Source organism: Ornithodoros turicata, chromosome 8 (assembly GCF_037126465.1).
Source record: "Ornithodoros turicata isolate Travis chromosome 8, ASM3712646v1, whole genome shotgun sequence".
NCBI classification, from domain to species: domain Eukaryota; kingdom Metazoa; phylum Arthropoda; class Arachnida; order Ixodida; family Argasidae; genus Ornithodoros; species Ornithodoros turicata.
This window is the reverse complement of record NC_088208.1, coordinates 35,670,987-35,784,956: the sequence shown is the minus strand read 5'-3', so window position 1 is coordinate 35,784,956 and position 113,970 is coordinate 35,670,987. Positions and strand designations below refer to the sequence as shown.

Below are 113,970 nucleotides of genomic sequence, written 5' to 3'. Positions count from 1 at the left end.
CTCCTTTTACCTCTTTCTATTTGAGGCTGGACATTATTTTTCGTATGTGTGTGTGTGTGTGGGTGGGGGGAGGGGGGGGCTAACTCGGTTTTATGGTGGTACCGTATCCGCGATGGCAGCTCGAATTATTTACGGCGCCGACGTGGCAACGAAGATATATTCTCGTCAAGGCAGACCGAACGGTGCATACAATTTCCTTTATGCACGAGGCGTGTGGAGGCTACAAGGTACGGATTAGGAACGATTCGTGCGCAGTCGACATGCAACCTGCGTTATCGTCTTGTGGAGATTAATCGGCAAATCGTCGGAGAGGCGTAAATAAGTACGGAGCCATTGTGCGTGTTCGGAACAGGAAGGCCGGTCGTTCGGTGCATGCGTACCGTTGCCGCGGGAGGAAATATTGATGCCAGTTGCGTAATAAGTTTCACGGTACGAGAGAGTGCAAGGATGTGTTCTTGACTGTGCCTAAAGGGTTGTTCAGTAGGAGGCAATCAATAATACCGCGCGGAGATTGCTATTGTAAATCAAGGATTCCTGCATCAGCATGAGTGAGGGTAAGAATGTTTTAGCGTCTTAACCTCGTTAGCAGAGCCTCGGTACTCTTGTCAGTTTCCTACTACTGTCTCGTAATGCTCCTCAGGTAGCCACGCTTATCTATTTTTTTTTTTCTAATGTGCCCGACCTTATTGTTCGTATAGATCGCAGGAGGTTACAACTTCATGATTACAGCTCTGTAATATCAACCTATCGTTCAAATGGGTGGTTTGCAACTTTCTGTCGAAATGGCGTAAGGGAAGTTGCAATGTCACGTGGATTTAGGCTTCCGGTCCGAAGTTCTACTGGAGTTGCGCGTTAGCGTGTTTTCAACGTAATAATGAGCGGATGTTGAGCGCTGTACTTATCATGCTAGATTGTGCGTGGCTGTGATAACATTATCACCCCCCCCCCACACACACACACACACACAATGTGAAAAGAATATCACAAAAGTCTCGGCGTCATCCCAAACTAAAAGGAAACAACTACATGCGTACTTACTCAGAGTGCGGAAGATTGCTGGGTAAAGTACTGTCTGCACATTTTGTTGTGCCATATCTCAAATGTTGCTCGTTATCTTTGTTATCTGAGGCGCCAAACTCACCGCGTTGAAGCGGAACAGTTTGGACAGCCAACGATCGAGATTTCAAAACGCACGCCAAACGAAACGGAAACATGCATAAGAAAAGTACGTGCGAAGTATTTTTTAAGTACCTTACTTTTTTTTTTGGGGGGGGGGGGGGGGGGACAGGCGTTCCCAGTCGATCCCGTCTTGGTTGTCCTCGTTGTCCTTTAAGCCGTAGTTTAAAAAGTTTTGCTTTGCTCCAATTGAGCGAAATTTCGGACCAGATGTTCGAAGAACCAGCATGCGTAGCGCCGCTTCTCAAATTGAAAACTTGATACTGATACTGCTTGCTGCCGCTACTGATATTTGCTTTCTGCTCCTACTATTGATACTGCTACTGCTTGCTTCTGCTATTGATACTTGAATACCAAGCTGCTTCAGGCAGCTTTTTTTTTCTGTACTTCCTTTTGCCCCTGGAAATAAAACAAGTACGAAAGAAACCGCTTCCCTTTGATTCATCCTTTCTAAATACGCGAAACATGCTGTAGAAATATTACACTAACAGCTCTCTTTACTTTCCCCAAACAAACATTCACGAGCATACACATAAAGTGGTAATTGGTTCGTGTGGTACATTTTCGTAACGTACATGTTTCCTGTTAGCAATGCCAACAAATTAACTACGCTAAAGTCCTCGGTACACTTGCGTTGCAGATGACCCTCTCATACTTTTATTCATTTCTCTCTTTTTTATGTTATTACACAAGTGTGGACCGTTTCTGTAGCGCCTGGTGTTGATGGACACGGCGCAAATGGAAACCGAGTTAATGGATCGTCCGATTGCGTATCGACATCTCTTCTCACCACACCAACAAAAAAGTTCCGAATCTTTCAATGTGCAACGCCTACGAAAGTACATAGAGAAGGGTTGAGCTCCGGAAATGGGTCCACATTCGGATAAGTCCTGGCAGAGTACACATTTCGTATGGCCGAAGGATATGACGCGATAACGTCAGTATAAGAACCGACTTAAGTGCATCTTTCATGACCCATCGGTGGTTATTTTTGCCAAACGGGCGCTCAACTGAACTGTGTTTCTCCTGCCATTTGCGAAGCCCGCAGTGTTTGCGTGATATACGCCCCTCCAGTTTTATGGCTGCAGGCACCACCAGTGTTTCATCTGCTGAAGCATAACTGTCTTTAAAGGAAGCTGCTCTCTTCATGTCCGTGGTGGCGTGCCTCTTTTATGTATCGCTGCTTTCCAGTTCCCAGCAAGCGTACTCTGCTCTGGAAGCGGATGGCATGAATTACTGTAAGGACGAACGCGGATGCGGCATTCGCTTTCTCGGATGGGGTCGACGTGCTAGTAGTCGTGCGTATACTGAAACATTTTGCAGCGGAACAAAACTAATCGTAGTGTTATCGTTTTTTTTAAATTTCGTGTTAGCGCCGCGAAGCAACTGTGGCTATGAGCGGCGTACAGACGTCGACAGATGGAGAGAGGACAGCAGGAAGGAGTGGGGGACAGAGCCCAAGCAGCACAACATCCTGTCCCAATATTGGACCAATATTGGCAATACTGGCCCAATATTGGTCCGATCTTGGTCCAGTATTGGGCCAACATTGGCAATATTGGGCCAATCCTGGTCCAGTATTGGGCCGACATTGCCAATATTGGGCCAATAAGTTGTGCTGCTTGGGAGGGGTTAGTATGCGTCCTGGGCCGACTTCAAGGGGAGTATGTTAGTTTTCGGAAAACCCAGGGAAAACCTCAGACAGCACAGCCGGTGACAGGGTCCGAACCCGTGCCGCCTCCCAGTCTCGGCATGGAAGGCTGCCACCCCAGCGGCCACGGGAGCTGGTGTAGTGTTATTGTAGTAAGCTAGTTATAAAATATAGGGAGTTGACAAAGTTTGGTACAGCATACACGTACTTAGATAAGGCACTGAACATGGTAAAGAACGCAAAAAACAGGGACGGTCAGCGTTCAACTTACAACTGGTTTATGTAGACAGAAACAACCAGTTGCTAGGCGAATGCTGTGCGTGTCCGTCCTTACTTAATTCTCTGGGTTCTTTACCATGTTCGGTGCTAACCAACGCGCTCTCCACCTTCTTGCATGTATCACTGTCACCTAACGACGCTATCAGTGGATTATATCCGTGTTTCAGGATCATCCGCTAGATGGCGAAACGGTCGCGACTGCGTGCAACGCGACTACACAGAAACTAAAAACGAATTGATGAATGAGACATGTATAAAGTGATGTCATGCAGGTTACAACGCGTGCATGCAGCAGATAAAGTAGCATAGAAATTGTAAAAGTTACTAATTATAAGAAATCATATAACATTAGTAGAAGACAATTCCGGATGGTGCTATCTCAGCCAGGGCAAAACTCTTTATGTCGACGATAGATATATCCAATCCCTCGTTTAGTGTCTTGATAGTATCCTTTAGTGTCGTATTGGTGTTTTTTTTTAAATTTGTATCTGACTTCTATCTGATTCAAAGCACACCGAAGGAAGGTACAAGGTCTATCATCAGAAACCTTCAACACTGTTCTGCAATCACTCATGAAAATGATAAGGTCCTCTCTAACATCGTCTCACTGCAGACACCCATTCGATTTCTTTTGCATTCCACCTCCCTACGGCCATGGACTGGGTACGCGCGGTGCGACGCGTCGATTCGCTCGCAATAACCAGTTATGAATCACACAGCACGTGTGCAAGTCTCCAGACAAATTGTGTTGAACTAGGAGAGATCAAACGACACGTAACTGTACTAACATAAAATATACATTAGTAAAGGCGCGAAGGTGTTTTAAAATGTACAGGGCGGAGAAAAATACTGCAAGGACGCATGTTATGCGATACATTCTTTTGTGAGCGCATAATGCACAAAAACATTCCCGTCGCCGTGTACTTTACTTTTCAATGAGCGACATGTGAACGTCATAGAGGAATCCAGAGTGCAAGCATTAGCTCTTTTCACCGATGCACGGTAAATGAAAAAGACGGTCCAGGTACTTCCCCGCAAAAGGCTTATCGCACCCTTGGAATACTGTTTCGACGGGAACCTGATTGCGAGAGCTACCGGTTCACGGCAAGCACGAGCAGCAGAATTTAATAGAAGGCAACTGAAAAGGTTCCGCTGCTTTGATGTCGCTAGTGTTGAGAATAAAATTACATTCGTCTGAAAGCACGAATGTCGCGCAGAATACGTGCAACATGGCCTCTCCCACGTACATGACGGTTCCATTCGGTTCGTCAGAATACCATAACTCACGAGTGCGGTACAGGGGAATGCCTGTGTAGGTTTATTATATTTTCTATTTTCTATGCGTTGGTGAACGGTTAAGCTCACTTTGTGCTGCGGTACATCGCTGCTGAGAGAAAACTGTGCAGGTGTATGATCCAACTGAATCGTGAAATAGTCAACTGTTGCTGGACCGGCCGGATATGTATATGCGAAAACAAATAAAAATAGAATAGGTACTACCACAGGAGGTATACCGTTAGCTAATGCTGTGTAGACAAAGAGTGTCATTTTAGGACTGATTATTTCAGGCAAGTATACGGTATCTGATTGTTAGCTAAGGTATGACTCGTGATTGGGGCTACACAGGCTGCATAGGACATGCAAGTACCCAATATCTGATGGTAATCCATGGATATCTTACAGAATAGTAAACCGAACAACCCACGAGCTTTGCTGTGTACACAACAAAGCTCGTGGGTTGTTCGGTTTACTTTTCTTCGGAAAGCGCCCCCTATTACGAAACAAGAAACCAGAACAACGTTGTTCTGGTTTCTTGTTTCGTAATGGTCGCTTTCCTACCAACACACCCACATTCCGGTATCAGTAAAAGATAACGTTCCCGCGGTTACAATCAAAGCATTAATTTCCTCCGCGTTGTTTGTCTCCGTGATTTGGAATAATTTCAGCATTATTGCGCATAAATTCAAATAGGTTCTGAATTTTCACAGCAGCAGATTTTCCACGAATAGGCATAAACTCCTCACTCCACACGCATTAAAGTAGCCCTCTGCAAGCGTTACGCCAGTGTCCTTCAGCTTCGAGCGAATGTCGTTTGTCACACTAGAAATCGTCGTTATCATCGGATGTATTAAAAAAAAAATACAAACAACGGTCCCATCGCCTGGAAGGCAGAATACCAAATACCAAGAGTGGGGCGATTTTTCTGAGTGTTGGATATGTGTTGGCCGGAAGGAATATTCGACAACCGGGCCCCCTTGGGAGGAGACAGGCTCCAGGAAATGGAGGTGCCCCGTGCAATTTTTACGAGCATCGTGCTCTGGCAACATGCTGACGCCATTGTTTGTTTCCTGTGCGGCTCCGAGTGTATCGGTAAAATAAGGACGGCCGTCCAGCTCTTTGAGTTTCCGCGCGGATGGGATTCAACTCGAGCACGTTCTCTGCGTGTCTCGAAAGGATGAGATCAAAGAAGATGTGCCCTGACTCTATACTTGGAAGTCGGGTGATGTAGTCATTAGCTACGCAGCATACTGCTCTATTTTCTACAATAAGGGGCTATTTCGTCACGTGGAAACGCCTGCTCTATTTTCGTAACGAAACATATGTCTTTCCGGAAATCGAGCTTAGTTCTGAACTACCAATAATTAAAAATAGGTTCATGAAAATATATTCCGTTTTCTTTTTTTTTTCAGCAAAGGAGGTAATCTGCATAGAAGAGAAGGGACCTCTCCCTGTTTACAAACAAATGACGTCAGATAGCACAACAATGCCGCCAACTTGGTGGACTGGAACTATTATATATATACATAATTACTATATACTACTATGTGTTATAGTGTATATATATATATATATATATATATATATAATGAGGGGGAAAAAAAAGCTGACGAGCCGCAAACATGGCGAAACACGTGTCCTGTGGTGCTGTCGCATCGTTCCATGAGTATCTATATATATATATAAGATCGATTAGTCACAAGAAAGCCACGTTTAAATGTGGCTTCACATATTGTAAGATTTTTATGCAGTTACTTACATATTAACTGTTCTATGGCCTTGTTCTGCTCCATTCTACCGGTAGCCCTATCTTTGTGGTAGCCCTTTCTAAACATGGCTACCGGACTCTTCCATCTTCAGGAGCCTGAAGGGCATGACCCAAGCAGCACAATGTACTGAAAGTCGAGTGCAATCGGGGTGTACGGTATGTGTCTTATCAATGTTCTTTAGTCTCACCACGGTTTCACGGGTCTGTTCATGGCCTTCCACCTACCCGTCCACCCCTATTGCACTCCACTTTGAGTACATTGTGCTGCTTGGGGAGTTTCTCTGGGAGTGCACGTTGTGCCTCTATACAAAGCAAGCGGGAACTAAGTAGTAATAACAAACTACATTCCGACCAGGATTGCCACATTCACTTTCAGACGATGCAACTCTTGGGGTGAAGCCCTTCTTTCTTTCCGCGGGGCACTGGGAACGCGAATAACGACACGAAAGCGACTAAAAAACGTGACCTCATTTGTGTGTACCACTAATACAAAGAAGCCACCCGTGACCTTCGTGAAGGAATACGGCTTTGTGAAACCGCGTTGTTCTTCACCGGCGTTGTTTGGGTTCCCACATGTCTACCAACGTCACCATTAGGTCACGGTGACGTTTCTTCGGTACACGTCTAGATGCGTAGAGGTCAGCAAAGTGTAAGATCTATGTGACGAAATGAGCCGCGAAATAGCAGACTTACTACGGAACGTCAGGACTAGGAAACTGGGTAAAGCAGGTGCGTAGCTTATCGAACTATTACTCACATAAAACTACAGTCCATGCAATCAAAAAATAAGGAAGACATTTCTTAACGAGCACTGCAGGGACCTAGCACGATGGCAGCGCCACCTCCTGCACGTGACATCATTTACACATGACGTCGCTCGAATATCGCGTTGCCCAAAAAAGCTTTCGCGAAAGTTTATTTTAATTCCGGAGAACCATGAACCGTGAAGTAATGAAAGTTTCAAGGTATCTTCAAAGGGGGCGCTGTTGAAGAGACGCGCATGTCAGAGTTTGATACATGTTCTCAGCACTCGTCGTGACAACGTCACTTCGCAATGTCCCTTTAACTTCTCCTAGATATCATTGACATTCCTGGTGGCTTAAGTGCTTCTTCCACCACTTTTGCTGACAACAAACATTTCACGCTGCAACACAGCCCTGCCTCCCCACCACACAACAGGTGTTCCCTCAGCTAACGCAATGTTTCTGGTGGGAACAAAGACGGAACGCAGACCACGAATGGTTTCCAAACAGGACGCTGAAAACATGCGATGGAACAAAAAAAACGGAGGTTAGGGGAACTATAAAAGGAAGAAAAAAAGAAATATCAGGCTAAGGAAGCGTAAAGGAAGCTTAACAAACACCAGGCTCCTGATACGAAACTGCAGACTTACAAGGAGCAAAGCGCCAAGAACGTCTGGATCTCTACAAACTCCCTGGAGGCACGCAGTGCTAACTGAAGGAAGCGGAAGAGGAGAATGGACCGGATTCAACTCGGGGTGGCTTCTGGTAGAAACAAAGCAACAAAGTTATCATCTGGTAAAAATCTGGCCAAGGATGGATTTTTATATTTTATAACTGTAGCGATGGAGAGGGAGCGGGAACCAAGATAGAAGTGATATTTGAAGTTAATTACATTTTGGAGAGATGAAATTGAACAACAGTCCGGCGAACGAAGGATGTTTCCCACAGGAAACGGGCCGGTGGGAACTTCCAGGGATTTGGTTTACTAATGGAAGCCTCACTATTCTCCCAGCGTCTGGCAGGATGGCACGGCGGCGATTCAAGGAGTGTCTTGGCGAGGACTGTAGACGCGAAAATAAAGTGTCGAGCATAAAAAAAGGCGACATCTTTGGGGATTGTGGCGAAACCGTTAAAATGCAGTAGCATTATTGGGTCATCGCTGCACTCTAAGAAAAAAAGGAGTGCTTTTACTCCTTTTGGGGAGTAATTGCATTGCCACAAAAAATAGTCCCTTTTGGGAGTAAATGCACGGGAGTAAATGAATGTGACAGAGTGAAGACCGCATTTCACGCGCTGTCGTAAGAGTCCCAGGTACTTAATTGGTGCGCATGCATGAAAATACTTTGAAGCAAACCGTCAACCGTGATATATCGAGTGATATAAAATCTTGCGTCATACTAGGGCACAATTTGCGAAGAAAAATGCGCTAACTGTTTCTTACTCTGTGTGTCTGGAAAATTGCTACGTTGTCTGAGTTATACAGCCTTATGCCCTTCAAATTGACCAAGGGCACATATTTACGGTGACTGTTGCATTCAGGAGACCATTCGCGAAGTTTAGTGACAATTTGCAGTCCTGGGGAGTAAATGTCGGGACTAAATGTTGGGTTAGGGGACTAAAATGGGGAGTAATTGCACACTAGGGGAGTAGAAGCTGCAATTACTCCCCGTTTTACTCATTTTTTTTTCTTAGAGTGTGGAGGTGAATTATATTTACGCATAGTTGAGTATAACTCGTATAACAAGCACGTTCGCTGGGCGTGTCTGCAGTCTTTCCAGCGTTGGAGATTAGGATCAGGTGGATGGCCAAAATTTTCAGCACGAATTGAATATTTTTCGTATTAATATACATATATTGCATATTAAGGCGAAAAATGGATGCGTTGTGTACTGCCCTAATATATTTAAATCGGAATGAATGCGTAGGCTTCAACAGCTACGTTCAGCTCGATTTTCATTTCTATGCAGAGTTTTCGTGTCGGCTCGGTGTGATACGTTTTCTTAACTCCTAATTATTCTCGGACTTTACTTTTTACGTTACTTTATTACGCGCTGCGTTACTAAAAATGTCCGACTTTTCGACACGGACGCGCGTCACAATACTTTTTCAACTATGATTCTGTGCTGCGACCGCATGAACGTTTGTCCTTGTGCAGTTCTCTATTTCACGTTTGGTAAGGTGCGTACATGTCACGATATTGCCCTAATTGCATCGCCATTTATCCTCCGTCTTTTATAATCTGTTAACAGTGGGACGTAGTCACCTGGTGGACAAGCTTCACAGTGCGGAAGCCTATCTTGGCACAAACAGAAGGACGACACCTAGACAACACTCAAAGTCGTATCTTGTGTTGATGTCATCCTTCTGTTGAGCCCGGACCCAAGTTCTTGCACTATAGATACTATGTGTTCATTTTATGCTATTTATAATCTGCCTCAATCTTTCAAAAAACATAGACAACAGATTGATCCTGCCACAGGGTATTTGGTGTGACGAGTTTCGCAAAGAACAGTGTCAGTCGTCGCTAAGGAAATGCGTGACGTGTACAGTAATCAAGATAGTGGATACTCACTCAAAACTGTGAAGGTATGTCCTGCGTGGGAGCAGGCTGACCTACTACGCCTGCCGATCTTAATCTTACCCTTTTGTTCCGTAAGCGATGTAGTCGTCTCTTTCATGGTTTACGTGTTACCTTCCAAACATACCTGGACATCGTCTAGGAGCTTGTAACTCGTCATGTAACATATCTTACCACGGCGAATAACTGGCGACCTTGGCGCTTCATCTGCAAAACAGCAGCCTGCATTACCTGAATCACTGCTAACTCAATTATGAGGCGCTGTTGGTCGAAAATTTTGAAGATTGCTCACGCCTTTCACTCACTCAGTAATGTGACGTAAGGCTATACGTCACTTCTGTCACGTCGCGTTATTGGCGCAGAAAGAAGAGGAAGGTGATGGTGATGTGATAAAGAAAAAAAAAAGGGGGAATGTGAGTTTCGACAAAGTCGAACTGGCTACCCTAGTACGCTTACACACAGAAAGTACAAACAGATGAGAGATGATGAAAAGAGATGAACAGAGATGACGATTGACTTCAACATGTAGAGGAAGATACGTTCAGTGAGGAATGTTTCTCTGAATCACTTTGATAAGGTTTGACAAACTGACTTTTATAATTAGTTGTTTTGCGTGTCCAAGCATTCTTCGAATCTTCGTCCTTTCATTTATTTTATTTTTTAAATATGGAAAATAAATTGAAAATACATTACCGAAACTAGCGTGGCCTGTCTTTCTCGAGGAAGGTCAAACAATCCATTTCATGTTTCCTTCGACCAAACCTTTCCTCAGATTGATAACCCGCAGCAAAATGCCGTTATCAGCCACACAAATAACGAACGCCCTCGCAACACGAAACAGAAACTAAACCAAGATTCTGATATACATATATCGGAGCAACAAGGCGTATAATTGTGATCATTACCACCTACTATCTTCCTGTAATCGGCGTGCAAAAGCGCAGATCATAAGATAAAGCCTTCCATAGGCGGGCTTAATCAGGCGAGGAAAGACGGCGGAATAAACCATCCTTATGGGGGGGAAGAAAAAAAATGCGCTCATTATGGAGATCCGGTGTCCGCATCGCCCCATAAAGCAGCAGGTGGTCGTCGTTTGGGAGATGAACGGCGGAAACCAAAACCCGTTTGGACGGCTCTGCCACTTGGTTACCCGGACCCTTGCACGGATCGCGTTCACACCATTCTAAATCAACGTCACTTCGCTGGATAGCGTCTCTTTATATGTACATACGACGAATCCTTTCTCGCTGCGCGACCTCCTAATCTGGCAGGAAGGTCATTCCTGCTGAAAAAAAAAAAGAAAATAAGAACAACAACAACAACAACTTTATTTTGGCTTTGGAGAGTGGGGAGGTTCACAGTGTATTGGCATCAAATGGAAGGCCGGCCACAGGGGCAGGCTTCCTGCAGCATCTCACAGGAGGTTCATCGCCACAGGCGATACTCTACCACATTGCTGGTGGGAATGTGGGGAATAAAATAACGAGCCCCTTCACAATAACGATCAAAGTCCGATGGTGTCCAGAAATGTCAGAAGAGCTTTGAGCGCACAGCGTTGCTGGACTGGATTAGGCCAGGGACCAAGCAATTTCGATAGGGAGAAGGGGCGAGAGTCCAGCTGACGAAGAGACTCGGAGAGTGTGGTTCTGGAAGGTTGGTAGTGGGAGCAATGAAGAAGAATAGGCTCCAGATCCTCAAGAGCACCACAGTGGCAGCAGGTGGGAGAGTCAACTTGTCCCAAGCGGTAACGCCAGTGAGCTGTAAAGGCCACATCGAGGCGCATTCGCAGCATCTTGACGAGAGGAGTTTCGTGGCATGCGGAAACCGAGCGTTGGATCAACTCTGCTCAACATAGAGGGGGGAAGAATGTCGGTTGTCCATTGGCGGGAAGCCAGGGGTGTAACTAGGCGTCGGAGAATTGAACGGCGGTCTCCTCTCAGCAAAACAATACTGGTGCGTTTCCGATACGAGAGTGCTGCTTCTGCGGCGCTGTCGGCCTGCTCGTTCCCCACGACACCACCATGGGCTGGAACCCACTGGAGAACTAGCCTGTGGCCTGCTGCGTAGATAGTGTGGTAAGCCAATAACACATCTGTGACTAGGGGTGCGGATGGGCCTCGTATGCCGGAATTTTCAATTGCTTGAAGTGCAGATTTGGAGTCTGTGAAGACTGCCCATTCCCGCGGTGTAAAATCTGCGATGTGTTTCAGCGAGGGTTTCATCAGCGTGAAACGTCTTCCACGCTGATGAAACCCTCCAGCAGAAAGATGTCCTGCAATGGCTACGACGGCAGCCCACGTCTTTCTACGCCGAAGACATCAAGGAGGAGCCAAAGCGACGGCCAGCGGTGTCTAGATGCGCACGGCGAATACTTAAAATAATACGTAAAACTGACGCAGTTTGCTGCTGCACGAATTTTCCACTGTTTTTGAAGAAATAAATGTTTCACTTGCACTCTTACACTCTAATAAATAAAAAAAAAAGAAACACTAAAACGGGAGCGGGGGGGGGGGGGCAGTTACAGCCCTTAGTCCCCTATAGTCACGTGGATCGGAATTACTCCCCGTTTTAGTCCCGTGACACCGAAATTTACTTCTCAGCACTACAAACACTCCCAAAACTTCACATAAACTTCCGTGCACCTAGCCTCGAAAGAAACTAATGGTTGAGGGGATAGATGCAGTCCCCAAAAAGGAATACCATTACTTCTTCTTCCCCTTGAGAGTGTATTTTTTTTTATTTTGGTTCCGTGTTAGCGCCGCGAAGCAACTGTGGCTATGAGCGGCGTATAGATGTGGACCGATGGAGAGAGGACAGCAGGAAGGAGTGGGGGACAGAGGAGATTAGTACGCGTCCAGGGCCGTCTTCAGGGGGAACTGTGCAGACATTCGTCTGGAAAGTCTTCGAAAAAAAAAACAGGGAAAACCTCAGACGGCACAGCCGGTGGTAGGATTCGAACCTCCCCCTTCTCCCAGTCTTCAGCACGACCATGGCTACCACCGACGAGCAGGACGCATCTGAGAGTGTCTTTGCGGACGTCACATAACCAACAAACGCATCTTCCTCCAATTTTTCAAAGGATACGTCGAACTCTTCTTATTTTCTTTCACTTCATCAGCGTGAAAAGTCTTTCCTCCAAGGTGCTGTTTAAGGGGCTCAAATAAATGATAAGTCTAGTCTGGGCTAATGCTAAGTCTGGGCTGTACGGGGCATGGGGCAAAACCTCCCGCGCAATTCGCTATCCAGGGTTGCTGCCGTCAAATACGCCGTGTGGGGCGCGGGGCATTGTCATGAGGAAGAATGACCCTTCCGGACAACATCCCAGACCCTTTTCCTGCGAGTTGCGTTTCGCATGGCACACTTTATCAACGTGTAGTTGTACTGTGCGTTAATCGTGACCTCTTGCTCCAAGACGTCCACATGGGTGACACCCTGCGTGTCCCAGAAGACAGTTCCCATGGAGTTCCCGGCAGATGACTGCAGCTTGCTTTTCGTTGGCGGCGGGGAGGCCTTACGTCGCCATTCCATGCTGCCTCTTTTTGTCGCTGGCGTGGCGTGATGCATCCAGATTTCACCACATTCGATAAATGGTGCCGTGATGTTACGCGTAAGGTTTGTCTGCGCAGTGTGGCGACATGTTGCACGCGCCGCAGGGTAGGACTGGGGATAATTTGGACCCCCTGGGGTTCTTTTGACGTGCGCCGGAAATCTCCCACACAAGGTGCTGGAAGCAACGGCTACCTGCCCCACATTTGATGATTTCAAAAATTCGTCCCCCCTGGGATTAAAACCGGTTTAGCAACTGCAGAGAGAGACAGAGAGACATTGAGAGAGAGAGAGAGAGAGAGAGAGAGAGCTATGCGCAATCCCTTTTGGTCACAAGTGAGGTGTCGGGGAACGCATCTTGGACAGACTTTGCGGGATAGTAAGTGCTCGCGAATGATTTTCTCCAAACTGCCGGCCGGCACTAGTATTATTAATATTATACTGGGCTGCATTGTCCTGAACCGTTACTCGCCGGTTCTCGAGGATGACTTGCTCAACGCCTGGGATGTTCACTGGCGTTCAATGGCGTATGGCTGAACGTAGAAAAAGACACTAATGTGATGGGCATGCTTGATTAAAGAATGGGCTTAAGTGCTGTGTTCGCTCTTCTGTTTAATTACCTCGCCTACTACGGAACATGCTCAAAACAAAATGCCAAGACAATATCACGCTCACACATCTTCGTTAATATTGTTCATAAACCGTCTGTAATATTATGCGCATAATATAAAGTACATAAATCAACACCTAAATAAGTTAACTGCTCCTAGAAGAAGAAAAAAAAAAGAAAGAGAGAGAGAGAGAGAGCAACGTTCACGCGCCTTACAATTTCTCTGTCCTACATTTAACCCAACTTTCTTGAGGCTTGAGGTCCCGTTGCCACAGTATACTCGGAAAGGCAACAATTAAGGTTAGCGATCGCACCGATCGATCGTTGCGAAATCCCAAATAGAGATATTGTTTTACATAGGCTCTGCACATCGATTGACTCTTCCGTATACATAGAGTGACAGAGGCGATTCCCTTAAAACAACAGTAAGAAGGAACACATTCAGCCGGTGAAACGACACTGCGGGAAAGTCAGTGGCCGTATCGTGGTACAAAAATGGACGTATCAGTTTCCTTTCGGTCTTCCGTGCAAGCTCGCTGAAGAATGTCAAAATGAAGGAGGTACGTTGAATATCAGACGTCTACACATAAAAAAATTAAAAATAAAGAACTAAGAAAATGTTAGCTCCCGAAAGAAGTAGAGGAAGCGACACAAAGGAGGCACAGAAAAGTACGTGCAGTTTCGAAGTCCTTATCAATACGTAGGCATGTCCCGCAGTGTCATTAAAAGAAAAAGAAAAAAAGAAGAATCTCATATGTAGCGCTGCGCTGCGCTCGCTCGACATAGGAGCACAACAGTTATTTTGTTCCGCTACGGATTTTTTTAATATACTTTATTTAAAAAAAGTAACTCGTATTGTGTTGCATGCATGGCAAATTTTCACGTTTTTTTTTAACGTGCGAAAATTTAACAAATTTTCAAGCAACGATTCACCGTCGCAACTGCTGCAATCAGCAGAAGTTCCCACACTATCTCATCGAGTGCTAGTTCAACGACTAAAAACTCTCTAATTTGGTAATTTTGAATAATCAAACATGCATTAATCCATCGTTATACATTAATTTGGCAAACAGAGGTAGTTATCGAAATAAACACACGAACACATTGAGCAGTATCGTTTCCACTCTAACTGTTTAAGGGATTATTTCTTCCTGGCGGCAATCCAAAGTTGGAATAGTCTCACACAACAAGGTGGGATTATGCGACACGCTGTTTTCTTTTGTTGACCTCACTGAAGCGCATTTTAGTTGAATTTTGCAGACAGTGTTTTTGTACTGTGCATTGTATTTGCCCCTCCTTCTATGGCATTGTAAGATGCTAGAAGTATTCTAAATAAAAAAAATATAATGCAAAAGAGCGATTAGCTTGGTGCACTGCAGAACATGTGAAAAATTGTGTGCGCGCCGTTAGATAGGTCTACGAACTTCCCCACGACATCCGACGACAGCGTCTTGTGTTGGACATGTACTGATTGCGAGCATGTGACGTGAGAATACACGAAAATTTTTCTCGAGTTCAGAGAAACACATTTGTGACGTTGTAAGGGATTTCACACAAATGACTAATTTTAGAACGAATGACTGCTTGTTGGAGATATGCACTTCATGGGTCAAGATTTCAGTGCCTTTAGTAGAACTGATGTATTTTCAAGTATTTAGGCAATCAACTAGACAAATACCACAATAGAATACATTAGCACTCTTTGGTGACATCACGAAGCTCACTCGCCAGGAAACGTTGCTCCATGAATATGACTTGGCTTGGCTGTGGCCTATTTTTCCTACACTATATTAAGAATGACGTACTTTTCCTCCGTCGTTGTGACACCCGTATTTTATGGCAGGACATCATCCCACGGCGAGAAAGAGAAGGTTAGTTCCCGTTCGTAAGGCCGTGCGCAGGTATAATAAATGACAACTGCGTACCGTCGTCACAAGACACTTGCATATCTTCGCAGACGACACACCACAGAGCGAGCATGCCAGTAAAATGCGGTGACGTTTTGTGTAAATGGTGAGGGGAAGTTAGCTCCATGGCAGACGATGACACGAGAATGCCAGCTATTACGCCAGTGCGATGGTGAAAGATGACGAAGAAAGAATAAATCTGAGAACCCCTGGATTGGATTGGACTGGATTTCAGTTAGCAATCATATGGAGTATAGAACACAGCACAGCCGATGGTGGAACATTATGGATGGAACATTACTGCCGATGATACGAGATTCCAGCCTCCATATTTTTCCTTTTAATTCCAACTCTAGAATGCCAGCTATTACGCCAGTGCGATGTGGTGAAAGATGACGAAGAAAGAACAAATATGAGGACCACTGGATTAGATTGGACTGGATTTCAGTTAACAATCACGAGCCCTTTCACCATCACCACCATATGGAGGATGGAACACAGCACAGTCAATGATGGAACTTGGTCTAAGGACCCCCCGTCGGAGGTACACGTCGTGTCAGTGTGAGAAAAATCATATTGCTGTAATTCATCCATGGCATCTCCTGAAAGAAAGTTGATTCTGTTATTGGCTGTGGTAAAGGCAGCTAGCACTAAAAATAATTTTATTATTATTGATTCGCGCAGAAAGAATACCATTCCTCACGGTTCTGATGTGTCTCACAGGAAGGGGGAGGGGGGGTCGAGGTAGCTTGCCGTTGTTGGCTGCACTCAAGTGGGCATCGTCACGACTATAGCACGTCTCACAGGAGTTTTCCACGTCAACCCCATTGGCCTCCAATGACACAGTGCCTCTGCATAACTAATTGAAGACAATGTTGCTGGTGAATTCGTCCCGTGCAAGATGGCAGCTGCTCAACAATTATTATATCCGTTTGCTACGGGGAATGCTAGCATCTTATATAATTACCAGTGGTTCCCTTTGGCCAAATCTGTCGAGTATCTATTTCGTATCTATGCCCTGTCGAGCATGGGAAGCGGTTGTGGTCGCTCGCAGATAGTGAAGAATTCCTCTTCTCATTCTTTACCTGTTGTCTTCGCTAAAGATCAAACAGTGCAAGCACGCAGCGAAAGCTTAACGAACTAGATGCTCAGCACGCGCTTTGTCACAATTAGGATAGTATCCTTGCGAAAGTCGAAAAAGAATGCGCAATAACGTCAATAAATCAATACATAAACTGCAGAGAATACGCCCGGGCAAAGATGTATAGTTGGGCACGGCCGCCTTCGCAATCATCAATCTTTGTTCAACCGCGTCCTGGCAAAGACGACGACGTCTACTAAATATTTCAGGGATTGCACAATTCACATTTTCTGCACTGCAGGCGGTTCGGCGGTAAACCTTGAACAATAGCTGCCATCGTAGCGACGGGCATAGAAACCGCGACGATATTCCCTCAAGCTAGAGATAGATACGTAGGATGTATGACAATTCGTAAGTCAATTCCTACCTTGCTTTCATCCTTTATGAGTAGGACGTATTACTGATATAACTTGCCTTCACTCCAGGTTAGCTATTGGCTTAATATCAAGGGTCACGTGGATTATGTGCTACCCACGTGCACCCACGCATGCACAAGTAAAAAGGAAACAGTGGTACAGTACGAAACGAATACTGTGAAATTATACCTGTAACAAAAAAGAAAAACATACAAGAGCTATCATATTCGAATCAGTGAAGGGGTAGATGGAAAAATGAAGCGCTATGTATATTGCACATACTATAAGAAGAGGTTTAACGTGGTGATCAACATCCACGTGTCATGATGCATGTTTAAAAAAAAAAGGTTAAAACTCCTTCACCGCGAAGAGCACAATCCAGGACTTGTTGCAGAATACAGAAATATCCCCAGCCCCATCCCGACCGCACAAGATACACGTGAGACCGCTAATCACATAAACATCCTATCCCTTTCGCGACACCCTTCTCGCCTCTACCACCCTTCCCCTTCTGCAACGGGACACTCGATCGAAGCGTCACACAAACACATTCCTCCTCTTTCATCCCCACGAACGGTCTAGGTGTCACCCACTCCCATTCACATTCGAACCAAGCGAATGCAATCAAAACGGGAAGAAAAAGGGGGGAAGAGGAGGAGGTCAAAGGGAAGCGAATGAGCTTCAAGGAAGAGCGAATGGGAGATCCAAGAAGTTTAGTTGGGCCGGGCGCCGCTCCGAGGCGCACCGCGCGCAGGGCTTTCATCGCCAGTTCTGCTATAAACCTTGCCTGGTAGTACAGGCGGCGCACGGTTTGAAAGTGACGCGCATCGCCAACATGTTTCATCCGGTGGGCCTCGCGTGTCGACTCTTGCTGGCCTGTCACGTGGTCTCCGTCGCAATGGCACAGCACCACCGGCAACAAGGTAAACGACACAACGATGCTTTGTGTCGGATGCTTTTCTGAAGTTTGTAAGATGTACCTAAAATACCACATCGCATGCCGCTTAGCGACAATTCGAAACTGTCGTCTGCAGTGTTTCATCTGCTAATCGTATCGGGCAGTGTCAGACATGTTAGTAAGCACACTGGTTCTTTTAGGCGCTGCCGCAAGGATTTATTAATTTTGCAGGTAACGTGCAGTTCGTACAGGTTAAGTATATATTTCAGCATTCCCACACTGCAAGCTAATACATAAAGTGCATTGGAAGGTGAAACTAATTATATGCACCAAATTAGACATAGTGTGGTATCGGACGGTATCGTATCCAGAACGCTCGAAAGCAGAAACAAAAACAAAATGCCATGGCCTGTCTTGTCGGAGAGTTTGACAGACACGCGAGTGTTTTTGCGGCGGGCCTGCGCGTAATTAAATATCACCAAATGAATAAAGGTGATATAACTTCCACTAATATAAACAGACGCATTGTTCAATTGTTCAACTGGTGGTGCTTACCTGTAATACTCCCGCACTTGATTCGAAGGAGAAACTGATTGAGCTCGCACAAATTTTTTCACAAGGTTATATAAGAACTTGTTAGCGTGAAAACTTACCTGAAAGCCAAGGTAGCACGTTCCAATCTCCTTTTATTCGTTTCTCAAACGAGAGATCGCGAAGCTCTGCAAACAATTTATGTAAGGAGATGTGGCTTATTAAACGTCATTTTTTTATATTCGCTTGGCTGTCGTAAGGTTTTTCAACTTTGTAAGCCTCGTCTTAAAGGATCACATAAGATATGCGCGTGCGTGTGAGTGCATTCATGTGTTTCAAAAGACGTTTTTATTAAATATACAAGAAAATGACAGTTGATTGGCACGTGCATCTATCATTAAAAAAGAAAGATAGAATCACAATAACCACCTTGGGGCAACTAGTACTATAAATCAACCATGTAGGCGTTCGCTGGGTAAAATTACATTTATTTACGTCGGAAACGGCAACTCACAATTCAACAAGGCGCAAGTATGAAGAACGAAAATAGAAGATAAAAAGAAAATGCAATTGTTTTGGGAACTTTAAACCACTAGCAAAAACCTAAAGCCCCTCATTAAAATGAGTTCCTCGTCTGAAGTAAAATTTGTTTTTGTTTCGTTAGTCCTCCCCCCGCCACTTTCGCATTACGTATTACATTACCTTATTTCCAGTGTCTTCGAAAGGGAAGAAAGTGCGAAAAGTGGGGTCCAAGGACGAACTACGCTGAAGACCACGCTTGTCGTGTTCCACAGTACACTCTTAGAAATGAACTTCACCGCATAGCACGCTTCTAGCCAGCCATCGTCTCGAATGATATCGTTATCTGCCCTGATTTGTTGAAAACGGGGCGCGTACGCCTTTTCTGTGGCACTTATGCTGTTCATAATTGTCACAAAAAAGGCGTACGCCCCCGGTTTTCAACAAATTGGGGCAGATAACGATATCATTCGAGATGATGGTTAGCTAGGAGCGAGCAATGCGGTGAAGTTCATTTTTAAGAGTGTACATGAATTACATCCCCCAGTCAATAAGGAAAAGCGCTACTTAATAAGAATCAACAGAAAGAAGTTATGTCTAACGCCAGCAAGGCGACTTTAGTATCTTGACTGACTCGCTGAAGGATAGCAGAGCGCACAGGAAACGCAAGTCGGTGACTGAGCAATGGGAAATGGAAGTGCAATGGAAGCAACGGGAAGTGAAAAACTCTCATCAGTCGTTACATAAAAATTAGTTTTACAAATTCCTTATACGATACTAATTACCTTTACTATCTGGTAGAACAATAAGTGATGCGCGGATGTGACTATGAAGTCATGAGCCGCAAGATGCCGAAAAATTTTCACGTTCTCTGAAGAGCACTCTGCGGCAGACTTGCTTCATCACAGTACGAGAAAGCTCCATGAAAGCAAAAAGCAAGAAATGCATAAATACTGTTTCAGCACCGCGTTTATGGTGGAATTAAACGTAATATAATCCCTCTCTTGCTTTTTTCTTCTGAATTGATTATGTGTAGGTTAAGGCTTTCTTTTCCTCCCGTATCAAGCTATTAGAAATGCAAGAAAGCTGGAATATGCGACTTGTAGGTGACTAGCGATTTGTTCTGTTTTGTGTGAAGAATGAAGAGAGATAATTCAATCAGGTTCATTTTAGGCTTTGTGAAGTCAATCATGGCACTTAATTATTCAGCTTTTCTGAACAACGAAAAAGAACATGCAATATTGGTTGCGCTATTGAATCTTTTGAAAGTTACTTGTTTGTCCTTGTGATGGATCATGAACAAAATGAGAAGACACAGAAAGAATGTCCGTAAGCTCTTGACATTGTTTCACTTAAGGTAAACGACGTGCTATTAGTTATAGCCTGCTTGTGTCGTTAAGCTGCGCAAGTTAGTAACCGGGTGAAAGGAGGACAGAAAAAAAGAAATAGAGGTAGAAGAAAAGCGGATTGCACTGTACAATTGCATGCTGTAGTTTAGTTTCTACGTGCAAAATGTAGATAGAAATGGGATTGGTTCTTGAGTCTTGGAGTTTCTGGGTCAAAGGCAACAGAAAGGACGAAAAACATGCATTAGTCACAGATAAAATGGGACAATACCACTTTAACTTTGTTGCTGTCGTCGTATTTAACTAGACATTATGATCTGCATAACGAAAGACAAATTGCTGAGGCGAATGGAGCCTGAAGCGCCAAAGAATCAAAGGAGTTCAAGGTATTCCCCATGTCTTTCTCTATTATTTTTTTCGACAATATCAACATCAACCTTTTTACTTCTTCTATTCATCACCATCACCATGAAGAAGGCAATGAATGTTGCGCAAGCATACAACTACATCAATGATGATGGGATGAGGCGATTCACCGCAACAATTGCGGTACCATACCTCAGTGCCACACCTAATCACAAATCACAAGGGTCGCTTCGTCTTCAGACAATTACCCTTTCAGGAATTAGTTGATCTCGATTAGTAAATTTTTTACGTGTTTGCAGTAGAGTCGCTTACAACTTTCAACTGTATTCATTCGGCTGTGACGTAAGGTGGACGCGTTGAAAATTTTGCTACTGGTAACCTAGTTTCTGTACCAGTACTGTACCAAGTAGGCAGCACTATACCCAAAAAATGCAAGCTTGTTCCTTCGGCTGGGACAGTTCTTTTCGCTCACGTTTGGACGACATGTGGACTTGGCCAGCATCGTATAGATATCACAACCCTGTTTCCGGCGAGGAATATCGAGCCTGACAGCTGCGCAATTCAGTACCGCAAGAGAGTCCTGAGACGTACGAAGGGTTCATGATCTGTGTCTCCGGCAACGCTTTGTAGAGCACGAGAGTAACGAGTGTGATAGAAACAAAGCAAGACGCCGCGTTGCTTTGTAAGCGTAGTAAAGCTACGAATGGCTACTTTGCTCATAAGTACCGAGAGTATTGTTCATGTTTCCGATCTTGTTCACAGCAGAAAGGTTATCGTGAGCAGTGCGTGCACCTCTCTTTGAAGGAGGCCTACGTCTTACAGTCCGTGTCGTGCGCTTGCTAGAGGAAGACATAGATGCGATTCCCGCATAAATACCTTTCCTCCCCTATTTTTCTTTGTTCTAATAAATATATCCACCCCTCGCGTAAATGTTATATATATACTCTTTCCGCTGTGCCAGATGATAGATTACCTGACAAGTCATACGAAGAAATATCTGTTCGCCGTTTCTCGTACGTATTTGATTACAGAGGTGTCCTATGTCTGTTCGAAATGTCGATCTACCTGATACTTTTCCGTCCCCTAACTCCAGCGTATCGTTACTGCTAGCTGATTATTGAGTTCTCACTCTCAATACAGACTTACAGCGCCTGAAAAATTCTATGACCAGAGCTGTAACATGTTACAACACATTACGTCTGCTTGACAAGCAATGTATGTTCCAATCAGACAACGCCTATGTACAGTACAAAGATGATATTATGACTGCTGCCCGCTACAAAGGCTGCCTTGTGTCCCATTGCAACGAAAGTTGACAATAGGTCATGAAAAAGCAAGATTGCCATCGATATACTGCTGGGTCACGTTGGTTCCAAGCGACGCACTGTAATGGCAATATCGAGTCACAATCAGCACAACTTCTCGGCCCACTATTAGATCAATATTGGCAATAATGGCCCAATATTGGGCCGATATTGCTATTATTGATCTAATATTGGGCCAAGACGCTTCCTCCTGCTCCCTCCTGCTGTCCTCTCTCCATCTGTACACATCTATCCGCCGCTCATAGCCACAGTTGCTTCGCGGCGCGAACACAGAATGAAAAGAAAAGTCATAAGAGAGAGCTTCACCGCATGACACGTTCATAGCCGACCTTCATCCCGAAAGACATCGTTCTCACCCGGATTTGTTGAAAACGGAAGAAGTATGCATTTTTCATGACGCCCATCTAGTTATGCTAATTCTCAACACTACCAACCTTCCCGAAACGCACTCTGCTGGTCCGTTACTCAGCTGGACTCTTGCCCTTTCTCCCAATCAAGATTGCTTGGTCTCGTGCCGAATCCAGCCCATCAACGCTCTCCGCTCAAAGCTCTTTTGATCTTTCTTTGATCCTTATGGTGAAGGGACTCATGGTTTCATTCCCCACATCACCACCAGCAATGGAGTAGAGTATTGCCCCTGCCGATGAAACTCCCCCTCTTAACATCAGCATCTTAAAATGTTTGCTAATCCTCACAAGGTGGTCACTACTAGCCCAGATGCGGGGGGGGGGGGTGGTCGTGAGTCCTGGGCTGACTTCACAAAGAAGTGTGCCGACATTTCTCCTAAAGCGTCTGAGGAAAACCCAGGGAAAACGCCCAGACAGCACAAAATCGCCATAATCGCTAATCGCTAACAGCACAAAAGGCGCACGCCACGCTCCTTCGGCATGTGACCATTCTGTGCAATGGTTTGGTCTTCAGCTTGTTATGTGGCGAAGCTGTGTATTAAGAGTGCAACACTACGCGATACAACTTGGATTATCGAAAAAAAGAAATAACTCGTAAAAGTCTAAGCCCCTGTGCAACAGGCACACATTGATGCTCGTTTTGAACTTTTCAGGTCCAGCATTGGTGCTGTATTCTCGCTCACTGTTGTCGGCCGTAAACCAACTTTATGACGATTTGACGACGGATGACGTATGTAGCTAGAAGGCAAAAGAAGAAAAGAGCATGTCATTACCGCGAAAACTCTAGTTTCATTGTTGTCTATGTAGACAGGCGTTCATCGCATTCTGTCATTTGGTACAAAAGAAACACAATTCATCCGTTGCGTGGTGGTGTGAAGAGATTGCCGTTGTTGGCGTCACAATTGTTGGCAGCGTGACGGCCGTAGCTGGAAGATGGCATAAGATGAGGTGATGAGACGTGATAAGGATAGGAACTGATTAAGATTCATGATTTTCTGGCACTTCAAGCCAAGCTACGAGAACACAAAAACCTCCACATAGCACGTCCATAAAGGTCCCCATGCTAGTCCCGTTGCACGTAATAAGTATGCTAGATTCTGCGCCCTCATGAGAGCGTACCTTTGGGGTGCACGATGTTTTTTTTTTACTAGCCTTCATTTCGCTGGTCGGTCTACCCGCATGAGAGAAGAAGATTTTAGGTACAGAACTCACGTGGAGGCCACATCTCTTAAATGATTTTTTGCTCGTTTTGCCCATTCTATTAAGAACAAAGGTTTTCTGTCCCTTTATTTATTTATTTATTGTTTGGTAGGTGATTATCAAAGAGGAATTATAAAATATGCTGTCCTTGAGGGCGATATCCCAATTACACCAACAGCAGGTCTGCATAGCAGGTGCGCGTTATTTGCGCCAAAGATTAGAATGTGTTAGGGAGCCATTGATAACGCAGTCTTGCATGTACCGTATCTACAGTCTAAATGTGTAAATTATGGCGCAGTTGCAGCTTCTATTATTATAATCTTCAATTATAATTCCCATTTTAGTCCCTCCTTCCTGAAATTTACTCCCTAACACCGCGATTAGTCCCTATGGTTGAATAAGGTGGTGAACACTTGCGAACTAAGCTCGTATACATTTCCGTACCGAACGACCTTTAGTCCCGAAAGGAACTAACGGTGATGTGATGGCTATGCATCTAGTAGTCAAAAGGACTAAATTACTCCATGTTTTCTCAGGGCACACCGCAGCCAATCAACGGATATAATAGTCACAGAACGCTTTGATTGATCTCAAGAGGCATAACTCTTTCAGGCTTATGTTGCCATTGGCCTACTAGAACTGCCTATTGTCCGAAAGATCCTCAATGAATAAGCGCAACACCAAAAGAAACAAAAAAGATGGCCACGCAAGACAAACAGACAGTACAGAGCACGTAAAAAATCCAACGGAATAAATTATGGCCTACATTACAAGATAAGCAGAACTTGCTTTCCTTCCACAGGAAACTTCTTTAGCACCTCACTCTTTTTAATGCGAATCTGCATAGAATCTAAATATAAGCTCTCTATGCGCTTCATCTCTAGTGCCTGAAGCAACATTATATTACGGAACAAATTTTAATGCAAGTAATATTTCTTCAAGAATGAGCGTTTTTTTTAGCAATGGCGCTGACTACAAACGTGGAAATGAAAATGCAAACTTCGTTATGTTTATGAGCAATTCACTATTGTCACATTCAAAATCCATTTTTATCATCACTTCTCTATTGGTATCTTCACTCACTCATCGCCACGATATGTATTTGTGGTAGTCCCCAAAAGGTCTCAAACTTACCTTTTGGGGACAACCACAAATACCAAAAGGTCTAAAAATTACCGAGTTGCTTATGCGCCATTAAAATTGAATCATCATCATCATCATCTAAAAAAAATTACCATTTCTCTTTTTCGGAGAGTGCATATGTGCTGTCATAATATTTTCAGTATATAATTGAGAACACATGCATATCAAGCTTGTGCATTATCAACTTTAGCGTGATCATTTAGCTCGGTGTTTTCTGTGCAAAGCCGTAGCGACTAGCGAGTACCTTACAGCTCAAAATAACGTTTTACCTGAAATGTACTTGAACACTTATTTTTACATTCTCAAGATGTCACAGTATACTATTCTCAGTCCACTCTTAGCTCTTAAGCTTCTATGTCACGTTAACAAAAGGCTTCACCATGCGTGAGGCATACGTGAGGCTTACAGGCTTCAACACGGGACGACATGCGGTAGCCCGCGCAAAGACGCTGCACCACAGCGCAAACAGTAGACAGTTCGATGCACTATATTTGTACCGAAGATACATGTCCGAGATAAGATACGTCGACGTATCGGCTGTAGACCAAACGTTGTATCAACACGGAAACTTCGTGTTGCTCGGAGACGACCAAAAAATTTGGACGCGTATCAAGATCGCAAGTGAAGATGGGCATACATGGGGCCGTCAGCATCATGTTAGCATAATTGAAACATGTTCCGGCGATATAAGCAAAATAGACGAAGTCAAATGAAGCGTCTGGTTGCGGGAAAAGCCGCTTAAAAGGAGAGAACAAAGTCGATCAATTCGTGTTACTGGAAGATTAAGCGGCGATGGACAATTTCCTCTTTGGGATGTCAATGTCTTCCACTGTGTGAAAAAGAAGAGAGAGAGAGAGAGAGAGAGTTAGAGAGAAAAAACGGTAGACAGTGAAAGTTCGTATCATAGATTCGTTTCCTACTGTGCAGAGCAGGGCTGCGATCAGCATAATACGAAGCACAGAAGGTTCAGAAAGTTCTTCCTCTTGCTCATGCGCACACGTCTATCTTGGAGTTCGTTAGGAAACAGTAGAGAAAAGGAAAATGCGGAAATCACGCAGAATCAGGGAAAGTGCACTAAGGAGTACTTTTGCTAAGAGGTAATTTTAGTTGTAGTAATTTTAAAATTAAAATTATTAAAATTGTAATTAACTAATTAAAATTCATATCATTTTTTTAGGTTTAGTAATTTTAGTTTAGTATAGAAGGAAGACAATAATGAGGAAGGAAGGTTGTAGAAGGAAGACAGCAGAGTTAAATCCAAGGGGTAGTTAGCGTCCAAGATGCACAAGCACAATGAAGTACACGCAGTGAAGCTTTAAACTGTTTATTGACACAAGCCTTCTTGGAGTGGACTGCATTTCATCAGGTGTAAAAGAAGTGAAAAGAAGGCGGGTGTAGCTTTATATTCTCTTTTACACCTGATGAAATGCAGTGCAATGCATGAGAGCTCAATAAAGAGTTCAGAGCTTTACTGCTTGTACTAGAAGGAAGGGTAAGCTTTAGTCCTGCGGGGGACTAGATGATGATAATGAATGGTTTTTATTGGGGCAAGCTATGGTCGGTAGGGTAAGACAGGTTGATGACTACAGGAACCTGACTACATGGGGAAGGGGTCTACAAGATTACCTTTGGGGGCTAGATATACACAACAACAACAATAGATGCTGACGATGGGATGGGGTGTTTCACCGCGGCGGTGCGCCACCATACCCCTATTGCACGTGGAACATTATATGAAGATGATGAGGGTGGGAAGAAAACACAAGAACAAACAAAAGCGTCTGTAGCAACCTAGTTGACGACATGAACAGGTGAAGAACCCGACGATGGAGCACAAGATCTTCGTAGGGGCCAATGAGTGCAGCTAAGTCGAGTGGTCCTTCGCTGATACAAGCAAGCTCATCACACAGTATCCGCCTTTGCGGGCAGTAGAGTGCACATTCCATAAGAGTGTGCAGGGTGTTCGCCACGACACCGCAGGTGGAGCAGAGGCTTGTGACACAGTATCTGATCATACATATGTAGATGTACACAACCCAATGCTACACAACCTAAAACTAATTGCCACAACCATCAGCCGTAGCTGTCGTGCTTGTAGCTATAGACGTGGAGTGTATTCAAGGGACTGCACCTCGCTAACGACGACAGCGTACAAAAATAATTCTTTGTCACTGAGCACTCTGAGGTAGAATGAGTACAATGCGGGCAAGATGCAATCAACCATTCCTGACAAAGTGTCACTTTAAGCCCCCGTACTGGACCCATCCAAAATGCAGCGCCATTCGCAGAAACAGCGGTCGCAGACACCGAAACCAAAAGCGCAATCATTGCTGCCGTACTTATACGATCACGTCTCCACTAAATATTCTGTGAAAAATGAACTCGGCTCCGAGTCAGTGGTGCATGGACAGTTAGGTAAAAAAGGTAGCGATGAAAAAAGATCGCGATCTATAACAGTTGATGGCGCTCGTGACCACGAAATGGAGGGACTTTCTATTTGTTTCACATGTAACGTTCGGCACATGGCACAAGTATCGAAACGAGGTGCCTCTTGCGTTCTATTTGCTAGAGCGTGTATAAATCAAAGTAAGTGCAATAGTCAACGCTATTTAGGTGACAGACTCGTTACGTCATGACAACGTCACTTTGAGCGCGGTACGTAGCTTATGCGCATGATGTCATTGCGTGTAACAGGAGGCAACCAACGGGTAGGGTGTGAAACAGACACGATTCAGACGCGGACGCTCATGCTGCATGCTGTTACAGCTTTGCTTCTCAAGTGTAGTAGGATGCAGCACGCCCAAACTCGACACCTAGTCAGCTTCTTCCCTTCTCATGCTTTGTTTCCAGGGGCATTCTAATCTTAACTGTGGTATCACAGAAAGTCAAGTGCATTCCGTTAGCCGCTGCAGTATGTTGCATTTCGAAATAACTATAAATAACAGCAAATTTGCACAGCAACTTACTGTTCAACGTCTTCAACGTAGCGTGTCAAATATATATGCTAACAGAACATTTCAGTATGGCGGTACCATTACATTTTTAACTGTCGCAAAGGAAATTGAAACGCTATTCAAGGAATTTATGAAGATATATTGCACGCTAAAGTAAGAAAGGCCACACACACTAAATCTAAACAGATTAGATTTAGAACAGCTGTCACTTGTTTGAATTTTGCTGCCTACTGTATATGTGCTCTTCTGTCTGTTCTTTACCGTTTGTTCGATATTTCTCGTTTTAAGAATGTGCGCAAAATACAGGGTGTTTTTTTTTAGCCTTTACAGAATTTTTATGGAAAAGGTATGAGAGCAGCATAGATGTCGTTTTTGCAGTTGCGTACAACGACCACACGAACGTCCTCTCGAAGAAAGCGTGCAACTACAAACTGACTAATTACTTAAAGTTTATTAATTAACTTTTTAATTACGGAATTTTGGGCAAAAGCGAGATAGCAGATTGAGAGAGAGAGTATCTTAGTTGCGAGCCATTTGACGTTTAACAAATCCTGAAACACGCGCGTGCGTTAAAATACCCATCCCCGAATTTTGTTATGCCAATGAGCCAAAACCGAAACTGCGACGACCGGGAACCATGGGAGTACAGCGCTCGTTTGACGTCAGAGGGCCACCTGATTTGGAGCGGTGGAGATGATTGGAGTAGGTACCGCTGAGCCTGGCCAGATAAACCGCTTTCCGGCCCAGGTACGGCTCCGTCGGCGAGGGCGATATGCCCTCCTCAAGCTCGCTTTTTTCCGTTTCGGCTCATTTGCATACCAAAATTCACCGATGAATGTTTCACGGCGGCACGCGCTATTTTCTTGCTTTTTTTAAAAGATAGAGTGAATTTTAACGAGGATTGTATCCCGTTCTGTTATTTCGCTTTTGCCCGAAATTCCCTAATTAGAGAGTTACTTCAGAGAGTTACGTCCGTCTGGCCGTAGAACTCAACCGCAAAAACGACATCTATTCTCCTCTCATAGCTTTTTGTAGAAATTTTGTAAAGGTAAAAAAAAACACCCTGTATAATTGCTTATACGTGGTAATTCATGCGGTTAAGTTATAAAGTAGTGAACGTTTGTTCTAACGAAACGTCACTTGGGTATCGGCTAATGACTTGTAAGCTTTTAAGCCATACTTTGTGTAAGCTAAAACATCATATGAATTCACAAGAAATAGTTCACGTCACATCATTTAAAAAACATAGAATGTCTTCAGGTGATCAATATAGGTACAAAGCATCAAGCTAACCATCAAGAACATCACTGTTTTAGAACGATGTCGAATCTTCCACATCCTTGATTAAAGACGGGGCCATACACTGTTCATCTCGCCGACGTTTTTGTTTTTACATAATACCTTTAAAGATGAATCGCGCAACCATGTTCTCTAAAAAATACACCCCCTTGAACAAACAATACGCCCGCCACTTAAAGGCCGAATTGAGAACAGCCTTCATAAATAATACATCACAGAGATGGTCGAAATTCTAACAAAGTAGAGAAAACGTGCAGCGAAGCCCCACTTTTCGGTATAATTCAATGCGCGCGCTGTTCATTATTTAAGTTTCAGATCAGACATGTAACAACAAGAACCAAGGACGAGGGGGGACTGGAAATTAGGATATAAAATTGATGAGGCATTCGGAGTGTTTCGTTTGCTCGGCCTTTTTCCCTCCGTTTGTCTAAGTAATTATTCTTGCCAAAAGCGTCTTCATGCTGGAAAGGGGGTTTGGGGGGGGGGGGGTGTATATAGAAACCGAGCGGCGGGCATGTCAGATCAAGACGTCTTTGCAAAGTAGCACTTATCTTTCCCTTTGACTCGCGTTCGAATTCATGAGAGGGTCGAAAGAAATATGAACGAGGAAATAATGTCTGATGCGAAGCTCAAGCTGCTCGTCATTAGGAGAATGCAAGAGTTTTGTTAACAACTTGGCTGGATAACACACACACACACACACACAAATAAAAAGAAACGATGATGAGACCGGTCTGATGATGGCTGGGTAACGCGACATAGGATGACGTATGAAAGAGTTATTTGGTATCTCCACTTCGTTGATTTTGAATACATGCTCTCACCTGAAATAACAGTTAGTTTTACTGCATCGTACGCTATCCCCTTTGCGCACGTGAGGGATGGCGTCGGTGGTTCTGCGCATGCGCAAAACATAAAGAGAGCTTCGTGCATCCCTTGCTATGCCTTACGTACGCAAAAGGTGACAGCGTACGATGCACTCAAAACTTACCAATACCTTTTGTTCAGCTTGCGCAGTCTCCTTGCGTACACTCTAAAAACAGAGCTTCACCGCATAGCACGCTGCTAGCCACTCATCATCCCGAATGACAACGTTCTCTTCCTTGATTTGATGAAAACGGGGGGCGTACGCCATTTTTTGTGGCAATTAAGAACTGCATACTGACATGTAATAATTGCTTAATGATATAAAATGGCGTACGCCCCCCATGTTCAGCAAACCAGGGGAAAAAACGATGGGAGCGTGCTATATGGTGCAGTACATACTTAAGAGTGTAGGAAAGCAAATGGCGGGTGCACACTTCGCACGAGCCGAAAGTGACTTTGCATTTAGCGCGTGCGCAATGCAAAATCTGCTATTTCCTCGTGTACGCAGAAGTAACTACGTACAAAGTAACTAAAACTCTATATCAAAGGTAGTTCGTAATATACGACGTTACTGTTTGACAACCATTTTATGAAAAATGAAAGGAGATGCGAAGAGCGAAAGAGGACAAGTGAAACATTTTGAGTGAATCGAACACGTTACAAGCAACCTTCCATCAACCATCACACAGGACAACGACAACACAGTGTAAACGCGACAGGTACGTGTATCAAAGCATCGACTGAGTCGCGGTGACCAGCGCAGCATATGCTAACGAGCAAAAAGGAACCGCATTAAAACAATGGTCCGTGGCTTCGTGACACGGTGCCGGGCCCGTGCCCTCCCAATGGGATCGTCTCCCAGGTGATTAGAGATGTTCACGTAGTGCTCACGAACGATTTCGTGTCGGGCCAGCACTCCAAATATTAACCGAATGTCGGTCCGACTTTGAAGCTTTGCCCTCGATTCAGGCTGATTCAAAATGTCACGCACCCTGCGTTGACATGCACCGGTAATCATCATCTTGGAATTCTTGCGTCCTCCCAGTTGAAATTGCGTTCGGACGTCGTCGGACCTCAATCCGCGGTGGCGTGATCGAGGCGAAGCCCGACGAAATGGAGCAGCCGAGGAGGACTCTATGCACACAGGGGTTGATTGAATATACACCCATTAGGGACAGATATCTGATTGCATTAGTCCACTTAGTTAATCCAGTGGTTTTTTCTTGCCTAGTATCATTAACATTAAGGACTGCGTAAGTTCGAAATGTTCTAGGATTAGCGTTCTAAAGAGCGATCCGAACTCAACACACAAATTCACACATTTTTTTATATATAGTTAACAGAAACCTGCATATTAAATATAGTGCCACAACGTGAACACCTTTCAAAAATTGACAGCGGCAATAGCCGAGTGGAAGAAGCATTCGCTTGCTGGAGTCATGTATGGAGCCATTCTCATGCTAAAGACTGCGACTGGGAGCCACAACTGCTACGCGGTGGTAACACGTAATAATAGTAATAATAATAAAAACATCCGAGGAACAACGTGATGCTCTTAACCTAAGTAAACATGCGTTTCACGTGATGAAAAACACCGAGACTAAGGAGACGACGAAAAATGGACACACACAGACGAAGACTCTACTCTACTCAACTCAACTCAACTCAACTCAACGACGAAATTGAGACTTTGTCTGTGTTCGTCCGTTTTTCGTCTTCTCGCTACTGTTGGTTTCTCTCTCTTTTTTTTTGTCATGTATTCTCGTCATCAGCTCGCTCGCTTCCTAGCCATTCTTTCACGTGGTTTACAGTCTAAGAGATGACCCGCAACGACTTTCAAAGTTATATCCTTAGTGGTGTTAATGAAGGCAACCGCGTCGTGTCTAGTCGGCCTCGCGAGTGGGGTCACCGTCATGATTGTATCCGAGACGATGGTTGAAAGTTAATGATGATGGCAGACGAAATCGTAGGGGGATGCAGGAAGTAAGCTTTTTCACAGCACACCTCTGCTATGCAGGCAAAGCACGCTTTACAGGAGTAGCGTTTCGCGTGTTTATTCGCACTAGGAGCATTTGGTCGCGAGGAACACGAGACCAACCACCCCAAAAGCATTTGTTTATTGAAGAGTTTAACAAACCCGATTTATCCGATTTATCTATGGCTAGATAACTGGATTATTCAGCGTTTCTCGTCTTCTTACTTCTGTGTTATGCCTAAGCGATCGCTAAGCAGACCCTGCACGAACGTACGAACTCACATTTTTCAAACGAGCCTTCATAACAGCAAGTGAGGAACAAAAAGATCCGAGCTATATGCAGATATGATGCCGGCATTGGTTGTCCACTCTAAAACGCGACGTAGACATCACCATTGAAATAGTGCAACCCATATCCATTATTAAGGGCTCGCGGCACTGTCAAAGTGATCAAAGAATTGCGTGCTTGACCAAGCGAAGACGCTTGTCTTTCGCAAATGCACTCTTCTCCACGGAAATAACAAGGTTCGACCTTGTCTGCACACATTTTCACTTCCAAAGCACTGGAGGAAATCCATAAGAGGCATTGCTATACACAGATGGAGTGCGTATTAGAAGACGTCATGTCATGGTCGTCATTTGTCTGTTACTTGTTGTTGATACGCAATGCCCCATATATTCAATTTCAGGGTAAGTCCGGAAAAGCACGGAATACATGCATGTTTGTATCCGACTAAAGCAGTAGCGCTGCAACCCGAATACCCGACTATAGGGTGTCTTTTCTTGAATATCTGTAGTCAATGGACCATTCCTGGTCTCACGTATGAGCATGCCCAGCACCTTATTGCTGCGGCCGCCATGTTTGTTGACATGAAAACATCATTGCTGCTTGTGTACGCTGTAAGCTGTGATGCGGCTTCGCAAAGCTTTTTCTCTCAATGCCTGTTATGTGTTGCGTCGTCGATTCCGTTGCGTCGGTGTACGATTCTTCCGCTTCCCACCGGAAAAGCATCACCACAAGAAACGGGAGCTTTCGATTTGCTCCGTTGGACGCATGAAGAAAAATGGTTCCGTGTGTATGCCGACGAAGATCTCACGTGAGCCTCTCACGTGAAGAACCTCTTTCTCTTGTCGGTGTTGGCGCATGCGCTTTGAAGCTGTCTGCATGCCTTGTTGTGCTGCTACTACGCACGGCGTGCCAAACTGTACGAGCGTCGCCGTGATCGCTGGCATGAAAACATGGCGTGTTATGAATATGCCTTAAAGGTACTGTAAAGCAGCACCGATCAAATGTCATTTAGTGTGGCTATTCTATAGTCCAAGCCACCAGGACAAAAACTGCGCAAGTTTCATTCCAATCGACATTGCAATTAATTGGTAAATTACAATTAAAGATTACGGGCAACACTGTACTAGGTATTCGAAATGAATCCGTACTCCTGTCACATACGGCACCAACCACATTGCATGCGTTCAACACTGGGCCCGACATAACAATCCACCACAATCCACCATAAAATCCGCCCATGCAATACACACAACGATCCACGTCTGAGGATAAACGGATAAACGAACTGAAATGAAATGCTGAGCCGTTGAAAAAAAAAGTGTCAGACGTTCAAGAAGCCAGACAGCGTCGGGACTTGTTTGTTCACAGAGATTCACAGAGAGAGTTTCCTCGTTCGAAAGAGGCCGCGAACAGAAGGAGCGCGCAGGCGCAGCAGAGAAGTAGGGAGAGCCTCCATCGAACAGCGGCCAGCGCTGGGTTACTTCGCAAAAACAGGGGTTAACAGGTTAAACTGTTAATAGGGGTTTCAGAACGCATAGGTAAACAGGAAAACTAATAATATGGTTACTAAAATAACGAAGTTCCGATGTAATAGTGTGTAATACCAATTTTCAGTGTTGCCCGCTGTACAGGGGGTTGTTTGACACCAGCCGTCGCACCGCTCCACTACGCCGCATTTTTCATGGCAAATTAAAAATATTTATAGCGCGTTGTCGGTCGTATGGTTCCGCATATGGTATTTAGAAGCAACAAAGTCTCTAGTCACATCACCGGCATATCATGCTTGTCTGCTGCTTTACAGTACCTTTAACAACTTTTCATGAGGTTTTTTGGGGTGCATCGCGTGTTATGTGCTTCTACAGGTGCAGGTTATACCATTCTGAACAAATGTTAACCTGCTATACACTCTAAGAAAAAAGGAGGAAAATGGGGAGTAATTGCAGCGTCTAGTCCCCTAGACTGCAATTACTCCCCATTTTAGTCTCCTAACCCCGACATTTACTCCCCAGGATTGCCAATTGTCACTGAACTTTGCACATGGTCAGTCGCGAATGCAACAGTCTACGTAAATATGTGTCCTTGATGGTCAATTTGATGGCATAAGGCTGTATGACTCAGCCAACTTAGCAATTTTCCACCCACACAGAGTAAGAAACAATTAGCGCTTCCGTCTTCGCAAATTGTGCCCTATGTATGTCGCAAGATTTTATATCACTCGATACCTCACTGTTGACGGTTTGATTCGAAGTATTTTCACGTCTGCACACGAATTATATACCTTGGACTCTTAGAACAGAGCGTGAAATGCAGTCTCCACTCTGTGACATTCATTTATTCCCGTCCATTTGCTCCCGAACGGGACTATTTTTTGTGGCAATGCATTCACTCCCCAAAAGGAGTAAAACTACTCCCTTTTTCTTAGAGTGTAGCCTCAAGAAATGCCAGCTTAGTCCACGTGGTGTTACTTGGTCATTTGGCCGCCAAGAACGACGCGTCCATGGAAATGGTCCATTCTCGCGGTCCTCGTACCATCATGTTCTGAAAATTGTGCACAGAAGTTCTGTCTTGTCCTCAAACTACGCGCACAACGATAAAAATAAACGATGCATACGAGCTGTCTTACACGAAGAAGTCTTCTTTTTTCTTACAAACAAATAAACAAACAAACAAACAAGGAGAAGTAAAATTGCTTTCATCCAGTACGGTAGAGGCATCTTACTAGCGGCATGTCTGAGTGTGCCACTGGTAGCCACTGGTTGGTGGTAGCCAAGCTCGTGCTGAAGACTGGGAGGTTGTGGGTTCGAATCCTACCACCGGCTGCGCTGTCTGAGGTTTTCCCTGGGTTTTCCGAAGACTTTCCCGGACGAATGTCGGCACAGTTTCCCCTGAAGTCGGCCAAGGATGCATACTAACCCCCTTGTCCCCCACTCGTTTCTGGTGTCCTCTCTTCACCTCAGTCCACGTCTACACGCCATCATAGCTACAGTTGCTTCGAGGTGCTAACAGGGAATAAAAAATAGGCATCTTCTGCTTTCGAAATCGAGGCGGCAGCGACGACTGGCAATGACTGACAAACCTCTGAGGCGACCCTCCATTTCCTGAAACAATTTTGCGTGTTAAAGGTACTCTAAAATGCAAAACTAACTTGTTTCCAAGTCAAAGTTCGTGTTTCAGTTAGTATAATGCAAGCAAAATTAATTCACACAGCGCTACCTAAAAAAAGAGAGTCCTCTTTGGCGGCGACGAATGGATTCTCAGGAAGCTAAGAATGGCGGCATCCAATCAGACAGCAGGATAAGCGTGCGCATGCCTCCAATCGCGTGCCTGTGGATTTGGAACGGATTCATATCGGCTCACTGTGCAGCAATAGACGCGGACAAGGAGTTAGAACATGGGAGAGACAAACCACCTGCAGATTATATATATCGAAATATACAAGCAGTTGAAAACAACACCTCTAGTATTCGCTATACGCCCAATTAATTACCAACAGCGCTGCACGATTAATACTGCGGAGAGATGTCTTCGGAATACCACGGGATAAGCCTTCCCTTCCTGACAAACGTTTTAGATACAGTCTGACACGTGATCCATTATAATGAAGCACCACTTCTGCCCTCATTTGTAGCACGGTTTAAGACACAACGTTGATAGCGCGTGTCGAAGATTAAACAGTGTTACAGGGGGGGGATTTCACGGAGGGATTTCGAACTTGTACCAACATTCGAACTTGTACCAACTAATCCGCTTTGCCCGTCTTTTGGAACGGATCCAGTCGTAGTCTTGTGTACATGCCCGGCATGACGCGCATTGCTGCATGCACCTTTCAATACCAATTTATTGAATTGTAGGCCACAACAGTAATCACAAATGACAACAATATTAGATTCGCGTCCTTCGGACCGCGATACCAGTTCGCTTCGTAGTCGCACTACGTTATTCTCCGTAACTGCTCCATGGCGTGGCACGTCCAGCATGAGCTAAAAGCACCGACGCACGAGCTGTCGCGACGTTCACTGCTTAGTACCGAGGCAAGAAAGAGTCCGGAATAATTCTGATCGTAGCTTCATAACGGAATCAAAGCTTTCAATTGCGACAGTAAGTGCGAAATTAACATAGGACGGAAAGTAATTTGAAGTGAACTTGTTTTTGCACCTTAATACCCCTTTAACAAACGACACGGAAGTGCTGTAGAGTATGGAAGGTAATATGTTGCCTCGTTATAGCCACCGTCGGAATGCTATTCACGATATCCACGCTGAGTGCTGCCGCTTCCACATTAGCTTAGAAAATAAGCTTTCCTTCCAAGAAGCTTTCCTGGTTCTCGACTTCTTCGTTGAACGGTCAGTCGCATATCGTGCGATTGTCAATGACCAACTGCATCGGCCTACTATGAGCACTCTTTTTGTCTCTCATATTAAAGCGAGAGCTTTACAGGGCCGACCGCAGCGTTGGTCCGTCTGAGACTTCTTTGGCCTACTACACACGTGCCACGCTAAGAACACGCGACAACCCTATAGAGCTACGTACGTATTTAAACGCATCTGCCACAATGCCCAGAGGTGCAGCTAATTTGTAATAAAACACGCTAAGGTTAAACTCGTATCCGATAATAGCCTGCACCAGGCTCCCTTCCATCGTAGGGAATACACACGCTCTCTAGTCACAAAGCCATTTTGAACAGCGTCGTCGAAACATGGCCGCGATAACAAGAACCGATGTGGGGGAGGGGGGGGGGGGGGCAATAATAACTGTTGATGGACCTCCGTGACACTCGTTAACCGATTAGACCTTTCCCGGAGCTCACGTCCGCGGTCGAACATCGCAGGAAGCAATTAAAAGGGGAACGCGAAAAGCCGCAGCAGCCATGACGTTTTTGATAACGTAAAGAGCCATTACATCCAGCGCCACGTAGCGTTGGACAGGGGAAACCACAAAAGCGGTAAAGCGACAGGAGCCCTGCCGTTGAGGGGCCATTTGCGAACTTAACTCGGCAGTTTTGGAAGTGGCAGAATTGTCTTTGCCTGTGGCGTTGGTAGAGAAAAGCAGAAAAACGAAGATGGGAAGCAGGTGTGGGTTCTGTTTTATGACACGAGTAAGCAGTGGCGTTTTAGATTGGCTGCTTAGCTTTTGAGTTGGAGGTTTGAGGTGCGAATTAAACCGGTGTCGTATTGTCTAGAGACGCGAAGCGTCGAATAAATAAATAAATAAATAAACTGAAGGGAATGCCCTTTTATATATCTCTTCTGCGGCGGAAGAATTACCCGAAATTTCCGATCTTGAAAATAAAAGGATATAACGTTGTGGTAAAATATAACACATAAAACAAGGCTAGAATATCGAAAAACATATGCCGTTTTGGAACGTAGAAAATCCAAAGAATCGTTGAGGAAATGCTAATGGGAGATGAGCCTCATGACGGTCGGTCTCTGAAAGAATAGTCTATACGTTCGAAATATTGGTGGCTCTTATCGTGAGGCATTTTGAGTCCGACCAAATAAGAGCTATTCCACTTTTTATTTCAATGGCGAAGGCTTGTGCTCTTGTAAATCTCAGCCACTCAACAATGACAAGTTAGTTTTCTTTTAGATTTTTTTTTTCAATTTTCCAGAAAAGAAAATCTGAGAAAGTCGGTCGTTCTACAATTTCAGTGAGTTAAAATCGCCGGAAATTTTGATTCTCGACATAATTTCTCGCGTTTGCTCGTTCTAGGCAAGCCTTGCGCTAATGGTTGCATTGACTTAAATTTCTCATATGTCGTATTTGCGTGCTAAACGAATAAAATATCTATATTCATAAAATATATCACTGCAATTTTATTCGTTTAGCAACATATAACACTATAATTAATACTGTAACGTTCCGTAATACATCTAAGTCGCGCTATAGCGATAATTCTCGTTTATAATTTTCGACAATCATGCAAAGGAAACTTTCAAAATTTTCGTAATTTTTTTAACGTGTGTTCGAAATATACAAGCAGTTCAAAACAACACCTATAGCGTTCGCTATACGCCTAATTAATTACCAACAGCGCTGCACGATTAATACCGCGGAGAGATGTCTTCGGAATACCACGGGAAAAGCCTTCCCTTCCTGACAAACCTTTTAGATACAGTCTGACACGTGATGCATTATAATGAAGCACCACTTCTGTCCTCATTTGTTTCACGGTATAAGACACGATGTTGATAGCGCGTGTCGAAGATTAAGTCGAATTAAGTAGTGTTACGGGGGGGTGGGGGGAGGTGACGGAGGGATTTCGAACGGTCTGCCTGCCTTGATTGGCGGCACGTTGCTCGGGGAAATGATGAAAGGGGTTGGGGAAGGGGGGAAGATAATGTTACGACCTTACGACGCATACAAATACGGCTATTTCCTAATTTAAAGGCTATACACGTTTAAATTCCAAGTACCGTCCAGCAAATTCTCATCGACTGTCAGCAGTATTCCACTACACACCCTCACATGCCCTTCCTCAACCGGTTGGGCCTCCGGCCAATCCAGCGCGTCAGCTACGAGCTCTTCAAGTCCTCATCACATTCTTACACCTACTGTAAGAAGGTGATGAGGCGTGAACTCTGAGCATTCATCATCATTCGCCATCCTCTCTCCCCTGAAGAAATGGGATAGGGTGCTGCCTCAGCGGCGAAACATCCCAGTACATCATCGTTACTCATTTGATTTTGTTGTTGTTGTTTAAATTCACACTCTCGATGAAGTTATCGGAATGCCTGAATTTTCTTTTTTTGAGATTCCGCGAAACCATCAAAGGCAGTGTTTCCTATGAAGATGTCAACATGAAGGGACTGAAGCGCACGTAGTCTGTTGCACATCTTCGTCACCTGGTCGTCAGAGGCCCCTACATGCGTTGTACTCCTGATGATGATGATTATTTTAATATTGATGCGTTCTAAAGAATGGCAACTTTTTCTGCACTTTTGTATCTCACACATGCGTGCAAGTGTAACTTTCTGAGGCGCTGAGTTCCACACGCGCACAATAAGAGAAGGAGCGACGTATTTGTTGACTCCAATGAGGAATTCTGGGAGTGAAAGCACGTAAGTCACACAAACTGCGGTATACAGGATATCCAGCAACTAAGTTTAGAGCCATATACGCTTTTCTGCTCAATGTTCCCTCCCTGTTATATTTGGAGCAAAGAATTACCAAAGAGGAAAAACGCAATGCGCAGTAAACCGTCTATGAAAAGAACAGGATATTCTTTTGTGCTGTAAGAAACGTCAGCTTTAATGCATTTCCGCTTAGCAGACCCGAGGAAAACACCGGAGAATTGCTATGATCTGCGGTATCGAACAAATGCGCATTTGTTAGCGTGCGTCCGCGGTCTCATACCATTAGTTTTGTTTGGGACGAAGTTTGCTGCCGTCGACAACGAAAACAAGATCCGTATTATTTTTAGCCCGTCCAACTCCAACTCCAAAACAAGATCGTCAAATTTAAATGAAGCATGTAGCACATGTTAGGGCCCAATACCATCTATGTTACTAGTGTTTTCCAGAATGTGTGTCGTGTAGTGATCCGAAGAACTGTAAAAGTTCCGTCCCTCTGACAGTTCCGTTTCGCATGCAGCATATAGAATTTTGCTTATGGAGCAGGAAAAAAAAAGGAAGAAAGAAAAGAAAACATCAGAGATATTGAAACTCCGTCTACGCTCTCAGCAGCTGGTTGATTGATCATTGATTCGTGACTTTACGTTGCGAGAAAACTATGATCATGGTTGATTGGACCGCATATTATTCAGAAGAAAGTGCAGCGCAAGTAAAACGCATTTTAGCACATTTAACGCAACAAACGCCAAGACACATTTGTCGAACAGACAAATGAAACAGACATAATTGTCGTGCAAGCGCAGCTATGTTTCAACCCTCAACTCATGTTTTGAGATACGAAGAGATGCCTTGAAGAGATGGCAAATGAAACCAACTGAATCATCTTGCCAACAGTCGTGCATCGTAGTCGCCAGTGTTTCATGCAAAAAGTGACAACTGGGATCAAACGTTCCTCAAACGATTTGTTTCCAAAAGACGACTACAAGATATTTCAATCGATTTAACGTTCGAGTGATTTACCTCTGCTTCGTTGTTGTCAGTGTCCTGTTGACGTCACCAGTACGTCCCCCAAAGCCTTGCGTACCCGGTCATGGCTTCGTTGTTACGTATTATTCAAGTTTTGGATAATAGAGAGTTTTGGTACATCTTACGCAAAGGTGACGTAAGTGGTAGCGTTGCCGGTCCTGCGCGCGCCCATAACAGAAATAGAGCTTCACGCAGTGCGCGGAACCGCCAACGCTATCCCTTACGTACGCAAATGCTTTAGCATACGATGTACCAAAACTCTCTATCAATTCCACCAAGAGAGTCGGATTCACTTCGCATGCTGTAGATACATAACACAGTAAACACAATTTGTGACTGAAAGGTATCCTTCGCACTTTCAGCGGAGTATCATTTTTTTTTGAAGCAATCAAAACACATACAGATAATTATGCGTCGCCCTGAATGGTACCATACATATTCATCGCACATATGTTTACAAAGCCACTAACTCACAAAACATGGATAACGCATAAACAACTTAGGTATACCCTACACGAAAGTGTAAGCGGAAGCCTGGCCTTTCCCCGTAGGGTGTGTTTAAGCAGCCGGTCACGTTGGTGGTACTTTCATCGGAGCCCAACGAACAAAAACGTCGACAGCCCTCACGCTTGCCCCCTCTCTCCCTCATTCACCGTGCTAGCCACGAGTGAAAAATTGCTTCATGCCTAAGCGCATGACGAGCAAATTCTATTGGTTGTCAGCGTATTTCAGGACAGAACATTTCGATCGTTTTTCTAAAAACATGCCAGTTGAGTTGGGCAGCTATTCACATTATCGATTTCCATCGAGCGCACGCTAAATTAATTTCGCATCGTTCATTTATTAGTCACATAATTAATGGGAACACCTGGACAGTACGTTGGCGAAAGCGCGGCGACGACTACTAAAGAGGTGGAAGGTTAATATCCCAGCACTTCAACGCAGGCACTTTTTAGAAATCTACGTGGGTGGAGCTAGGCAGTGGGGAAAAAAAAAAGTGTGAGAACGAAAACGCTGGCGTTTTCGTTAATGAGAGATCGACGCTGTGGACAAGAAGTATCGATACATTGTGTGCTTAGGCCTCGTGAGGTTACTTTCTTGAAGTTGGTGAGGTCAGGCTTGATTAATATGACGGCTATCCCAAACTTTAGAACAGATGGACGGCTCTACGCAAAGGAAACCAACTGAATCATCTTGCTAACAGTCGTGCATCGTAGTCGCCAGTGTTTTTTTCTCATTGTGCCTAATTCATTATTAAGCACCGCTTATTAGCTAGATTTTAAAGCGTTGGTTGAGATCCAGCTTCAAAGTTTAGAGTGCCACACGCCCGATCGAAGCGTTTTCAACAAGGTGAGCGTCTCTTCAGATAGGGTATATCTCCCAATCCACATGTCTGGGGTGACGAATATCACCATGATTGTGCTTTGATGATTGAGTTTTTTATGACGCGTAGGCAACTTAGACCATAATGCGCCATGACAATGACTTTTCCTGAAATGCTATATCCTTTGCAAACAACAATTCATGTTCATAGGAACTCAACGAGCTGCCACATATATTACTCTCCTTCGAGTTATTTCTGCCTTCTGCATGCTGCCCCGGGACCACGCAAGGGTCTCACTGGAGCTGTTGCAACAATAGATGACAAGGACAGAGAAAGTTGCCATGCCAACGTCAATGGCATCCTGTTTCGCACACAATTAACTGCATTCCGTTCCTCAAAGTTTTAGCAGATCGGAAGGTGTTCGCGATTAACGGTTTGGAGAACATAATAGGCCTTATTCTTTTGAAGGCTTTACTACTGAAGTGGCTGACACGACGTTGCCTATCTTTCACTTGACAGCTTCCTTTTGTCGCACCGTTTTTGCAGAGTTCTCCCTTCCGTTTGGTACTACCACTGTAGTTTTTAAAAATGTTAAAGGCTCTAAACTTTTGCACCCTTGAGCGACAAAATATATATTCTTATAAAATCAATAGAGAAATAGAGACCCCAAACACATTTTAGTCCCTAGTTCCCCTCCCTCTTCCTTGTTTTTTTTTAAGTGTTAAGAGAGGTCAGCGAATACTTGGCTTGCTCCTCTCCCATGAGAAATGTAACTACCGCGTGCACACATCGTAATTTGTAATTAATTTTCTCCCTGTTGCTTTCCGCCGGTGAATGCCAATTAGGAAGTGTATGATTTCTTTCTTTCTTTCTAGATTATTGTCCAGGGTTTCCAAATCGTCTTTTTTGAACCGACGTTTCTCCATCTCGACAGTCCCAAGTACGGAATGGAAGGATTTATGGGCCCAAATTAAAGGAAGCTGTAGAAACTCCTCATTTGCTGCTAAATTGAGTGGAAGAAACGTAACACTTGTTGATGATGCCTCGTCATAGTAAACCAGGAGTCAGTTGCTTCGCGGCGCTAACACACACACACATACACACACACGAGACCAGGAATCAAATCGAATCAAATTGGGAGTAGATTTACTCAGGAGTCAGTCATGAATACAAGCGCGTATTCTCTTGCAAATGCATGTTTTTTTCTCGATATGGTTCAGTATCTGGACGGTGAAAAAACGCTTTTGCTGTTGGTTTGGGACCGACCAAAAGGGTTCTGTGGAGCATATAAATGCATGTTTTGCACGCTGTGGCATATTTCGCAAGAAAGTGCATTGAAAAGTGCATATTTGTTCATATTTACATGCGCGAGAGCTTACTCCTTTTTCCATGGACGGTTATGTTAGTTTCCGGATAGGTTGGGTCATCTTTCAGGAAAATTCTGGTCGGAACCGAATATTTTTCATGTTTCGGTGAGGCGCGGTGCGGTGTTCAGCCCGTACCCTGGCTCGTCAAGCCTCCACTGCAGGCATGGCCGATGGAACGTACTCACCTTCGCCACATTACCGTTACGAAGAGAGGCGCCGTTCGCATTTTAATCAGCATGACGTAGTGCCGAACGGAAAGCCATGACGAAGAACACGAATATACGTGTATGTTCGTGTTTTTCACGTCGCCCATGCTCCTGCTTGTTTCGTCGTGGGTTTCGCTATTTTACGAATCACGAACGCAAAGCCTTTAGCTCCATGATTTATATCTGTGGCGCAAGTATTCCTTGTTGTGTGCTGCAGAACGAAGGCCACTGTATTTTACGGGGTTATTCCTAATGAAATAGTATTTTTTGAAATATGCATTCGGTGCATTGCTTTTGTACCAAGAACAATAAAAACACATTGCATATATTGAGTATTTTTAGTGCATATTTCGAAGATTTTCAGTGCATAGCTGCATGCATATTTCGGGAGTTTTTAGTGCATATTTATCCGCGCTCTAGTCATGAATAACGTCGATATGACTTTTTTGTTCCAGACCCGAAGGTTTAGACATAGTCGTACCATTCTTTCAGTAACAATCCCTGGATATATTACTGACATTTAAGGTAGGGTTTCTCGTTTTTCGATGATTGTATTTTCCGGTGTATTACGAGATATCGGGCGAAGATAGGTGGAACAGAAACGTCATCCGGTTGTCTCAACAACAACAACAAATACACTAATAATGATGAATAGGAAAATTTGCCTGTTGTCGCGTGATGTCATAAGAGAACACAAACTCGTATTACTGTACTTTGGTTTTGTGCTCATTTTGACGCGTTTCACAGGGTCTCGAAAAAAAATCTATATAAAGAACGAGAATTATTAGCGAGAATTCTTTTCGCTTCCTAGGCATGACCTTTCGCAGAAGGAGTGGTATCAGGGGTTAGTACCGGAGATAAGGGTAGGTATGGCAGAAAGGGGTTTGTAGCAAGAGTTGTTATTTTAAGAAACCCTCATAGGAAGTGTTGATATTCTTAAAAAAAAAATCTCTAGCAAGTTCCCTCATGTAATGAAAGCCCTCATCGGTAAAACCCTTATTTAATCAAGCTTTACAATTGAAGAACTCGTGTCGGCGCGTACTAAGAGCGTCCTCCTGTGCTCATTACCAACTAACGACTGTGCGTGTTTCTTTGCAAGAATTTTAGAAAATTCTGTGCGTTTGGCGTTGCGCGAGTCTGCAATGTGCCGAAAAAGAAACAGCAGCAGCCAGGGACTGACAGCGTATGGTAGAGATACGTTCACAAAAGCTGTATTTGCCTTGCGCTAGAATAATACACAATCTTCGAGTTATTCAGTGATGAAGACCTGTGCGTGGTGTCTTGAATGCCCTTAGACTGAATACGTTGTTAGGCTTTCTGCAGACACGCGTACCAAACATGACGAGAGAGTGAACGTGTTATTAGAAATGCTACGCAAACGCTCCGCGCGATTATCTCGGCTTCTATCACCTTCAACTAAACAGAGATCAAAGCAAATAAAAATGCCAGGCAGTTACATAGAAGAAAGATAACGCTACCCTTAAAGAAAAAGGTTACTGAGAGAGAACAGGTGTGAGGTGAATGTTGCAATTTCACAAGATTGCACCGCCAGCGAGCAACACACATATCAGACGCTCTTGCTGAGCTTTCCTTGCCGTAAGTGGAACAGCGATGTGCATTCAAAATGTGCAGCTCGAAAAAAAAAGCAAAAGTTTTACTCACGCAATCTCTCCTGCTAGAAAGTTTAGTTCAGAAGAAGGTCGATTATTGAAGAAATAATCGATTCACGCCTCACGAGTATTTGCAACGATGCGCTCCCACAAGTGTTAACCACTACATAATACAAAAAAAAAAAGAAAGGAAGAAGTAGATTGGGCAGTAATTACAGCTCCTAGTTCACCCATATTACCGTTACTCCCTATTTTAGTGTCTGGTCCTCACATTTGCTCCCCGCTACTGCAAATAGTTGCTAAACCTCGCATAAATTTCTGTACGTTCAATCTCGAAAGGAACTAATGGTTGCACGAGACGACTCAAATTACTCCTTTTTTTCTCTCTTAAGGTGTAGTTAACAACCATGGGGCAGTAGAAACAACGAATGCTCCGGTGCATTTCGGCGTCGTTAACAGACTATACGTCGTGTGTGTCTGGGAACCGAAACGCGCTATTTTTTTGTCTACAATTAAGTAATTGCGTACATTTGTCACTTTGTTCCTGTCCGTTTTCGTGATCGATTGTACAGACCTCCTGCGGATGGGCGTGGCCACAATGCCTTCATTGGTTGACTGATGTTGGTCACTGGTTGTAGACATAACGGACGATTACTTTTGGATTCCTTCGCTGCCAGCTTCGCGCGTATAACATACTTTTTGCGATAGACTGCTCTTAACAGACCTGCACAGGTACTGATTGAGCTTGACGAGTATCGGGCTGATTTACGCACGGTTTCACAAGATTGGGCTGATCGAACTCACAGCTGGTCGCTCAAGATACATTAAGAGTGCACCACACTACAGACATAGAGGCTGACCCATCTTCACCAGCACAATACCATCGCCTAGCTCGTTCAGTGCACGACGTTTCATGAATAACCAACGTCGTTTCAATGTGCGATAGAGTACAGTGCCTTGTGCTAAACCATGTACGCAGGACTATGGTAACTGAGAAGCAGCGTGTGGCTTGCGCGAAGACCGTGCGATGGCATTGGCAATGGAATTGGAGGCTATTTGGCAGGGCATGTGATAATAAATATACATTAAAATAGAGTTTTTAAGTTTTTTATGGTGCCTGCTTGTGCTTTACAGTTTGCTACATCTTTCAATACTATAAAAAGTATACGACACGTTACAGTATTGCACGCTTCATTTACTATCATTGCTTCTGCTCAAGTAGAGATTTCCGAGAGGTTTTCAGTGCCTCCGTTATGACGTAGATCGATAAACACTGTGCGGAAACGATACGATAAAGGAAGCAGTCCTAATTAACGCGTCCTGAAGTAGCCAGTACCGAGTGTTTTGGGACTAACATCTCCAACTTTTTCTTTTTCCAATCAATCAGCACGATCCATGATCAGCAACGTGATGTTATCCGCTTCGAAACAATAGGGCGACTAGCGTTTTCGGAACCGTCATCGTGAACACCTTCCCATCTATTAAAACCCGCTACTGGCAACAAAACGGTGCCATTAATAACCCTGTCACGCGGCAAGCTTTCAATGATCGTCGAAACCAACGGCCATTGGACATGCGCGTAGCGACACCTATCGTGTAACGTGTCAACTGTATTTTTGTCATATCTGCCCGACTGCCTTTAGTACACAATGTATGAACTTAGTGGACCCGTCACTAGCATCAGCTAAGAGACCACACAGTTTTCAACCAATTGTCAATTGTAATATGATTCAACAAAAGAAAGAAAGAACTTCTCAAACAGCATTCGATCCAATGCACAGGTTAACGCATTGCACTCTAGATGGCGCTACGCGCATGTTCAGTGGCCGTTGGCTTCGATGATCGTTGAAGACTGCCCGTAGGGGTATAACACATCACGTAGCATATCGGTAGTTAATATTCGAAAGCTATTTTTGCGAAAACTAGAAAAGATTCCTCTTCCAGACAGTTCCGCAACATCCATCGCCTACGATAGCGTTGTAGCGGTTCAGCCTTTGATAAAGAGAGAGAGAGAGAGAAAAAGAACTGAACGGATGATGCGAACGGTTCACTTGATCTTTTCAACCCGCTCGCGCAATCGGAGCTGCCAACTGACCCGGCAAGAGATCGCAATCTTCCATTTTCTCTACGGAAAAATTCAGTTGCACACAATGCAGTCTCTAACAAGCCTTCGCCTTCCGAAGATCGCTTCTATTTTGTTTAAGAGTCGACGGCACCATCGTTGAGAGTGCGATGACTAGCAGTCATCAACACAGTCGGTCAGGCAAACACGATGGGAAAATTGCCCTCCAAGGTGTTTCTCTATCCCATGGCAGCTGTTAAGTTGTATTTTTTGTCTTTAAATCAATATGACGCGTTTCAAAGCGAGAAATACGATGCGCCCAAGAATATATATATATATATGCCTTAGTTGTTGCTCGAGTTGATACTGCCATATTTCTTTGCCATTGAAAGAGTCTTCTCTCATAGCTTTGTTGTGTTTGGTTGGAAGTATTTTTTGGCGAAAAGGGTCTTAAACCATCTTTTCTTTTCCAAGAAGAAAAGGTACAAGTAAAGGTCAGGCGATGCATTGTGAAAGGAAGTAAAGTCGGAGCGTAAGCGATAAAAGGGTGCTGTTAAGCTGACAGGTTCTTTCAAGGCAGGCAGTTTGTGGAAAATCCGTCCGTGTAGATCGGCTTTTTCAGGTATGCGTTTCCACGGACGAGCCCCTAACCTAAAACAGGTGCATACGGGCTGCAGATATACCACTAGACGACGAGCGGAGACGTGTACCAGAAAAGCACACTGACGCGAAGCAGTACGCTTTTTAGAGGACTTTGGTACGAGAAACGAACTAAGGCGCTCATCATTCCATTGAATACATTGCCTTCATCTAGACCGACGTCGGCTGATTAGGTGGACTAGACCCCCGTTACGTTACAACGTCAGATGTGGCGACCCGTCGTTGGCAAAATAAAGCAACGTACGTTGGCAGCCGCCGATCACACGAGTTGTTTTGATGGTTGTTTCCGATGATGTATGTCATTGCGCGAAAGGAGATAAGAAGGAAAACTTCATGTGCGCGGCAGATTCTACCCTGATCTCACCTCGCAAAACGCGAAAACCACGATGTTACACCACGGCGACAACCACGTGCGCTTGTTTTGCCAACGAACCACTCTTTCCCAATCTCATGATAACTAGATGTGACGTGCCGAGGCGAGTGGTCTATTGAAGATAAAGAATGGGGGCAAAATGTACAGGAAATTCAAGTACATGAGAGTGGCTAGCAGGTGTCCTATAGAGTGGAGTGTGGTGCTTCATTTCGCTCAGCTTCCCACGAAGAAAACCTACCCGTCCAACCCTGATGCACTCGCACATTCAGGTCACCATGTACTGCTTGGGATGGTATCCAATGAACCCTACACGTGAAGAGCCAGTGACTTCAGGGAGGGGCAGGCTAAACGGCGACACACTCGGTGACATGATGACTGCGTATAACAAATGAGTGGAAGGCCAAAAAGGAAACGCATGGTCTAGAAGTAACTACGTACCGTCTGCATTTCCCCCTCCCCCAATATCAACCCTCAAAGCGCCATACCGGTAGACATACCTCTCGGATATGAAACGATACAAGCAGCGCAACCACTTACACAAACACTACGTGCATTCTCCTTTCTGGCATCCAATTATTTAGAATAACAGTATGTAAGACACAGCATAAAACAACGCTTACTTTATACACTGTTCCTTTCGCAACGAAACAATATGTGTACTGCGTTGCACAAAAGCGTTTGGAACTTATATTACTCCCGCACCAAACGCGGAATACACGCGCTGAAGCAACGCTACACGAATATGAGCGATCACATGCCAGATTTCATTGTCCGCTAATCCCTCAGCTTTAGCACGGCAGCGCCTTACAAATGATATACGGCGACGACTTAATCGAAAGAAAGAGAGAAGTGCGAAGGGAAAAGGAAGGAAAAATAAATGCCCGTGATCCCATCCCAGACCCCCTCGCCTCTTACACCTCCGCGCAGGCAGTTGAACGTCTACGAGAATAACTTTCGTCTGATATAGGCTCAGGGCTGCCGAAAATGCCTCTGACGTGGGAAGAGGCAACAAAGAAAGGACCCGAGTGTTGTTTGTGGTGAGCTTAAGGATAAAGAAGCCCTTTTCTCTCGACACAGGGTCGTATAGTAGGAGGAAGGAAACGATAATGATGTTACTTTATGTCAGATAATAGCAGCGCATAGGACGTTTTTGTGTATGTCCGATTGTGGACCGGAAGAGTTGTGTCTCTTAACTGGGTAGACAAAGTGCCTTGACGCTATCAAGGATAAAACAGATATAAGGAATATGCATGATGATGATGATGACGACGATAACAAAGAGAAAATGATCAGATACACCTACGGAGTTTATGTGTGGAATAAGCGCGTGTTCCTTATCAGATGAAATGATATGGTAGTCCTAGAATGGTACGTTAGCACCTGTGATAACAGTATCAATGTCGCGGCCTGCACGGTTATAGAAATTTATACATGGTTGCGCACAGATATGCAGTGGACGTAGGAAAGAAAGATTAAACAAAGAGAATCCTGTGCACGCAGACACTCAACAACAACAACTACTTCATATTAAATGATTATGAGTGGGGAGTTTTTCATCGCTCACAGATACCCTCGACTGAATCTCATAATGGGAACGACGGCCACTAATCAAGGAACAGCGAGTTTGATTAGAAGTTTGATTAGACGCTCACCGATCGAGAAGCAAGTGTTCGGAGCGAAAACACATATTCACACTGATGTACTTAAGATAGGTGAACTAGATCAATGTGCATAGACCGGATGCTGGCATCAAATTTCACAACCGGCACGTAAGCAATATGAATGGTGGCAGTTAAACAACTGGCTGCATGCACGCACGCACAGTCAAGTAATATAATACGCCGCGCAAGGTTGGCAATGTGTACACAGGCACGATTGTATCGGGTAGTAAAACTTGTCAACAACGTTTTTATAGGATTAACGCAAGCTTCGTGTTTGTCGCAGTCTAAGGCAGAGGAACTCCACGCATACATATCAACGCACCAAGGTTTGTTTTCGCAGTTGAACTCTGGAAAGGGCAAAGCAACAGAACACCAAGCGCAGCTGTACAGTTACGCTTATTTTTCTGCGCACCCTGCAGTGTTGCAACCGACGCGTTGTTCATTGTGTTTTTATCTGCATACAAAATACAAAAGGATATGAAAGGATGAAGGAATGTGTCTATGAAGTATGTAACTTGTAATGATTCAGTGCGAAACGGATCCTGTAATGCCGTAATGAACATACCTGCAGCTCCCAATTACGCTTCATAAATATTGATAAGAAATTACAGAGAGACAGATAAAAGAGAAATTAGCTAAATGAAGCATAAACGAAATATGTGTGGGCGCAGTCTCTTCTGACCTGGAACCAATCATGTCATAGGATATACTATGAATGATAAATAGAAAGTCTGTCTCCAGTCGCCATTTAATATTCTGAAATTGCCGTATTGTTGCAGACTAATTTTATCGCCCTATTTAATACACCCTTCACTATATCGTACCATACCTGCAAGACCTGCAAGACCACATTCGATTTCATCTACAATCCATCCAATTAGATAAAACAATGAAATAAAAAGTATCAGAAACACGTGGCACGTGCACAATTTCGTGTTAGCGCCGCGAAGCAACTGTGGCCATGAGCGGCATACAGACGTGAACAGATGGAGAGGGGACAGCAGGAAGGAGTGGGGGACAGGGGTGGTTAGTATGCGTCCAGGGCCGACTTCAGGGGGAACTGTGCGGACATTCTTCTGAAAAGTCTTCGGAAAACCCAGGGAAAACCTCAGACAGCACAGCCAGTGACAGGATTCGAACCCGTATCACCGCCCAGTCTCGGCGTGGAAAGCAATCACCCTAACCACTATGCCACGGGAGCTGGTCAGCACTATTTTGTATCCGACCCTATGTTACGATGTTACAATACTCAAAGCAAGCAATTTTTCTACCATTCTACCCTAAGCGAAAGGAAAAAAAGCACAACACCCTTTTTTGCCATTTCTACGAAACCTCCCATCTAAGAGTAACGTTATAATATGCCACCTTGTACACGCTGTCCTGAGACAAACAAAGGCATGGGCGAGAACCTGACACGGATGTCTTCATGAACGCCGTTGACGACAAACTTGATTTATTGATTGAGATTGAACACAGTTTGCTATCGAACGGGAAACTCATGGAGGATAGTCTTACGCAAGTTACCCCACGAGCGGGTCCTGGAATGACAAGGAGGTTCTTTTTATTGTATTTTTTTTCCTACGTAGGGATCGTGCTTCCAGCGCTAATGACTCTCCCTTAAATTAATTTTTACCTTCAGTGGCTGCCTCTTGGGGTCGCCTCTTTTAGCGCTTGAGGAACGTTTTTCATTTCGTTTTAAGTAGGTTCAAGTAGAAACGTTAGAGATATAGTGATGCATGGGTTTAACCTATACCGATGAACGTTTGATTCATCGGAGGCTCTTTTTCTGGTCGGTCAAAATAGTGCTGATGACGGGACTGTACAGAGCCGGAATTGACGACCTCTTTTTTTTTTTTACTCGGTGATGATTACTGGACTTAGTTTGTAGGAGGAGATACATTCTGAACAGAAATGGTTTCGATGACTGACAGTACGTGTTAAACAAATTCAACCTGCGCTTTATTCGCTGTGTGTACCCATTAAGACATACAACGATTTACTTTAGAGCAACTCTCGTCGAGATGTACACTGTTACATTCAAAATGCACGAGAAGTGAAGTTGCTGTAAAAATAATAATAATTCGGGGCGTCACGTCGCGAGACACCGTCGCTGCTATAGAGAATGCAGCTTGGGTATGAAAATCAATGGGGAAGTTTGATACGCCGTTTGTGACTCAAAATGTGTCTCAAAACGTGAAATTGCAGGTACATGCATTATATAGGAACACGGTTTTGTACCATATTCTGTCGCATGCACATAGTGGATCACCTGCTTGTCGAACTCTCGTACAAATATGCCAACAAACTTTAGCTGTCGAAACCGAATACTGTAAAGCATCCAAACCATTCCGCATTCATAAAAGCAAAACAAACGTTCATATGCATAAAAGAACTTCAATAAAATTTAAAAAAAAAACTAAATTCATACATTATTGTAGATTTCATTCGGATAACAAGGACTGGGTTCCTTTGAGGAGATTTTTATTCATAAAAATAATAATCAATAAAAACGTATTCATTAATAAGTCATGCACGGTTTCTTGTGTAATGTACATTCATACTATTCATATGTTCATAAAAAGCATTCGTATGCACAAACAATTGATAAAAAAAGCATTCATAAAAACTTGTAAGGTACACTTACTGGGACACCTTACTCAGAGATCGCAACGCTTTTTTCTTGCGTTCCTTAGGGGACCGGACGAGCATATCCGTGAATGAGGGTTTCCAGACAGAACTGCCGTGCGTGACGCAGAATCCAATCTTCAACAACACTAACAACGTGCATCAGGTGCGCTGGTACCACGAACCTCACTACCTTCTGGGTCGAGAACCCATTTACACTGTGGACTTCGGTGCCTCACACTCACCCTATTCAGCAGACCGTACGAATCTCAACCAGGTAAGTGTAACAGTCACGTGACCTACCCCATCTTTTTGCACAGGTGCGTATTCTGCTCTTGAGTTTTATGTGAAGGCGGGGGGGGAGGCGTTTGTAATTATATACGATACGAAGCGTTCTAATAATGAATAAGCGAACATCAATCTCCTATATCACAAGGTATGTTGTCCATATGCATCAAAGCACGTGGGAACAAGATAACATCATGCAACGAAGATGACACTTAGTCGGAAAGGTACGGCTGAGGTTCGTTGGTGGTACCCCTGTCACATGGGTATTCTCCAATGATTACCATTGACCATCGAACCAGAGCAGATTATAGGGACAGTTTGGCCATTGTTTGATCTTTTGCCGCCAGGAGATGGGTGCTGGCCGTTACGTCACACCCCTTTATGCTCTGCCCACTTGACCGGAAGGAAGGCACGGGCAGATTTCAAGGCGGTCGTTCCGCTCCAAAATGGCGGCAGTGACCCTGGTGCCGCCCATCGTGTGACGTCAAATGACGCGCTTTAAAACAGGCTCCTCCCATTGGTCAAACTTTCCCAATAAACGGATCTGTATTGAAATAGTGCCGTGTATTAAAAGGGAGTCTGGCCATTGGGAGGAGCCCCAAAAATGGGCTCGACTTGTCAACCACAGTTCCACACCTCTGATTGGTTTGTATTTTACCACGAGGGTCGCCATGACACCTTACTGGCACCCAGAATGGCGAAGAAAACAAATACAGTGAAGCGGGAATTTCATGACAAAAAATTTTCACAGACTACTCTGAATTTACGCTGCAGATGTACATCCTCATATACTTTTCTCGAAAATCAGTTGCAACTGATGCTCCGCTATCGATATCTAACCGAAGATAATACGTTTTGTCGTCGGTGTTAGGCTTACTGAACAGTGCGATCACAACGAAATCATAACGAAAACGGCACTGTGCTGTACAATTTTGACTTTAATTACTGCATCTTATGAATATAAACATTGTTGCCTGTTTTATTTCATCTATTCATGTAGATAAGCTAAAAAATCGTACCAACGACAGGATGTGTACGAGCGGGTGGTTCTGTCGGCAGTGGTACAGCGACGGAAGCATGCGATACTTCCGGACATACCTTGCGCAGCCTAGGTGGCGTTCATCAAATTTGCATCGAAATCCACTAGTTTCGCAGATCGCGAGAGGTATCCATTTCACTCCCATCCAATCCACTTGCCACACAAAATGGCGCTGCCCATGTTGGATAAGGGGACAAACAGTGCGGATAGGTTGATTGATAGTGCCCCATATTTCAAGACGTCATTGGTCAGAAAGCTGAAAAAGTGGGTGGAGCTTCAGGTATAGGCATGACCCATTAATGGCCAGATTCCCTTTTTAATGTACGGCTCTGCATCGAACATGCGCGTAGCGCCACCAAACGTGCACGGTGTCAACCTGTCAGGGAACCATGGATACAATGATCTTCGAGAAGTTGACACGTTACACGATAGGTGGCACTACGCGCATGTTTAATGGTCATTGGTTTGAATGATAATTCAAGACTACTGTTCCTGTGACAGGGCTGTAAGAAAGATATCGTCATGCTAAAACACTGTTGCAGAGACCAACAGATGCAGCCTACTGTCTGCGCAGGTAGTCCGATGGACGCGCAAGGAGTGGCTGGGTCGGATCTACTTCTCCCTCGTAAACTACCCGTATACGCTCAAGATTATAAACCTCCGCTACGAAGACATGGGTACTTACATTTGCTCGGTTCACTTCAGGGATGGCTCTGAGAGGAATTCCACCATCTATCTCCAAGTCATAGGTAAGTTGATCCGAAGGGGAATGTCAATACACCACTCAGACATGCAAAGTGATTAGGTGATGAGGTCAGAACGCTGTCTAGTGGCCGCGAAAATGCAGTGAATTCGCGGGTATCGTTTTTGAAACCGACCAGCATGGTAGAGCGCGGCGTACAGCCGCCATCAGACTTAACCGTAACGAGATCCGACATACAGGTCTCAGAGTGTGTTGTGAAACACACAGCTGCTCGGTCTGTCGTGACCTTGACTCAAACGCGTTGGCCAAAGCTCCGGGACGCTGGCGTGCGCTCAGGCCACGCCATCGCACGTTACAGCTAAGTTTGACGGCGACTGTACATAACGGTTTGATGTGGACCGGCAGAGAATAGCGAATGCCTATATGGGTATGCTTCATGACCATCTCACACGTCATTTTTCAAACGACACGTACTGCCATAATACGTAAGTACGTAATGCGATACTATGTTTTCGAAGAGCGTGCTTGGTCATGTCTGAAGATGCTTCTACCATGAAGATGGGCCAGACGCGTCCTATTAGCGGAATGCAGAGAACACGTTTACCTTTGAACTGTAAACAACCCACTTGAATTACAGCACATTGCCGCAGCGCCTTTCATGAAACCAATGTGTTGTCTGATAGGAACACTCTTGCCTTTGTGATGCTCTGTGTTTTTTTGTGCATTGAGATTTCGCATGTGGACTCTCCTACACTGTTACTCCTACAAGTTTTGTGGTGATGTTTTCATCCATTCCGTTTCAAAGTGTATATATTTGTGTAGTTTCCCTTTCTTTTCTGAATAACGCGTCCCGGAGTAGCCAGTCCCGAGTGGCTCGAGACTAACATCTCCATTTTTTTCTTTTACAAATCAATCAATCAATCAACACTCTTACCCATCAAATTTGAATTCTTCTTGCATAAAACAGCACTCTCACTCGGAGAAATTTATACTAACACGCGGAGAGGTTCTACTAAAGTTAGGTTTCCCACATTTATCGGCATTTTATTTCAGAACTGTTTCAATGTTACGGTATGTTTTGAAAAGAGAGGCACTGCGATAAGCATTTCGCTTGGCCTAACGTTGTACGGTTCGGAAACCGGTAAAACCGGTATATGAATAGAAATGGCAAAAAGAGAGCAAAGCATGTGGACGTTTTAAGAAGCGAGTAAAAGAAAAATAAAGAAAGAAAGAGAGGACAAAGCGAGTGCCAAATATGATGGATTACCGCACTTTATGTGAGCTCCACTCTTTTTCCGAATATCACGCCATTTCCAAACGGAATATGAAAACGAACCTAAAAGACACTACTGAACACGCGATTGCTGCTTTGAACAAATAAACATGGTGTATAACACGCCATAACTGTGGTACCTTACTGATAATGGCGATCGGGTTCTGCCCCAAGCATGATGTCTGAACAGAAAAAGTTTATGTTTGAAACTATGAGGTGAGGCACGTACGTCTTAATTTAGTGATACACCAAGAACCTTGTAGGCCAATTATTTCCCCAGAATTAAATTAAATTTGTAGTTCAATTTTGATACGGATGAGGTAAAGTGAACCTGGCCTCTATATGACTCTATACGATTTTGTATGTCATTTTGATGTCGTTTGCTAAAATACACGGTAATACGAATTTAGTTCGTTTATCTCCTGCATTGTTCAGTGTCTAGGTTTGAAGATTCCTCTTCGTGATAGGACAGAGCGCGACGTTCTCCGAGTTACGCGAATGAATCATAACCGTCGCGTTGAGCGGGAACTACCGACAAATTAATCCATACGTTGTCTGTAAAGCGTGCTTTGCCTGCATAATACAGTGGTGTTGCGGGAAAGACGAACGCCATTTCTGTTGAAAGATGAATTTCTTAGGCAAATTGAGGCTTTGTATGTGTTTGTCCCTTCTATGTTGTTCCAGCCTCAGAACATCAGTTCCTTCTTGGCCATTTCTGTTTCGACAGTCATCTTTTTCTGTCTTTAGCAACGCTCATTAAACAGAGCTCCCTGCATTTCAAACCTCATTTTTTTACTATAAAAAACTAAAATGTCGAGAACAAAAGTGTCCTACTGGCTACCGTCAGAAGTTGTAACCAGTTCCCTTCAGTGTTAACGGGACTGTTGCTAAAAAAGATGTTCCTGCGGCTTCCGGCAAGGAGGAAAGGTGCAATTAAATATAGAGAGCCGCGGAGGAGCTTATTTTCTGGATCATTTACGAAGCGCCGTGGCAATCCGCGGCCAATTGCAGTGCCCCCGGAGCCTCCCGTGATCACCGATGTCCAGGGAAACGTCCTCTCGGGAGTCATCGGACCTTACAACGAGAGCAGCCGGCTTAATCTCATCTGCAATGTCAAGGGAGGTGAGTCACTCTGCCTCTCACCTTCTGCTTTCCTCCTACATAATCAACAGGTAGTTAGGCCGATGTCTGAGAGCAGTACTGTGTGTGGGATTGGACAGAACATTACTTTATGCACGCATTACCAACCGTTCAGGGGTACATTTACGCTGTCTTTAGACCAGCTAAATTCTCATCATCTAGCTATCACGACATTGCTCGGTACATGATCAAAAGGACGCATAACTGAATGAATGAATGGATGATATGAATAATGATGAATGAATAGCCTCCCAATAAGTGAACCCCGTAGGCGACGAATTAGCCTCCATATTTCCTTTCCCTTTTTGCTCTCTTTGCTTTATCTTCTTTTTCTTTTCGATTGAATAGCGAGTCTACCATGCGCATGGCTGACCTCGCCTCTTTCCATTCGAATAAATACAGGGTGTTGAAAAGTAAGCTTTCACGAGCGCTACGCAAACACAGCGATGACAGGAAACCGGATGGTAACTTGTGGATGGTATGCACGGATGGTATGCAACTTGTGTTAGAAACAGGTGCTGCTAATTATGTAGCACCTGTTTCTTACTCAAGTAGCGTAAAGTTATCATCGGGTTTCCTGTCATCGCTGTGTTTGCGCAGCGCTCGTGAAAGCTTAATTTTGAACACCCTGTATACGCCTACCTCTCCCCCAAAGACACGATTAATTACTGAGGCGGCTATCGTCAGTGATAAAGTAACACTTGCGTTCCACAGCACGTGCAACGTATCAAGGAAACAGATGACGGGACGGGTATTTTCAAGCCCGCAGATAGCATTACCCGAACGGCCGATCACTAGACGGTTATACACGTAACGAACTGGACGCGACCGGTGAAATTTTGCCCGACGCAACGTGCGGTTGCCCGCAGGTTCCCCAAGTCACGTTATGCAGTATTAATTGCAGGAAGACGCCACCCATTTAGAGACGTGAACCGAACGGTGTAAGTAGATTGCCTCGTTACATCGAAATTAAGGCGGCGCTCTCTAATCACCGGTGCCAATAAAGTATTCAGGACCATATCACGAACGCAGCGGGAAACGGAACCCTCTCTGTCATATGCAACTGCACAGCCAGCATGGATAATCGAGACGGTGGGTGTACTCACTGCTTAGAGGGAGTGGGACCAGCGATGTGTTGTAACGCTTTTACGAGACTCGTCGTCTGTGTGTGTGGTTGAGAATTATTTGTAGCTTTGAATGTTAGAAACGAACACGGGGCAAAATGTATCTAGGACTCGTCGTCTATCGCTGATTTCTCGTTTCCCAACGGAAATGAACGTTGCCTAAATAATATGCCGTTACATAGAACGAGGAGTATTAGTACATCGTGAGCAGTGTACGAAAACGACAGAATAAATGAGGCTGTCAAAGTAAAAACCATCAACGTAATGTTATCAACTTTAAAGGAGTAAGGCGATTCGCTTATCGTATTCTCGTTACCGTTGTCGTGTGTACCTTCCGATCCACTAAAACTAACTAATTCCGTGCATTATTTTTTTAATTACAGCAGTTGTGGCTACGAGCGGCGTACAAACGCGGACAGCTAGAGTTGAGGACAGGAACAAGGAGCGGGGGACAGGGGGGTTAGTATGCGTCCTGGGCCGACTTCAGGGGGAACTGTGCGGACATTCGTCTGGAAAATGCGCCCGAAAACCATCACACAATAGAGCCGGTGCGGGATTCGAACCCAGTCTCGGCGTGAAAAGCAGTCATCCTAACCACTACGCTACGGGTGCTGGTAAATTTCGTGTGCTACAACAGATACGTGGTGATGCTTTCCGCAGAACGGTGCTACTTTTCATTGGTTTAATAATTATTATCATCATTGTAGTTATTCAATTGTGATTTCTATTTACGTTGAGAGGGGACGTAAAGGCACGGAGGTGGGAGAACGCAAAGGCGGTAAAGCCAGGTGGTGGCAAGAAGGTGGTAAAGGTTCGGAGAGGGCGGACCCTTTGATGGGGGGAGAGCAGAGCCATGAGGACCTCCTTGGGGTCAAGTACAACACGACCACTGAAAAGAAAAACGGAAATTAAAATATATGAAAGAAAAATGATGCCATCTAACTGCTGCCATTTACTGCGTGCACTGTACATATCATCAGGTTAATGTAATAAATTTTCTTTATATATATGACTAAAAAAGAAACAGAAAAATAAACTAACTTTGTAAAACTGTGAAGCTATCGTTCTATTGTACGTTCTGCAGAAGTCCTGCAAAACAGCATGTTTGATGCCTTTACATAGATATCCCGTTTAAAATACACCGATGACGTAAATGCATTGCGCATCGCCTGCACACAAAATCACTCCCACATAAGACTGGCTCGTCTATGTATATCGGTTCCCGTAGAGCTCAACGCGACGCAATCAGTGCGTAAGTAAGAAATTGTGAGACTGATATGGGAACTGCTTAAGCCGTGGCTGATGCACGGGGATCTTCTAATAGACGGTGAGGTGCTAAGATGCAAATTCACGTTATGATGAATTGTCGGGGAAGCTGCGGACAGTGCCTCGCATAATCGCGCAGTAATCGATGGGCAAATTATGCCAGGGACACGACTGCTTCTCCGCTCTGCACACACACAGTGTGAGGGTTCGCCGGCGAGCACTCTCCGACAAGGCGCATATTAGATCCTGCACATGGCCACATAAATCAGCAAAGGTGCGCTAGAGGGCGCATTAAGGTACGCTCTGTGCCGCTTTGCATTCCATGGCGAATGTCCCGCTCCTGCGGAGGTTGTCTTCCGAAATCATTGAAAACTGACACGGAGTCGATCTTTATTCATTTAAATAATCATAATTTAATTCAATTCATGTATTGCACTTTTGAGTACTTTAAAGGGAACAATAATAATAATAATAATAATAGGTGATGATACTCTGGGTAGACTCTGGAAAGTTTTAGCTCTTTGACTCTCTAGGTGACTTTTTAGCAGCTTTTTAGCGTCTTTTGGCAGCATTTTAGCAGCTTATAACGTTAGAAACTAGACCCCTAGAGTCTAGACGAGGTAATGCGATGACGCTCTAACATTGAAGGGGATGTGAAGGGGCCACCAATCTAGGCAGGCAGACCGCTCGAAATCCCCCGCCTCCTTGATACTTCACCTCAATTTATTCTTGATACAAGTAAAATACGGTTACTTGCGTTGATTTGAACCATACATTCCCTATTTTACAGCAGATAAAGCAATAGATGCATAGAGAATTGGCTCCGTGGACACCGAAAGTCATCCAGCCATGACATCATGGCACAAGCGTAGACAAGCGGTATAATTCGCTGCATTTTCATGCCGGCATTTTCATAACGGCTTGCATTCAGCTGTGGCGACCACGGGAGACGTCACGTGCTCACGAACACCAATAGGAATGGCAGAGACGCTTGCTCCTGTGACGTCAGAGCTGGACGCCATAGTGTGTTCGATAATTTTTATCACGCCAAACGTGGAAATCTGGCTTATGTTCCCCCTATCAATACCCTCGAGCGCAGTACAACGCATCAGGATGTAAAGAACCCATTTAACCGATATCTTATGCTGTTATGCCAGACGGCTACAAGGAGAACAAAATGAACAACGCGGAAAGTAAAATCTCTGGTACCTTCGCCCATTAGCAAAACCCCTCAATTCTCCACCGAAGAGAAAAAGACGTGCGCGGATTACCAACGCGAAAATAGCCTGGAAATTGAGTTTAACCATCACCGTCTTCCGCTTTAAAAAGGCCGAGGTAACTTTGCGAGTCAGGAAATGTTCATCAGTCGCCACCGCGAAAGAAGAGGAAAGGGGAAACAAGATTTGCATGTTCAGATCACCCCAACAGACCCTTGTTCCTAATGTGGTGATTCGCGTTTTGCGTTTCCTACGAACACGAGGTCGCTATGCATTGTAAAGCGTGAACGTCATTCCGTTCCATACACTCCGGCGCCGCTGGTCCACTTTCGTACGGATTAGGAGACCACCGCGGTAATAATTCTTTTCGCAATCCTTTTCCCCACACAGGGCGGCCGGTGTAAAAGTATACGTAGTGAATAAAATTCCTCGACACTTGGAACGGCCCGCGTATCTTAGAGAGATGTTATAAGGAAGCCCAGCGACCATCCTTTTGCAAGCGCACGTGCGAAGAGGGAATATGTTCGCATCAAGTATAGGGCCTATAACGTAAAAGACTCTAGAGTACAAATGTACTTTTTCTTTTTACTCTGACACGTGCACGTTCAAACTATGTTACGGAACAAGATCTTGTGTAAGCGAAAGTCACATTTTTAGGAGAAACAAAAAGATATTTCGTTTTATGGCACTAAGCCGATTGCGAGGTAAATGAGAGAGATCAAATTACTCGAGAGCCGATTAGTCTGTTCGAAAATATGAAAATAAGGTCGCCGAAACACATCAACGTGGGCTTTCACGCTGACGTCACCAACGGTCTGCCAGAACTGCCTAAAATTGCGTATTAATTCTAAGCGCATTTCCAACTATGACAGGGTTCTGCAATGTGAGCCTATTATACACACACGCATGAAAAAACGCGTGCGCGCGCATGCACGTACACACATACACATACATAGAGATGATGATGATGATGTTGTTGTCCAAAATGATAAGCTGACCTCCGCCCCACTGCCGCCTGAAGGAGTGATGAGATGATTACGGTTAGGTCACGCTGCAGAGGTACATTGGTAAGTAGGGAATTAAGTGACGTAGTGTAGACAAGATTGGTTTTAAAAAGATAGTCTTAGCTTTAAGGTGAAGGGAATATCAGAATGACGCAACAACAACAACAATAAATAAATGAAGTAATGATGTATGAGGAAGTTTTCCGATTAATTTGTACTTCATTACCCCATGCCATCACACTGGTCAGTGCGCGACACGAAACGATGAGGTGATGCATGCAGGCCCTCGGTATGACGTCATGTTCATGTACGCCGTTCCCAAAGTTTACGGACGCCGCGTTACATCCATAGCACAAACCCGACAGTCACCTCATGAACCCCTTGTGACCAGATAATGTCAATGCGCTTAAATTCAGCTGAGGCGTGTAAAGGAGACCGGAGACACATTATTTCCACCATCTATTTCAGAACTGTAGAGCTTTCCTCAAAGACGCAAGCTCCGATGCCACGGCGAGCTCAACAATTCATTCATCATGCGGCTAATTACTATTCAGAATCAATACCATTCTATTTTCCTCCCCAGCGGCGGATCGGAATCAATGCGTTTGGCTCAGGGCTTATTAGCTGCATGATGGGTTTTTCCTTCTCGTTTTTGACAACAGGGCGTCCAGCGCCAACGATCACTTGGAAAAGAAACGGCGAGGTCCTGGACGTGAACGCCATGAGCTCAATCTCGGGGGACATGAAGAAATCGACGCTGACTCTCCACTCGCTTCATCGTCACGACCTTATGGCTGTTTATACCTGCGTGTCTTCCAACAACGTCTCCGTGCAAGGAGATGCCTCTGTCACGCTGGACCTCAACCGTAAGCGCTCCGGTTCCTCCAGTTGTGTTGCAGACTGAACCGAAACGCTCTGATGGACCTCGTCTTAATGGCTTGATGGACCCGCGGACGGCGGAAAGTTCAGGTTGCTCCAACCCAAGCAGCAGCACAACATCTTGACCAAATATTGGACCGATATTGGCAACACTGGCCCAATATTGAACCGATATTGGCTATACTAGTCCAATATTGGTCTAATCTTGGATGGTATGGGAAGTTACATTGGATAGGTGCATGAGACGGTTACCTATGGTGAGATATCACCAAGTTCTAGAGAAAATGAGGTAATGGGTTCTCATAAAAGCAGATTTCCGAAATGGCGGTGGTACTTCTGAAAGCTCTGAAAGCTGTTGTCGGCCTCACAAAGGTGGGTAACGTCACGACTAACACTCTGGGGGAATGTGCGTCTCGGGCCGACTTCTAAGGAAAAGTGCGCCGACATATGTCTGACAGCGTCTGAGGAAAAACCCAGGAAAAACCCCAGACTGCACAGACGCCACCGGGACTCGAACCCGGGTACCTCCTGCTCCTCCAAAATGCTCCTGTGGCATCAGAGCAGGCTACCCCGCCTGTGACGCTGCATCGCCCGGCTGCAGCGAGCTCAAGAGAGTCACGTGCTCCTATGAGAACCAATAATAATGTTAAGAAATTCGTTAAGACTTTTCTGACGTCTTCGTTCTGTATGGCAATGCGCTCGAGTGTCTGTGCCTCGTTAACTATAATGATGAAAGAACGCGCAAGAAGACACGGACTTACAAGGGTCCTTTTGTGCGTTATTTCGTCATGATATACGCAACCAAGACACTTTTCCTTTGCTTGTTAGACGTACTTCGCGACAACTCAACTGATAGAGGTTAAATCAGCGCGCAACGCTAATTACGCCTGCGATTGGCTTAGGCGCGGGTGCATGACTCCTCCGAATAGCTCGCGTGGTGGAACGGTTAGCGCGCTGCCCATGTCACGTCCAGACTGGGAGGTACCCGGGTTCGAATCCCTGTGCCGGCTGTGCTGTCTGGGGATTTTTTCCTGTGTTTAATTTCTTCAGACGTTGTAAGACATATGTCGGCACAGTTCTCTAAGAAGTCGGCCCAGGACGAACATTTCCCCAGAGCGTTAGTCGTGACGTTGGCCACCTCTCGTGAGGCTGACAACGGCGAGCTCTTTCAGAAAAACCACCACCACCTCCACCGAATCACAACATAGCGCGCCTGACGTGGACAGATGGAGAGAGGACAGTAGGAAGGAGTAGGGCACGGAGGTAGGGGGGGGAGGTTAGTATGTGTCCTGAGCCGACTTCAGGGGGTACTGTACCGACATCCGTCTGGAAAGTCGGCCGGAAAACCAGGGGAAAACCTCAGACAGCGCAGCCGGTGCATGGATTCGAACCCGCGTCACATCCCAGTCTCGTCGTGGAAGGCGATCATGCTAGCCACTACGACGTGCTAGCTGGTCACACGCAATTGCGCTAATTACATTATCCGCTCGCAAAGGTCCCGTGACCAGCAGCATGACCGAGTGGGTTAAGGCGTTAAGACTGGGAGGTAGTGGGTTCGAATTCTGTCTGAGGTTTTCCCTGGGTTTTCCGAAGACTTTCCAGATGAATATCGGCACAGTTGCCCCTGAAGTCGGCCCAGGATGCATACTAACCCCCATGTCGCCCACTCCTTCCTGCTGTCCTCTCTCCACCTGTCCACATCTGTACGTCGCGTATAGCCACAGTTGCTTCGTGGCGCTAACACAGAATTTAAAGAAAAAGGTATTGTGTTGTGCAGTAGTAAAAGTGACGTAGATCAACAATTCCTATTTACGTTAGTCTGGCGTGCACTATAAGACGTAAGCGAAGCCGCCTGGTTTTTAACGCTATAAGAACGACGTTTTCATTGTCGCAGTATCCCCCAGCACTGTGCAAATAAGGAGGACGGAAGCCCCTATATCAGCTTGCCTTCCGGCGGAGATACTCTGCGAAGTGTGGGGCTCGAAACCTCCTCCAGAAATTACTTGGTGGAAGAACAGCGTACAGTTGAAGCACACCTTCGTGCACGTTTCGCAAGACGGAAACCTCACCACCAGCGTCGTGGAATTTATTCCCGAACCAAACGACAACGGACAGAGCCTCGTCTGCAGAGCCGAAAATACCCGGATGCCTGGAAGCGTCCGAGAAGACCTCTGGGACCTGAACGTGCACTGTAAGGAACAGTTCTGGTATCTGCACTGGTGTGCTCTTCTGAAATATTTATGGGTTGTTATGTGTATCCCAAGCTATACAGTGTTTCACCTAAAGTGATAAAAAAATTCTGACTGGCGACGTAGGAGGATTGTGGGACTTTCGGCAATTACCTTCTGGGCACTTTTGCTGCCATTTAGGGAGGCTTTGGACATTTTTTAATTGAGGAAAATTTATTTTTTCAATTGAACTTCGAAAATTGCCAAGCGTACCTCACTTTTTTTTACAGAAATATGAAGTCCTCCATGGATAACCACAGACCAAAGAAAAAACTATGCACAGTATCGCGACAGAAATAGTAAAAAAAATGTAAAAATTCCGCTTTAGGCCTGCCTGCTTGATTGTCGCAAAGATGTGCGCACGGACTGTGCGTGGAGAGAAGGAAGTGTTCCCGCCTCTTGTTTTACCTTTCTTCCCCCACCTTTGACCTTGATGCTGGTGACAACCGTCTTATCACGAAGATGACAAGTCAAATGAAGGCGGGGACACTTCCTCCTCTAGACGCACATTTCGCGTGCGCTTCTTTGCGAAAATCAAGCAGGCCGGGCTAAAGCGTAATTTTTTACTAAACAATTTTTGTTGCGATACTGTGCATAGTTTTTGTTGGGTCTGTGGTTGTCCGTGTAGGCCTTCATATTTTTGTAAAAAAAAAAGTGAAATTCGCTTGGCAATTTTGACAAACTCAGAGAAGTGTCAGAGAAGTGAAGTATCGACATCCACACACAACAGCTACTGCTGAAATTCGCGTTACGCAATCGTAACCGTCCTGTAATTTTTCTACGTTATTCATTATTATTTTTTATTATTATTTATTTGTATTGTTGTCTAGAAACAATGTTCGGATTTGCTTTTGAGAGTTTTAGTTGTAGTGCAGCAGTCGCCTTGCTGACGCAAAGGAACACGCGTTGACATTGCGCACGCGGCAAACGCAAAGTCACGCCCAGCGCAAGCAGAATTGGGACCCACTGTTTCCTTGAGTACACGCTACTAAAATTTTCTATTGTCACGTTAGGTGTTCCCTTTCAAGAATGTAACAGCAGAGAGACAAAAATCGCATTGCTTCTCTCTCGATAGAAGTACCACTTCTTGAACTGGTTGACAAGGTACAATAATAAATTAAATATTGGGTCCTGAAACCCTTATTGTGATATTTTTTTCGGTTACTTACCTCTATTCGATACTTTCAAGTATACGAGAATGCGTTTTATGTCTTTGCGGATTTTGTTAGTGTATCGCGTCTCACGTGAACAGCTTCTGTGATTTATAGACACTTTTTTTTTGGCGTGGCTTCTGGCACAAAGAGATAGAGAAGAAGAGGAGCTGAGATGGTGTTGAGCCATGCATTATAAATTTTGGAAGCCTTTTGCTTTAACCTGCCTTTCTTGCTATTCCTTGTTATTCCTACACATGTAACCTGAGCATACGTCAGCACCCTTTTTACGGCCTCGTTAGAAGCCATGCAAAAGCTAACAACACGGCAACGTCACTTCCCTAACTGCTTAACTATAACCGACTAACGACCTCACCACCACGTCAAAACGAGCGAACGCTTGCATTAACAAACGTTGCGTGACACCCTGTGTTGTGTCAGGAGCGTCTTCTTAAACGCGCATTTTTGTAGGTACGCTCTAAGGAAAATAAAAAAAAGGGGAAAGAGAGAGAGAGAGTAAATTCAGTGATTTTGGAGACAAGATATACATTGCCACCACCATTAGTGCGTGTGACCATCAGTGCACCTCTAAACGCAGCATTGTCGTTTGAGCGAAGTTTGGAACTATTTGCAGTGCTGGGTGGGTGGGTAGGGGGGGGGGGGGTTGTTTCAGAGTCATGGAACTAAATTGGGAAGTAACGTCAATCTAGGTGACTAGAAGCTGTCATTACTCCCCAATGTACTCCTTGTTTTTTCTTATGGTGTAAATAAGTGCTGCTTTTCAGACCAGCCCAAGCTGCGCCTTCAGATGGACCCCAACCTGTCGCTGGACAACATTCGAGAGGGAACTACGATCGCCCTTAACTGCAGGGTGGACGCGAACCCCCGTGTGGGCGAAGTACAGTGGCAGGTGGACAACAATGATCTTCACTCGCAGAGGGGCGTTACTGTACACAAAGACACGCTGACGGTGTCCAACGCTCGGCTGCTCCACTCGGGAAACTACACCTGCACGGCAGCTAATAAGGAAGGAATTGGACTCAGCAATGCTATCGACATCAGAGTGAAACGTAAGGATGATGATGATGATGATGATGATGATGGGAACAAGCTCAGTTGAGCTACTTCTATGTGAGGGTAGGGGGGATATACGTTAATTCAAATTCGAAAAAAAAGTAATAATAAGATAATAATGTAATTATCGAGAAGTACGTGTGTAGTGGCTAGTGCTCAGATCAGAACAGCCTGTACATGTCTACCCTTCAGCCGTGCTCGAAGGGTAGGATCTGTTCGCAGTGGTGTGCAACGTACACTGTTAAGCCCGAACTCAAGTACTGATTGTCAAATCGCGTAACAATACAACTCCTGTAATCCAAATATAGATAACAGATATATCGAAATTCACAATTTCTAAAATGAAAGATTTTCCAGCTTTTTTTTTTTCCCCGTTCGCTCCCGAAGTTTGTATAACGAACATTTCGTTGTAGAAGGAAAATGATGGTGATAAAAAACGAATAAGAAAAAGGATAAAACAAGAGATAAGTGACCAACTTCGAATTTTAGTTCGTAATTTGATCTGTTTTTCTTTCCGTCGCAGACTCTCCCATATGCCGACCCGGTCAGCGTCTCGTCTACGCGACGAAGCTATTGAAAACAGTTCACGTGAGCTGCGAAGTTATCGCTCAACCCCCCTCGGTGAGCTTCGAGTGGAAGTTCAACAACTCCATCCATAGCAGCCGCTTGGATTCCCATACCCGGCACGGAACACGGAGCATTGCCCGTTACGTGGCGCGATCGCCAGAAGACTACGGAACGCTGCTGTGCTGGGCCCGAAATCAAATCGGCGACCAAAAGCAGCCATGCGTTTTTATGGTAGTTCCAGCAGGTAAACTGTGCGTGACTACATTTCAAAGTACGCGGCTACGATTGTGCTCTCCTCAATCAAAAGTGTTATTGAAGGGACAATGAAATTTTTCAAATACCCCATAAAATTCTTCTCCATCTCGAGAAACTCGTACACCCGGTGTTTTGTTTTCGGTTTTTGGTTTTTCACATGAAAGCGCGCAGTTCTTTAACCATAAACGGTTAGGAATCGCTTGTTATTCCACTTTTGTTCCTCAGGACGCTTCTTGACTATTACATGCTTGGTCATGGGGGCCTCCTTAAGCTGGGTTTCCGCACGACCCGCAGAAAGCAGTATCAGCCAATCATAGGCGTACCATGAGGTGACGTTGTCGGTGACGTAATCGAACACGGAGGTGACATGATCAAGGCACGCGACACTGCTTCCGGAGCTCACCGTGGCACGCCACCTGGTGTATGAGCTTCACATAACTTTGACAATTCTTGTAAAATTTCTCGTAAAACAAAACGTTCACTCACCGAACCTAAAACTACGGTTCCTCTCAATCATCTTCTCGGAAACGTGATCGTGTTCAAGCCACGTGCATCATTTTTGTCAGAAGCAACCGACCATAAGTTACCTCGTCGATAGAGTTGTGGTAGACAGACAAACCATTATTTGAATTCTGCATTGTATAGTTTCGAGTCTCTTTTGTACAGTGAACGCAGGAAACGGTATGGAACTTCATCGCCCAGGTCAATGCCCGAGAAAGCGGTCTCTCGACTGAATGGTATTGTGTATTCTAATGAGACAACCCGCATCGATGCGCCTCTGAAGCTACCTGTCTTTATTCAGCTTTTTGCAGCCTTCTTCAGTATAATGTCATTTACCATAATGAAATAGAGTGAGCGTGTACCGCACCCTCGCCGTCCACGCAGCTCATTCTGCATTCAAACCACCATTTTGAGCTAATATGTGGAAAGTTGTTACAACAGTAAGGTGATTATGAAGTGCAGCTTTTCTGCCTCAGCAAATAGCAGCCGGAAGAACGTTCGTGTTGGAATCTGCATAAGCTAAAAGACAACACGGGCTTAGGCTCTGAGATTAGGCAATACAGAACTATAAGCACTGATGGGGAGCTTTACAACTTCCCAAACAGCCACTGTGGCGCTGCTGTGCCTTTTATTTCTTCAGCTAATCTCGTGCAGCTTTAAAACGTTGTTCCAGCATAGATTTAATTGCCAATGTAATTCGGTTATGTAATATCATGACGGTCTTTGGTTCAAGCTCCTGATTTGGTGTTTGTTTCGATTTCAGCTTCGAACCTGTTGTCTGAAGAAGCACTGGTCACTGTGTTGATATGCCTGCTGTTCGTGTTGGTCGTCCTCGTTGCTTTCATATACCTTTTGTTCAAGTGGAGGAGGGGGAAACAGAACAAAGATGGTAATGACGTCATAATCGCCATCGTCATCGAAACACCACACAATGTGGAGTGTTACCGGGAAGAGGTTGAGACAATAAGGACACCTTAGGTCATACAGAGTTGGCACGAAAGCAAATGCTTTAAGTGTACACACATTCTAGGAAATTTTGAAGGCCAATACACGTAAATACACTGATTGTTCAATATTCTCCAGAATCTCCCTCTGTAAAACAGGAGGATGAGTTTGTCGTCTGCAACCTGAATATGTACCGCCAGAAAAGGTGAACAAGACGTTTATCGTACGGAAGTCTGGATTAAGAAGTATTTTGCCAGGATATTCCGCACTCAAAGTCATCGAAATCAGATAAGGAATACGTGATGATCTGGAGACGAAAGCACACCTCGCAGCGTTGAATGTTTTGGCGCTGGGTGTGACGGAAATGCGTTGCGGTACTTTTCGGTCAGGGAAAATACGAAAAATTACAACACCTGCACTTTATACGACTTTCCTTATGGGTCCATCAAGATCGATAAAAAAAATCAAAAAGCCAAGAGAAACCGTGAAAGAAAATAGTTTGCACGCGGTATTTTAAGGACAACTCCTTTCCGACGTGGTCAGCTTTTATCTCATTTTTCCTTTATTCTGGATTAATCAACAACAATACATACATGATGACAATGACAACCTCAAACGGCAACGTATTATTCTCCGCGTTTGCATCATAAGCACGACGTCTAGCTATTTTTGTGATCAGCAAGTTGTTGTTTTCATTCTGAAGAACAAACCTTATGCTTGGGGAGTGACTTTTTCGGGTCAAACCCGATTCCTCCCGGTTATTCCACCCCGAACTGACCTCAGACCAATTCGGGCTACACCCGATTTCTCCCCGAATTCCACTCACTATGAAAACCTCAAGTGACTTTTCCACCGAAGACGAACAAAGGTCGCCACGTGTAACACATTTAAGAATGGGTCACTTACGTTCCCAGCAATACACCTATGTGCGTCAACACTGCCTATGCCTTCGGGGATTACCGCTGGAAGGTTACGATCCCGCAAATAAGAAAAAAAAAACAAGAAGAAATAGATTAGGAAAGGTATAATAGACAACAGGAGAAACAAAAACACCAGATAACACCCGATAACACCCGAATGCACAATTATCGCCCGATTTATCCCCGAATTACAGATTTAAAAATAGCGCCCGATTTTTACCCCCCCCCCCCCCCCCGAATCTCAGACAGGCATTTAACCCAAAAAAAAGTCACTCCCGACTTATGCTTTAAGCTCTCTAGAAGCGTGTCCCACTTAAAACCTCCCTACATTTGCGGGGATCTTGGTCGCCCACTTGTCATCGTTGTCTATAACGCTAAATAGCGTCATTTATTTGCTTTATTTATTTATTTATTTTAACATTTACAGAACAGCGTCCCAAGACGGAGCGACAACCGTCCCAAGACGCCGCCGTGGCGGTAAACAACGTCCACTCTCTGTCAAGAAACAGCAACGGCGACATGAGCAGCACGGCTAACGCGGGTGGCGTTGGCAACGTGAATAGAGTGGGAAACGGCAAATATATGGCGTTCGGCCGAAGTACGCACTGACGTGAGCTGTCACCAAGGCTGTTTCTACGACCGGGGCGGTGCGCGTGACGGAAAAGACAGAAACGAACTGAATTCTGTGAACTGCTCAGGGACTCTCTCTCTCTCTCCATATATATATATATGTATGTCGCTCTCCTTCGAAGGCACGTACAGTGATGTGTGTGTGTTTCGTTCATGAAACTGTGGAACTCGTCGCCTTCATCTATACAAGTGTTATCAGAGTAGTGATGCTACTAGAAGGATAACGGGCTTGTCGGAGCTGGACCGTCGCAGAGTCGTGAGCGGAACGAGGATAATGAAGACGACTTTCAATGTACGCTTCAAATCTTTCACCTAAGTGATTGACTGATACGGTAATTCTTGTGCATGGGATGTATCACAAGAAACTGTCCCCACGTTTTTCAAAGCGTTTATTTTCCTGGGTGGGGAGGGGGGCGTATCTTTTACCGAAAGAAAAAAAAAAGAGCAAAACGTCCGTGAAAAATGCAGTCAGCTGCTCTCGCCTTAACCTGGATTTGTGAACTAATGCAGAAGCTAGTACTAAATATACGCATAAACAGGGTTGATTCTACACTTCTAGTACTTTTTTTCTTTTACAAATCAATCAATCAACAGGTTTGATTCGTGCACTCTGAGGAAGAAAAGAAGCAATTCTAGTCCTCCCGTGGACTAAATGCATTGCCACAAAAATTAGCTCCTTTAAGGAGTAAATGCATGGGACTAAAGTAATGTCACGGCATGGGGACTGCATATCACGCTCAGTTCGAATAGTCTCAGGTACATAATTCATTTGCATGAATGAAAATACCTTGAATTAAACCGTCAACCGTTATATATCGAGTGCTATAAAATCTTGCGACATGCATATAGGGCACAATTTGCCAAGAATTAACCGCTAACTATTGCTTACTCTGTTTAGGTGGAGAATTGCTAAGTTAGCTAAATTATATAAAGTCTTATTTCATTAAATTCACGAAGGGCACCTATTTACGTACACTGTTGCATTTGGGAGACCATCTCCGTAGTTCAGTGACTATTTGCAGTCCCGGGGAGTAAATTTCTGGATTAGGGGACTAAAATGGCGAGTAATTGCACTTCGAAGTTGCAAGTGTGAGTATGTACCTAGACGACGGGTACAAGACATCTCGAAATTTAGCTGCGCCGGAACACACGACTGTTGCGAGAATTGGGCACAGACGTGCATTAGGGGCACCACTGCCTGGATGCTCATATGCAAAATGCATTTAATCTTCTAATTGGGGACCAAGCGATTTTCTCAGGTTGCTTCGACCTCCCTTCCTTTATATTCAAGCTCTCAACTTTTCATAGGTGGGCCCTGACTCTTTTAATGTCAGGTATCTAATAGGGTGTCACGGCGGCTGGCGAATATATTGTCCTCGTGCGGGACCTTTCTCTCGTGTTCTCCATACCCAACTAAAATACCGTATTTCATATTTTATCTATCAACTTGTCAATAACAATGGCAATGATTCTTTTCTTTTTTTCTCTTTCTGTAGATCCTGTCTGCAGGAGGATTCCGCAAGAGGCTGCAGAAATACACATAAAACGTCATTGCTTCTTACAAGTGGCAACATGTATTGAACTGAATTGAATTTATTCGCAGCACACACCTACGGACTGCCGGAAAAAGGGACATTAGGCCTGACGACGCCTGTACAACCTGGTTGATATTTCTTCGTTCAATACTCACGGCGTGGGCCTAATGTACCGCTTATATCGATACGGAACACGGAAACGATGGAATCGCCTGCAGTCGCGCGTAGTCTGTACGAGCATTGTTGGCGCCTTCGACTAACAGTGCTTCAGAGATGTACTATACTGTTAATGGACACGTTGAAACCTTATTGTTGTGTGTCGGATAGGGCGCGCATATTTTTTGATACCGTGTTGTACATACTGAAGCAATAAATTACGTTTGAACAAAAATTATTGAAGCGATGCTCTAGCAATACACTGCTTTTCTCCACACCACACCCTGTTACCGGCATACTTACTATTTATTGTGCCAAGCATTAGTACTACTACAGTCGTGCTCGACCGAAGAACGGAACGTTTAAGCCCGGCTCTAGGGTTTTTCTATAGCGGCTGCAATAGCTCGGCACATAGCTCTACACGACGCCACAAGTAGCACGCCGACACCGAAACTATGGCACCCATACCTGCGACACCTGGTGACGTATTTTGTTCGGCGGAGTAACTCTTTTTGTTAATGGCTTACTTTCCGTTTATATACTTACTTTTATGAGAGTTCTTATCCGTGTTAGCGCCACGAAGCAACTGTGGCCATGAGAGGCGTAGAAATGTGGACAGATAGAGAGAGGACAGCAGGAAGAAGTGGGGGACAAGGGGGTTAGTATGCGTCCTGGGCCGAGTTCAGGGGACACTGTGGCGACATTCGTCTGGAAAGTCTTGGGAAAACTCAGGGAGAACCTCAGACGGCACAGCCGGTGATAGGATTCGAACCCACCACCTCTCAGTCTTCACCAGGACCTTGGCTGCCACGAACGAGCGGGATGCCTTAAAGGGACCATGAAATGATTTTCGAGAATTCCGAGTGGTACTCTGCAGGAAACCGTTCTCATGATCCATCACTATCGTACACACGTCCACTTTTAACCGTATTCAGTACAACGGGGGCGCAGTTATCGGACAAAAATAGCAGGGCGTGACCGCTGGATATATGCCTTCGAAGTGGGCTTACGTCATCGCCATCCAATCCTCTCAGCCAACTGTGAACGACGAGGAAGACACACCCCGCCGGACCACGTGGATGCGTGGTTTCGGTTTGGACAACAACGACGTCGTATATCTCCCGTCGAAATCACTTGAAATATGGCGAAAGCAAATTATCAGCAATTGAGCAAGAGGTTATGCGACACATACAGCGTCTATGGATCGTTCGGTACGCAGCAGCTCGTAAAATGTCACCGACGAAGGTATGTTCTGACGAAGAAGAAGTTCAAAGAGGAAAACGTGCTCCGGTAACCATGCCGACAGTCAGCGGCTATATTACATTTCTCGTAGGATTCTGTGTCAACGGTTAGTTACATTCGTGTCTCCAAGTCAAATTAAAACATATTTCGTGACAAAGTATGCAAGCTTATTTTGAAAATTTTGCACTTTGCTCGCAAAAGCCCGTCCGCGAATCGGCAACATGTTCTGTGTATGATGTCACGGCCAGTTCGCCTCGGAGGCGGGCCGTAGCAGCTGCCGTTCACGCCTGTGGTAAATATAGAATATTTTCGCTATTTGCACGATTTTCAACTTCATATTTCACAGAGTGAATGCTTTAGTACAGGGGAACTAATTAAAAATGATCGTGAGCTTGTCAAACATCCTTTCATGGTCCCTTTAACCCACTCGGCCGTGCCGCTATAGTAGGAGTAACTCCGTTAGAGGTGACGCCGTAGAGATTTCGTGCAGTTCTTCTTCTGGTCAACACAGGTATGGCGCAGTACTTTGTCAAACTGTACATGTGTACATCGCACATTTGACGAACGAAAAAAACTTTCACGTTGAACAGAAAACGTAGTATTTTTGAGCGTGCAAACCTGTACCGAAATAGTTTGCTAGCATACGTTAAGGATAAAGCAGCGCAATGACACACACGGAATATCTGGCACATAAATCTGTCCACAACAAGCAGCTTATACCTATACGGCGCTCTAAGCTAAATTACCTCGAAGGCTATGACAAGCGCCATTTATTTATTCGGGGTGAACGAAGCCTACAGTTTAATTTTCCGGCTATATTCACCCCCGCCCAAAAGAAGGGAGGCGAGTGATCGGAATTTTAACCCAAAGGACGCGGGACTGTGAGACCGAAAAATGAAACGACGTAGAGATAAATAGCCTACTCTATGGGGCTCAAGGGTCGATAGAGAGTAGACAATGCTCTCTTCGCTTTCACGAAGCCATCTTTCTGAATCGGGGGCAGAAAGGGGGCAATGACACCTATTTTTCCGGTCCTGTCATTTCATGTGCTTCGTTGATAAGACATTTTTTTTTTAAATGTCGACCCAGGACGACAACTAACCCCCCCTGTCTCCCACTCTTTCCTGCTATCCTCTCTCCATCTGTTCACGTCTGCCCGCCGTTCGTAGCCACAGTTGCTTCGCGGTGCTAACACGAAATAAAAAAATTAAAAATAAAAAGCATTTTCACGCTAACACGAAACTGAAGAAAAAAAAACTGTGTCAGTGATTGCTGTGGCCACACGGCAGTGCAGCTGGTTGTGATGCGACGTGATAGCTCGTATCGTCAGTGGAAGATTTTTCGCTGTGCATGACAAGATAAAGCGCGGGTCTAAAGCAGGATGGAGGATTGATTGATTTGCTGTTTAGTGGCGCAACAACGACGGAAGTTATAGTAGGCCAAGACTATGATGATGCACATGATGATTCAAGTTGTAATGTCATGAAGCAGGACTTCAGGGCAACACTAGGAGAGGGAGTCCGCAATCCTCCTTTGTCTTGGAAAGGTTTTGAATCACCTTGCGTTTCACCTATCTTGCCCCCATTTTTTCTTTGTTCTAATAAATATATCCCCCCCTCCCTATGGGATTCCAGGGTGAGCTCATGGCGAGGGAGTCGCCGATCCTATTCTGTCCTTTAAGGACTTTAGGAGCTACCTCCGCTGGGAAAATGCATGAGATGCCGTAACTAGTCGCAAGTATCAAGTATTATAAAAAAATCTTTGACCATATAGCATAGAAAAGTTTTCGAAACTAGGAACTGAGCTTTGGAACCTTTCGAACGTTTCGCCAAAAAGAGTTGGATAAAGTGATGCTTCAACGTACGTAGCCTATCTATACGGTCTTTAAATAACCACAAATTACAAACATACATTACAAAACACACATTACAAAACATACATCCTTCACGAGGAAACCAAATAGTGTGTTCAAAAAAGAAAACGCAACGTTAGGAAGCACCACAAGTAGGCTTCTGTTTGTCGGCTCTTCAGTAACGATCAGAAATATCCCGTCTCTGAGATAAGCCGCAAACTAGAGCTTTTTTTTTTTGCGTTATTGACTGTCGGTAATGTTCAAACGGCATGAAATAACTCGAAGACAGCTGACCAATAGAAAGCGTATGTGCCGCACTCAATCGCAAACTGCTCGCCCAATGATGTGTGTGTAAGGTTTCCACATCACGGTCGCCATTAACACTAAGGACACCAAATCCTTCAGAAGCCTGCGCTGCTTGGCACTTAGTGGAGCAATCCGTTTCGCAACCTGCGTGACGGACAGCAGCAATAAGAGCCGGTACGGCAACACAAACAAAGTCTAAATAGGAAAAGGGAGATACTCAGACACAGAATATAACATCATTTCTATACCTCCATACTAGATATTTACCCGTCAGGATGACGCCACACAATTCACCGGAGAAATCAGAAAACCACAAGACATATTTTTCTTCTACGATAGCACGGAACAATAGATGGAAAAGAAAAAAAGAAAGAGCAAAGAAGCAGACGGAAGATGCATAGACTCTGCATTTTTGCTTGGCAATAAATCCGCTTCACTTAACCTTTTACCGGGCGTCAGAGGCGAACCTAAGGGATTTACCACATTTGCATACGGCGGACATCGAAGCGGAATTAATATATGGGAAACCGCCAGCACAACACGAAGCGCACGGGTCGCACACACGGGGAAGAGGGCTTTCTCTCTCTCTCTCTCTTTTTTTCTGTCATGTTTCTTTGTCTAGCAGAAATTAAGAACTAATACACGTCGCGGCGTATATCGGGCTGAATATAAAGACCTGACCCCGGCGGTGGTTGTGATAGCGCACTTAAATTAAATGGAGTAAGGGGTCCGCGAGCAGATGTAATAATAAGATCTCCCCTTTCCGCTTCTCTCGTCTCTCTCTCTCTTTCTTGTTCGCTCTGGGTCATCATCCGTGTTATGGGTCGCACAAGGCACTTACGAAATTCAACACTCCAGGCGCGCATAATGCATGCTAAATAACGCCGGTGGACATGCAAATTCTCGCTTTATTAGTGCTTTCATGCAGCGCATAAACAGAGAGAGATCGAGTTAGCTCGTGCCTTAAGCAGAAGCAAAGCTACAGGAGCTGTAATTGGAGTAAGATTCGGTGTGTTGTTCTTCGATTACAACAAGGCTTTATTTTTGCTTCGCTGCCTATCATTGGAAGCAAATAACTTTATACTGAAAAAAAGTCTGGTAGCGTGCAAAACGGAAAAAGTGGCACACCACAGACGACTGAAAACAGTAATGACGTTTGCTTTACATAATTTACACGGCATATAAGAGTGTGGTAAACAGCAAGGTGTTGGGAAACCAGGAAGAGGAGATTATGACGATAGCGACAACAGAACGGGACACCAAGAACGAAATCAATCATTCATAAGAAGGTAGTCAAGGAAAGCATCCGAAGACAGGATGGGTGGGAATAATGACAACTGGGTCAAAAAATAACATATTTCCGGGGACATATGATAAACAAAATTATGTGTATGCATATTGCATCTCAATTTCCATCTCCATCTAACATCTTCATTTTTTCTTTTCAAATCAATCAATCAGTCATCTCAATTATTTTCACTTTTTTTTTTAGAGATACGAAACAGACTTTTTATGCAATGGTAAAATATTTTTTTTTTTTATAGTACCGCGTAGTGATAACCAGCCTGACACCCATTCGAGTTCGCTCTTAATCGACAGTTAATGAAGCTGGGATGTCAAAGTATTGTTGGAGACATCGGAGCCCTCAGCCGAACGTAACAGAATTAACGCTTCATTAAGCGACGCAAAGAGAGTACTTGAACACGATTGAGTCTTGGCGTCGAGGGGATTCTGTTAAGAAGGCCCGCTATGAAATTTTGACTTCTCTTTTTCTACGTTCTGAGTTTGGTGAATGTCCGTTCGAATGCATGACCGATGTAATCATCCCTTATACGCATGTTTGCTTTGGCAAATAACTTGAGGCGGCAGACGAGTAGATTGGGAAGGAAATACTATCGGATTTTATCGGATCTCCTATCGCTGTTCTGTGGACGGGTACTCTACATGGGGAAACGATGAAATTTCATTCACTGGAGGAGGGATCCCCAACACCCAAGGAACCTTAACCCCAATGTTTCCTGATAAGAAAAAAAGAAAAAGAAGAAAAGGTAGGGAGAGACTAACTATCAAAATGCGCTGTCATTTATGTTAAAGCGAGAGGTTGGTAGTGCCCACTAACCACAATGACCGTGTATGTCTGTCCGTAACACCTGTGGTGAGAGGATTAGAACGGCGGTGCAGCAGTTGTAATTTCCGAAGATCATCACCGGAAAAGATGGCCCTATAAATCTATCGGATTTTAACGCGTTTGGTACAATGCCCTAAACCGCAACCAATTTGATTAATGCATTGGCATTAGAAGGGTCATGCGAACGAAAACCCGGTGTCCTCCGTCGGTGTACAGTGATGTGGAAAAGGCCCTAGGAGGAGCTCTAGAGGTTGTCGTGAAGCCAAATTTCGCTGTGTAGTTGGCGTTTGTTCCTTGGGCACGTTCGGACATGTGTAGCTACGTGAGTGTGTGCGTGCGTGGTTTATAAACGGATGTGGTTCCTCCTACAAGCGGTGTGGTTATGTGGTGGTGTTGTTGTGGTGTTAAGAGAATACATAAAGGGAACGTATGATAAGAAAACGTATCACACGCAAAGAGTACATAAGATAATACGTTTAATGATAATGTATTTCCACCGCATTAATTACATTAATAGTCATTCAACTTTTTTCTTCTGCTTTCTCTTTTCTAAATTCTCAGTTGCGGCAATGTTTTCATGATAGAAACCCTATATCTCATTTTTCTTCATTACTAACTTGTTCTCTAAATATTCCCAGTGTGAGAATGTCATGTGTTAGACGACTGGACGCGTTTAGCGAAGCGGAATATGTTTCCTCCGTTTCCCCATAACCGCTACAGAAATCGCGCAACAATACGATCTCAGACCAAGGTCGCACATCGCTTTCATCTCGTCGCACGACAACCCTCATCTTATACCCCGACAGCGCTCTCACGAATTCAATTCCCTGCCGCAGCTCGTTCTGTGCGGGCAAGACTCCGACGAGCATTTCACGATTGTCTGATCCATTACTTTCAGCGCCTTAAAAAGGAATCATCAAACACGCATATTCCAATCGAGTGGGAAAACAACCGTGTGTCTCGACACATCGTCCGTTTTTCTGCCTCGATCACCTTTTCTAGTGGCATCGCTAGTGTCGAACCCTTTTCCTTTCTCATCCCATCTGACCCTTGGAGTACTGACGTTGCCGTTTTTTCAAGTGGCGCCCAGCAATCTGAGTCCTGCGAAAAAGAAGAAAAAAAAAAAAAGAACGAAAAACCTTCTTTCTCCGCTGCGTTACGACAAGCAAACGGAATCGGCGCCGCATCTATATTTCAACGCGAAGGTTGTTGGGCGCTACAAAGGTTTGTTTGACCAGCAAGGTAAACACGATTGCGAACGGACAATCTCAAGTTGATTTTTGAAGACCTTCCGTCCTCTGCTTTGAAACAGCGGCGACGAAGAAAGTATACCGCCGTAAAAAAAAAAAAAAAAAAAAAAGCGTACGGACGAGATAAGTGTGTACGCTGGAAATCTTCAAAATTGCTTAGATGCGAAGAGTCTTCGGAAGGGGTGAGAGAGAGAGAGAGAGATAGATAGGGATCAGAGGAGAGGTGAAAACTGCGGATTCCTGCAAGTGTGGTGGAAGGGGGGACGTTTTTTTTTATTTTATTTTTTATTTTCTAGTTTTGAGCCAAAGAAATTTTTAGTGTCAATTCCAGGATGAAACACAGAGTGACGTTAAGAACGGCTGGTGGCGTCTTAAGCAGAGATCGCTCTCGTACTTAGGAGGAACAAATATTAGATATAAGTGGTTTCGAGTGGGGGGATAGTCGGGGATAACGTTCAATCATAGGAAAAGGGCACACAGCGTCTACAGTGTAAAGGTGCACGATAGGATAACATGAGTGGAAACGTTACGAATATAGAAAGTAAGATGCCGCAGGAAGAGTGGGGGAAAAAAGGTTGCATTAAATTGCGTAGAAGTCTGTGCGGCGAATGATTAAAACCTTGTCTCTCAATTCTGTTCAAGAGAAGAGAGCTGACACGTTTCTGTCTCGCTAGCAAATGTTATTGGTATTATTATTATGGTATTGTTTACTATAACTTATTTGCTTATTTGCTGTGCGGCCTTCTGTTGTCTGGAACAAGTCTGATTTGCTCTTCGGTAGCTTACTTATCGAATTTATTCGTTCAGTTAATCGGTATAAATCGGTAAAGTTAATCGGTATAATCGGCATATTCATGTTGGACATATAGTCAGCGAAGTTATCATCGGTAAGGTTATCATCATGACCATCACAACCTTCAAGAATATTCCGTTTTCAGAGAAGCACACGTCTGAAGATGGCGACTGGAATAGACCAGGGGCCTACAAATGATATGCAGCAAAACTAGCTTAAAAACAACACTAGGTTTTAAAAATTTACGAAAAATGCCGCTGGTTCTGGAATTTACGCGACGAAGGCACACATCCCAACGTAAAGACACGCACAGGCTTTCCCCACAAGTTGTACACTGCCAATATTTTCCGCATTGATAAATGAAGCGGAACGCATTTCGAAAATATTACACTATATGAAGAAACGCGACGCCAAACGGGACAGAGAAGAAATTCGGGTCATTCATAAATTCAAATTTGCGTCGTATACTCTATCTTCGCCATTTATATCCATCAATTTCAAGTACAAGAGATCAAACCGCGCGATATAAAACGCGGCGACAGAAACAAAAAAAGTGAAAGAAAACGAAAGAACGGAAAACACAAACGAAAACTACGAAACTTCTTCTCCCTGAACATCTCATACAACATTCCCCCTCATAACCCAAGAATGGAAATGAAACACAGGCGCGGAGTCACGCAGCACCTCAATACACGCTCACAGCCGTATAGCCACTAAACACAATTCCGCTCCCAGATACTGTTTCTCTTGTAACCGCGCTATATATACTTTTGGCACTTTAATCACGTAGAAGACTTATTCATATCGGAAACAATGGAGAACCATTCCTACCCCTCCTCCCCTCCACGCGTCGTGCCTGGAATATCTCACGAGTGCCCAGTGAGTGCCCGTACCTATAAAACACATATCTCCCACCGGGAGTTGTTTCGTGCCGGGGGAAAAAGTAGCGGAATTGACGCGTGTTTGTAGACAACCTTGGATTGAAAGCGATGTCTTGGAAACCGCTATCCGGAAGCGACGTCTGTACGAGGCTACGAAGTGAAAGGTGAGGGAGACCAAGAGATATAATCTGTTTCTGTTGTTTCTCTTGTGCGAGGGGGGAGGGAATCGGGGGAGAGAGTTGGGGGAGGGGGAGGGGGAGGGTGCTTGTAATTCGAAGAAAATACGGCACATATATGGGATCCTGTTCCCTTGAGACGTTACAGAGAGGAAGCCAGCGTTTTTGTCGAACACAGGAACGTGGGGGAGGAATTTGATGCTTCGGAAAATGAATGAACGACAGACATGGAATGGCGACTGTAAATATTTTAGTGTGCACGGAGTATGTGGAGTGGGTGTAGATTTGGTGGTAGTTGCTGGTGAAACACACAATGGGGGGTTTGTAATGTCGATATCGCAGAGAACTACTTGTGTGGGGAAAGTCCCACTATTTTTTTGTGTTGATGTCTGTCGGCATCAAGATCCCTGATCTGCTCGGAAAATAATGCAGTCATGGTACCCCGGGTTGTCAGAACCACCAAAGTTGTGTGCTTGGAACCTATTGGGGAACACGAAAAATTTTCACATGAAAAATATCAAACTTTACAGGCGTCCAAATCGTAGGTAACGCTCATTCTTCTTCTACTTGGTGTGGGACACAGCCACCCTAAGTAGCGTATAAAGGTAATTGCGGCTTCGTCAACCAGCGATACTTGGTTTACGATTCTACTTCAAAATCATAACAGAGGACTGCTTACGGAAAACACGACAACAAAACATTGCGGTAATTTTGTCATTTATGGCTCGGACACGCCTCCCGGTCCGGTTCCAGGTCTGGTCGCTACATGGTTCCATTTGGGTTGGGAGTGTCATTGTTCTGCTCGTACCTGGGTGAAACGAAGAAGCACCGAGCTAAAGAAAAAGCTAATGGCCATTCTACATGGAGCAGAAGAAGAAGAAGAAGAAGCACACGGCGCGTGATCATAGAGATAATATATGCGCATGATCGCGCTAATGGCCATTCTCCATAGGGCAGAGGAAGAAGAAGATTACATTATTTGGCCTGACCACTGGGCCTGACGAGAACGTCTTCGCGCTGCTCTGCATCAGCTTCTGGTCCCCTCGCCTTGTTCTGTCTGGTTCTCCTACTGCTGGCCCTTGGCGCATGGGGTAACTTCGCCAATAATCCTGGTAGTTACCGTCGTACAGGGAGCATCCCAATGAAGACTACATTTAGGATGCTCGCATGTCTTCTGTGGTGGGTAGTCCTCTTGGACTACCCTAATCCCAGAGCAAGAGGGTTAGCACACTGATCCTTCCACTGTGCCACCATCATCTCTCCCTCCCCCTCTTTCACCTTCCCCTCTTCTCCCTCCCCTGGGTGCACCGAGACGTCACTTCAGAGCAGGCTGACCGCACCTCCCGCCCCCGTGGCCCTTGGCGATCTTCATATCTGTGTCCTAAGACTAGGTCCCAGATAGGGTTCCCATTGCTGGTCGGGATTCCTGGGTGCGGCCATTGGGGATGTCGCTCCCCGAGTGCTTCTCCTGCCGCTGCCGCGGACTCTGTGATCTACGTTCCGGTGCTCCCAGGTTCGATTCCCCAGTGCAGGTCCACTACCGCCCATTCTAATAGTAAAGTAAAGTCTCATGCTAGCCTGTGTCCAACTATGAGGGCTCTCTCGTCTACGTCACCGTGAACGCACCTGCTATCGCATAGGTTTGCCCACTGGTTGACGAATCACAGGGTGTACTTCACTAAATAATCATGTTAAGAATAAGTAATTGGTGCATAAAACACTTAGAATGAAATGCAGAAGCACAGTGAAATGCTCATTTGCAAATAATGTGTGAAGCCTGTACTACACATCACGTGATGTCATATCTATCGCGGTCTTCACTCTAATACAAAAATCCAATTGAACTGACATTTTTCGCCAACACGTGTCGTAAAACAGCCAGAGCCTATCTGCAGTAATGTGCTGTGCAGCCAGAAACGACACTTGAAACAAACATTACTATATCACGCCACAGCGATATAATGAGTACCGTTCCGTTCTTCCCTTTTAAACCTTGGATCCGGCACGGATTCTGCTACTGACACAGTGTCTCATACAACCAACCCCAGCCACATATGAAAATATATGTCTAAGAAGAAAACCGTAACAAGCAACAAACAACGCTTCCCCCTGCAGGTCAACGGAATCAACGCGAAATAACGCCCCCTCCCCCCCCCCCAAGACACACACACACACCGAGCCAGTTTTTGCCGAGAATTGCCGCAAGACAATCTCGGCACAAGTAACGAGGTAGGAAGCGGTCGTTTATTAGCTTTTTAGGTGAGCAAAGACCAGCAAGTAAGGGAGGGTTTAGGAAGAGATAACATCTTCACACGCGTCGGCTTTGTGAAGCATGCCCAAAATCCAAGCCGTGCGTGAATTCTGCTCCTCATTAAGCGGGACCCTGTGGCATAAAGCCGCTCCCTTTTATGATCCCTTTTCATCCCCTTTTCCATGTGTGAGCCTGTCATCCGACCGTGCAGGATTTCGCATTCAGAATATACACCCGCCATACAGACACGACGAATGCACGCAGCTCCGAAGACCCGATATTAGTTCCCTGGTACATCCCGTATTGATGCGCACTCTTCCATCTATGGAAGCTGCCGGGCCATCTCAGGATAATGGAATAAGCAGATAATAACCATATACATGCAAAGATGCCTCGAAAAAAAAAAAATCGATGACGGGATCTCGGTGCTGATCCGAATTTCAGCATTAGTGGGATACTTCTCTGCACAGGTTGCCAACATATGACGAGGTTAAACCGATCCAGGGCTCTAGGTTCATCATGCTCTTCCCATGGTACACATGTCTTCTTCCCCTATCAACTTGATATTTCATTTTTCACTTTTTGTAATACTTTTGTTACGCGTTTCTATTGTACTTTCTTATGGGCTTCTCTCCACTCCGTTATGTAATACGCCCTGGGGGTCTTTAACGTACTTAAATAAATAAATAAATAAACTTTTCCTTATGTTCCGCACCTCTATGAGACGTCTATTTAAAAAAAAATTTAAAGAATGAAATTGGCTATTTTTTAAATTCCATGTTAGCACCGCGAAGCAACTGTGGCTATGAGAGGCGTATAGACGTAGACAGATGGAGAGAGGACAGCAGGAAGGAGTGGGGGACAGGGGGAGGGTTAGTATGCGTCCTGGGCCGACTTCAGAGGGAGCTGTGCCGACATTCGTCCGGAAAGTCTACGGAAAACCCAGGGAAAACCTCGGACAACACAGCCGGTGACAAGGATTCGAACCCGTGTCACCTCCCGGTCTCGTCGTGGAAAGCGGTCGCCTTAACCACTGTGCCATGGGACCTGGTATTTGCTATTTATGGAGGAATGTTCCTCTTCTGTAGTCTACGAAACACCCTTACATTAATCATGACGCTGAACGCGACTGTAAGATTTGCATAAAAAAAAACTGCACAAACATGTTTTTCTCGATGTTGATGGCATCACTAGCCTGGGCTTGAGGCGGTGGTAGGGACAGGAACACAAAACACAACGAGACAGGACAGGTTCCTGTCCCGACCACCTCCTCATCCTCTGTTTACCCCATTACACCAGCATGCTTGCGTTTTAATGCTTTGTTCGTGTTTTTCTCGTAGCTGTCTAATAAACGAACACGAAGAGGGCACTTTTTTCTCACAGACAAACAATTCTCTCAACCCTTTAGCAAAAGCAACGGGGAAGTGGACCGCCCTAGCGACGGCGAATGACCGACCACATCATCATCATCCTATGGAAATATGTACATGTGTGTGTCGTAATTATCAGGATATATCACAAGGACAACAAAGCTTATATTCGATTATATGGAATAATCAATCCGCGTAAGAGATGAGTTATCACTTCTTTGCTTGGGTTGTGTGCAGTAAACTATCATTATGGTGTGAGGACCTAAATTGTCATATTGGGATTACTTTAAACCGACATGTATGTGCTGCACCACAAGTTGAAAACATTATTCCTTCACAACGCGCCAGCTAATGCAGCCTCTTGCAGTAAAGTGGTTCATATGAGGAAAAAAACAAAACAAAACGAAAAAGATGTTTCAGAGGCCAACCTAAGTGAAACTTCGTAGCGCGATCTTATTTTTTCTCTTCTATATTTTTGTCTGCAAGTGTCCCCCACCGAAGTACTAGCATTTCAAATGTCGGGTGCTATACTTGTAATAGCGTAAAGCGTTGCGGTTTTGTTGCCTTGACTGTTCCAACCTTTCGCTTCTATATCTAAAAGCATTATGCTAAGCTCAAATAAAATTTGAAAGGCAAACCAAGTAAACGGAGTTCCGCAAGAGTTCAAAGGGAGCGCTGCGGTACGAAGTTCAGAACACTAGTTAAATATTCATTACATCATCTTTTAACGTTTTTTTACTCTGCGCTCTCGAATCATTTGCAAATCAAATGAGAACACTACAGCTGAAATGTTTCACTCGGCCATCTTGTTTTTATTGGAAAAGAAACATCTGTCGTGGTCGTAATAACTGCGGTGTAGTAAGAAGTAGGTGTCGTAGTCTACATTCTATTGCAGGCATTTATGTATTGTCGTTGCTCTTTGTTATCGTACTATATTACCTCTATGAAAACGTTATTAAATACATGATGCTTCACGTAACGTGTAACAAAAAATCTATTGGAAGATCTACTTGTCTCCAAATTACGATGTGGCCTTTACAGCTCAGTGGCGTTACCGCTTGAGACAAGTCGACTCTCCCACCTGCTGCCACTGTGGTGTGCTTGAGGATCTGGAGCATATTCTTCTTCATTGCTCCCATTACCAACCTTCCTGAACCACACTCTCCGAGTGCCTTCGTCAGGACTCTCGCCCCTTCTCCCTATCGAAATTGCTTGGTCCCTGGCCTAATCCAGCCCAGCAACGCTCAAAGCTCTTCTGTCATTTCTGGACACCATTGGACTTCGATCGTTATTGTGACGGGGCTCGTTATTTTATTCCCCACATTCCCACCAGCAATGGGGTAGAGTATCGCCTGTGGCGATGAACCTCCCCAATCTCCAAAGCCAAAACAAAGTTGTTGTTGTTGTCTCCAAATTACGAGTTCAACGGCATTGATCTTTGACGAACTGTTTCCTTGACATACGAGCATTTTGATCAATTTTCAGTGTAGAGCAAATCTTATTGTATGACTGGAACCCCACAAGTTTTTGAGTCAACGTAAAGCTATTGCCGGAAACGGAAAGCGCTTTGCAGAATAGAGTAAATAGAGTGAGTAAATAAGTAAGTAAAACAATTAATTTCTTCTACAGTTTGATAGAGCTGATTGTAGTACGTGACAACTTTTGCCCCTAGGTAAACACCGTGGCTCCCATAATTTTCTGGCATACATATTTCTAACAGACTTTTGAGACACATTAGGTGAAAGAACCTGTAATTCGCATACATCCATTACACATATTGAACCAGGTCGCGCAGAAGAGATCGAGGTACTCAGTTCGAATCGCCGAAAGCTCTCCGGCAAACTTTCCAGACGGGGGGGGGGGGGGGGAGGGTATATGTTTATTCACACAGAAGGAGATGTCAGCCACGCGGATACCGGCATAGTTCCTTTGAAGTCGGACCAGTGTCTACCATACCACACATGCCAACATTTGTGTTGGTAATTTATTCCTGGTCTCCTATCTCCACATCTGTACACGGCTCATAGCCATGACTGTGCCGCGGTGCTAACATTGAACTAAAATATATATAGCGACCTATATCGATAAAAAAGTGGCAATTCCAAATAAACAAAACGTAAGCAGACGCCTGCAGAGGATAGAACATCTGCAGTTTCTCGTATATACCTTACTGATGAAAAGCTACAATGTTCTTCACGATGAGGTGTTCATAAGAGTAAGTGGTCGCTTGATAGCTCAGAGGTTCTATTTCGCTTTTGCTGTCAGAGACTCGTGTCTGGTACGCAGGACAAAGCCCATGTACATCGCGGAGCCAGGTATACCTTGGTACACGCTTAATGCTGGTGTAACGCGATTAGGAGTTACCAAATGGAGTTACCCTCCAAGCAAGAAGGGCATCGCGCAAGTGTGGAAAAAAATGACGAGAGATTTGAAAAGACGTACAGAAAATGAGGTTAGTGTCATCACGCAAAAAAGAAAAAAAGGAATGAAAAGAAAAACGAAGAAGAAATGGCGTAAGGCACTTTGGCGGGACAGGGGCAACTTTGGCATCAGCGAAGTGTAATGTGCGCAGTACCTCCGGCGATTGTGAGCATGTCATGATGAAAAAAGTACTTCGCTCCTAAGATTCTTATTGACTACTAATTGCTCCTTGCATGTAATGCAAAGAGCTTCCAAGACAGGAATTAACATCAGCGATGACACCCAATTAATACAGGGAAAAAGAGCAAGAATATCAAAAGGGGTTAAAAAATGTACTGTTTGCTGCAACATTCTAAAAAAAAACAAAAAGAAAACAGAAAACGATAAAACCCCAATTGCGGGGGAAATACTCTAGACGAGACAACGCAGACACCGTGGGAGAATAATATACTAATTATAATATAGATAGATATAATATAGTATAGATAGTCATACTCGATATTATTATTCTCGTGCAATACTTACAAGGAAAACGATACACCCACTGCATGCAGAGACAGTGGCATGATTGCTGTTCGGTCATGTATTCATTCCTAGAAGAAAGAAACAGCATAGCGAGCATGATCCCACTGCCCTTTAATGAAAGTAATCAAGGGCTTTACGCAGTAAGAGATGACACACCTCGAGTTGCGCAGCTATATCATTAGTATTGGTGATGACGGTGACCGCATAGGCTTTGGTTGGTTTTACACGTGCAGGCAGCGTCATGGCTGTAGCCGATGCAATCGTTTAAAGCTGATGACGAAAGACGAGAGTGTAGGTCAAAGTGGTAATCAAGCTTTTCCACAGTACGCCATACCGATGCAGGCAAAGCACGCTTTACAGGCGCAGCAAGGTAAAACGCCACGTAGAGTAATAATAAAATGGCTGCATTGTACGAAGCGTATTTAAATGGGATAGCTTTATAGAGCAACCACGTGATCTTATCACGCGGCGACATCACGTGCTCGTAGGGTGTCACAAAGTAGTTGGCGCTAACTGGCCATAGATGGAGCTACACGGTCTTGACACGGAAAGCAGGCGCTATAGTAGGTAGTATAGTAACGATCCCATATCACAACAGAATGCTTTCTTTAGACGCAGCAGCAGCAGCATCATTTAGCATTACCGCTCTAAATAACCCTGCTCGTCACGCATTCAACTGGTATCCCCATCGAGACACGACAACGTTTACACGAGAACCACGCACGAACACCATCTCCTTCTGAGCCATTATATTCGGACCCTTCAATCAAGCCACCAGAGCCATTTGATGCACACGCGGGTACGTGCGCTGAGAAAACAGTTTAGCAGACACGGAAGTCTGGGCCGCAGAAATAGCTGGAACACTACCGCATCCACCATTACAGCGAGTAATCTGCAGAAACAAGTATTTTATCGACTTCCTTGAAGGGGCCCATTTCGCTCCGCTCTGCCGGAGGATAGTTAATGTTACCTTAGAGTCGCTCTGACGGCATCGCGCGTGAAATATTCATCCTCCAACCTCACTCTCCTATTATCTTATTACCGAGATTAATCGTTGCGCTTTTGCTGGAAACTCGATGGAAAATATGAAGAAGCAGCTGCCTTGAAAGCCCCATGTAGTATTCGCGTGCGAAAGGCAGGAACCACAGGGTAAGGTAACATTGTTTGACCTTTACGTGTTTGGTTTTGAATGGCTAATTTGAGCGCGCTTGAGAAATCGAAGAAAAGTTGATGACGCTGCCGGAAAACGGGGGCTTGAAGTTAGGTTAAGGTGCGTGAAGACGCGGTTCTTAATTGGGTTTGAGAAGTGAAGCGGTGTTTGAAGGCGGGCGGAGGTGTTTAAGGATGGAACTGTGGCGGAAGTAATGTGTAGGTGGGGTACCGTTGGGCTGCGGAAAGATATTAGCGAATCCTCTTTTCTTTTAATGGGCGGGGAAACAGGAGAGAAGGTGATGGGGGAAGTGAAAAGGGTGCTTTCGTATGGGGTACGTAAACATCCTGCGCTGCTGATCCGGATTTTGTCATTATACCGACGACGGTGGCATACCTTGAGCTTGAGGGAACGAGAGGACCCACAAAGAGGTAGACAGGACGAGGCTCTTTTTGAGCCTCGTCCTGTCTACTTCTTCTTCCACCGTCGTCGAGCCTTCACCAGCTCGCTTACCTGATCCCCCTTATTTCATTTATTATACCGGTTGCTCACCTCATGACACTGCAGAAAGATTTTGGTGATGGTTTCGCTCGCACGCAAACCTAATAAATGACGCTTGCTTTAACGACGAGAAGACCAAATAGCCAGGCATGTTGGAAAACACCTTATGTTTATAGACGTATGTTGTCGTATCTTATATCGTATCGTATGATATCGTGTTTGACATGTCTTATGTTGATGATACCAAACAGAGATGTGGCAAGCACAGAAAATTACACAAGCTGTTATAGATTTAGTGCGTGTATTCGTTCTTTATGTCTCTGTTTCTGTTTACTTATACTTGTACATTTTCACTCTGCATACAGCAATCAAGATATTGTGTACACGGGATATCCCGGGCTGTTTTCCACGTCCTTATATCCCAAGGTTTCGAGGCTTGACAGGAATACTGCAAAGAATACTGTTAGCGCAGTCGCGATGCAGAGTTGTGGAACTATTACGACCAGCGTAATTTCTAGCCTGCCCTACTCTTGAGGCCTGCACGGAAGGTCTCCAGACGCACCTCTTTCGACATTACGTGAACTGCTCGCTTGGAAAATAAGCCGAAATGGAATTAATAAGCCGAAAGGCAGCCTTTCTTCAACATGAAGCAGGCGGGGCATTCACTTCGTGTTACTTGCCAGGTTCTGATACTTGAGTAATTCACCTTTTTAAGTAGAAGCTTGGTGTCGTCCTAGATGCCAGTATTAAATAAACCGATGGACGTTGCACGTGACGGCTGTGAATAGTAAGTAACCCTCTCACTTGTGGGGAGCATAAGAAAGGCCTCGTCAATTTCAGTTTTTCATTGAAAAGGATTAAGTTACGGGCCTTTTGATTGACATGCGAAGGCAGCGCGCCGAGGACACACACACACAAGCACTAGAGTTACTATTCAAAAGCATTGCCATGCGCGGCGTCTCGGTTTCCACTGAATCCCGAAATCTGGTCCCGGAATCCCGTGATTCGTCGAGCAAAATTCCGATATACACGTACTGAAAAAAATACCCGTGATTACCAACACTAGTCAAGACTTCGAGCATTTTCTCAATGTCGAGTGGGCTGCTGCTCAACCTCTCCAGGGTACTTCCGAGGACCACACGGCTTCATGAGAAACGGTTGCAGTTCGGGAGTATGTCCTCCCTGCCCTTATAAGGTACTCTATAAAGAAAGGGCTTAGTGACGTTGGTGCCTCAATCCTATGCACTTAGGGGAACGTCCCAGCCGGAAACGACGAGCTGTGACATCAGCGGTCATTGTCGAAGCTTCGTAATAGGTGAGGCGAAGATGGTAAGACACTGGTTCCTTCGAATTGTTACCATACCCTTCTTTGTGGCACGTAGCACATACACTTGGTGTCAGACCTGGTGAATTATATTTTCGCGTGGGCGGACGTCGTTGGTCTTCCCGCAGGACACGTGGATAATATTATGATGCTCGTAGGACGGTATCAACTCCAAAGGGAAACAACGAAGAAAATTTTCGCCCATTTTCCTTTACACAATTACACGAAGACTCTTCGAAGACGGCCCGTAATATTTTATGCGGCGATTTTCTATGCACATTCATGAGTACCACAAAATTTTAACATCGCCAGAATCGGCTGAAGCATAGTAGATATCGCTGTGTGAGCTTTTCCGGTTGCCAGTTGACGGGGCGCAATCAATGCCCCATTACCAGGAACGCTTTCCCAATGGAGGCTGAGCCCGACCAACGATGAGCGGGGCCTTACTCGAACGAACCGTTCAGTTTAGAACAAAATCGTCTTTCTGATGGAAGTTCAATTGGAGCGGACGCAAGATTGGCCTCGGAACGAGATGGAGACTGCCACCTTCTTTTAGGAAAACGTAAAAAAAAAAACAAGAAAAAAGAAAAATAAATTCGCTGTTAGATGGGATGTTAAAGGTGACGGAAAAAGTAAAAGATGATTCTTGACGGTGCCGGAAGTTCGCATGACAAGTTTAACTGAAGTAGCCCTGAATTTCTTCAGACTGGTAGGAAGCATTGTGTTGCATGTCTTTGCCTCTTTGGAACGTTGCAACGAAAATTACCACATGGGTTTCCCAAATTGTAAGGCTAGAATTTGTGCTGAGTTTCGGGATGCTTAGAAGAAATGGAAGAGAAGAAGCAGCGACATCGGAAAGCTTTAGGAAACATGTAAAATGTATATCTCCTACGTAACCGAAACAAAATAACTTCGGCCGATCATTTCGAACAGAAACTGTTCCTCTTCTGGACCAACGGTCCCCGTTCGAAATACCGCCCACTAGTTCGCTACTAGCCCGCTACTAGCCGGCTAGTCCGGAAATACCGCCGGCTAGCAGCTAGTAATAAGTCCTGAGGCTTTTCGCTGAAACGTTTCCTTACTTGTACTCTGGAATTTCTGCCTTACTACGAAGAAAATAAGGGAGGTCGATTTGGCACCCGCTTTCGTCGCCGGAGCAGGGCGCGATCAACTTTCCTGACATATATCAAGTATGTATCGCAAATATTTGGAATTGAAAAGTTTAAATGAATACTGATTATCATTGACATTATCAATTTCATTTTTTCGGCGCTACTGTAATGTGGGATAAGTAAAATCTCAGGATTACAGTGCAACGAAAGCTATAAGACCCCTATAATCACGCAATGGTTCACTAATGATTCACGTGATAATCACACATTTTCGAAATAACGAGTGTCTAGATTGTCTAGAACAGTGTTTCCCAAAGTGTGGTCCGCGGACCCCTCGGGGTCCGCGAGAGTGTCCGTGGGGGTCCGTGACCGTCTCTCACATTTCAGTGAGGATTTTCGTCCCCACAAACACGCGCTCGTACATGCTGCCCGATCTCCAAATACCCATAACTTCTAAAATTGCTACAAGCATGCTTCAACGGCTAGCTTCTAATTTCTCATAGAAAAGTTCTGCAATGCACGTTTGTCCGCGTCATACACATACAAACAAGAAGAAGAAACCAGTCCGGAGTCATTTTCGAAGCTGTATCGAAAGCACGAGGCAGCTGACGAGGTTGCTGGTTATGCACTGGCTAGTATGGGAAATACAGTGCGTCACATCGTTTTGCTTCGAACTGACTGAGAGTGTTCCTGTGTTTAGCGCATATTATATTTGGCAGCCTGCGGACCTCTTGCAGCGATGGTGGCACTACAAATGATACCTCTGTTTGGTATTATCAATCTTGAGAGCTGACAAGCAGTGCACCATCGAAGAAAAAGTACGGAATGGCGTAGCAGTGGCATCTTGGCTCGAAACGGAGCAGACAAACATGCAATTGCGTACCCTGTATACCCTGTAATATAACCTGTCGCTCATATTAAACGCGGTCTGCAATGCAGTGTACACAGCGCGTATCCCGGTATATTTGTGTGTGTGTGTGGGGGGGGGGGGGGGGGGGGTCCGTGAATTGGTTCTCATCGCTTCCGGGGGTCCGTCACCGCCAAAAGTTTGGGAAACGCTGGTCTAGAACACGAAGATAAACCGCCTTAACGTGACCTGTCAGTCATGCGCGATAACATACTCTTTATATATCTGTTGTTGTTGTTGTTGTTGTTGGAATAACGTACCGTTCACACATATTTCTCCGTGTATTTCATAAACATATCCTTTTCTAAGAGTGTCATCTCGAAGTTAAAGTTACGTAGAGCAAAAATAGCGAGACAACAAGAATAATCTTTTTTTTTTTTTTTCAAAAAGTATCGGAACGTATAGAATGGCATTCCGGCAACCGTCACCAGGCAGATTCAATTGTCTCCAGCGGCCAATATCTCTTGCGCGACACTGGAAAGCGGCATGGCCAAACGTGATTCCCATAAAAGTACGACGCCATTCCTCTCTGCCGTGAATTTAAAGACGGCCTCGGCGAAGTTTTCCACGGACGCTATTGCGTCTGTCAATATTGGCCGAAATCGATTCTCTTCAAAACTGAATCTCTAGATATAAAGAGGACTGCTCTAAAGTATATAGGGGTTCTTTTTCGACGATGCTTCGGAGCTCTACCTGACTTCGTGTTCGCTCAAGCGTCCTGCTTCGTTGATTGTATATGTCGACGGCAAAAAAATAAAATAGTAAAATGCGTAGGAAACATTTAGGTCAGTGAAATCAGTCATGATGAAACGTTAAGGGTCACTATAATTGGTTGTCGTGTCACGTACGATGTTTTATACGAAAGACTGACGCTGCTGAAGAGTTTAACCAGACTGCGGCACTACTGGATGTAGTGATGACCAAATGGAAGGAGGAAATATTAATGAAAACGGGGTATAAATAGTGTGTGACGATTAGTTAATTTATATAAAATTTTAATAAAAAAATCATAATAAAATACCATTTACTAGCGCTACATATGAGGCATATCTTACGCTTCACTTGTAATAATAACGTGTGGCGCGGCAATGGTGTTGTACTGTCCATGATCATTACGTGTGATACGATGATTTCGATTGGACGACACCTGTAATTACTCCGGAAACTAGATATGCGTCAGAGCGCGAATTTTTAAAAAAATAAATAGCATCGCAGAAGATGCTCTACCTCCAATAATTTTCCTTTTCTTCTTTCAAACCCAAGTGTGAAAACAACAGTTCCACAACTGTTTTTCTTCGCAAATACACATTATAACGAAAGGACAAAAAGCTATCTTCACAGCTCTCTGAAATCGCTCACAGCAAGACGTATTTGCATAACCACAACTCCATCTAGACATGCAAATCCGAAACACTCTTCTTCCCCGCACGAGTTTAGAAACAAAAAAGAAACAGAGTTTTAAGAGTTACTCTGGCCAAGATTAAATGGTCCCCGCCGCAAGCATCTTTCACAAATTTGCATACTGTCCGTGAGAAGCGGTAGTTTCGTTTTACATTTGCCAACCACCCTCGCTAATCACTTACAGATCAGTTGGGTCAAAATAATGGGTCGCGCTCGGAAAATTTGAACGCCATGCGTTGCGGAGGCCGGGTTCTAAAGAACGACAGGCTAAAGATCCGAGCAGAACAGAACAGCAATTAGTGAACTAAATTAGGCGGAAGTCAAAAGCTGCCGCCTTGGAAGTGGCAGGAGATATATTTATTATCTAGGCGAAAAGCATGAAACGGTTCATGCAAGCGAAGTGTGTTTCGGTGTCGTGTCTACACTGCGACTTCTTGTGCTCCGTGACCGTATCTTTATAGTTACGGAAGTGCGAAAAGGTGCGAGATGACATGAAACCAAAGACAAGATTCACGAAGTAACTACGGTATGAAATATAAGTAGCGTATATGAAGTATACGGTACGACGTAAGTATACTTGCGTAGATCTAAGAGGGACGAGTCAACAATCAATTTGATTACCGCATAATGTCTAATACCTCATAACAACACTTCTCGCAGACGCCTAAATATTACGAACTTGACGAGTTCAGTGTCTCAAAGTTCGAAGCACAAAGTAGTGACAGTGTGTTGCAGATTTACGAGAAGTTGGTGCGAAAACTCTTCTGGTCGCCCTTCATAAAACAAAAGAAAAAAAAGACGCGTCATTTGTAGTACTACGCATGAAATGATTCGCATACTAAAGTGTACATCAGTATAAAGTGTTACTTATGGACTACAAGAGAGCGATAGCTAATTCCGAGAAGCAACGACTCATGCAGTATTGATCCGCAAGAACAGTTTCGGTTTGAGCAGACGACGTTCGTATTACCGACGAACTACGCTGTGTGTCGCCACGGGCCCAGACATCGTCATATTCGCCGTGCGCCTTCCAACTCGCTTTTTGAGAGATGGCGAGACAGTCATGATGAACTTTTTGGATACAAATCGAAACACGTACTTTGCATTAGTAGTGGATAATGAATTTCTCTCTCTCAAGTGGTGCTGAGGATATAGAGGAACCTTAGCTTTCTTGCTTCCATGCCGAACAAGTAATTATACCGATCAACAACGACAGATCAATTGATGATGATGACTGGGAAAACACCGTCCAAACGATTGTGAGGATTGCTCAACCTACGCGATGCCGTACTTGGCTAGTCTCTGGCTTGACCTATACCTACTGCTCAAACAAAGTAACGTGATTGTGGGCCTCACAGAGGTGCGCAACGTCATTACTAACGCTCTGGAGGAATGGGCGTCCTGGGCCAACTTCTAAGGGAACCGTGCCGGCATATGTCTGACAGCGACTGAGGAAAACCCAGGAAAAACCCCAGACAGCACAGACGGCACTGGGATTCGAACCGGGGTACCTTCTCAGTCTCGACGTGACATGGCCAGCATGCTAACTATTCAAAAGTGTCAGAGTACTAGCGCTGCTAAAAATCTGAAAATCTGAAAAAATATCGCTACCAAATAAAAATGACGCAACACCTGACTGCTACTTTTTTTTAATAGTAATCTGGTCATTCAGGAAGCTCATTATGCATGTATGCATTTCAGAAGTCGCGATTTTTTGTTCGCGTTTTACACAGCGTACAAGACGAGCGAAATTTCATTTAAAGCACTCAACCAAAGTGCTCCTAATAAATATAAAAAGTGTAAATTATACTTGCTTGTCGCGTTGCCCAGCCACACCTTTAGTACCAAATAGAAACTGTAAGGCAAATATTATTAACGCAAATGGAAAGTTGCGATACTGGGGTCGGATTCACAAACGCGATCGTAAGTTACGCTAAAATGCGCTAAGACGTCGTAGCCTGCGACACGCGTACGACGGCGTCGTAAGCGCGATTCACAAAAGCTATCGTAGTGGAGAGGGTATCTCCTTTGATGAGGAAGAGGAAGTTGCTCGCTTCCTGTCACGTGCACCTCGGAGAGAAACAGTCAAAGGGTGCGAGACTATGTTTTCGCTATGGTAACGATGACGAAAATTTGTAATCGCACCAATAAGAGTCGTCCCGCTAGAAGAAGACGAAGTTGTTCGACCCCAAATGTTTTGTTACTGCACGTGCTCTCGGTCTTTCGGTAGCCATAATGGATGCCATGCAATCACAGGCGAAACGCTTTCGATGACACAACAAATCTATTCCGAGTATGTTCGTCTCGGGGAGGGGGTGGGTGAGGGTGTTTTGTTAGCGGTGTGTGGCACCCAGTTTTGCAGCTTTTAAGGCTTCTTTTGCCTTTCTTGCAGACAATTTGGAGGGGTGTTGGGGGTGTCTTAGCGGGGTGTAGGGGATGCTTGAAAAATCCCTGCGACCCGATATTACGGAGCACAAAGTTGAAGCATTTGTTGAAGGTTACCAAGTAAAAAAGTGCCTCAATGTCACTTCGGGGATGGTCTCGAAGGTTATGTGGCAAAGTGCAATGCTTTGGCGCGTATTGCGGGGTCTTGGTTTGCTGTCTCCAAATCCACCGCTGCCAAATAACGCCGCCATCTTTCTTCGTAAGACTGCTCGGGAGCTCTCGCAGGATTCCGCCGTAAGCTACGAAGATCTTGCGACGCGCGCCCTTCGTGAATGTACACTTCGTCGTAACTTTCCCGTACGACGGAGATACGACAGATTCCGTCGCAGGAGCTCTTTGTGAATTCGACCCCTCATCACGTCACTGTGACGATTGCTGCAGAAGGACTTGTGCTCGTAATAGCGAATCAGCTATGACCGAAAGCAAACTCCTGTACTCACCAGCATACGGCCTACTAGGACCGCCATTATCAATCACTCTGCTGTACCAGTTCATGGGGTGCCTCTCATGGTACTAAGGCTGTTTCATCAACGACACACACTGAATCCAAGTGCCATTATACCTCATAAGACGGACGAGAACTGCTTCAACGCCATAACCTTCGTACCACACCAGCTGGGACACCTTGAAGGAGGCAATGCCAGGTAAGAAAACCTTTCAATGCCTTTCAATGTTGCATTCCTTCTGTGGCACCGTCCCCACGGATCTTTATCACTACGTACTTATCAGCCGATATCATGAGGTGCCATAATCATGTATCGCGTCTTAGCCACGATCAAGAAAGACAGACACAGAGAGATAGATAGACGCAGTCACTGCGGCGGAACCTTATATCAAACAAGACAAGATAATGCTGAGCATGATGGCAATTGATATCCTGAGGCTGGAACACATAGACGCACCCCTGGAAGTCACTGTGGATGTGTGTTAGCTTTGGAATGTTGGAGCGTTGAAAAAAAAAAGTGTGTTAGCTTAGCTCAATTCGTAGAGCCCTGGACAGGTAATCCGGATGATGTGGGTTCGAGTCCTACAGCTGGCTAACCTTTTCAGTCACTTCCTTCCTTCATCAAGATAAGGCTGTCAACTTAGCGTTTTTTGGTACATTGAAAAGTGTTCACGATAACGGTTTCAAAAACATAGGCAAATCGCCTTATACCCTGGTTACACGGGGAGCCTCAATGGTCATGTAAACTAACGACCATTGAACATATGCCTTAGCGCCACCCACTGTGTAACGTGTCAACCTCTCCACGATCAATAGATCCAATGCCCATTGGGAGTTTGACACGTTATACACTGGGTGGCGCTAACACACATGCCCAATAGCCGTTGGCTTAAATGATCATTGAGACTCCCCGTGTGACCTGGGTATTATTCCATTCAGGTAACTGGACATCACGTTCCCCAGCTTCCTTTGTCGTACCGTTTGTCGTATCGTATCGTACTGTCTGAAAAATACGTCATCCCAACAACGTTCATAAAATGGTCCCATCTTTCTGGTTAAATATTTCCGAACTTTTACCTCCGAAATGCGGTTTTGTAGAAGCGCTCAAAATATAGCAACTAGGCCCAACGAGCTCTGGACTTCTTGTAGGTACAGCTTGGGACAAAAGTTTACGGAACACTGGGGAGTTGCATTTCTCTATTGGAGTGACACACTAGTAGCAAACAGGAGAAGACATGTGTACATAGTGAGAGGTGGATAGAGTAGCGGGTCACCCGTTCATTATTCGATCTCTCCCTGGTTGCTAGCAGGGGGCCGCTCCGATGAAGAACTACACCAGTGTCGATTTCCGTAAACTTATGTCCCAACCTGTACCGAAAGGTGCGATGGTAAATGCGCTGCGCCTTCGGCCGACGCCACACGCACGTTTTTTGTTTTCTTTTTCTCTTCTCTCGTTTGTGTGCTATTCGTTATTTTAGCGGCCAGCATACGTATCCATTGAAGTCTACGGGGATGCTCACTCATGAGAGAACTTATGTTCTGAGGCTGGAACAACATGGAAAGAACAAATACATACAAAACCTCAAATTGCGTACGAAATTAACGATGAATGATGGAAGTGACTGAAAAGGTTAGCCAGCTCTAGGACTCGCAAGACTTGTAAGTCGCCGGGGAGGTGTGTTACCTTAGCTCAATTGGCAGAGCCCTGGATCGGTAATCCAGGAGATGTGGGTTCGAGTCTTACAGCTGGCTAATTTTTTTTCAGTGACTTCCATCTTTCATCGTTATGTTCACTGATTCGTTTCTCTCTGAGGACCGTATGTCCGTCCCGAGAAACTCAGCGGATGACCGTTTCTGAGAGAAAGACATGCTGTTGGGTGGGCACAAACGCAGCGTAAAAGGGCGCTTGTTCACACCCATGTGACGATTCTGAGGTCCGTCTTTCAGGGCAAAAAAAAAAAAAAAAACATAACGTAGATGTGAGTCCGACCTTCTTATTGAGGCGCACCAAGGACGACGAAAACTTCCCATGGGCGTCGTCTCCTTTACATAAAAAAAATGTTGGTCTCACGTAGGGAGTAATAATTCCACGAAGAAAATTTGGTGCGCTTACACCTTACAGTGTGGAAACAGACATAAAACTTTGAAGAAACGCTACTGGAAGCTGCTAAGTACACTAGCACGCTTATACTAGCAGTAGATGCTGCCGTTTCAGAACCTTTATTGAGGGTTAGTATGCGTCCTGGGGTCGACTTCAGGGGGAACTGTGCCGACATTCGTCGGGAAAGTCTTCGGAAAACCCAAGGAAAAACCTCAAACAGCACAGCCGGTGGTAGGATTCGAACCCAGCACCTCCCCGTCTTCAGCACGACCTTCTCTACTACCAGCGAGATCCTTAACCCGCTCGGCCACGCCGCTGGTAAGTTTCAGAACTGGGGGCTCGCATTTACTGTAATACTGAACAAGTACAAGATAGCGGTGGGATGATGTTTCAGCCTAGTGCTCCTCTCTGGTAGCGCACCTTATCAGGAAGGCGTCTTTGTACTTCAATAGTATACCGAAAAACTTCCATCTACTTATATTTCCGTATGCTAGGGTACCGTGGCGGCATGCCCTAGTCTCTACGGAACAAACCTATCCTTTTCGTTTCCCCTCTCAATCCATCCATCCATCCATTTTCGGTCGACATCAGATCTACCTGATGATTTTTTCCTTCCTCTCCGTGTCACGAGGACGAGCCCGAGACTCAACGTCGAAACACTTTGAGCTCCCCATCCAATCGTGGCGGGCGACAGTCGGCAATTTCAGCCGGCAACGGGTACGAAAAATGACATGCACTCAAAGTGACGTCTCGAATCTCATCTTTCTCAGCCGCCTCCTCCTATTACAGCAGCTTTCGGCGCAACTGTTCTTCTTCTTCTTCGACTTTTGTCTTATATAGGGGCAAAGATGTTCTCTCCGCAAAAGAAGCGCACTGTGAATGGATGCGGAGGATCACACAGAAAGGCTGAGCAGCAATACCAGGAAAGAATAAAGGGTGCATTGTATCTGCGGCGACGGGAGCTGAGGTGCTAGCACGGTGTCAGCGGATCACCTGGGTGTCAGCAAGAGGGACGCTCTGCTCTCAAAGTGGTCGATGTGTCTGCTCGCTTGTCGAGTCACTGCTGTGACGCCTTCTGGAGTGTATTTAAACACAAACAGAAGATAGATGGGACTTGCTTTAGCAAGTGCTTTTTTTATTGCGCGTTATCGTCGCGAAGCACGAGTGTGCTGTGCCGTCTACTGTTGGTCCTTTTATCCCAACACCGGGGCTGTTATCGATTTTGAACAAGGTATTATGTGTAGGTGATATTTTTGCCCCTGCTTAACTGATCTCGTAGGATAAATTTAGTAGCACTGGTCCGGGTAAGTTGGTCCTGATGGACACAGAGGAAGAATCTTGCTCCACCTTTCAAGAAGCAGCGAGACGTTCTTTTAACATTATTTTCAAAAGGTAGCGGGAACAGTATTCGACAAAATGCCTAGAGCGTCGCGTTCAGAGCAAGGGTTTCGCAACCGGCCTGGATAACATCGCGCGAAAGGAACCACGCGCGTTTACCTTGCACTAAATCAGAAGTGAGAGCATCCCGCAAGAAAAATCGAAAGGATGGGAAAATGGAATAAGGGGCAAGAAAGGAAACACAAGAAACATGTTCACACGGCCGGAGGAAGGAAAAATAGGTTCTTCCCTAACCCAATTTTGGGCAAACTGTAAGATGGCAGCTAACACTTTTCACTTCCTTCTATTTTGTGTTTACATTTTGGAAACGAAATGACTTTAGCCAGGTTCCTTACATTTGTAGGCGGCGATGCCGGCCAACAATATATACTATACAATAATAAATACTATACTGTTATATATATATATATATATTATTGTTTGTTTGTTTGTCTGTTATTATATATTGCTATTATAATATATGTATATATATATATTACTATTGAATATATACTATACGATACTATACAATATACAAGGTTTTCCCTGGGTTTTGAGGCAGACTTTCCAGATGAACGTCAGCACAGTTGCCCCTGAAGCCGGCTCAGGACTCACACTAAGTCCACTATCCCCCACTCTTTCCTGCTGTCCTCTCTGCAGCTGTTCACGTCTATACGCCGCCGATAGCCACAGTTGCTTCGCGGCGCTAACACAGAATTAAAAAAAAAGAGAGACTAGTTGTAGTTGGCTGCAGAAAGCACAGGTATGTCAATTCCAATTAACCTCAGAATGTATTTTTTGTTTTCGCAAATGTGTAAGTCTGCAAGAAAGTAACTACTGCGTCACGTCATGCAAGCGACCAATGAAATTACATCTTACAGGAGGGAGGAGAAAATGCACGCATGGAAATACAACAAGAAGAACATATACGTGATGCCGACGACACGGGGTGTTTCACCGGGCAAATTTCGGACTGTGCCCATACGATTGAGTATTGTTCGATACGATCGAAGTTTATTGTTTCTCTGATATTTAAAAAAAATTTGGAATAGCAAGCCTGCATCAGCCTGGCTGACCTCGTCTTCCTCTTTTCTTTTGACTTCTCTCTTCTCTCTTTTCTTTTGACCTCTTTCTGACGTCCTCTTTCATTTTGTTTCTCCTAATAGAGATACCCCCCGATAGGAATGAAATGAATGGAATGCAGACGCACACGGCACGGACCAACGCTTTGTCTTACATTGCTTCACAAAACGCATGCATATTGATATCATAATGCGGTGTTTTCATACGTGATCCCCCCGCACTCCCTCGCATAAAAAATCACGATGTCTCATAACCATCAGAATCATGGGTCCTCTCCGTTTCCATTTCTCTTTTGTTGCGCTAAACCGCTTTACCGTAGCAGCAGAACAGAGATTCGTATGCGCACCTCGTCAAACCCCAGAATACATTAATCATGAAAGCCTCTTTGCACTGCGTTACAAGAACAACGTGTGTTTCCAGTGAGCATTAGCTATTCAAGACAGCACTCGCACTGAACAACCTCGTTGAGTCTTGGTAATCTCATTCACGATTTCTAAAACAGCTTTCTCCGTAGAAAAGAATACTATATTAAAGGATACGCAAACACAATTCAGGAAAGAGATAGGCAGAAAGAGAGAGAGAGAGCAAGCGAGCGATGGATTAAAGGAAAAAGGAGTCGCGGAACATGTCTTGGCGGCTCTCTCTCAGTTAGATTCGCGAATCCCAACCTACAAAGTCGGAGAGATGGTTGTTCAAATCCTTTCATTACTTGGTCCGCGGCATTTGTTATTCCGGACGTAAAGAGAAAGCTACGTCTACTTTGCATAGCCGCTGTGGGCTATGTGGGAAAATTCCGCCCTCAGAATGGCAACTCCTGGGCAAAGCAATTTGGGACAGGAACTGAGAATTGCAAAGTGCCGTTAGTTGCGGACAGTTGAAAGGCGTTCTCCTAAGACTTCACTGTAAATATTAACAGACGACCGCGGAATTATATCCGCGCGTGTTCCGACTAAGTGCGCTAATAAGCAAGTACGACAGAGCTGGAAAAGTTGCATGACGTACGAGGCAAATTTGGGATTTAAAAATTACACGAGAATGCGCGTGGTAGAAGTGGGTGGACCATCCCTAAATGAGTGGATCATCGCCAAGAACGCCTCACACAGAAATAACCCCTCTGTCCCCCCTACTCCGTCCTGCTGTCCTCTCTTCACCTGTCCTTGTATGTACGTAATTAAAAACAAATGCCAGAAGAGGGGGCCATTTTTGTTTGTGTTTTTTACGTCGCGTTTGTACCACGCCGCGCCGCGCCGCGCGCTTAGTGGCGCGCGGCGCAAAGCAGCATGGGAACATTTTGGGCGACACTGGTCCGTCGTCTGCTTCGGTCATAGTTTAACCCACAGCACCAGGTGACCTTGAATGTTGTTGTTCTTCTTCTACCTCTGCCTCCATCCGTCTCGTAATGCTCTAAGGCGCTGTAAGTTCCCGCGATCCCTTGCGTGGCACAGGGGGCGCACGCTGTTGTAAGAAGGTCTATTGTGTCTATGAGTATAGCGTACAGACACATGCGGATGGAGGAATGAAGGAGCGCACCAGGAAGGAGAGAGAGAGAGAGAGAAAGTATTAAGGGCTAGTTTGAGTATAGTTTGAGGTCTGCGCAAACGTTTCTTCTTTCTGTCTCAGTAACAGGGCTCACAGTAACCTCCGCGACTTGCGAGGTTTCCTTGCTTTTTCCGTATTGGTCGAACTATGGCTAATATGATTATTATTTGTGGTATAGTCGTATCGTATTCCATCCCGTTGTTGTATGATATTGCACTTATATGCCGTTTCTGATTCGGCAGAATGAACAAAACTATATCATCGTTCACAGCATAAGAAAAGATCCCATAGTCTTATATACTTTCTTTAAAGCCTCGTAGAACCTTTTTTTTTCCTTACAGCGAACTCACAGCTTACTCCTTGCTTTTTTTTATCTCTTTTGCCCTCAGCTACACGAGAAGAAATATTTTGAGGGAGAGAGTGATCAACAACGGTGCAGTGTGCCAATATGAGTGCAAGGCGCCTATGAAATATTCAGGCTTGTCTGATTCTTCCGGCGAGTCACGTACAAGGAATTCCAAATGTATATGCATTGTGCACGGCCACGAGAACTTTACTGCTACTGTTGCTTACTCGGATGACGAAAATGCAACACTCTCCATACACACTGGAAGACACTTTGCAAAACGTGCTATCCTGTCTTACTCCATGAAACGTGGCATTCTGCCGTGCACGCCGGCATCTCTAGAAAACAGTTTTCTTTTTACCCGCTACGTATACGTCTTTGTGTACCTGTTGCTAGGTACGTAGGTCTGTTGTTTGTCGAGCTGCACCGCGCAAGCGTGCCGCATGTTAGACAATTCGGGGGGCTTATTTTTTCTGATTTTGTACATGCAAAGGCGGTATTAGTAGCATTTAGGGGTAAAAATACTCGCAGCATGAGAGATGTAAATGGCCTTAGCGGTGTCTACGGCTCTAAGATGGTCCTTTGGATCTGTCACAGATTGACGACACTGCGACAATCTGTCTGCAGCAAGCTGCAACAAAGTGGATGTGTGCGAAACCCGGAAAGACGGGAAAGATTGGGCGAAAGGAAGGTGCTTGTAATCGACATACCTTGTCGGTTTTCTACGTGTATCTCACATATATATTTGAGTGGATTAGGAAATTGAACGAAATGAAGAAATTAGGAGCAGGGAAACGACACACCAGAACGACGCGGGGCGCACACAGCACAAGGTGATGGTGACGTAATAAAGAAAAATAAATAAGGGCTATAAGGGCTAACTATCAGCTGCAAGGGTTAATTGAATGCCTCAGTTAAGTACAGGCCTCGCCACGTGACCTAAGAAGCCCAACCAGGAACATTAGAAGAAAACAGGTTACGGCATGTGCCTATCTAGGAATTCTAGCTTTTTGCTACATATGTGAGCAGACAGTTGGCTGATACATGTACCCCTAAGTTCATCTATTTGATATGCCAGTATTATTTCTCATGTGAACTGCTTCCTGGCCCCACCTAGTATTGTAGAGAAATTCACGTAAGACTCAGTCTCCAAGACAAATGACCGGTACTTTGTCTCTACTTTTGCACTTTGTACTGCTTTTGTCTCTTTTCAGGTTCACGGACATTCCCTCAAGGCCCTGCTGCACAGTACCTGCCATACCCCCTTTCACATGTTACACTGTTCGCTACACCCTTTCCCTTGTACTTAACTCTCACATATTTAATCTTTGTTATCGTCACCAAACCCCAGTCCCGTCGAAGGCAGCGCTGACTGCCGAAACGTCGACCCCTACTGTGACTGTAAATCTATTTCTAGTACCTCCCATTTAATTTTTGTAATAAAAGTAGCAATTGTTTTTAATCCTTATACGGCTTCCCAAGTCTCTTCATTACTTGTAGTCTATATCTTCTTCGCGTCCATCTGTAGCAAGTTGTCAAACAGGAATGGTGCTTTGAATTTCTGAATAGATTATTGGGCACTCCGATATGGCTCTTAGAGCCAAGAAATACCATCACGTCGACTCATTCCTCCATTAATGAGTCAAGCGAACCCATAAGAGGTATTGTCCGCTTGCTCTCCTTTTCTTACGCGCAACCCAATCTACCTCTGCGACAATTCCCAATGGAAACTTACTTCTTCCTTATTCCTCTTGTCCACAGGGCATCTTACATTCCGTTTACCATAATTACAACCTATAAGCTTTGCAATATCAGTACCCTCCGAGCAAACCAAACAACGCAACGCCCCTAATGAGAGAATATTACCAATACCCAAGACAATTTTCCCGAGTCGTTCTAGCCTTGTGCTCAGACTGGTATGCTTTGACAGCATACAATATAGCGCTTTCTTTGTTATCGAGACGTTTACTGATAAGCAGCATTCGTTGCGAAATCCGAAAAAACAATCGTTGCCATTCGGATGTCACGTCTCTGCTGTCTCCCTTAGCAACGAAAAGAAAGCGCTTCGCATAGTTCTTCTGTCAGAGAAGGTCTTCCGGTGCTCATTACCAATGCTGCCATAATTTAGCGTCATTTGTAGCCCCTTTCTGGCTCGCAGCCCTCGTGACAGATCCGCGTGCAAATTGTTATTTCCCTCGAGATTGTAATTCAGATGTTGGAATCTCATTACCTTTCCTGGCTCGTTTTTCCTTATGCTTCTTCCGCTCCACTTTGAATCTGTTCGGAAGAGATAAAAGACTGGGTATTTTCCAAATCGATTTTCCTTCGCGCTTTTTGGAGTGTGAATTTGTTTTTGAGGTCATGTCGCAGTGTGACGAATTGTTCTTTTCGTTCTGTCGTAACGCTGTGTCGTGAAGTTGCAAGATGGGGTCCATCTTGTGATACTGTAGGGTTCGTTTAGAGAGAAAAACCCGACATCACCTGTGCGCTTATAGAAGAGAGAATTCACCGCATACGACAATGGCAACGCAGATGGCAATTGTATCGTCCGCTTCGCAGGCCGTTAAGAAATAGTAATTGGTTGTGTTTCTCGCATGCAGCAAAACGTAAAACGCAAAACGTTGCCGGCCACAAAGCAGTACAAAGAAGACGCGAACTTGCACTGTAAGCCGTTATTAGAGAGTTTTAGATGTAGCATGCGGCAATTGCATTGCGTACGCAGTACTGTAAAACTTTCCAATATTCTCCAGTTTCCATTGTTTCTATTTCTACTTAAAAAGGTCTTTTATATCCGGCTTAACACAACAGTGGAAGAAACAATTAAAGAACATCGACGTTTCGCCAACCTGTTCAGAGGGCATCATCAGTGCATAATGTCTCTGAATGTACAGATCAGCCCACTGACCTCTGGATAAGCAGGCTGATCTGTACCTTCGGACACACTGTGTACTGATGATGCTGCCTGAATAGATTGGCGAAACGTCTACGATTCTTAATTCTTTTTTCCACTGTTGTGTTAAGCCGGAGATAAAGGACCTTTTGAAGTATCTTCCCGGCTTTTGCAATATATTTTCTATTTCTATTCTATTATATTCCATTCTCGGTTATTCGACCTGTAAATCAGTACAAATACGCCCGTGAATATGCATATTATTCGATAACAGTTTGTACCACAGGTAAGCACGGTGTCATGACGTCATAGGGAAACAAAGTTGCAATCACCTGCACTCGCGCTGCAATCACGCTGAAATGCGTTTAAGGACAGCATACTGCACGCAACAATTATATTATTTCCTTTTCTCGGAACAGACGACACCCATAACAAACCTCATTCTCGCGAAGAGAAATCCGTTCTCAAGCAGCCAATGCTGGCATCTAGCCGTACACTTCGCCCCTTGATAACAAATAGTATGTATGTTTTAATCTCTTTTTCACCCACGTTTCACCTGGCACTATATTGCAGCCCCAAACGACCGGACCAAAACTGTGAGCTTCACTCGTTATATCGTTTGTATCACAACCCTGTAATCAGCTTGAGCTGGACGATAAGACGCTAAGGCTCCTGATTCGCTGTGACGAACAACTTCCGTGATGGCTTTTGATCCGCGACACATTGCGCTTCCTCGTACAAATCATCTCCGGGATTATTGTTAGAATTGGGACAGAAAGCGAAGTGGAGTTGAGAATGTGGCGCTCACATACAAGCATGTGCGTCACGAGGTTATGTCCAATTCCCAGCGAAAACACGGGAGCATTATCGTTTCCTAAGTTTTGTTCCTGATGTTCTTTTCTTCCTAATGTCTGTGATTGCTTTCATGAGCTAAGCTTCCTTCTTGTCCAGTGGTTGTTATCACATAACGCCTGTAAACGTTACATTTCGCAGTTGTCTCGCTATTCGCAAAGATTATACTTAACTGGAATTTTATTTTTTCTGTCATACATATGTTGGCACAGTTGCCTTAGAAGTCGGCCCAGGACGCACATCCCCCCCGGGGAGCTAGAGGTATACTATCTATTACTCCGGCTCACATAATCAAGTCAATACTACAGCTATTGTAGCGTCTTAAGAGCGCACGATGTGCGACGAGCCTCGGAGTTTCGGGTTTCAGTTTAACGCTTCGTGTAGTTGGACTGGGGCTTTATTAAGATTCATACCTATACCAAACTGTCTTGCGTTGTCAGGAGGATGGAACAATGAAAAGCAGTTCGCGGATATACCTTGTCTGCGCCTGTGTCTAACATCGAGACAGGATGTCATAGTATAGTACTTCCTAGACGCAACCTGCATCACGGACATTTCAATGACAGATTCTGCGTAACATTCTGGACCTAAAGAGTCTCTCTATTCGAAATACTGGCAAACCAAAACTGCGATTCAAAACTTTTCTCGAACAGCTTCCTCGCGGAACCTATAGCTGCCTTTCTCTTCTTCCATACAAGCATAGCAGATGTTTGCTCGTGCTAACATCCTCTAAATTGATTTCGAAACTCGCTTACCATACACGCTGCACTCTACTTCAAACGAGTCTCTTGATCTGCCCTATAAAAATTACGTTTCCCAGAACGTTTTTTTTTTCCTCTCTCTCTCTCTCTCTCTTCTTTGATCTCGTACGCAAAATTCTATGCGAGAGCCTTAAAGGATCAGCCCTCTGTGAGCTCACGCAACTTGTGCCCCCTCGCGCCCGCGCGGCAAGACAAAAGATGCCACTTTGCATGATAAAGCACCAACCGGACGCAGTGATGGAATATTTCCTGGCTTCGCGTCCGGCGGTGGTGGTTTCTTTAAATAACCCCCTTATGAAGACCATCTCTTTTCTATCCCCCCCCCCCCCGCACCCGTTAATTCACGTTCCAGCATCCACTTACATCCACAAAGTACGGAAGCGGTCTTAAATTCCTCGGCCCACCTGAGGTTATATAGCGCGGGGTGATAAATTAAAGCGTGTGTCGCTTTATTGAAGGCAAGTTTCGCTCGTCCCTGAAATAAAGTAAGTTAAAAATATTCCGCCTCTAAAAAGCAGTTATAAAGAAAAAAAAAACTTTTGCGAGCTTCGTGCGCGGAGAGAGATAACCGTTATTGTACGGCGGCTGCCGAATATTCCGACGGGAGAAATTTTATAATTTAATTACCTTACCTGTAAAGTGTATCATTTTGCTGTAAGTGGGATATTAGCCGCACCCATTGTAATTATTATACGTGCCCCGAGGTGAACCGCAGCGCGTCGAATATCACTTCATTAAACTGTAATGCATTAGCACATTTATTCTTCATTGCGTGTGGAATACGGTACAGTGGTAACTGCCGGCAATGCGAAGTAAGGCACCTGTTCATGTTCAACTTGGGAAAACTTTACTAGTTTTGAACCTATATTCAGTCCGTAAGTATAAAACATGGAAAGCGTGCTTACCTGATGACGTCCTGTCTTTTCTTGATTTTTCCGTCATTACTGGCAATAATGTCTTCCCAAGGAAGACAAACTCTGTGAAGAAGGATAAAGGCACATCTTTTACCTCTCATTCTCTTTTATTTTGTACAAAAAAGTTTGGCAAATAAAAACACGTGAAGTGCAAAACAAGAAAAAAAAATATACGGAGTCAATGAGAGACTGAGAGCAACAGACTTACGCCACTAAACTATTACTCTGCTAAACTATTACGTCACATTAACTACTGTCAGCTGTCAACTGCCACATTAAGTCAACTGTTATATCAACTTTTCTCTATGTTTTCCGAAAACGCTTTCACATCATCTAGCCCAGGTAAAAAAAGAAAACATTCGCATCTTGGATGATGTGGACATAATGCGACGCAACAATTACTTTTGCGAAACAACGGACTGCGCAGACGCATACGAACGAAACAAAGAGCTTTCTTATCTTATCCAACAAGAAAGGAAGCATAATTCATTGCTAAAGCGCTACATTTCTTCGCGGGCGATACAGCAACTGAGAAGTAATAAGTAAGCCGAGCCTATCGATAAAGAACTTGACAGCGGGGCATTAACGGAGCGCATACCTCACTCCTCTATTGACAACAGAAATCTTTGATCATTCTTTATCCCTATAAATCCACTAGCTGCGAGCCCAAGAAGCTAAGCCTGCTTACTTCGGCATATAGTACGACCATAAAATATAGAACAATGACGGCAGCCCAACGCAACAAGAATTGCCAGCGACAGAGTTCACCATTCTGCAGCTGTATGATGCATAGGGGAGGAAATGCGCTACTTCCTTCCGGAGAATGCTTGCGGAGTCATCGATAATTCATTGCCAAACATAAATCGTTCGGGAACCGCCCGCAGGATGCACGAGCAGAGTTTTTCTCAAAGTACTACAACAAGCGAGGAGCCCCGAGCCCCTCAACAAGAGCCGGTTTATGGGCGCGAGCATCTCCAATAAAAGCAATGTCTCACCGATGTTGTGGTCAAGCGCATGAAGGCGGAAGAAAGTTGTGTACGGCGCTCGCATTTAAGTGGATGGATCGCAGAACTGCCTTTTACTACGCGATGGGTATTTGATGTGCAGGCTCTCTATGAATGCATGTTTATGGGAAGTCAATGGTAACTTAATGTGCTGCAGCCGATGGTTAAGAAAAGTACGCACAGCAGCATAGTTTACTAGAGTGTAGGAGTATGGAAAGGATTGAGTTATCTAGTTCGGCATGCCCAGGCATGGCATTCGTAGATAAGGCATGTGAAGTATTCAGATGGCCTTTTTGCACGAGATACGATATCAGTTAAACGACGAAAGGAAATATTGAGAATACGGTGTTCACAATACAAGAAGACGAAACACTCTGTAGAGCTTTATGAGGCTGTGATTCATAAGTTGGATATGTTTCTTCTTTGTTTTGTTTTTTTCATGAAATTTTCTAGTGAGACAACTCTGATATAACATATCGAAGCAACGCGAAAGAGACGAGAATGAACAGGACGAGCGTTACACTAGGGACTGCTTCATTTAGCATGAAGACAACGACAAACTTGGCAATCCCGCGTAGTGACAAAGGCCACTTCAGCGGGGGAGAGGGTTATAGAACGCTGGCTCGACGTTATCGGTAGAGGTGTCACCACGTTGGAAACCACGTGTTAACGTGGTTTCCAATATCTCCCGCCCGAGTCGCGAAGGAGAGAGAGAGTGAAATACATGATGACGATGATATGGGGATCGCGAAGGATGCTTCCACAAGACCGATGACAACTGGAGCACGAGAATAAATTTCGCTCTTTTAGACAACCTCCACGCTCTACACATCTTCTCGCTGTTCTGATGGAGATTTGTTGTCGCTACGTAGAAATCGTATTTTTTTTCCTTATTTTTCTTAATATCTCACTCTCTTAAGCGTTCATGACAGAGGATCCCTAAACCTGAAACATATCCCTCCGTCTCTTCAACCTTTACAGGGTAATATTGCGGACAATGATGATTAATAAAACGTGCCTCATTGACAATTAACGAGGAACGACGGCAACGTTTCCTTTCGTTCGATTGGTCCGAATATTGATTCCTCCGAAACAAGGTTCGGAATATTGAATCTCAGCGCATATTGCACTCACGAAACAAAGCACAAGTGTATGCGTCCGAACCAGGCGTTAATGGACGCTGTGAGTATCGAAACACGCCATCCGGACATATCAACGCCAACACGAGGCGAGAATCAGGAACCTGGGTCGGCATATCGAGCTATGTCTACAACATATACTATTCGAAATATAGAATGCTTCTAGCAGGCAGAAAGTGACGCTAGTAGGAGCTCATACGTTTACATTTTCGTCCATTGTCAGAATATCCCCGGGCGTATTTATTATATCAACATTGATGAAAAACTTATTACGAATAAATTACTTCCCCGACACGCGTTTGCGAAACAGACACGACGAAATGGACGAGCGTGACAAACGCAAATAAACGACACGTGAATGGTACGGCCCGACGAAGAGAAAATGAGCACCTGATAGTGAAAGCACATCGACATGCGGAGAATACGTAATGCATATCGCACCATCATCATCATCATAAACAGACAACAACGCGCCGTTGAGCGGAAGAGCCGTTACCTGTTTTTCACAATATATTCGTTGCATCAGCAGGAGAAATACCGCAAATAAGCACACACAAGCCTCCTGTTTCAAAGCGGTATACTGTATTTCGAGTTGATTGACAACTCCTTTGGGAACAGTAGTTTGGATAAGGTTCTTGGCCGTAACGGGACCCCATAAGTGCTCCATCATAATTACGGAGCGCGCACGAAATTGGCTGACGTTATTTCGCGACAGGGATAGCCAAGATATGTGCGGATGAGAAGAGAGCACTCCGTCAGGGTACTATAGTCATATAGTCATAGCCGACTGACGCTGATCACTCATAGCGAAATGCTCAAGTGTAAAGTTACTGAAAAATAACGCGAAAAAAGAAAAAGTGCGCAGACCGTCGCGCACCTTCTTTTTGATAGTTGAGAAGGCGTGAAAAATGCTGTTTCTCAATGCCAGCCCTGTCGAGAAGTTGAGATTTATGAAACGAAATGCGCAGAAAAAGCGCAAGATAAGGATCGATATTTCGCTTTCGCGGCCGTCCTCTGGGAAGTTGTGGTTTCATTTGATAGTAGAGTACCGCGAAGTTAAATTCAGGTACGATTGTTTCCGGCAAAGTATTTATCTAGGGAAGCTTCCTACGTTTCAGTTCGAATTAAAACACATAGCAATATGAGGCCGATAAGAATGTTTATCGGTCATGGAACTCGAGTTCAGATAAGAGAGTTTTCGAAATTTATATTCGTTATAATAATTTTTGACATAATTTATATCAATAAAAAACTTGGCCTTACAAAGACCCCTGATCTGTTAGACATCGCTTCTGTCTATTATACGAACCAACACGAACTATTATGAGAACTATCATTGGACTATCCAATCGCTTGTACACCTTAAAGTCAGAATGTTCGGAACAGCAGAGCAACAAACAGTCCTGTTCAGAGCGCACACATCATGAAAATGCGTTGATTGATTGATTTGTAAAAGAAAAAAAACAGAAGATGCGTTCATTTGATCTCTCTCGCAGTCTTCTTTGTATACATACATACTGTTGCACAAGTATTACTCCATGTGACTCGGTTTCCCACTTCGATCCCTGTAACCCTCTTACACATTCGACACACCGAGGCACAGATATTTCGAACCGACTCATGTTCGCCGTAGGTGTAACACCATGCTAGATTCGACCAGCTCCACCTACTGTTCCTTTTGTCAAATTGCTCAAAGTCGCTATGCATGATCCGCTCTATACTAGATATGAGAGACGACTTAAACTTACGAGAAGAAAAGTGTCACGTAAGCAGGAAAAGTGCTCCAGTGATCAGCGTATCATTCATTGCACACGAAAACCATCTTTGCCATCAATCACAGGGAAAGATCTCTGTCGAGGTTCAAGGCCCTCTCCTTCAGTGCCTCCATTAAGTGAGTGCTGAGGCACACACACTTTTGACGGTAGCTCCCGTGATGCGTAATCGACCCACGACAGCCATTACACGGTGAATCCAACCATTCCATCATGAGCTGTCGAACAGCAGTTGATTCGCTATCTTCGCTGATGACACCAGAAGCGATCGAAGATGACGGCGTCCCAGCGCATAATGCTTGCAATGCCTGCAGTTGCATGTTGTCGTGAACTGGTATGGTGGTTGAGCCGTGGTTGAGAAAGCTAGTCTAAGTTCCTTCTTATCGTGGGACTTGGGAAGTCTGGACGAATTAGTTATCACAGAAAGCATGCGACCTTCCATATCGGCCTCCAGTGAGAAGAATATCTTCTGCCGCAGTATTCGGCAAGGTTACCTCATGCCCAACTATACTGCACTGCGCTAAGCACACCGTTGTTAGGAAACGGTATGTTGTGAGTATATGTGATTCGCGTCATTCGTTCCCCCAATGTGACATTGCCCGTTGGAATGGTCGATGACCCACAAGTCGTGTATCTTTTCGTTGTTCAGTTGCTAGAAAGGCAAGTATTTATGATTACAGCGATAACTCTCCAAATCAAATCCCGATGCGACGACGCGGTTGCCTGTCTACTATGTGAGAAAAGTAGCAGTGGGATTACAATACGAAAAATATGTACAGACAGGATAAAATTACTCTAATGTTCCCTGTGCAATGGGGCAGGGTACTGCACAATCACGGTGAAGCACACCATCTCATGGTCATCATCTATTGTTGTTGTTGCTATAGGATTCCAGGTACAATTAGATATTAGAAAATAAATAATAATAATACGAGTCAGCAGATTAAAGAGCAAGAGCACGGCGACTTCATTTAATCTCGTGCTCGCAGATCTACCTATGGTTCTGCCCCCGGGGTGTGCATCTCCGTATTTATGAAGACGATATATTGGTTAAGACATCCGCTAGACAATGGCCGGCGCTGTAAACCAGGTTTCATTGTGCGCTTAACAATGCAGCACAATACATAACACAACATGCGATAGCGATCTCCAAGGAAAAGGCTGTATATCGTCCCTTAACCTGGAAACACCTCACAAAGTTCACCTTGCACATAAATGGAACCAACGTAGTACGAGTATCTCACCATCGCTTCCTCGGGATCATCCTTGACCGTAGATTATCCTGGAATGCTGAAGTCTGGAAGATCGAGCTGACGCTAGGGTTAGGGTTAACGTTTCCCGTTATCTCTGCGGGACACGACGGAGAGCTACATGCCACTCTGTGCTTGGGCTTCACGCGTCTCTCATTCGATATTGGCGTACCACTTACGCGTCCTTCATGCTCTATTTGCGACATGAGAAACTTACCTACGTCGCATCCTGACAAAGAGCGTGAAGATATGCCTCTGCGACCTCAGTGACTCTAAAAGTGGCTTAACCGCACTTCGTACAGCGAAGGAAACCAGCAGCCTTTCACTTGTAGTCCAAGACATCAGCGACGCGCACACCGCAGCTCTAGACAAAGGCCACGACATCCGGCTACAGTGGATGCCGGGTCATGTGGGCGTCCGCGGCAACG

The 113,970-nt window shown here is 44.7% G+C and overlaps 1 protein-coding gene across 2 annotated transcripts; it reads left to right on the top strand.

Moving 5' to 3' along the window:
- Positions 1 to 395: 395 nt before the first annotated feature.
- On the top strand, positions 396 to 72,240 carry LOC135366206 (neuronal cell adhesion molecule-like). Of its 2 annotated transcripts, none has more exons than XM_064598876.1 (11): positions 396 to 554; positions 52,208 to 52,416; positions 54,041 to 54,215; positions 56,454 to 56,564; positions 61,856 to 62,059; positions 63,967 to 64,263; positions 66,237 to 66,521; positions 67,049 to 67,336; positions 68,612 to 68,737; positions 70,141 to 70,635; positions 71,840 to 72,240. In XM_064598876.1, the coding sequence occupies exons 1-10, from the start codon at positions 545 to 547 to the stop codon at positions 70,320 to 70,322; spliced, it is 1,887 nt and encodes a 628-aa protein (XP_064454946.1). In that variant the 5' UTR covers positions 396 to 544; the 3' UTR covers positions 70,323 to 70,635; positions 71,840 to 72,240. The 2 variants fall into 2 exon arrangements, with proteins under 2 accessions (XP_064454946.1, XP_064454944.1); XM_064598874.1 differs by lacking the exon at positions 396 to 554 and adding an exon at positions 17,771 to 17,956.
- The last annotated feature ends 41,730 nt before the right edge of the window (positions 72,241 to 113,970 follow it).

What these genes read in the sequence shown, in the direction of transcription:
- LOC135366206 (XM_064598874.1), top strand. Translation starts at nt 17,869, where the DNA reads ATGTTTCATCCGGTGGGCCTCGCGTGTCGACTCTTGCTGGCCTGTCAC. An exon ending in ACAGCACCACCGGCAACAAG is followed by an intron (nt 17,957 to 52,207) that starts GTAAACGACACA and finishes TGCGTTCCTTAG; the next exon opens with GGGACCGGACGAGCATATCC. An exon ending in TGTCACGCTGGACCTCAACC is followed by an intron (nt 62,060 to 63,966) that starts GTAAGCGCTCCG and finishes TCATTGTCGCAG; the next exon opens with TATCCCCCAGCACTGTGCAA.